Source organism: Uloborus diversus, chromosome 1, assembly GCF_026930045.1.
Source record: "Uloborus diversus isolate 005 chromosome 1, Udiv.v.3.1, whole genome shotgun sequence".
Lineage (NCBI taxonomy): Eukaryota > Metazoa > Arthropoda > Arachnida > Araneae > Uloboridae > Uloborus > Uloborus diversus.
Genome location: NC_072731.1, coordinates 120,309,740 through 120,435,030, shown reverse-complemented (window position 1 = coordinate 120,435,030; position 125,291 = coordinate 120,309,740). Strand labels below are relative to the sequence as shown.

General features: G+C 32.7%; 1 protein-coding gene across 1 annotated transcript; it reads left to right on the top strand.

Moving 5' to 3' along the window:
- Positions 1 to 5,514: 5,514 nt before the first annotated feature.
- LOC129231776 (ectopic P granules protein 5 homolog) lies at positions 5,515 to 102,674 on the top strand. The gene is made up of 30 exons (XM_054866144.1): positions 5,515 to 5,637; positions 6,224 to 6,335; positions 8,649 to 8,876; positions 9,593 to 9,823; positions 14,755 to 14,915; positions 16,024 to 16,160; positions 19,801 to 19,882; positions 39,175 to 39,298; positions 42,170 to 42,293; positions 42,378 to 42,549; positions 49,400 to 49,490; positions 54,454 to 54,528; positions 64,534 to 64,676; positions 68,514 to 68,688; positions 69,884 to 70,081; positions 75,402 to 75,533; positions 79,587 to 79,668; positions 81,014 to 81,165; positions 81,910 to 81,945; positions 82,183 to 82,354; positions 86,056 to 86,229; positions 87,061 to 87,230; positions 90,696 to 90,875; positions 92,858 to 93,021; positions 95,462 to 95,667; positions 97,120 to 97,362; positions 98,238 to 98,463; positions 99,354 to 99,438; positions 101,679 to 101,797; positions 102,229 to 102,674. The coding sequence occupies exons 1-30, from the start codon at positions 5,588 to 5,590 to the stop codon at positions 102,575 to 102,577; spliced, it is 4,593 nt and encodes a 1,530-aa protein (XP_054722119.1). The 5' UTR covers positions 5,515 to 5,587; the 3' UTR covers positions 102,578 to 102,674.
- Positions 102,675 to 125,291: the final 22,617 nt, after the last annotated feature.

The following is a 125,291-nucleotide window of genomic DNA, read 5'->3' as shown; positions in this document are numbered from 1 at the left end:
CTGATACAGAATTATAAAAACTCTCCCAATTTTTCAGAAATAATTACATACATCATCTAAAATGTTTTTACCAACATGTGCCAAATGCCATACTTTTTAACCATGCTATGAATTTTTTTAATGAAATTGCACTTAAGTGTTCATTCACTGGTTTGTCTACCTTATCTGTTCAGAGTTGCACTTTACACCAGTCCAATGGTATTATAATAGCTGCTGGATGCCATGATTTTTTAAATGTTATGGTAATTGTGTAGATTCAGAACCTTAGGTTCGAGCTGTTTTGACTGACTTTGAAATTACATGTAAAAGTATTTCTTTATGAAATACTTCTAGAAAAATTTTTGTGTTTTTATTTTTAGGGATCTCTAATTTTACCTCTACAGATGCATCAAGAGGTTGCCGTTCTTCTCGTAAAGGCTTACTTAAAATTTGACGCTGATGGAAACAGATGGATAGTATCTAGAGGTTTAGATCAGGTAGAGTACTCTTTCTTAAACTCCATATGTCTAAGCATATTATTAAGGTATAGCTGAGGTTAAGGTTTGTTTAGTGACCTAGAACAAATATGTTTTGAATGTAACAGATTTAAAGACAAAAAAAAAAAAAAAAAAACTATTTCTTTGTACCTTCTATGATAAAAAATCATTGTGTGATATTTAAACACTTTTTCTTAAACTCCATTTGTGCTAGCATATTAATAAGGTATAGTTGAGATTAAGGTTTATTTAGTGACCAAGAGCAAAATTGTTTTAATCTAACAGATTTAAAGAAAAAATATGTACAGTACAAAATTTCCAAGAAAGGGGATGAAAAACGTCAAGCAATTGTCCCTCAAACTGGTGTTACTACAAAAATTGCCAAAGAAAAACGACTATTAAAACTTGCTTCTGTGCAAAAATTTCGACATATCAAGGGTTTCGAAAAAAATTTCGAGATAACTATGGAAAAGACAAAGGGTTTTTTTTATAGAAAATGCATAGGAACTTTTTTTTTGAGACATCATGGGTTTCGAGATATCGAGGTTTGACTGTATTTATTTGTACATATTTAATGATGAAAAAATCATTGTGTGATACATTGTTGGCCACTACTTGAACCTTTTTTAAATGTATTTTTATTTATTTATTTATTTCAAGGAAGCACACAGAGAAACTTAAGTGCATATCATATTAATTATGAGTTCATTTCATTTGATTGTATGATGAACCTATGTTGGAAGAATAAGTTGTAAAGCATTAATTTATCAAGCACTGATGTGTTTTAATACTTTAGATGCTTCTTTATATGAAAAAGAAGTCACATTTTACCCCTAAATCCAGTCTTTCTAACGTCAACAGCAAGAGTGTGTGTAATCCAAAAATTTTGGGTTAACAACATATTCTAAAACCAAAAAAATATTTAAAACAAAAACTTTAGAGATTTTTTTTCATGGTTTTTATATGCATATCCAAAAATTTCACACTATCTTCAAAAAAATTTACTTGAGTGCACTATCACCCCCCCTGTTGAGCAGTAACATTTTCTTTAAACAGGCGAAGAATGTTGTCTTTCCATGTGAACTAGAAAAAAAAAAGTTAAAACAAAATTGAGAAGTTCATGTTTTGAAATTTTTATAGTTAATATTACATTTTTAGATGTAATTATTACAATAAAACCCCCCTCTAATGCGGACACTTAACGGGACAATTTTTTTTGTCCACAATAGAGGGGTGTCCGCAGGACAGGGGTTTAATAAAGTTATTTGCATTGGAACAGGGATGCCCACAGGGGGGGGGGGACGATTATAGCGCAAGTTGCGCCATCAAAATTTTTGGGGGGGATTTTTTTTCTAAAGTTTTGAATTTCTTTAGAACATGAAATTTTTTATTTTTGGAAGGAAAAAATATTTAAACTTATTCAACAAGAAATAAATGCATAAGTAATACTTTTTTCACATACTGTTTCCAAAATTTAATTCCCGTGTCTCTTTTCAATAAAAGGAACATCAGAGACGGGATGGAGTTGGTGCCCGTTTCAAAGCTTGATCAGACAGTTTGCTTTCTATTTAATTTATTATAAATCTTCCGGAAGTAGCACAATTCTGCATTATGAATACGTGTGACAGTGATGAGAGGGAGAGCGATCAAAAATGACTAAAATAAAAAGTTTTCTCCTCTTAACTTATTGATTGTGATAATTCTGATCACTATGCACTGGTCTTTCATTGATTCATTTGCCCTTGACAGTCGTTAAGAACTAGTTTTGAAGTTTGCGAATAACATATTTTTAATCCCTCTAATCGACAATTACTATAGTTTTTTCGTAAACTAGTTGATGTTTATGTAGAATTTTTCATTTTACTTTACTGTCATCTTCTCTACCATTTTTAAACTGATTGGTTCACTTTATCATTAGATGATTTTTATTTAAACTTTCAGTGATGTTGGTTTTCGCTGATGGAAGCATAGAAGGTATCTGATATGCATAGAAGGATATTTAATTCGTTAAAATTCTTGAGTTCTGATTTTCCATGTGTGCTGAAAAGCTGAATCCATTTTTAAGGATTTCCGAAGAATAGCTGTCACAGGGTATCTGTGTGCTATCCATCGTTTTTGACTATGTAACTTCAATTTTGGAAAACTTTCAGGAGAGCGCCCTTCACTGTAATGCCCGAATAACACCATCTTTATCATCAAGAGTCATCTAAAACTGAGTTTCCAGAACTGCATTGAAAAATTTATAAGAGAGAGCCCCTCTCTCCTTAACACAATCAAAGGCAATTCTAGAATAGCGTTTTTGGAGTATCAATTTCAAAAAACTGCCTGTTGAATGGCACTGGAACTCACCTTCCACTAACATTATCAAGATCTATCAAAACTGCGTTTTTACATAAAGCTACAAATTCAAAAATTTAAGTGGAGTGCCCCTCTCCCTTCCCCCACTCTCTCATTATTATTTAAGATCGTCTTAAATTTCATTTTCAGGGTTTCAATTTCGAGAACATTCCGGGAGGGCTTCCGAAGACCTTTTCCTTAAAGTCACTACGATAAAAAAAAAAAGGTCGGCTACAATTGTAATTTTAGAGGATCAATTTCAGAAAACTGCCTGTCCCCTAACCATAAATAGCCAAAATAGGGTTTTTAATACTTTTGTCGCGAAAATTTTCGGGGGGCGAGCGCCCGAATCTCTTTTTTTTCCCTTGCATTACCACAGATAGTCAAAAACTGCGTCTAAGAACTACAATTTTAAAAACTTATTGGAGGAGAGCCTCCGAACCTGCCCCTCTCCCTAACACAACGGTAGACTATCTACAATTGTGTTTTTGCAGTTCCAATATTGAAAAATTACCGGAAAGAGGCCATCGAACCTTTTATCCCCTAAACATCACCAGAGATCGTCTAAAACTGGTTTTAAAACTACAATCTCGAAAATTATCCGGGGGAGACACCCCCCGACCCCCTAGCTAAGTGACTATTGTATTTCCATTTCAAGGTTCATATTGCATACATCTAGTAATGACTTCATCCCTAAACAGAAAGTTGAATCCATTCTCCCTGTAATTATTCATACGTTTGGAAAAAAAAAAAAGGTGCAGCAAAACTCAGGGGTCTCCAAAACTTGTTTACTCAAGGTCAATGTTGTAAGTTTTGTTAAGGCGGAACAATGCAATAATATTTAAGTTCAAATGGTATTTGTCAGCGCTACCCCGCCCCCTCCCGTGAATTCGAAGAAAGTACACATTTTAAAAACTTATGTTTAACCCCATTCGAAAGCGAGAAAATTTTTGGGAGGGGGGGGGGGGATTTGCGCCATTGGGCTTGGGGGGGGGGATGAGCACCCCTGCATTGGAATCGGGGAATTAAAAAATGTCCATTTAAGAGGGGTGTCCGTTAGGAGGGGTTTTAATGTATTTTAGAATCAACGATTGTTGGGGGGAGGGGGTTGCATAATATTGAAAAATTCTCAGTTAGCGCACTGTGTGGGCTTCCCCCACGCCCCCAGAGAATATGTGGTACATTGTTTATTATTATTATTATTATTATTTTTTTTTTGGTTATTTGTTTCACTTTTTTCATTTCTTTCATAGATGCTTCAGTTTGCAGCCATTGAAACTCATGTGAAGGAAGATGAAGGCTTTATTCATTGGGTGTGGGAAACATTGTTCTCTTTGAAACTGCATGTTTTAGACAAAACTTTCCCTTCTTGGGTACAGATATATGATGGCTTCATAGATACTGGCAACATTCCAGATCTTCTTGAAGATGTTTTTCTAACAACTCTGCAACATGCATTTGAAGCTAAGCATCCTGCTGCATGCTATGTTGTTCTTGCAATGACACGCATTGGTCATAGGTAAGTACATTAATATTGTTGTTTGGCTTTCAATGTTATAATGATATCAAATCTGCTAAGCTCTGCTTATATTTGCATGTCTTGCATTATAGGTGACATGTTTGATTGTAACACCTATTTCTTAAGTTTTCAGTTTGAAGTGACAGATTGGCCACTAAATTTGTTAACCAATGAAACTGGAATAGATTCTTTTAACTGTAAAAGCAAATAGAATTTTTCTATTCCTTGTTCCAACATTTGAAAAAAATCTCTGAAGTCGAGTCAGATAAGAAAGCTCAGAAAATAAATTGCATAATTTTTCTAGGAAACTTAATTATCATTGTAAATAGAGATTTATGTGCTTTATTGCAGTAGAACTCTGATTATCCAAACTCCTACTATTCGAACAACTTTCAAACTTTCAGAAAAAAAATTAAGATGAATGTACTGGGATTTGCAAACTAATGATGTACTCTCCAGGAGGCTAGACGACCAGTTTATTTTGCAAGCAATGACCTTTCTTTCAAGTATGGTATTTAGTAATATTCAGCACTTGAAAGTATGCTTAACGTGTAAAAGTGTTGCCTTTTCATTTGAGTAATTAAAAGCTCTTTTTCTTTGAAAAATAGTTTTTTTTCTTCCTCCCACTTTCAACATACATACAATAGTCAAATGAAATTGACCCCTGTTTTACGAAAAATCCAGTGATCTGAATTTATGATTATCCAAGTGGGGTTCGGCCCCAATTGATTTGATAATTAGAGTTCTACTGTATTTTCATTAATTTTGTAATTAAACCACTAACACAGCCAGAAATACCTCCTAGAGGGTTTTTTTAAATCAAAAATACCTTCTGGTGTAGGTTTTTTGATGAAAAACACCTGCTGGAAGGTATTTTTTTGGTGAAAATACTTTTTGAAGAGGAGTTTTTGATAAAAAATATCTTCTGAAGGGATTGATTTGATCAAAACAGCCCTTTCATATGCATAAACTACTGTATTAGAATTTGTAATTATGTTAAAACCAATGGCTCTGGTGGGGGTGGGGGTGTTTCACCCCCAAACCCTTAGCTCCACCACTGAATTAAACACTTCATAAAAGCTGTCAAATAGCTGTTGATGGAAAATGTATCTAATTTTTCAAATGCATTTCATTTAGTCAAAACTATTCTCTTTCTCAACATAGTGTTGAAGACTTGATGAAACAAGGCTTACAGTGCTTATCAATTCTGGTGCAGCATCAACAATACCCAGCAGCTATTCGTTCATTGTATTATATGCTTCCATTTTTTGTAAAAAAGTCTGATCATTTGCTGTTGGAAACAGAGTAAGTGGCTTTTTTCCACTTTTTGTTAACAATAAAATTGTCATAAATTTGAATTAAGCACATTGTTAATAAATATTGCGTTGTTCAGTTTGATTGAAAATGCATTACTTATTGTTTCTGATTGATTAAAAGTTTTTTGTAACTTAATTGTATTTTATGAAGTTTTAATTAGTGTATGTATCTTCTCACATGAATTTTTTGAATAATGTTTCTCAAATTGGTGATTTTTTTTTTTTTTTTTTTTTGTAAATGATTTTTTATTTGAACATTTAAGCTCCAAAGAAAGTTTACTGTTTGGACATGATTTTGTCTGTGTTAAGTTGATATTAGTAAAAAGCAAATATTATTCATCAGTGCTTTAAATAAGTGGCAGTACTGTTAATATGATTAATATGGTTGTCCCAAACTTGTTTTGTTAAATATTCATGAATCAGATTGGAGCTATCCCGTAATTGGTTTATATTGTTGACTCTGCTGTGTTTTACTTTGTTTTTATTAACTTTTGATAACGAAACTCTTTAACGAAAATGCAATGAGTTATGGTTAAATTTTTCTTATGTTTTATTAAATTTAGAATTAATTTCAGGTTTTTAAAATCTATGAATTATCTCATAACAGCTGATATGAGTGTGTTGTCAAGTATTACCGGTGGTGCTGTAAAGGGTATTGTACTTCAGAAATTAGCTGCTATGATTAAGGTTTGTTAAATCCATGACAGTAATTAGTGTTTATTTAGTTCTGTCAAAAATATCAAAATTTTATTTCAAACAATTTCTTTACTGCTGTGCATGTTGAATGATGTGTAAAAAATATTTTAAAGTGCTTTGATTTAGTTGTGCAATAAAACTTTAGTAAAATTTGTTGAATGCTTAAAAATATTTGAAAGAAAAAAAGGTATTTGAAACAATATGCACTACTTTAGTTCTGCAATTGATGCAACAGTTATAGGAAAACCAGAAAATGGATTACATAAAAATGTTGTTAAATTAGTAAACGGTATAAAAATTGCAATGATAAATTCATTTTTCTCAAGCAGCTGAATTAAACTAACTGAAGTATGTTTAATTTCTTTTATTATGAAGGCGATTAAACGCTTGATTTGATCCAAGCCCCTCCCTCCTGTTTTTACGCCAAGTAAATTTGGCAATGGTATTAATTCATCAATATCTATCTTTTTCGTTTTTCTATACCTATTTTCAGTTGGGTTTTGTGTCTTTAACCTTTTTATGCCAAAATTGTTGTACTTAAAGATGTTACATAAAATAGATACAGCAAACCGTCCGGCGGAAGCGACTACGCTATAGTAACACACCCAATTAGCGAGCAAAACGAACTTTGGCCGATAAGCAATTGAGATTAAAAAGCACTGTACATCTAGGACAAAAAGGAAATCCCATATCCTGTACGAAAAAGGATTCAACTCCCCAGCAGAAAAACAACACAGTTAAAAAACACGATACACCTAGGACAAAAAGGAAATCCCGCACTCCGTATGAAAAATTTAACTATAGAAAAGCTAACGTTTGAGAAAAGGAAAAAAACCTCTAGAATTTAAAAAAATATACCTCCCCCCCCCCTTCTGATGTCAAATAATCAGTAATCATATTTTTAAATTAAAATGCATGAACACCCTTTAAAAACCTAAATGCAAAATAAACAAATAATCCGCAACTCCATTTTTTTATCGCCGAATTCCCCAAGCGACTTTCAAATCAAAAAGAAAATCAATTAACATTCGTACAATGATTTTTTACAAAAGTGACAACAGCGCAATAAACAAATCAAGAATCCACTGGTTCTACTATTAGAACGTAACTGTATACGGAAGATGACGTCACTTCGGAAACAAAAATGAAGTTTAGCCTTGAAAATTGGCTGTTATGATCGCAATTAGAATCGCTTATATCTCCTGTTCTAATTAATTGAGAGAAATAGAACAAACATCATCTTGTTCGGAAAGGAAAGTTCTTTCCAACAACATATAATGTTAAAGGGTGGGGGGATTTTTTACCCCTAATTAGGCAAAAAATAAAATTTCAACTTAATTAGTTAATTATTAAAAAACTAATTAGAAAGTTAGAGAATTTGGGCTTCGACCCCCGGTTGTCCACTCAAATTTTGTGCCAAGTTTCAGGGCTGTAGGTGCTATGGGGTCTTCTGACCATCGGGTACATACAAAGAAAGAAAGAAACAAAGAAACACCGTCACCTTTATAAATATAGATTAATACCTGTTATAAAACAGCCGATGGAATGCTTGGCACAATCTTTTCTAGTACATCAAACATAATTCATCTCAGAATTAATAACGTAATGTTTTAGATTATAACCTGTTTTAGATTTAGACCTCGACATCAAATACTTGCAAAGCAAACTAATTGATGTCAATTTCTGTGGTAACTATGTTAGGATGATGCAATGTCTTAATATAAATGCCTCTTCTAAATCTGATACTGTTTTTGTCTAGTTCATTCAATACAAATGTGTAAGGGATCATCTATGTGGATTTTGTAATAAAAGTAGTTTTACATATTTAAGCTTGCACTTACTTTGGTCTGAACAAAACTACCACTTTTTTTTTCATATATAAATCTGGATGAGCCTTAATTTTAGAATAGTTTCTAAAAAATAGTTATTTTTCTTATAAACTTGAAACAAATTCCATCTTGTATACTTTTTACAGACTTGAAAAGATAAAGTTTGCAAAACTGCAGGTTATTCCTCCATTAAATATTGGCACACTTATAAAAAAATAAAATGAGAAAAGTCGAATCTTAAAAAATATGCATCTAAATTTGCAGAATCATTTTCCATAATATTTTTGTGTTTAAAATGAAAAATGATTGAATAGTCCCATGTCTACATACAGTAAACAGAGTCATTTTTATTTTATTATTCGACAAGATTTTAGTTATGTATTAAATATTGTATTTAAATGTAGTTGGGGTTGAGTGAGTGACTTGTATTTTTTTTTTTTTTTTCTTTTAATACATCTTCACTGATTCTTTGCAGCACCAAATTTTACAAGCTTGGAATCTAACTGTTGAATGCGCTGTTCCTCTCATAAGCCTGTGGATTAAAATCCTTTTAAAGTTGTCTGCACCTGACAAGAGCTCTTCTTTTACATTCAAAGATTCTGCTAAGCAAGTGTATTTCCTTTTGGATGTGGTTGCAAAGATATCATTCATGGATTACTACGCTAGAAATAGTACTTTGGATCTAATATACTCTTTTGGAAAAGTGAGTATTCCTAAAAAATTTAAAATTTACTATGTTGTTTTCAATATTTCTTATAAATTTTGTAGCATATTTTCATAAAATCTTGTGCTGTACACCAACAGAGATTTTGAAAGGCAGAGGCATTAAAGAGCTTACCCCATGGTGTTACACATTTTAGGGCCGTTGTAACAGATTTGTGTGTTTATAGTTCAAAGGAGATTGTTACAAATCTAACTGAAGTATTTTTGAGGAGGATAGAGTTAAAAATTGAGAAAGCAAGAAAAAATATTGTTGACCCTGTAAAAGTCTGGAATTAAGTCATTAAAAATCAGTTTTAATGACCACCTGTAAGTAGTGTGTTTCCAAGCAATAAATCATTTTAACAATTTTAAAAACTTAAGAAGGTTGTAGGTTACAAATAGATAGTATGCTAAGTGCTGAAACTGTAACATGCCGTATTGGCATTCAACATTTGATGTTTTCCACCCCCATTCATTTAAGATTGATTTCAACTTTTACTAAGTGATGCTAAGAATTTAAAGTCTTGTCAGTTTTAATGACTAAACACAAATTATGAAAGTGATAATTAACAAATAAGTTAATTTCTGAGTTTTGTTGCAATGTCATATTTTTATGTACATTCTAATTCTTATAAAATTGCGTCAATATAATATGCCACATAGTTAGGTGTATATAAAAAATATTTTCAAGTATACCATGGTATGTTTCTTTTCCAGCCATTGGTGTCTTCAAGTAATACTGTTCAGCCATCTTTGTGGGAGAGACTATTCAGCTCTAATACTGAAATGTGTGGTATACTGAACAAACAAACATTACCTGACTACCCATGGCTGGCATGGTATGTAATTTCAGTGGAAATTAAGCAGAAAAGTGCTTCAGAATTATGGAATCTGGTTCAGGAACACATGACAAAAGATAAATCTGCCACCTTAGCAGTTGCCATGAAGGTAGGTATATGTTTGTTTTTCCTCTTTCTCTCTCTGTAATGTGGCTGCAATAGACTGCACTGGGGATCAAATTATGCCTTGAGTATTCAAAGCCAAACAAATACCCAAGGGATTTTTTACATGCTCCATAGTTGTACAATATTGGCACTGACAATTGTCTGCATCTTGAAAATCCACCGATTGGTCACCGCATGTCAGAACTCTGGACCAGTGGCAGCTCGTGGGAGGAGCCAGAGGGGGCCCGGACCCCCACACTTTTTTCCCGACAGTAATTTGTTACTTTTTTAAAAATTTATTTTGCTTTTTTTTGCGTACTTGCTTAAAAAAAATAAATAGAAATAAAATGGATTGTGCCGTATTTTCTTGTGTATAATCCACGGATTATTTGTTAAAAAAGTATAAATTTAATGAGGTGCGGATTATACGTTGCCGCGCATTATCTGTTCTTTTTTTCTCCTCAGCACCAAAGCATATAACCTCAATATTTACAGCAGGATTCGCCGAGACCGTTTAAACCTGCCTGTATGTTGTTAATTTTACATAGCTTGAGTGTTCTTCTTACGCCATTCAGGATATGTAAAATAAACAACATACAGTGAAAAGAAGAAGCTTTCACTTGCACAAGATTAGACCGTTTGCTTCATTCTTGACTCTTTGTCTTCAAGTAATTAGTGTACTATAATGACAATTTAGAGAAGAAATCGTTGTTTTTTAGGGGTTTTTTTTACTTCCTTTTACAAAAAGGGAAGTATTGTATTCACAAAAAAAATTTCACTCAAAAATCGGCCTTAATTTCCATTTTTCTCAACCCTGAATGAATGTTGAGTTTTTTTCCGACCCCATCACATGTGGATATATGCCTAGGCACGTACGGACACCCAAAATATCCATTTTGAGGAACCCCGAGTTAATTACAATGAATTTTCTCGTGACGTCCGTATGCATGTATGTATGAGCGTATGTATCACGCATAACTCAAAAAGGGTATGTCATAGAAAGTTGAAATTTAGTACGTAGACTCTTAGTGGGGCCTAGTTGTGCACTTTCCCTTTTGGTTGCATTCGGATGTTCCTAAGGAGGTCATTTGCCCATTTTTGGGGTTAAATCGTTAATTTCAATGTAAACTCAAGTTGTGTTATGATTAGTAGGACACTTGGCAAAATATCGCCAGTCTTTTGGTCATCAAGTTTTGTCGCCAACTTGGTGATAAAATTTGGCGATTTTTTTTTCTTTTTCTTTTTTTAAAATTTGGTTTCAATTTGGCCACTGTTGGTGATATTTAGAGACTAAACAATTGAATCACATTAAAATTTCCAGTAATGGCGAAATGACATTAAATTGGAGTAAAAGGAAGTCATGTGATACACACATCAGCTCATTTATACTAGTTTTGAATATACCTTGAAAGCAATTACTTCTTCACATTTTAATTTAGTTGCTAAAATTGTATGTTAAATCAAAACATTACTTTTTTGCACCACATTATCCGCGGATTGTTTAAACATTTTTTTCCCCTTCAGGTCAGTTTTAGGACTTCAATTTTGAAAAAAAAATCCAAGGGGGAGCTCCAGAACCTCGTCCCATTAAAATCTTCAAAGTTTGTCTACAGTTTTGTTTTTTAACTGCAATTTCGAAAAATTGGAATTGATTTCTCTTTATTTTTCAAAAAAAAAAAAGATCAGGGAGAGTCCTGGAGCTCCATCCCTTACCAGAACGTCTATCAATGTGGCCTATAAACGCGTTTTAAATCTTTAATCTACAAATTTCCACGGAGTCCCCTGTACCGCTCTTTCCTTTAACATCACCGAAGATTGTCTAAAATTGTGTTTTAAAATTGAATCACTTTTAAATTCAAGTGAGGGAATTGATGAGCAAATCAAACAATCAAATTGATGAGATTTTTTTCCTCTTATGCTCCCCTTTCCTCCCCTTAAAAATTATATTCTAGCTGCGCCACTGTTATATGTTGCATTACGTATATGCATATATCATTACAAGATTTGTATGTGTTTTTTTTTATTCAAAAAAATAAATAAATAAAAATAAATAAATAAATAAAAAAGACACCCCATTGTTACACAGAAACTATTACTTGATTTAAATTAGTGCTTGTATAGTTTCGTGACAAGTTATCAATAATATGAAGAAAATAAAAACAATTCAATATTTTTTTTCTTTGTCTACATAAAAAAATGAAATTAATTTTACTCATTCAAAATAATTTATTATTAAGAGATTAAAAATAATAGTACTATTTAAAATATTAGATTAATATTGCTGTTTAAAATTCACTTATTTTTCTTGAAAAGTCAGGGGCGAAAGTGCCTCCCTTGCAGCCCCTTATTGGTGCTGCAAGGGAGACGTACTGCAGTGCCGGAAACGTACTGGATATAAACGTGAGATTAATCATTTTCGTGATATATTTTGTAGCTCTTCTCTCTCTGATTAATTAAATTTTATTTTTGCAAGTCAGGGGTGAAAGTGCACCACTCTGCCGGCAATCATGGACATAAACATGGTGTTAATATCTTTCATGATTTACTTAGTAGTTAAGGTATTTTGTAGCTTGTTCTGTGCTTAAAATGAATTTAATTTTTTTATTTAGCACAAATTATTATTTTAAGAAAGTTTAAATATTAAAAAAATATTTTTTAAAAAATAAATTCAAAACCAGTGGGGGGGGGGGGACGATTGTGAACTAATGATCTGGCTCCTCACTTTTTCAAGGCACGAGCTGCCACTGCTCTGGACCATGGGGCAAAAAGGCCAACTCCTTACCGCCATGTGACCCAGACCCATAGATATGTGTATATTGTTACAAATTCTGTAAATAGTAATTATTTTTATGATTAAGTTGTTGTAATCTGGCTAAATTTGACGTTTATTCCATTATCTTTCATCTAAAATTGTCTTAGTATTGTAACCTGTAAATAATTTCTTGTAATGAATACACAACCCCCTTACATTCGAATGAAGTATATAATCCCTCCATTTCTGAACGATAAGATTTGTGAATGGAATAAAAAGAAAATATGAGAAAGTTGTAGAATTTTGTCGAACTTTCCAAAGCAGTATAAATGCTGTGTGGCATTTGAATGGGAGAGTTAGTTTTTGCTTGTGAATCATATCAGCTGTGCGCTGGAGAGCATGAATTTAGCTCTGTGTGCAAGGGTGCTCATATAGGGGCGTAAGGGGGGGGGGGGCGAGCCCCTCCCCCTTGGAAATTAGAACTTCCTTGCTCTTAGTACTTTTTTCTCTGCAAAAATATAAAAATATTTCTTCTCCAACCATTAATGAATAAATAATTAAAAATGTCAAATTTTAATGACTCTAATCTGTCCTGAAATCCGCCTCCGTGGGGAAAATATCCTGCTAAACCATGGTTAAAATTTCTGAGGCCCCCCCCCCCTTACAATTTTGCATATGGGCGCCCATGTCTGTGTGTATTAGCCTTCGAGCTGTGTTTTGCGTATTTTGATGTAAATACGTGTGTGATTGTTGAGTTTACGGAGTTAATTGATATTTGCTTAATTGCTGATGATTGATTTAGCAGTTGTAACTACATTACTGTAAATAAATCTTCAGTGTTTTCTCAAGAATTGTGTCGTCATGAAAGAAAGTTTGAATGCGTAACAATATGTTATGAATATAATGTTATAATCCACTGATTACCTGTAGAAAGTTTTTTAGTAGAAACAGTAGTTTAGATGCATACATTTTGGAGCATACATTTAAAGCACTTTTGTTTTATATCTCGTACAAAGGTATGCCTAATTATTCTTTTTTGCTAGTGCTGTTATTTTGAAAAATCAACTCTTCTGTTTCCCACAGAGTGCATCTAACCAGAGTAGTAAATATCTTGCTTGACCCTGTGAATAATCAAATCCAGTGTAGTAATAGTAGTGAATGATTGAGTTAGGATTATGATTATAAAAAATATTAAAAAGTATGAGAGCTTAAAAACTGAATCACTTCCTACAGTAGATATTGAAATAGTTAAAACTGAAAGCATGTTGGCTGAAGAAACTCAATATAAATAAAAACATTCACAAAATTAAGCTGTAAAACTTTAGGAATCTGGTCCACAATCAGAAGTTAAAAACCAGTTGAAATTTTACAAATAACTCCTGGACTTATTAAAGTTTTGATATACTGTAAAATTTGAAAGTAAAAATGGGGGGGGGGGGGGGAATGACATACTCCATAGTTGTATGAACAATTGTGAAGTAAGCTTTTGTTAGTAAGCTCTGATTTTTAGCATAATATTAGATAGGTTAGTATTTACTTTTTATGCCTTTTTTAAAAGCTGTAAATCAAATTAAATGCTCTCTAAAAAGTGCATTTCCCCCTAAATCAACAGCATTTATCAGTATTTTTTACATTAACCAGTAAGCAAAATGCCCTAATAATTCATTGTGCATTATAATGAATGTTTAAATAGCAAGATACAAATTGCTACCTTAATTTTGTGTCAAAGCACAGTGATATTACAAATACAGTAAAATCCTGCTACAGTGAAACATTCAAACGAAATAAATTTTCAGTTCTGATTTTATTTTTATTACATCATTTGAATTCCATTACCAATAAAATTCCCATTATGACGAACAAAATTTGCAAACCCTTGAAGTTCTTCATAATGGGACTTCAGTGTACATGTATTTTTTTGTTTTATGAATGCATAGAATATTTTTTATGAGTTTGTCTCTTAGTATCAGCAGTATACCTAAGTACATGATGTCTGTGATGTAAATGTTAAATGTATCTGTGATGTATCTTCGTAGCAGAATAAAATGTGTTCCATTGCATTTGTTTATTTATCTGATTTCCATTGTGCATTCTATAAATGTTTGGAAGAATTATTAGTGACAAAAACTTGCAGTTAAGACATTCAGTTTTGTGCTTTTAATATCAAACTATTTTGTTTTCAGAAAGCAGCAGCCTGTTTGAAAATAAATGCTCCACCTCTAGAAAGTTTGCCAATTTATCGTTGGGCATTGCAAATTATGAGTAGTTCACCATCACATCCCTCTCTTCCATTAATGTGGCAGCAGTTTTTTTTATATTATTTTGAAAGACGAAAGCTTCAAGAGTAAGTACTTGCTGTTCATTATTTAACTCCGAAGCTGTATATTTTAAATGTAACCTAAGTATAACAATAATAAATGAAGCTGACAAATAACATATATGCAGCAGTTATGAGAGCTTTTCAGCATTACATTTTTAAAAACTTCATATGACGCCCCCCACCCCACCCCACCCCATGAAAAGTTTCTTGCTATGCCACTGCAAGCAGTCTGAAAAGGTAGAATCCCTCTCTGAAAACATAGAAAAACTGTTCTGTTTCCAAACACTTGTCATTGCACCGGTGTGACCTATCTCTGTTTCTAGAGGTACTCTTACATTTATTGTTAAGTATGCCATTCGCCCCCCTCCGCTCCTGCAAAATTTGGCTACTAACTTAGATTTTCAAAAGTTAACAGCTCTGTGTCGGCTAAAAATATTCAATAGTATTTTTGTTGCACTTGAAAATGCATTTTGTTGTTGATATAGGGGCTTTATATGACTGTTGAATAAAATTCTGCACCATAGTAAAAGTAAAAATATTTAACGAATACCTCAGTATTTTGTTAGAAGTTAATTAAAATTAACTAATTACTACAAATAATATGCATCTTTTCTGTTTTACTCTTTATATTGTTTTTATTGCTTCATGAACCTCAGCCTGTAAACTAGAGTGTTAAAAATGTTGGTCCCTTTGGGAATATCTTTTGTGCAAATAGTCAAATACTATCAACTTTGTTCAGTCTACTTTGAGTTCTGAATTCATTTTCTTTTCTTCAAGAAGTATGATTTTCCAATCAGAATTTTTAAATTAGTATTTATTTTAATGTATATTAGGACCCTTATCAAAGCTTTGTTTTAATAATTTTTCAAAGAATATTTTAACTAATGCAGTACAGGAACCTAACTCTTTTTTTGCCTTGTGTGCATGATGCCTTAGTAATTGCAAGTATTTTTTTTCCTCAGGTTGTACCACTCTTAGTAAAGTATACTAAGAGTGGTACAACTCTTAGTATTTCAACTTTATTGTTTGTACTGTATTGTTTTCAACTTTATACTTCGACCGTTTTTCATTTTGCATATTTTGTACTTATATATGTTACTTTATTTTTTAATTCAGACTCAATTTGTTTTAGTCAACATTTAGGCCAGAGTATTGGCAATATTTATTTCAAAAGTGGAGCACAGCTAGCAGTTCTTAATAAAATGAAAGTGCGACTTAAAGAATCTGAGGAATATTACAACAGTTTAGTTGAAAATCAGAGTACAGGTGGTAAGTTTTTCATTTTTCCTCTGTTTGACTCTTAAACTTGTGTATTTTTTCACTTATTCCTAATTTACAGAATAGTATTGGTTATTTGTGATTTATGTGTAATGAAAATACTTGGAACATTGCATATACCAAGTATACCAAGATAAAAGGACTCCACCTCATTTAATACTTCAGGCATGTGTTTTTATTTCTGGTTACGTTTGCTAGTAGTTTTTATCAGCAAATTGCTTCACTTTATCTCGAGAAGTAACTACTAGTGTACTTTGATTGCGACAAAACAATGGTTTTAGTAAATTGAAGTGGTTCTTCGTGTGGTGACCAGAGCAGAATAGTCCCAACATAGTCCATGCATGTCGTAAAAGGCAGCTAAAATAGATACTATATCTAAGGTGTGAGACAACATGCTGATGGATGGATGGCATCTGGGTTGAATGATGTCTAAACGGTCTCCTTGAGGAACCGGGCAAAACCTCTTTGTAATCTGCCTTACACTCGTACAGGGTGGTTATACAGGTGTTGACCTTTTACCACCGCCCAGTTCCCAGCTCCTTTGGAGCTGGATACTGGCTCGAAGGAGAGAACCACCAACCTTGCTGCTGGAGGAGGTGAGGGTGCAGGTCTGCAATCCACCAACTAGTGAGGGAGCATATCTGCAACCCACCGGCACTGCAATAGGAGGGCATGGGGTACTCATTTTTGCACAAAAATGCAACAGGCGCAGGCAGGAGAGGAGAGGCTGTTACGGAAGGTGAAAGCCACTGGTTCAGCCATTCCTGAGAAGGTAGGAAAAACTAAACATCATCGATTGGAGGTTTCAGCTCCATCCCCTGCACAAACTTCTGCATCTTAAAGAGTAAGGACTGGTCAACCACAGTCCTATGCTCAAGTAGTGCGAATGTTTAAGATGGCAGTTGTGAGAGTGAGAAACCTTCCCGCCAGAGAGGTTTTCTCGCGATGACATCGAACATATTCAGCTTGTCTTTCTAAGGAGGACAGACCTGATTCTCCCTGAGGATCACATGCCAGAAATGCAATAGGCTTCTTAACAAAAATAGTATTAGGAAGGCTTTTGCTCTTCTTACTGGATTTTACACCTTAAAGCGGCACCTTGCTATAAAGGGTGTCAGTAATGATTCAATTTGCAGAGGTTAAATCTTTAAGGAGAAAACTATTACTCACACCCTTTGTGATTGTGAAGTGTTTTCTGCCTACAGGTTTGAACACCTTGGTCATCATTTGCTTGAACCATGCAAGATTCATGATATTCCTATTAGGTGTTTGCTGAATTCTGCTTCAGCTACTGGTCTGTTTTGAGACTTTTGTTTGGTTACTAGTACAATAGACCTCTGGTCGCAGTGCTTGGTTTAGTTGAGCCCTCCTTCCATTCATTTCATTTATTCAAATGAAGGTGGTTCAAGAAAAAAGTTTTAATTCTCTATACTTGGCGGACTCCTCTTGTACATGAATAGTCTAGAAGAGACTGTTCTAATGAGGATCTTGCCTTTGTTTGAGACATGATTCTACAAACTACCATCTCCAGACTGACCACCTGAAATGCCTTAGGTATGAACTGGATTCCAAAGTGTTTTTCTTCTGTATTAACAGGGTTCGCGGATATATATATCAGTCAATATATATCATTATATATATCATGATAATATCCAATATTTATTTTGAAAATATGATATTTTGATATTTTCAATATTTAATTTTTCAACTACAGTATTTTTAATATAAAAATTGTATTAATCATAGTAATATTGTTCATTTATTATTAAAAATAACCAAAATAGTTATGTATGATATTTTTATGATGTATTAATACAACATTAATACAGAAAAGTAATATAATATTCAATTTTTGTATTATATTCATTTTTATTATTAGTACTGTAACAATTTCAATTCCTATTAAAAGTGCGCCTAATTAAATTTGAAATGTTGGTCAGAAAAAAAAAAGAAAATGTCTCATGACTACACCGACTAATGCATCTTTTTTATTTCTGAATAATATAACTGAAAAAGTAGCTAACAGAAGAAATATAAGTAAAACAAATAGTGCTATATTAACTCCATTAAAATTGATAAAAATATAAAATGAAATATTGAATATAAGTAATAAAACAAATCTTAATTTTAAGCCTACATATTGTATTAATAATGGAAGAAAATAAAGAATGATTTGAGGATGCATTTACTATTTTAAAGACTTTAGTTTGTGCTGATTGAAAATATCATGATATTTTCAAACCCTGTGTATTAAATGCAACACCAAGCAGGCTTCTCCTAGTCCTATTTTGGCTTGTCTGGATCTAGATAAGGAGGACCTCTTAAACTCTCTCTAGCATAGAGTAGAAAAAAAGATTGAATCAGTGTGCTTTTTTTTGTGACGAAAAAGAAGACCAATTTATTATTTATTTTCCCCCCTATTTTCCTCATTAAAACCACAAGAAAAAAAAATGCCGCAGACGTAGTATTTTGTTTGCCTCAATGATCATGGAATTTAGCTTTACAAAAATCTTTTTTTCTGCCGCCTCAATTTCTTGTTAAAATCAAAGCAATTTTTGAATCCAAAAATGGATTTTTTAAAAAATGATTCTAAAATTTTAAATTTGCTATAAAACAACTGACCATTTTTCTTTATTTTCCACATGGTGTTCAATTATATATTTATTAAAGTTTGAAATTTGTATTTGAATACATGAACATGTTTTTTTCCTGCTCTAGGTGGGTGGTGTGCACAAATAAAAACATCACCCTCTGAAAAAAAAACTCAAAACAATTTTTTTCACTATAACTTTTTGTTGCCGGATGATCAATTAAACCCACTCATTGTGTGTGTGTGTGTGTCTGTGTTTTTTTTTTTGCTATATTTAAAAAATTTTAATGACTCGCACTGGAAATAAATATGTCGTTAGTTTGATTTTTTGAAGACCTCTGGCTCATGAACCTGGTCTTGTCAAGAGCCAGGCCAGGTTAGATTAATGACTATGTATAAGAAAAGTAAACAAAGTTATGTTGCCAAGCCACCATAATTCAATATTTTTTCAATATACTGCAAAGCCTGTTGCATGTGGTATTAAAATATGAAATAGTATTTATGAAATAGTAGTCACTACTGAGAGTAGTTGAGTTCAGAAAATTTTGGAATAGTGAGAAATCTAACCACTTTTGGATATTTATAAATAGCTTTTGAATAAGATATAGAAAATTGCAGCAATATTTTTGATAAAGGCTTTTCTTACATCAAATATTATAAAATTCATTCCGCCTAAAACTTTTGGAAATTCTTTTCTGAAACACTGATTTTTTTTTTTTTTGGTTTTCTTCCTTTTATTTTCAAATAACACTTCTTAACAGTTGTCTGTTAAATTATCAAAACTTTCTTAAATTTTAATTTTTGATACAAATTGTACAGAAAATGTACTGGTGAGAAATTGTATATTTTCCCCATCCCTAAAATTTTTTAAACCTTTATGTGTTTAATTAAGTGAAATTTTTTCAGAGTGAAATTGTAATAAATAGTTCTGAAGTTTTGTGGGCTCTCATTTTCTGAGAATTTTAAAATCAAATTATTTTTCTTTAAGTTAAATAAATTTTGTTATTATATGCTGTCGAGTTCTGATTTGTTATCTTGTAGTTCTCAAACATGTTGTGTGCGCTAGTGAAACAGGAAAAGACGAAATTGTTGAAGAATCTAAGCATCACTTAAATTTGTTAAAGTAAGTATAAGCATTAAAGTTTTTTTAAGTCATTTTAATCATAGTTATAATAATAGAATTTGATTTTTCATTAACTTTTGTGGGCTAAAACGCGAGCATTATAGTAGGATGTTTTTATGAACAATTCTTAGGAAACTAAAAGAAAATATGCCCAACTTGGTATTACAGTATTGCTTTCTAAAAATTCTTTAAATTTGTATCTTTAAAATAATTTACTGTGATTGATATTAATGATTTCTCACAAATAAAAATTTGCTGGACAGAACAGTGTCTGCACAGAGATTAAATGCAACTGTTATATTTTAATGCATTCATAATACAACTCTTATTCTGAAAACCAGAAATTAAAATGTAATCATATTTAAATAGATACTGATTTAGAAAAAGTTTCACTGTGCTATGAATTTTCAGAAAAACTCAGAAATTTGGAAGAAATAACTAAATCCCCCCTTTCTTTTTTTATTTTGAAGAGTTCCCCCTTTTTTTCTCCGCAGAAAAATTGAAGAATTTGAAATTTCTAGTATAAATTAATGTGTTCAGAAATCTATAATATTTATATTCCAGTGCCTTTTATTATTTTTTTAATGTTTAGTACAGTTGCGAGATAGTTTAATTTCCCTGTGCTGCAAAGCATCATTTGTTACTTTTCTCCCTAATTCTGAATATGTGTTCCCTGAATTACATTTAACATAAATTAGTGGAAATAATTGCATTGAAATTTTAGCATATGTTCATTAGGGTGGAGTGAAAGTATAGGCAAAAAATTTTTTTTTCGAGATTCAACTTCTAATAGCACGGAAAAGTTTTGCTTTGGTTCCACAAAGAAAGGGCTAAAATATTTTTGCTCTACCTTTCCATCTTGAGGGTCCGCTTTGACCTTGAAGTTTACAAAATTTACACTCTTTTCCTAAAATTCCACTTTTAATGCAAGTAATTTTTATTTTAGATGCTCAATTTTTGGTGGAGGGAAAAAATTGTGACTGGGTATCATAAAGAATAGGGAAAAACTATTTTAATTTTACTTTTTAGTTCTGTGGGTCGCTTTGACCTTGCATTTCAAAAACTTGCTTTTGTTTTGTAGTGAATTAATTGCAACTTCGTTTTTTTATGTACTTAATTTAATAAGTTAAAAAATTGTTATTTGGTACTATAAACTTAAAATTCATATATTTATATCCTAAGTTTCATTTTAAATATCTGCTTTTACTTTTTTTTCTTGAAATATCTTACTTTTTTAACTACAGTTTTTATAGGTCATTTCTCTTTTCCGTAAATCAACTATAAATGTCATGAAAGAATTCCAATATCACTATATGAGGGAAAACACTTTTATCTTGCCTATTTATTTACTTCAAGGGAGGCCCTTGAAAGCCTTTACTTTTAGTCTCTGCGTATAGGGGTACTTCGCCTCCCACTCATTCTTAGCGTGAGGAATGAATTCGTCCAAAGCCATGTGGCACCTGTTTCGCATGTCAACTGAGAAAAAATAAGCAATCACATTGCTTAACTGAGATTATCTCTTGCCTACATAGTCGAACAATTGTTTTTCTCGAATGAGTGTATGTGAGCAGTTGAGTGTCGATTTGTTAGTCGAGTTGTAAGGAAAATGGCTACTAGTAGCAAAATTAAAACAAGAACTAAATTAAAGTGTCCTGTGTTTGGAATACCCAAAAAGTTGAGTAAGCTAGTATTGCCGATGTATGAAGACATGATTAGTTATTATTTGCATGTTAGGAACCATTTAAAGACAGATGAAATAACGAAAGAAGCCACGGTAGCTGAAATCTCAGAGGCAGTATCTTTACAAATCGAAGAACTGTGGAGGAAATCTTTAATACCTATAGTTACTCACACTCATGATCTTCAACTCATTGGTTCATACAATACCAAGTACAAAGAATTATTAAAATCTCTACGAAAACAGAAAAATGAACGTCATCTTGTCAAAATAAAAGCATTCGCTGAGGATGCAAAACAAAAATTGTTTGATATCTCGTCTTGTAAATGTAAATTTTCCTCTTGTAGTTGTGAAAAGTTCCCCAAAGTTCCTGTGGAAGAACAGGCGTTTCTTCATGACCATAAAAATGATCATGAGCACTGTTGACTTAACTGCAACAAAAAGACTTTGACGGAAGGCAGTGAGAAAATCAAAAGACAATGATCGCCTTTCTAAAGTTGCAAAACAAACTGAAAATAAAATACCTATGATTTTAGAATCAACATCAAATTCATCAGAAATGGACATAAATGACGAAATTTTCCAGACTTCTACTTCAAATTTTAGAGCAAAAGTGAAGGAGAAACCATGTTCCAGGAAGCTACCACCCAACTCTCAACAAATGCGAGTTCCTTTACCAACAGGCTAGGGAAATGGCTAGGGAATGTGACCAATACGGTGTTTCAGATAGAGCTGCGGCATCAATAGCAAGTGCTGTTCTTCAAGATGTGGGTTTGATTACAGAACCAGATTCTTCATGCGTGATTGATCACAGCAAAATCATTCGAGAGAAACAGAAGAAAAGGAGAAAGGTACTGGTACAAGAGAGACGGAAACTTCGAGAAATCTTCTTGCTTTGTATTTCAATAGCAGAAAGGATAAAACGTTACAACTTGCAAACTTAGATGGTAAAAAATACCGTAAAACAGTAGTTGAAGAGCATGTTACTTTGCTTCAAGAACCTGGATCTAAGTACCTTAGCCATGTGACTCCAGCCAGTGGCACAGCGATAAACATCACCAGAAGTATTACTGACTATATAGCAAGCAATAACATTTTAGTTGATAATTGTGTAGCTGTTGGATGTGATGGAACCAACGTAAATACTGGAAGAAAGGGAGGTGTAATACGGCTTCTGGAAGTTCATTTCAAGAAACCGTTGCAATGGTTAGTATGCCAACTTCATTCTAACGAACTTCCCTTACGACATCTTTTGAAACACTTGATGGTAAAACAGAAGGTCCACTCGCATTCTGTGGAATCATTGTAAAGCATTGGATGGATGTGAACAGTTGCCAGTTGTAACGTTTCAACCGATTCATGTTAATCTTCGGAATATAAACAGAAATGAGTTGAGCACTGATCAACAGTACTTATTTGATATTTGTAAAGCTGTAGCTAGCGGTCAGTGCTCTGAAAATTTGTCTAAACAAGAACCTGAAACATTAGTACACTCACGGTGGTTAATGACGGCAAATAGAACTTTACGGCTGTACATGACAACTGACAGTCCGCCGCAGAACTTATACACATTAGCAGAATATGTTATGAAAGTGTATGCACCAATGTGGTTTACCATTAGGATTAACCACTCTTGCAAAGATGGTTCTAAAAACCTCTTTGAAACAATCAAAAAATCACGTTATCTCTCTTCTGAATTAAAAGCTGTAATCGATCCTGTGAGTCAGCGCAATGGTTACTTTGGGAATCCGGAAAAAAATATTGATAGCGATGATCACAGATGATTGGCACTGTGTCAGAGAACTTGGTTTGCGTCGAATTATGAATGCAAGATCTATGACACCGATTGGATTGCGAAAATTTACAATTCCAGAGTTTAATTTTGATGCTGAAGACTACCATGAACTCATCGATTGGCAAAATTGGGAACACACGGAGCCGCCACTTACAAGTGGAATTCTAGATAAGGATTTGAAAAAAATGGTGCTTGATGGCATACCTTCTGAATTGTTTGATTTCCATAGCCTCCCATGTCACACTCAAGCAGGGGAACGATGCGTTAAATTAGTCACAGAAGCATCATCTACGTTTTGTAGTGTAAGCAAGAGAGAAGGATTAATTCAAGTAAGAGTAGAATCCAGAAAACTTATGCCGCAATATAACACTAAGTCTGAATATTGTCAGTCATATAACTGATCTCCAAGCCAACTTTTCCGCCAAACTATGTGTCATTGTTTGTAGTGTGCGGATTATAGTTTGAATTTGAAGGAACAGCAATTTGAGAATTCATTTAGTAACTTCTTTAGTTTTGCTGTGTAATTTCTGTGACTGTAAAAAATTGGATTGATAATTTCATACTTTTATGTTTAAATTTTGTAATCTATCATATGTAAAAATCACATTTTGGTGCAAAGTCACATTTGTCAAGCAGAGAATCTTTTACATCAAAAATGCTTTTACTTGTTAGTTTTTTATAATTTTTAGTTTTATATAAATAATAATTGATGCACATTAAAGCTAATCTTTTTAAAGGAATAACTTTTAATACATTTTTCTCAGTGTGCTAAGTATTGTAATGTTACTTAATTTTAACTCGATATTGGGTGATTTTAAGGTATATGATATTTAGTATTATTTTATTATTTAAATATTTGAGTTTGGTATGTAATTTACATGAACGGTCAACTTTGAAGTGCTTTGTCATCATATTGGAAAAATTTTGGCTTTAATGGAATCACTAGAATTTGTATCAATTTTGATGCAATAATGGTTAATTTCAAGGTCCGAGTTGACCCTCAAAATATTTTTTGTTATAAAAATGCTTTTGCATGACAAAATATCTATACAGGAGAAAACTTTTCAGCACTATTACTTAGCTTTAATCAAATTTTGATTTTTTATGAAACTATTACAACTTTAGTCAGTTTAGATGAAATAATGATCAATTTCAAGACGCGAGCGGACCCTCAAGATATTATTTGTCATAAAACTGTTTTTGCATGACAAAATATCTATACAAAAGGCAACTTTTCCGTGCAATTGCTTAGCTTTTAAAAATTTTTGATTTTTGAGGAAATTTTTATAACTTTTGTCAGTTTTGATGCAATGATGGTCAATTTCAAAGCAAAAGCGGACCCTCAAGATATTTTTTGTTTTAAAAATGCTTTTGCATGACTAAATATCTGTACAAAACACAACTTTTCCGCACTATTACTTAGCTTTTATCCGATTTTAATTTTTTCACTCCACCCTAATGTTCATGCTTCAAAAGTAAAATTTGAACCACATAATGAAATGATAATCTGAGAAATATTTAAGTATTATGTATTATGACCTCCTACCTATTAGATGCATTAGTATAACGAACTGAAAAAACAGAGTTGAGGGAAGAAGTCAAAATAGCACTCAAGTCAGGAATGCAGGTGTCAAAAGTTGACCATCATCAATATTTTTCAAAAAAAAATGCAGTAGTTAGAACTAAGGGTCATATGAAGTATCCCAAAAGGATTTGGCAGGAAAATGTTTCCCCCCCCCCTCCAGTTCCATTGAAATTCTGCCATTTTGATAAGAAATCAGCAAAATACTCCATTTAAAATGGACACTATTTCAAAAGTATTTAAATTATGTGAATAATTATTTTTTCTACGAATATATAAGGACCTGTATACCATCTAGCGGTATACGTCCAAAATGTCGCGGCCAAAATGTCGCGGGACAAAATGTTGCGGCCAAAATGTCGCCGGCCCAAAATGTCGCCGGTCCAAAATGTCGCCGGTCCAAAATGTCGCCAGTCCAAAATGTCGCCGGCCCGAAATGTCGCCAGTACAAAATGTCGCCGGTCCAAAATGTCGCCGGTCCAAAATGTCGCCGGTCCAAAATGTCGCCGGCCCAAAATGTCGCCGGCCCAAAATGTCGCCGGTCCAAAATGTCGCCGGCCTAAAATTCGCTAGTTCAATTTGTACGAAAAATTTAAATGTACGTCGATGCTTTCCAGCATAAAAATTGCGAAAGAATATTAATTGCCTTTCAAAGTAAGTTCCTTCAAAAATTCCAAACGTTTTCTCCTGTCTTAATTCGTAAACATCAGATTAATTCCAGAAAATTAATAGTTTTCAGAAAAACATACGTTTTTCTGTATACTATTACAAACGTAAACATTGTTATAAAATTCAAAATTACTTATCTGTTTCAAAGAGTAGAAACCTTTCTATAAAAATCCTTTATTTAACATGAACACCACTTGCTTCTTGCAAGAAAAAAAGGCAACTGAATACATGGTGAAAAATAAAAACATGTTGCTGAAAAACTAACAGTTGGAAAAACAGTTACATGTGTACATGCAGTTAGAAATGCAGTTACATGTGCATCACATGTGTGCCAACACCTGATTGGTCAACAGCCAGGAGCTAATTTGAATATCAATGGACCAATCACATGTTGGCTACAGTTAAGATACTAAAAAATTAATTTATATTCCATCTAATTTTATGTCAATTTTAATAAGTAATTAAATATATATATATATATATATATATATATATATTTTTTTTTTTTTTTTTTTTAACATGAAAGAATACTCTACATATTCCCCCCATTCTTTCATGACTGAAAAATATATCTGCAAAATTCTCTTAATTTTTCTTTTGACAAATTCTTTGTAAACATATCAGCAATATTTTCCTTTCCAGATATATTTAACAGTTCAAATTTTTCTTCAAGTAATAAATTCTTAACATAATGATAACGAATATCAATATGTTTAGTTCGAATGTTTTCAACATAATTTCTACAATAAAATGTTGCAGCTAGGGAATCAGTAAGTAAAGTTGGAGTAGATACATTAATATTCAATTCATAACACTCCCTTAAAATATCATTTAACCATAACAGTTCTTTTACTGTTTCCGATATTGCTATATATTCCGATTCCATACTAGATAAAGCAATACACTTCTGTTTAACTGTTCTCCAAACAATAGGTATACTTTTGAAAAATATAATGAAACCACTTACTGATTTTCTGTCATCCCTATCTGATGCCCAAGAAGCATCAGAGTAAGCACATAAATTTTCTACACCTTTAGGGTTTAAATTTATGCTTAACTCTCTAGTTGAAAGAACATAATTAAAAACCTGACATAACAATTTCCAATGTACCAATGTAGGGTTTGAATTAAATTGCGATAAAAAATTAATTGCAAATAAGATATCTGGTCTTGATCTACTCGCTAAAAACAATAATGAACCAACTAAATTTCTATAAGGAAACTCTCCTTCTACTGAGGATTCATTAGAGTCTGCCTTCACAACAATACCTTGAGGCATAGGCAAATTACATTTAACAAAATTAATAAAATTAAACTCTTGTTTTAATTTATCAATGTAACTCCTTTGGTGTAAATACCACCTATTATTTACAAATTCAAATTCTAAACCAAGTACTTTCCTTAAAGGACCCAAATCTTTTGTATCAAATTTTGATTTAATTAAATTTAGAACTTGTTCCATATCTTTGTTTGTTTTAGAAAAAATTACTAAATCATCTACATATACTAACATGATAGTACTCTTATTGTAAGTATATATACAATTACATCTCAAAATTTTATTAAACCCCATTTCGGTTAAAGATTTATCTAATTCGATAAACCATTCTCTCCCAGCTTGGTGTAAACCATAAAGAGCTCTTTTTAATCTCATTACTTCAGTTTCCATATTAATTTTAGGATCATCAAAGCCCTGAGGAATTTCCATAAATATCTCTTCTTTGAGATTTGCATACAAATATGCACATTTTATGTCAACGTGTCTATGTACCCAACTTTTACATACAACTAGTATTACCATAAATAAAATAATTAGTACATAACTAACAACTGGCGAAAAAGTCTGAAAATAATCAATGCCAAAAGTCTGTTTATAACCCTGCGCAACCAGTCTGGCACGAAATCTCTGTATTTGACCCATGGCATCTTTTTTCAGCTTATAGACCCAGCGGCACCCAAGTACTTTCTTATTAGATGGTCGTTTCACAATAGAAAACACATCTCTCTGCTTTAGAGTCTCAATCTCCTCATTCATGGCCTTTCTCCATTCCTTGGCTTCTGGAACTGAAACAGCTTCTTCAAAGGATGAAGGTTCCATAATACATAAATTACAATTAGCATCTTCATCTTCTGAAGTTTCATTTTCTTCATGCTTGAAATTAAATACATAAGGTTCAAAAATTATATTTTCTTTCCTGCAATACTTTTCTACATCAGCAAGGCTTCGTAGACGAGGATTTCTACTTCCTGGAGGATAATAATATACATCCCACTCGCCTGCTGTTTTCCCTGACTGACGTTGGGAAAGTTCACGAGTCCAGTTGACAGGGGCGTAGCTAAGGGGGGGGGGTTTCGGGGACAAACCCCCCCCCCCCCCCCGAAAAGTTAGTCTCAAAAAAAAAAAGAAGAAAAGGGAAGAATTCCAAGCGATTATATATATATAAATATATATATATATATTAATATATATATATATATATATTATATATGTATATATATATTATATATGTATATATATATATATATATATATATATATATATATATATATATATATATATATATGTATATATATATTATATATGTATATATATTAGTATATATATATATATATATATATATATTTATATATATATAATCGCTTGGAATTCTTCCCTTTTCTTCTTTTTATATATACTAATATATATATATTTGTATATATATATATATATATATATATATATATATATATATATATATATAAGAAGTAACCCCCCCCGAAAGTCGGGTCTAGCTACGCCACTGCCAGTTGATTTCACTACATCGAGTAGGAGTTTCATCTTCCTTTACCATCCTGGATTCGTCAATACCATCTTCCTCTAACAGTGGTACATTAACAAAATTTTTGTGAGGTAGGTTTTGAGCTTGATTTCTTTTGTATCCATTCACAAATTCATTGAATCTCACATGTTTAGTTTCTTTTACAGTTCTTTCTTTGGAAAACCAGATGCGATATCCTTTTGTGTTCTGAGCATATCCAACTAAGACACCCCTCTTGGCTTTTTCTTCTAATTTATCTCTATTATGCTTCTCAACATAAACATAAGCTAAACATCCAATAACTTTTAAGTGGCGAATGGAACATTTTCTTCCAAACCATATGGAATAAGGTATTTCATTATTAATACCGCTATGAGAAAATCTATTCTTTAAGTAAATAAATGTGACAGCTAACTCTGCCCAAAGCCCTTTTGGTAATTCAGCTTCAAACATCAATGATCTAATTCCTTCCGCCATAGTGCGATTCAGTCTTTCTGCAATTCCGTTCATTTCCGGAGAATAAACGTTTGTTCTCTCCATAGCTATTCCCATATCATTCAAAAATTCTTGAAACTGTGTCGAGCAAAACTCCATTCCATTGTCTGTTCTAATTGCCTTTATTTTCTTGTTATGAAAATTCTCAATTTTAATTTTAAATGATTTGAAACTTTCAAAACAGTCTGATTTCTTCTTTAAAGGAAAAACAAATGCATATCTGGAATAATCATCTATAATCGTCAATAAATAATTAGCTCCACCAAAAGAAGAACCTGAGTTACTACTCCAAAGATCCATATGAAGCAATTCTAATACATCCCTCGAAGCTCTATCTTTAATTACAGGAAAACTAGCTCGAGTCATTTTGGCTCTAATACAAGTATCACATTGTTCAGTGTTACCTTCTAAATTTTCGAGACCATACACTAACTCCTGCTTCTTCATAAGTTTCAAAGAGTTAAAATTTTGATGTCCAAATCGCTTGTGCCATGTCATAATATTATTACTATTTTGTGGATTACTATTTTCAGCCACTACAGCATTCATACCAGTAGAAACATCTCTTGAACAAACACTGGCGTTTAAAATATATAAGTTATTTTTAAGGTAAGCCACTGCAAGTATTTTATTTTCTGGAGTGTAAACTTCGCATTTACTTTTCCTGATTTTTATCCAATATTTGTGTAAGTCAATCTGACATCCAGATATTAAATTTCTTTTGAGGGATGGTCCCCAAAACACTTTCTTCAATGTTAAATTCTTTTTCTCCCCATAACAGGTGAAGGTTAACCTAATTGTACCGTAACCATATACTTCCACTTTTTCACTAACAGAACCCACTGTCATTCTTAAAGGTGTAAAATTTTCTAAAAGAGACTTGTCAGAGATAAAGTGATGGGACGCTCCCGAATCTATAACAAATTTTATATTGCTCCCAGTCTCTACATCACATGTGTTAACTTGAATGCTAGCATAAAAAGAGTCCGATTTGGGGGTAAAATTCTTATTGACCACATCGACATTTTTCCGAGAATAACAATTTGGGGAAATATGACCCATTTTGCCACATTTAAAACATTTTGGAATCTTCTTCTTGTCAAATGATTGTGGTTTGTTTCGATATTTAGGCCTAACACTTTCATCTGAGGTTCTTAAACCTTTAGCTACCATGACATTAGAATTATTCTGAGTATGACATTCGCATTTTAATCTGTCGTATTCAGACAACAATGTTTTGCGCACTGTATCTGATTTAAAATCTGCATCGCTGAGTTGATATAGTTGCTGAACAACCATCCCATATTCTGAAGGAAGCTGCATCAACATCTGATAAGCATATTCTGCTTCATCAACTTTTTTCCCAGCTGATTCTAATCTATCTTTTGCTTGCTTTAGTCTTCCGAGGTAGACTGCCATCGACTCAGGTGGTTGGTACTTAATCTGTAAAAATTCTGTCCTGAGGGTAGCTATCTTTGCCCTTGAAGTCGGCTCATACGCATTTTTCAATGTTTCCCAAATGTCCTTAGGGTCTTTGATCCCAATAACTAATGTTTGCTGTTCCAATTCAATGCCCAATGCAATTGTAGATATTGCCCTTTGCTTTCGTTTATTAAACTCTAAAAGAGATTTATCATCAGCTTTGTCATCCAAACCTTTTTCGGTACCATCTATAAAACCAAATAAACCTTGATGACACAATAACATTTCCATGTTGAATTTCCATTGCCTCCAATTATCAGCATTTAGTTTGGGGAATGATAATGTAGATGAATAAAGTTCATTAGCTGCCATACTTCGATAATATATTCTTAAGTTTCAACAAGGTAAGTATAAGTAAATGCATAAAAACAGACAAGTCTAAATTCTGCAATATCAAAGTAAGCTTCCAAAAAAAAACTTAAGTTCAATTTCCAAAGTTCAATGTCAAAGTCAATTTCTAAAATAACTAAGTTTACTTTTAAACACATTCAAGTTCAAATTCAAAGTTGAAGTTTAAATTCAAAAATATCTAAGTTCAAGTCCAAAATTTCAAAAGTTTAAGTTCAGTTGAAGATGGGACTGGGCCCATAACCTGTTATAAAATTCAAAATTACTTATCTGTTTCAAAGAGTAGAAACCTTTCTATAAAAATCCTTTATTTAACATGAACACCACTTGCTTCTTGCAAGAAAAAAAGGCAACTGAATACATGGTGAAAAATAAAAACATGTTACTGAAAAACTAACAGTTGGAAAAACAGTTACATGTGTACATGCAGTTAGAAATGCAGTTACATGTGCATCACATGTGTGCCAACACCTGATTGGTCAACAGCCAGGAGCTAATTTGAATATCAATGGACCAATCACATGTTGGCTACAGTTAAGATACTAAAAAATTAATTTATATTCAATCTAATTTTATGTTAATTTTAATAAGTAATTAAATATATGTATATATATATATATTTTTTTTTTTTAACATGAAAGAATACTCTACAAACATGTGAAAGGCTGCTGCAACGGAATTCTCTTTCTCGTTTAATCTGATTAATAATAATACTCAAGATGTAACATAAAGGATCAAGATGTAACGCAAGGATTCAGACAAAAAATTGGTATGGAAGTAAAACTAAACTGTTCTAAACGCGAATGAAAGAATAGTGAGGCGCAATTTGAATATGGCAAGAGAATAGGCGGTTTGTATTTTTTGGCGTAATGAAGTAAAAACAAATAACTCCTTCACTCTAGCATATTATTACGGTAGCGACAGGTCAGTCATTTAGGGGATCAGGCGGAATGGCCCTCGACTTCGAAATTTTTTTTTATATACAAGTGGGAGTGGTTTTTATAGCAATCCTATGAAATTTGCATTGGTTATACATACGCCCGTTATCCTCCCTCTCCCCTTTCACTGGAAAAATTCGAAATCACGGGCCAGGGTGGAAATAAAGTTGAAAAGTATCTTAATGAAATTTAATTTTCTCATAGATTTATCAACACATCTAAGAACTGTAAAAAAAAAACTACGTATTCAGTGAGATATACGTTGGTTAAAGTAAGATCAAAACTGCCGTGGGAACTCCCATAACATATGAGTAAAATTCTGAAATTACGTCGAAATGTTCACCGTCAAATCTTTTGAAATCAATGAAACCCGTAACTGCTAAAACAGGTGTCTTTCACTCAGATTTTTGAAAAACGACTCTACGCTATGACAAATATTTTCAATTCTCAACATTCATGAAATTTATATATTCGATAGAACATCAAGGGACAATTTCAGAACAGCTATTTTATTGAAGGTTTTCAAGAGGATACTTTCATGCATGCGAAGTAGCGCTTGTCAGCTAATCACATTTTCCAATTTTAAATAAAAAAGAAAAAATTTCATAATGTAGGGTGAAATAACTGATATGAATGAGATTATTCAGATCAATTTTGACCTAGACTTATTTTTAAAATGAGTTTCAAAAAGTAATAGTTCCAGCTCAATATAGCTTGGTAATTCAGAAAGAAAAGAATATTGATATTAATAATATACTACATTTTTGTATGAATCCTCGCATTACTTCTTGAGACATAGCAGTCACATAAAACGATAAAAATTATTCTGTGATCCATCCTTTTGGGATGACTGAAGCAAAAAATAAATGAGCAACTCGCCCTTTAAGATATACCTGTAGACCAAATTTTGTCTTAACCCTTGTACAGTAGACCCTCGTTTTACGCGGGGGTTATGTTCCACGGAAATGCTGCGTAAATCGAAAACGCGTAAATTGAGACCTAATAGTGTCAAAATAGGAATTAGGTTCCGTAGATTAAAAAAAATACTTCATTCTAGTGATGACTAATTGTATAATAAGTTTAATGTGTACTTATATCAATTTTTATGCACAATATGCATAAAGAAAACAAACTAATTTCGTGTTCTGTTTATGAAGAAGAGCTGACTATGATAGTTTTTTGGTAGTCATTATTAATTTTTCCTCCAATTCTTTGCTTAGCATTAACGCATCCATGATCACTTGCGTCATTTCCATGATAGAATCTTCTTTCACTAACAAATCAGAAAGATCATTCCTATTGTCTACGGATGGTTCGAAAATTTTCAATGTGAGCGTTTTTGGTTGTGTGTCACCGGAGTCGGTATCCGCGTTGGTTTTGACCTCCTTTGTCACTCCTAAAAGCTCTTCTTCCAGTGAGTTCTGAACTGTGTGAGTTTAATCACTAAACTTCTGATGGAAAAAACTCTGGAACCAATCGCATAAAATGCCTCCAAGGACCCAAGTTCGATTATTAGCACGCCAAAATGCAGTTAGTTACGTGTAATCTGCAATCTTTAGGAGCTTGGGTTTTGAAAGAGAGGAAAATGTTACCTGTTTGCATTGCCGCATCTGCGTAAAACCGAAACTCATCTGCGTAAATAAAATAAAGGTGTCAAATCTTCAACCGCGTATAATCGAAACCGCGAAAAATAAGCCCGCTGAAAACGAGGGTCTACTGTATTACTTTTTGAGATATATCAATCACAGATAATAAAAAAGAAAGGAAAAAACATTCGATTGCTCCACCCTCTGGTGTTATTGAGCCCAAAATCTGTCCCTCTGCTGCTTCCTAACATTTTATTTGATTCCATTCATCATTTTTTGAGCAATGACAGTCACGCATACCGATGAAAACGTTCAGTTACTCCACTATCTTGAACGAATTGACGCAATAAACCACGGAGCCCTAAATAATATATGGGTACTTGCGGGTATCGCTCGAATTCTTACTACAGGTTTTGACGTAGAATGTCCCCAAAAAATCGGTCACATACAAACGCACACTATTCTTGAAGAAAAGTTTAAAATAATTTAGCGAACGTCAGAACTGAACGCCGTCAGAACGTTTTACAGTTGGTAGATAGCGAGTCACAAGAAATAAGATAACGTAACACTTGTATTCTATTTGTTTGCTGAAAAACAGCCGAGAGTTGCGAATCAAAACGGAATAATCTTTTTAGAATTTATCATGAAATTCAGTTAGTCCAGTCCCATTTTTAACGGAGACATTCATTAACCCGTTCGCACCCAGCGTCACGCGGACGCTACGCAACGATTCCTCTCCTATCAGCCCAGCGTCACTTATCCGCTTCGCGCTCTGATCGACGCTGTAGTCCCAGCGTCACGTATATGCTTTCTCGAAATGGAACGATTGAATTGAATATTTTAATGATACTAGATGGCGCTAAATGGCTATAACTTTGATCATATTCGAGTCACATGGTATTTGACCTTCATGTACACGCTTTAGTTTCATATTTGGGCCTCTCAATGGGATAGATTTTTTTTTATGTAAGCAACAGTGAATTACTGCTCTGCGCATACGATTTATGAGGTCTCAATTGCTCTTGTTTATATCTTTGCTTCTCTTTTTTTTTACGAGTAATTGAAAGAGATATACATCTAGCTGAATAAATTATGGGGGAGGGAAGGAAGGTTAAAATATTTTTGCGTGTGTGTTCCAGACTTTTGGGATTCCCCGTTTAATGAGAGTACAGGAATGATTTCAAGAGGCCTGAAGTTTATGATTATTTTTGAATCCTTTCTGATATTGTTCTTCTGTATTTATTCTTTTTCATTTGGGGATGGAAAACTGCAATAAAAATGATTAGCGAAGTGAGTGAAAGGGAATGTTTTCGAGTGAATTATGAAGCAGTTTTGAGACTTGTCGCGTGGGAAATATAACTAGTTTAAATTCGTTGACCTAAGTTTTTTTAATCAAAATTACATAAGGAACATATTTTTTTGCTACATTTCTTTTTCTTTGATTCCACACTCACGATGTCAAACTCTAACTTTGTTTTTGTGCACATATCATTTAATTTTGTGCACATGGTTAAAGTTTTAGTATTCTACTTATTTCTTTCCTTCTAATAATGTAATAGTTTTTATATTAATAATTAGTAATCAGTAATACATTGTTTAAACAAAATTAAAATTTCAAGCCATTATTTTGAGATGCTGATTTTATATGAATATTTTTGTTCCGTTAGGCTTAACTGCTGTAAATGCTCGGGCCGATGGCGGCGTTCCATTTCAGAGCGTTCGGTCCCGTAGCTGCGCTTCGTTTTCCGAGCGCTGGTCCTCAAGGGGTTAAAGGCAGTAACCATTTATTCTGCAAATTTGGTGTTAAACATCATTTTTGTACATTTAAATTTTTCTTACCAACTGAATAAACGAATTTTGGATCTACAACATTTTGGACAGGCGACATTTTGGCCCAACGACATTTTGGACAGGTGACGTTTTAGCCCGGCGACATTTTGGACCGGCGACATTTTGGATCGGCAATATTTTGGCCCGGCGACATTTTGGACCGGCGACATTTTGGGTCGGCGACATTTTGGACCGACGACATTTTGGACCGACGACATTTTGGACCGGCGACATTTTGGACCGGCGACATTTTGGACCGGCGACATTTTGGCCCGGCGACATTTTGGACTGGCGACATTTCGGCCCGGCGACATTTTGGCCCGGCGACATTTTGGACAGGCGACATTTTGGACCGGCGACATTTTGGCCCGGCGACATTTTGGAACGGCGACATTTTGGCCGTGACATTTTGTCCCGCGACATTTCGGTGGCGACATTTTGACCCCAAACCCATCTAGCACAGTTTTTGAAAATTTAGTTTGGTTCATTGATCAAGAAAAAAAAATTAGATGAAAAAAACTGCATTCTTACCAAATGTATGTTTTTTCTCTATGAAAATAATTTGTTTTTTTCTTTACTAAACATAGATGACAGTTGGAAACCTTAGATGCAATATTGGTTATGCTTTTATGGTAGTTTTATAGTATATTTTATTGTAATCTTTAAATGCATAAAGCCCAGGAAATCAAATTTGATATTTTGTATTACTTTCAAAAAATGAACATTTTCAAACTCTTTAAGCTTAAAATGGATTTAAAGTAATAGAAAACTTGTATTTTCTGCAAAACAAACTTAATTTTTTTTATTTCAGAACAACAAAAAAACACCCTTCTACTTTTTTCTACATAGCAAGAGAGTGATTTAAATATGCTACAAAAAAAGTTTGACTCTGATTGTAGTAGGTACTCGGGACAGTGGCGCCGACTCCATGGGGCTTGAGGGGGCCCGAGCCCCCTCAAAAATATTTTTGAGGGGGCAGAGCCCCCCCCCCCCCCCAATAAATCAAGAAAATTATAAGTTACATTATGCTTTCTAAACTCATAAATTTATCTTTTATTTTCCTTGTTTGAAGATAGTTTACCTTGTAAAATATATTCAGTAATGAGTTAAAACAAATAATTATTACGGTTGTGTAAGCAGGTTAACTGAAAATGAGTGGTGCGGATGATGATAGTGTTACAGTGCTGCGAGTACTGTAAAAATTTGTCCCAGTGCGCGAACTTACAGGTCAAGTCTGTTGCCGGTGGGCAGCGCTGCGGCGCACTCACCTAAGTGTTGCTGATCTGGAAAAATATGAGAGTTTGATTTGTATATAAAATGGGAGGCGTGATAGTTTTGAATACTTTTGGGAATCGTGTTTAAAAGAAAACCTTCACAAAATGATGATTTTTCCCTTCCTCGGAATCGACGTGTACCAAAGAAGTATGAAAACAATGAAGGCAGCTTACCGCACACTTTCAAAATCCCAAATGAAAATATTTGACTCGCGCTACTTATGCGAAATAGCTATAACACGATTTTTTCTCCAGTATTCAGACCTAACGCGAATTCCTCACCGCAACACGAAAATTCTCGGAAGTGAATCGTGGTGTGTTCGTATCAGCTTTGTTATTGGCTACTAAAAAAAAATTTTTCATGAATGGATCTTTATCCTTTTAGCATCGCTGAGAGTAGAAGTTCCCTTTTCATTTTAAATGCGAAAGTTAATGAAATATAATGACACCTAAGAGCGCTGTTTCATCTAAAGTTTGTGAAGATAAAAAGAGAAAGTTTCATGACAATTAAAGAAAAGCTAGAGCTTCTTGAAAAGCTGATGGTCAACTAAAAAATGCGTTGAAGGTAGCACGAGAATTAGGTATGAGTGATTCTTCCGTACATACAATTACAAGTCAAGAAAAGGAAATCCGTAAAAATTCACCGACTAGTGTCTTGCAAAAATTTATTAAAATGGAAACTGCTCATGTATTGTGTACGAATATCATTAATTGATCGACTGTACAGTACAACTAAAGATGCATTTGCTTTTCTTACTATATACTGTGTCTACTGTATACCGGTTTATTTTTTCTTTCTTTCCCATTAATCATTGATTTTGTACATAGTAGCAGTATTTTATGTTGAATAAAACATTTTTTTTAAATACAAGTAAACATTCAGTTCTTTATGTAAGAGACAGTAATGTACAGTTAGTTAAGAGATGGTTTTTAACAGTTTGAGGGGGTGTTTACAAGTGTCTAAAGTAATTGGGTACGTTTATAAAAAAATTTACACATACCCTTTTCCACAACGCGAAAATTCGACCTACGCGAGAGGTCTTGGAATGCATCCCTCGCGTAAGACGGGAGTTGACTGTACTACAAGGCAATATACATTGAGGTTTGTAAAATGGTGCAATTTTGCATTATTGGGCGATTTACATCAACTGGACGCACACAGGTCATTGCAGTTGAGCAAGAGTGCTTGCTTTTATTAAACATAGGTGAAAGAGAAGAGAACATTTTGAAAAATCAACTGAGTTTTTCAAAAATGACCTAGACATTGAGAGACTGCGTTTACACTTGAATATGTTAGCCGATATCACTAATGTAAAAACAACTGGTCTTAAAACGCATGCGTAAATTAAATTTCCTTTTTACAAAAATACTGTGTGTGTTTGTATTTATTTCTTCCGTTTTTCGAAACCAAAAAATATGTGTCGGGCTTGTCGAGTTTTCGAGGTTCTAATGTTGATTATATGATTTTAAAAAAACTTTAAAACTCACTATTTTTCATCTCAAATTTAGAAAATTTCCTGCGGCATGCCCCCTTTCCCCCGATATTTTTTAAGTCGGCGTCTCTGGCAGTGCCCTTCAATGCAAGTCAAGCGCCTTACCTTTTCCATGCCTAGCTACGGCACTGCATAACTCCCCATAAAATAGAACAAAAAAATGTCTCTTACTAAGACAAGTGACATGATCTAGTTGAACCAGAAAAATTTGTATACCAATTTTTGGATTGTTTTACTTTGAAAACGCCATGCCACATACTGTTTGTTTTTAAATTATACACACCAGAAAATATGTAAATTGGCATTTTCAAGGCACAACAATCGACCTTTATTTGGGGGGGGGGGAACCTCCATGGGATTACATAACCCCCTAAACCCCCGGTGATGACTGGGCCAGCCCCCCCAATGATTTTTGCAAGTCGGCGCCCCTGACTCGGGAGATATGACGTATTTAATCTCCCAATTGAAAAAGCATAAAAACTGACTTTAGATAAAGAGTGGCAACACTCAACTATTCACAGAATACTTTCTGTCATTCACACTGAAAGATAAAAGTATTAGCATGAAATTGATACCAAATTCAGCTTAATTGGTTGAAAAATAAAGGAATTAGAGAGATTTTCTAATAAAATTTAGAAAAAAATTATTTTCTAAAAACAATGACTCCAAAAACTGATCAAAAATCGAATTTTTGAAAAAATTCTCCAAACCGTAATTTTCATTCAAAAAATCTAAAAATATTAATTTGGGCTTTTCTCACAGATATCTATTTGTAAAAAAATAACGAACAAAATCGGAGACATGACGGCACATAGCATTAGGCGATTTGACGTGAAATGACCCAATTGTAATTCAAAACAAAAGTTGTAGTATTAAAAATCTTAACATCATCATTATGAATCGACATTGGCTAATTATCTTTTGCCAATTAATCAGTAATTGGTTTTGCGTAATGATGATAAATAAAATCTCATCATCCAATTTGCTTGTTGGTGCATTCCTAGTAACACTAGTACTATTGGTTCTTCATTTTCCCCAATCATACTGTTTGTATATTTTGTTATCATTAGCAAACAATTGTCATTGTAAAGATCAGAACTCACTTTTTCATTGGTCATCGTAGTTTTTATTTATTTTTTATTTATTTATTTATTTATTTATTTTTGTAAAGCTTTACTAGCTATCCTTCAAAGAGATTTTTATATATTATTCATTTTTTTTTTAGTTTATTCCTAGTTTGCATGTGTTTTTTTCTTTCTATAGTAATTTTGTCTCACTTTTTTTACATTTATTAAAATTCTAATATTATTTATCCTTTGTTTAGATTATTTAGAGCTTTTAAGGTATGGATTGATGATGAAGCCTTGCATTCTTCAACACTTTGTTTCTCGGCATTACAGCCTGTCTATTATTCAGAAAGGTTGAGACTGATTCTCGAAAATGATCAGGTAATTTTTTGAAAATGTTGCAGAGTTAACAAAAATTAAAGAAAAAAAAGTTTATACTGAAAATTGTTTTTAATGGAGAGAGAGAGAGAATTTTTAGTTAGGACCCTTTGAGGCAGCTAAATGCCCTTTTTCAGTGTTCAAGAAATAAAAAATGGGTCTACACGAAGAAATAATTGCTGTTATTTAGACATTTAAAAAAATATATATATATATTTGTTTGAAAGTACATACAACACAAAAGAAGTTTTTGTTAAATTTGAGTTAAATGCAGAGCCAAAGCTGATGACAAATATTTATTTAAAATTCAAAACAAATGTCACATTTTCAATGCAACATTTAATTTTTTTAAAAAACTTTAATAAACATCAATCTGTTGTTTCATCATATGAGTTTTAACGTTTGAGACTTAAACATTTTGCTACTTTTTACCTCTGTTTTGAACTTTGTAAGATTAGCAGCAGAACTGTCATGTGACAGATAAGCATGTTAACTTTTATCGTAAATGTTTCAGGCTTTAAGCTAAGTTCAAAAAATCTTTAGCGTAATAATTAAAATTCGGGGAAACGTTTTAGCAAAATACTGAAATGTTGCGCATTAACTTATCTTCCTAAATGCCTCAGAGTGCTTCATCTCCAGTTGAAAATGAAATTCAAATTTCATCAATGACTTTTTTAAACTTACAACTACAGCAGTTTAAAAAAAATTGAACGTTAAATAAAAAATCTTGGATTATGCTTAACATTAAGAAAACACATGCTAGGTTTTTAGAACGTTGCAATTCCCTCCTCCTAAAAATGCAGTTTTTTTTTGAGGGGGGGGACATAATGTTGGATAAGACAAACTATTGGTGAACTAAATAGTAATTTAAACATCTTAGCTAAGATTTAAAAACCATTAAGTTGCTTACTTTCTCTCTTGAATCTTACATTGTTTCTTTTTTTAAATGAATTTATTTGCTTGAGTAAAAAAGCGAAAATGCTTTGCTTTATTTTCGCAGTAGAAATAGTGTTTATATCAGAATATCAATTATTTTACTTTAAAAACCTGCTTAATGAACTAATCTTATTTTTTCAATTTCTGCTTAAAATATTTCATGTACTTGCATGTAGACATTTGTATTTGTGGCATTTTGGTATGAACGTTTTCCTTAAATGAGAAGTACAGTATAACCTCGATTTAACAATTGTTAAGGGACTGGAAAAAGTTTCGTTAAATCAAGGATTTCATTAAATCAAGGATATTGTTAAATCGAGGAGCATAGACACTTAATACAGTCAAATCGGAACCAGTGTACTGTATCATTAGCTTGAGAAAATTGTTTAATCGAAATTATACTGTATGTATATGTTTTTTATAGTTAAGTTCTTTGTTTTTAGTTTAAAACTTCAAGTTTACTGTAAAAAACTAGAGTAGATAGTGGATGAAGTGAAAAAATAATATTTTGTATCAAGTTTTTTTTTTTTCGAGGTAGAAAAATCCAGATAGCCAAGTTCTAAGGTGAACCAAAATAAACTTCAAAGTTTAAAGAAACATTTGATTTGACGTTGATGAAACACATCAAATTTAACCAATATATCATGTGGCCACAGTTTTACATAACACAACAAAACTAAGTTAGAAATTACCTTTTCTTAGTTTTGAAAAATCAAAGCACAGAGAGATATGTGGGTCATTCAATAACTAAAGAGACAAATTGGAGTGGGGAAAAGACTGCTGGTGGTACAAGAATGATACATTTGGGATCTTAAGTTGGCATCACTAGGATGAATTCTAATCAGCTAATTGATCAACATTTTTCTGTTTATAACCTCAAAATTAAGTTAAACAAAGTCGAGTCTCCCTGAAAAGTAGTCTACATTGGTTGAACAACGTTGGGGTTTGTTCTATTCAATGTTCTTTTTTGTTCTGATATTTGGCTAAAGTAATAAGTATTAATCGTTTTCTTGGTCTTATCGATATGTGTTTTCTATTTTGTAGTACTCTAAGCCGAAACAAACCTAAATTATTTCAATTTTTGTTCCGGTACATCACTTTAAGTTCTTAAAGACATAGGGCCACATAACCTCAAAAATGACAAAACTATTCGATTTTTTTATTGTTTATTTTAAAACTTCAGATTGTTTCAAACTTTATGAAGAGAGTTTCAACGCTCTAGTTTAATTAATTAAAAAGTTATTGGCCTTAGGTCACTCACACTAGGTGCGCTTTTTCTCGATTTCGAATGGGGTGGGGTATCTTGTCTTTAAAATTAAATTGTTTACCTTGAATTTTCAAAAAATGCCCAAGTGGATATTTTTCTAAAACAATTTCAACTTTGAAGTGGAAGAAAAGTTTGAAATGAAGCAGCTGCAATAAGGGCTATCTTATATTGTTCAGCATTACTAACTGCATTCCTCTCCATTGTATCTGTATAAATATTATTGAGAAAACTTTATACAGCGGAGCCCACCTGCTAAATTAAGGCAGGAGCCGCCACTGAGCTCTATCAAAAAGTTTTGAAATTTGGAATAAAACTGAAATTATTTTAAGAATGCTCGCACAATAATAGTTCATACAGCAAATAATAGCAATACAAATGTAAATTGAAATCTAAAACTAAATTGATGAAGTTAGTCTCATCAGCAACAGTGAAACTCCATCATATAGTCATCTCTCCAACCATAGGATGCAGTTCAATTTACATTTTTATTGCTGTTATTAATTTGCTATTTGCACTATTGTTGTTCCTGTATTACACTAGTTACTTGGCTTATTAGTTTAGCTGCTAAGTGCTAAATCTATAGGCTTTTGGTTTGCTCTTGTTGTAAGTTTTAATATGTTAATATGTTTAGTATTTTATATATATATATATATGCTTTTTTCATTGAACAGAGAACTTGGTTTGAACTTGTATCTATTGATTCAATAAAAGATGAATTGAATTCAAAATTGCATACATGGCAAAGTAAACCTATGAACTTGGAGGATAATAACAACAGCTCAAACACGGAATCGTGTGAGTTACTTTACTTATGATTTAAATTTATCTAGTTCTGCTTTCATGAGTTAAAACTCCAGTGTTTTTTTTTTTTTTTATCAGTTATTGACTGTATTTCACGACATTTGAAAGAATATGACCATGTGAAACTATTGGAGTCTGATTCATCATTTGATGTGCCTTCGCAAGAAATTACTGAAACGTTTTTGACATCATGGAAAGTTTTAGTTCAGTTGATTGAGAATGATCAACTTATAATCTTTGACAAAGCAAAGTTCGTATTCACCTGTTATTTTAATCTTTATAAAATAATTAAAATATAATGATTTCTTTTTATTTCAATCCACCCAGAATTGATGTGGTTAAACCTCCTTTAATTGCCATTTTATCAAAAAAAAAAAAAAAATTAAATAACAAAATACAGACGGTTAAAGTGAAAAAATAAGTATGCAGTCTATTTTATTGATCTGAGTACACAAATAATTCAGTTTACTTTTATGTTTGCTAATAACATATAGTACAAGAGGGTTGAACTTGCAGTGCAAAAAAGACTTGATATCTTTTTTGCCTGACAAAGATATCACATATGATTACTCGTTGATTCTACTTCAAAATGGTTAAAGAGAATCAACTTCAAATTCTACTTGATACCATTTTTCCATATGATGCTTATCATTTAAATATTTTTAAATATGAAAAAGAGAAGATGGGTCAAACCTCCCCCATTTTCCCTACTTGTAGCATTTTTTTTTTTTTACTCTCTCGTGAAACTCTTTGTACTTAGTATTTCTAAAAGAATTACCTGTTTGAAAATTTGTTTATTATGAAAACTATTGAATGTTATATGTGTATGATTAATTTTTTTATTGCATGGCTAATTATAAAATTTCTTTACATAGAAAATTAAAGGCACTCAATATGATCGATTTTTAATTCACAGTAATTCATCCCAAACTTTTGCAAGCATATCTATGTCCACTAGTCCGATGATTGTTGTTGTGTATACATACAGCTCAGTGAATGTAGCTGGAAAAGAATGTACATAATCAGTCTTTTATAAACCCCCTACTAAATAAATTGCAATCTGAAAGGTCTGATAAACCTGGGGGTCATTGATACACTCAGGAACATTGAAAATAGCACCCCAAGAGGGAAACATTGGATTGAAATAAAATTTAATATACAGAATAATATAGGTGAGAGGTACACTTGATCCCAAAATCTAGACAATTAAACAAATACAGGCAAGAAATGAGATAAATACAGTGCTAGTTCAACAGCGCGTTGGACCCCCTTTTGCTGCAATACAAGCTGCAACACGGTCCGGCATTGAACTAATTAAAGGTCTGATGTTGTCCTGATGCAGATGGATCCACAAATTTTGAACAGCCACTTCTAAATCTTGCACAGAGTAGCACAGTGGCATCTGCCATTTCAGCTGATCCCATACATGCTCTCTAGGGGACAAATCGGGTAGTCTCAATAGGGCCTAAGAAGTCTTGAGCAACTGTAGCTATATGCGGCCAAGCATTATCTTGCTGAAGAATTGCCCCTAGGGGACCATTTAGAAACGATCCTACATGTGGTTGCAGAATTTCATTAACATAATGCAGACCCATTAACCCGTTCGCACCCAGCGTCATGCGGACGCTATGCAACCATTCCTCTCCTATCAGCCCAGCGTCACTTCTTCGCTACGCGCTCTGATCGACGCTGACGTCCCAGCGTCACGTATATGCTTTCTCGAAATGGAACGATTGAATTGAATATTCAAACGATAATAGATGGTGCTAAATGGCTATAACTTTGATCATATTCGAGTCACATGGTATTTGACCTTCATGTACACGCATTAGTTTCTTATTTGGGCCTCTCAATGGGATAGATTTTTTTTTATGTAAAGAACAGTGAATCACTGCTCTGCGCATATGATTTATGAGGTCTCAATTGCTCTTGTTTATAGCGTTGCTACTCTTTTTTTTACGAGTAATTGAAAGAGATATACATCTAGCTGAATAAATTATGGGGGAGGGAAGGAAGGTTAAAATATTTTTGTGTATGTGTTCCAGACTTTTGGGATTCCCCGTTCAATGAGAGCACAGGAATGATTTCAAGAGACACTGAAGTTTATGATTATTTTTTAATCCTTTCTTATATTGTTCTTCTTTATTTATTCTTTTTCATTTGGAGAATGGAAAAGTGCAATTAAAAATTGTTAGCAAAGTGAGTGAAAGGGAATGTTTTCGAGTGAATTATGAAGCAGTTTTGAGACTTGTCGCGTGGGAAATATAACTAGTTTAAATTCGTTGACCTAGGTTGTTTTAATCAAAATTACATAAGGAACATATTTTTTTGCTACATTTCTTTTTCTTTGATTCCACACTCACGATGTCAAACTCTAACTTTGTTTTTGTGCACATATCATTTAATTTTGTGCACATGGTTAAAGTTTTAGTATTCTACTTATTTCACTTCCTTCTAATAATGTAATAGTCTTTATATTAATAATTAGTGATCAGTAGTACATTGTTTAAGCAAAATTAAAATTTCAAGCCATTATTTTGAGATGCTGATTTTATATGAATATTTTTGTTCAGTTAGGCTTAACTGCTGTAAATGCTCGGGCCGATGGCGGCGTTCCATTTCAGAACGTTCGGTCCTGCTGCGCTTCGTTTTCCGAGCGCTGGTCCTCAAGGGGTTAAGGTTCCACGTACCAGAACTAGAGTGGACTGGCTATCATTGGTTATGGCCCCCCAGACCATTAAACCTGTGGTGTGAGCAGTATGTCGTGCAATAGAATGGGTGGAATGGTACCTTTCTGCAGGGTGCCTCCACACTCGTGCGCGGTTGCCATCTTACCCCAAAACAAACCAGGATTCATCACTGAGCACTACCTTTTGCCAGTCAATGACATCCTACATCCCACCATTGTAGATTGAGTTGCCTGTGTTTTGGTGTTAAATGGAGTACACGAAAAGGACACTTGGACTGCAGATTCACTTCCGCTAGACGTCTAGAAATGGTTCGAGAAACAACTGCTACCCCTAAGTCTGCTTGAATGGTGGACCAAGTCACTGTGAGAATTACGACCACTTGCCGGACGATCCTTCGATCCTCTCTCCTCGTCGTCTTCCTGGTCACTCCAGACCCGGTTTTTCGTGTACCATTTCGTGTCCACTGCCTCCAACAGTTTCTAACGGAACACTCCAAATGATCCACCTGGGTAGCAACATGGCTCGTCGACCAACCTGCAATTTTCATGCTGATGATCAAACCTCTCTCAAAATCGCTTAACTGTGAGAAACGTTTTCTAACTTGCTTACCTGGCATCTTTCACTCATTAAGGGTCGCCAACAATCGAGATATAATCGTAACATTTTTATATCTTAAATTATGCACTGGTTTATATAGCACCTTTTTCCCGATCGCACCGATACTGTGGGTAAACGGTCATGTGCATTGACACCAAACTTGAATCATTTGCATATTAGATATCACTCTTCTTATATGCAAAGTTTTGTGATTGTACTTTTCTTCTTAATAGGGCCGCTATTTTCAATGTTCCTGAATGTATTTAACTGGATTGCCAGTTCCGTTATGACCAATTCATTGTTGAAGAATTTGGTTCAAAAAAAATTACCTATACATATCCATGCTCCAGCCGTATAATTGTTTCCATGGAATTAGAATATTTAAAGCTGAGTAGTCATTTTTTTTTAATTTAATGATTCTTTTTGGACTATCTTGTGTTTTATATCATGTTCAGTGGCACACAGGGGTGCGCTACCCCCTCATTGCGGAGGCACCCCAAAAGCAAGATCCGCTTCCCCTCAAATGAAAAAAATACGTATACATTGTATATATATATATATATATATATATATATATATATATATATATATATATATATATATATATATATATATATATATATATATATATATATATATATATATATATATATATATGTTTATATATATATATATATATATATATATATATATATATATATATATAGCAGGGTTGTCCACTTGAGGGGGTCATGGCGCAGACTGCGCCATTGAAATTTTTAGGGGGAGGGGTGTTTTGAGGGGTACTCATTTGGAGGGGGACTCTTGCTTTGAGGGGTCTTTGCGATATTTAGGGGGTGCGCCCTGGCTTTTAGGGGGATACCCCTGTATATATATATATATATAGAGAGAGAGAGAGAGAAAAACTTCTAAAAGAATTCATGAATCGGTCGATCATTACTAGAGTATGAGCATAAGAAATAATCATGGTTCGGGGATGTCTCCAGAAAAATTTTGAGTGGTTTTAAAAACGAGTTTAAGATGACTTTTGGGGATGTTCTGGATTAAGGAAAGGCTCAGGCACCCTCCCTGGGAATGTCTCAAAACTGACGTCTTAAAGAGGCAATTTTAGACCATATGCTGGTGTTATGGTTACCTGTCGACGATCAATTTATCTCTTATCCCAATGTTTTGAAACTGAAGTTCTAAATGCAGTTGTAGACTCTTCAACAAACACTTTCCCCTTACAACAAAGTTACAGGTATCCCCAATGGAACAGAGGAAGAGGGGGGGAGCGTTTTTTTTTTAAATTGGAGTTTTAGAAATGAAATTTTTAGGCATTGTTCAATGATGGAAGAGGAAGAGGTTCGGAAGTTTTTCCGCTTGAAAATTTCAAAACTGTAGTTTTAAAAACACAATTTTTGTCATTCTTTAGTAATGTTACAAGGAGGAGATTTGGGTGCCCTTCCCAGAAATTTTTCAAACTTGAAGTCTTAAAAACAGAATTATGAACCATATTAGTTAATGCAGGGTGGCGACAGATCAGGGAACTTTATCACTCAGGGAAAAATCAGGGAATTTTGAAAAAATGACAAAAATTCAGGGAAAATCGATTAAATGAAGAAAAAATTTCTTTTTCTTTGCAAAATGATTTACTTTAATTCCCTACGAATTTTCGGCCAATTATTTGGTTAAAAAAAGTAAAATTAATGAAGTGCGATCATACAATGCCGCATATTTGTGCATTTTTTTCTTTAATGTCAAAGTATTCAATCTTAGGGTGAGCTTCCTAAGATTGCTTCTGTGTCTGTAAAGTTGTTTATCTTAGCAAGCTTAAATTTTCCTTCCACACATTCCATGCTATGTAAAATAAACAACCCTACTGGTAAAGAGGAAGCCATCATTGATGCCTTTGCTCCCTCTCCATTGCTCATTGTCTTGAAGTAATTAGCATACTGTTGTAACGATTTCAAGAAAAAAATCTTTGTTTTTTAAATTAATGCTGATAAAATCTTGAAAGTTATCATTTGGCTTTTTAATTTTATTGCTAAAATTGAATGTTGACTGAAAATCAAATTTGTTTTTTGCCATGCTATTATTTGCTGTCACTTCAGATCAGAGGTGGTGATTAGAACTAAAAAGTGGAAGGGGGGAGCAAAAAAAAAAAAAACGACAACTAAAAGCCATAGGGCTACTTTTAGCGGCAGTAAAAAATGAAAAAAAAAGAGGGGGAAGGGAGTGCAAAATCTTGCTAGGGCTGGTTTTGAGAGCAGATGAGTGGTAATTGATGTAAATCTATCTTAACTTATGTTTTTATTAAGATTTTGATGAATTTTGTACACAATAACTTTCCCCGAAGAAACACTTAGACATGAATTAGACTTGCATTTTTTACTCAAGTATTTTGAGATGTCAAACACTTAATGCTTTCATTGAACAAGTATGGCTTGTTTAAGTTAGTCAATTGATTTACTAATATCTAGACAATGAATACATAAACTGAAACTTACTGCTTGAGTTAAATAATGTTTAATAAACAGATATACAAAGTAAAACAAATAATTATTTTCTGAAAATTTTGACGTTTCTGCTTTTTTTAAAAATAATTTCTGGTTTTGGATACTAAATTGGAAAAAAAAAAGACCCATTCAAGGGGGAGGGGTCGGTTGCCTTGCCCCCCCCCCCCTCCCCTTCCGAATCCCTGCCACTGCTGCAGATTATATGAAGGGTTTTTCTTTTCAGACTTTAAAACTCTTACTTTAAAACCATATACATAAAAAAATTGAAATTAATAATTGTTTTTGCATTTCAATGTTGTTTGTTACTAAAGTAATCTAAGATTTTTTTTCGACAACTAATGAAATAATTTGAAATTGAGTTGTGTACATAAGTAAATATTTTTATTATTTTTAATAGTTAAAATGCTGTATTCATTTATTTAAACCTAAGTTCTGGATTAGAAAATAGTTCAAACTTGTTGTTGAAAGATTTAAATTTGTTTTACATAAATATGTCTATTCTGCTGTGTGCAGGTAAAGAGCAGTAACTGCAAATTTTTCATTTTTCTGCATTTTTGTCATTTATTGTGCATTATCTTTATTGTGCATGCTCGCTTATTTGGTTTCCGCTGAAAAAAAGGCGCGAAAAAACGTCTAATCCCAACATTTTCCTGTTGTTAGTACTGAATCTACCACAAATTTCTTCAAATATCTTAAAAACTAATTTCTGTAGATACTGCTGTTTACCTTCACACGGAAATATTATTTACATAAGTAAAACTACATTGTTTCTACACTTTAACTATCACTTGTTACTCTTGCAGTAAGAATTTTACTGCTTGAAAATTCATTTCAAGATTATTTCCATTTAAATTTTTTAGTTTTATCGTGATTAGATATGTCTTTAAGGGTGGTTTTAATAATTTCTTAGAATTCTTATGTTAACTGGTTCCTGGAAGTAAAGTATTTGTTTTGGATGTCCTATAATATTTCTCTGTCGATAATTTAATATACTATTTTTACCAAAAAAAGGAGCATCTTTTCAAAATATAGTTTTAATTAACAGCCTAAAACCATTTTAAACACTGCATTTTATTAATATGCAATGCTTTTCAGGTAGGGCAAAGAAAGGAAACCATTATCATTGTTAACGTAAATCAGGGAAATTTGGTGAACTTAATCAGGGGAAAGTCAGGGAACTTTTTTTTCCAGTTCCTTTCGCCACCCTGTAACATCTCTACATTCTGGGATACCCTCTGGTTGGGCCTCTGAACATGTTAATTGAAAATGTTTTGTTTTGTAATTCCTTGGTAATTCAGAGCTTTTATTCCAACAGGCATTTCATCAACTTAGTTGGAAGATTGAAGCAGTTGAACTTTAATTACAAGAATTGGGTTCCTCAGAAATATAAAAATGAAGATTGTGAGGTATGTGATTGTAATTATAATTGTTCTTTTCTTGTTTTTGATGTTATAGTAGTTTTGTTTTTAAAATACCATAAATGATCTTTATAACCAATGCGTTAGTTAGGAATCCTGTTCTAAATATTTCATTTTTTACTGGAATAATACTCATGATATTTGATTAATTCAGGGATGTGCCAGCTGCGCCAAACTGTGCCAATCGCCAATCCTGCAATAAACTGCTCCAAAAGACTGCCAAATGGACTTTTCTGCGCCAAAATCGGACAAACTTGCGCCAAAACTGCAATTTTGCATTTAATGTTCCTTTAGTATATTTAGCAATTTTGGCAGAATATCATCAAGTTCATGCATTTGGAGCTTGTTTTTACGATTTTTTGGCTTAGTCTTGATTTTTGGCGCATTTCAGAATCCGATTGCATCCTCTTTTCAAAACTCGATAGTTTTAAGGTTCTGTTTCTTTGACTAGAAAAATTTTGCACTGATCATTATTTTCGGACTTTGTTATCTTTTGTTTTCAGTATATGAGGACTTGTGAATTCGTCTTCTTGTCACGCCCACTTGAAAATGTCAATCCAGTTGCATCCAAATTGATTTAAGGTGGTATTCTAGTCTAGAAATTCAAAAAAAATGAATTTTTTTTTTACTTCATATTCTCAGAGTTTAGACCTTTAAGAATAAGTTTCTAAGAGGATTTATGGAAATTCAAATTATTTCTGGAGTTACAGTTAATTTTGTTGAAATAAACTCTTTTGCTGAAATGAGACTGCAAACTTTAAAAGTGTTTTTCTTGAAACTAGTTTTTTGGATACGGTTGACAAGATATCTCAAGTTCTGATTCACCAATTTACTTGAAATTTGGTAGACTTTCTTAGTACTATCAAAATTGTCTCCGTGTAGGGGTTTTGATTTTTATTATTTTAAAAAAATACCAAAGTTCAAAAAAGGAGCCAAAAAATGAACTTTTTTTTTCCAAATAGACGCCATTTTGAGGAAAACAAAATATTTTCAAATCGGCTACTAAGCTCACCAGTTATGGGACCCAGAATCGAACATCTGAGTTCTTGTTGGGGTGGACCAACAATAAAAGATTAAAGAAAAATAGCCCTTTAAGCTTGGCTGACTCAGACAACTTGATCCCAAAAAATGTAATTCAGCATAGTTTGAAACAGAGCATTAATCCTTCAATTGGTTTAAACAGAGTCTACTTCCACACAGATCTTCCTTCCCAGGTGAAGAAGAAATCAGATGTACCGGCTTATTTGAAACAATTGGCTTTGGAAGTGATAAACAATATCCCTGAGGACTCTATTATAATGTATACGGATGGTAGTAAGGATGAACGTAACTGTTCTGGTAGTGGTGTTTATATTTTATTCCAAGGGTGTGCAACAAAATTAAACAGAAGAAATCCAGACTGTTGCTCAGTTTTTAGAAGCAAGCTTATTGCTATCGATGAGGGGCTCGGTTCAATTTTGTCATCTCCTGGCTCTTCAGCCGTTTGGATTCTGTCAGATAGCCGAAGTTCCATCCAGTACCTCTCTAATTGGCATAAAGTGGGTGATGGTACTGGTGTTTCTATTATTAACAAACTGGAGCATATTTCTTCTTTTCGAGAGGTGCATTTTCAGTGGATTCAATCTCACGTTGATGTACTCGGTAACGAGATGGCCAATATCTTGGCTAAAATAGGGACTGGTGAGCCATTATATACACCTGATTCCTTGACTTACCTGGAGCTATTTTCTAAGGCTAAAAGAATGCAAAGTCCTCCTGGACTGTCCCTCCTACCCATAATTGGTACCAGGCGAAGTGCCCGGGAGGTGCATTATCTCTCAAGGCGAGATCAGACGACCATCACTAGGCTCATTAGTGGACACCTAAAATCATTGACTTATTGCAGTGGAAAAAAGACTTTTCCGACCTGTGTGAAGTATGCCGACCATCAGGCCACCCCCGAACATATACTGAATTGTCTGAAACTTTCAAGATTGGATCTTTTGGCAGATCCAATGTTGGTGTTGGATTTTTTGAGAGTGACGAATTTCATAGACCTGGTTTAGCGCTGCTAAACACCGGAGATTTGCAACAACAACAAAGATTTGCAACAACATCGGCTGCTTCCAGACAATTCTTACATCCTAGTTTAATGAGGATTAACCTTGGCTTTGTTTCAGATCACCTGGAGGATTGGAATCACGTCAACCAGGAGACCCCCTTTTTTTAGAATCCCCACTTTGCCAGCCTCCTCCAACTACAATTTTGAATTTTTTTCAACTGTTATTCATTTTTGTACTTTTAAAATATTAATAAAAAAATCTGATAAAAATGGATGATAAAATTAGCTGCTGTTTTTTTTTCTATTACGTCTGTAAATTCACCGTAAAGTTAAGCCTCTAGACTAGAGTACTCCCTTAAGCAAATGCCATCTGTAAAAAATAATATTGTTCACCAGTTTTTAATCTTGGGTTTCTTAAGATTTAAGGACAGAAAATTGATCTCTAGTTTTGTGTGGTTGGAGACACTTAAGATAGCAAAAATCTGGGAATTCAAATGCTCTACTAATGAATCTGCAGACATTTCAAGTTTCTCAGATTCAGGTATTTTTTTCCATATTCATAGTCTGTCTTAGATTTTTTATTTATTTATTTTTTCTTTTTTCAAATTTTCATATTTTTTTCACATGTATTTAAAAATTCCTTTTCTGTGACATCATTTCTCAAAATCATATTTTTTTCATTGTAATTTTGTTATTAATTTTGTGATTAAATATCAAACAGTTAAAAAATAAAAGATTTTAATGTTGCCTTTGCTTGATCTTCAGATTTGTTCATAAAGTAGTTCAGCATAAAAACATATATGCCAAAGAAATAAATAATAATAAGGTCAAATATAAGTGAATAACTTAAACATACAAAAAAAAATGTAATAGTTCTTTAAAACTCACTTGTAACTTGTTGAGGTAAAGTTTTTAAATTCAAATATTCTTTTGTGCTTTTTTTAAAAGCCTTTGTGAATATGTTACATTAAAACAAACAAATTTTAAAGCACTCTAACTTAAATGTGCACTAAAACAGTGATGTATTAAGCAAAGTAAATTTGTGAACTAAATTTAAATCAAAAGAAGTGTAAGAAAAAAGAGAGCAGGACAGGACTTGTCTTTTGTGAAAAGTATCAGACAGAAATAAAAAAGTAATTAAGAGAACTTAAATTTGTAGTTGTAGTTATGGTGTTTTTGCATCCTTAATCTCTTTTTTTATTATTTTATCATGTCACACATGTTTCTGTGTATGAAATATAAATAGTTGCTCTGAATTGATGCAAAATTTAAATTTTTGCTGCTGCAAGCTGCTCCAAATTTGCATTTTTACTGCTCCAGGGTGCTCCAAATTTGCAATTTTACTGCTCCAAATTCACCATTTTACTGCTCCAAGCTCACCATTTTCCTGCTGGCTCCCAAGATTGCTCCAAAAGCGAGTTTCGGTCGACACATCCCTGACATGTATAATGTGTGTGTGTAGTAGTTCCTTAGTTCAAAACATACTTTTTGCCTCTCCAATTACACTATTTTCGTGCTCCAAGTTTCTGCAAAACAAACTTTCTGGTGAGCCAAACTGCTCCTAGTCCACTATTTTCTTGAGCCAAGCTGCTCCAAAGTCACTATTTTCCTGCCCCTGAGATTGCTCCAAAAGTGGGTTTCAGCTGGCACGTCCCTGTTAATTTATTTGTTAGGATATAAGCACTGAATCTGGAGTGCCTCTTGTTTTTGTCTTCTACAATTTACATGATTAAGAAACAAGAAGAATAAAATTAAAAATTCTAGGATTAAGATCATAACACTTTAAAAGTGTAAAACAAAAATTTTTGCTATAAATTTAGTATTGAAAAAATAAAGAAAATGTTTATTTACCTGGTATACCTCCAGGGTGGACGAGACACCTTGTCAACCTAGTTTAAAACTAGAGGCTCGGCTGAGAACCAGAATAGCATAAATTTGGCAAGTTTTAGAGGTGAAGAGGCCCTGACGACCAAACTAACAAGCAGATCACCTTGGGCCCTCGGCGGCCCTAGATATCTCCTATTATGGAGAACCACAAAAGTAACATTTGAAAACAAGTGTTTGTATTTCATAAATTAGCTAGACTTACTTCATTTTTTTTTTTTTTATTTCTGGCGAGTTTATATGAGCCTGTTTGAGCCTTTTTTAATGCCAAACCAACTGTTAACCCCCCTGATCATTTGAAAATGAACTGGCTCAATGAAGGCGCACAGCATCATTTTCTTCTTTACTTTCACTTCTCCACTCTTTTTCTAAAAAAGAATAAATTTGCTTCGCCCCATATTGTACGTTTTGCTCAATATTGTGCTCTTCCCCATATTGTGTGCACCTCTCCAATTTAATTTTCATTCTTTAGCCCATGTGTTATTTCTACTTGAAACCAATATGTATTAAAAATACACATACTTAACTTCAATACAGAAGAAAGTGTAACCTATAAAAGTGTAATTTTTGATGTATAAGAGCAATGCCATCTGATTACTATTGCGCTGTAAAACAATTTCAGAACTGTGAAACAAGAAAACACCTATGACATTCACAACTGTTTTTGGTCACAACAATAAAGCACCAACTCTTACACAACTAGTTCAGACATTCTACATATATGTCAAATGCATGTATAAAACAAATATATAGTTAACCTATATTAGGAAGTACCGTCATGTTGCATGACTTAACCCTATTATTGCAATCATGCCATATGATAATGAATTTTAAACATGGTTCTGAGAAAAATATTCTTCACTGACTGTAATTTGAACCAGAAACAAATATTGATGTTTCACCAATTAATTTATTTTTCCCAGCAACTAACTCAATTCGCACTCCAGTGCAAACTTTTCCATCTATATATATGCCAGATTTTGAAACGCAAATAAAGCTTAGTGATTTTTTTTTTTTCTGAATTAGATAACAGTCAGGAAAGTGTGCCATAAAGGAGAAAAATCTAATGGTTGTGCTGGAGCTGCAACATTTAAACTACAGGTAAGAAGAACTTTTCTGGATATAAATTCTTAGTTTTGTGCAAATTCTTCTTTCTCCAAGACACTCCATTGCTCTCATGATTTTTTTGTTGAATACATAAATTAATTTAAATGGAAGAAAAAAAGACATTTCTTGTATTCTTCAGAGAAGAAAAAAATAGCTGATCACTCAATGGCTGTAAACTTTTCTTCGTGAAAGATGGTGCCGTAGATTTCCCAATACTCAGTAAAAAGGTTCAGCATTTGAAAAATGCTTCATCAGTGTAGATAAAAATCCATGTATGTAATTTGCAAACCCATTTGCAGCTGTGTTTTTTTTTGGGGGGGGGGGGGGGTTACTATGACCATTGTGTCTTAGCATTTTGTCTTTAATTGAAAATTGAATAGATATACCAAAAATTTAGCAGGAGTTAAAGTTTTCTCATAGCTTTTTGGAGAATAATGCTTTTGTATTATAATTATACTTGTGAATATTCTATTTTTTTAAAATATCATAAATTTTAGGCAAACTGAAAGTTTTGGCAGAAATTATCATTGTTTTAAAATATTTAAATCACCAAACCCTGCTCTGCATTTCATGATTATATGAATGTTATTAAGCGGCTGGACTGTATCAGGGTTCCCTCGGGCCCTTATAAGTCCCTCTAAATGCCATATTTTGTAGTCTAAATCCATAAAAATTAATCAAAGGCCTTTTTTTTACTGACAATATTTTTTTTTAGTTGAAATGAAACAGATAGTTTTGGTAAAATAATTTTTTTCAAAAATTTCATAAAAGGATCATGTATCCCCACTAGGGTGGACCGAAAAAAGGATATTTTTGAGGAGTAACTTCTAATAGCAAAAAAGTTGTGTATTGTCAACCTATTTATACTAAACATGACTTATAAACTAAACATGGGAAAAATAATTATAAAAATTAATGTTTATGTCTTCAGATCGCTCATTGGCGGCAAAATTTGTAAAAGAGGTAAAAATGGTCAATTTTTAAATATTTTTATAAAAATCCAAATGTTCAAAATTTTTGTTCTGATACCGTTTAAATACTTCCTTTTAATAATTTCTTGGTATATCTTTGAAAATATTTGCATTTCTTTGCAGTTTTTGGTTCACGCAATATGCCGCAAAATTAAGTGAAATCACCAAAAAATCGACGTTTTTAGCTTATTTTGTATGCTGCAGTATTTCTTCTTTTTGATCCCAGTTGTATATTTTTACAGTAAATTTTCACTATGCAGCTCTATGCTGGAACTGCAATTATATTATGTTGCATTAACAACCCGGAACCCACCCCAAGTAGGTAGTTGCACTTTGTGTTCCACCCTGCAATTCCAAAGAAGTCTGGACTTATTGACGAGACATGCATTTGTCAAGTAACTTTCATAATAACTATATGGTTTTAAACGTTTTTACATTTTGAGCAAGGTTTGAAGTTGGACGTGACTCAATTTTGCATTGAGGACCGTGAGCATAAAGGTTTTCACATTAATCCATATCTTGTCTCATCCCAAAGCACCCTACTTACCGACTCACTAACCAGTTTAATAACCCATTCCACAGCAATAGCGTAAAAGAGCAACATTTACTGATTTATAGGTAAAGTATCAACTGTTTTTGTAAAATTAAGTATTATTAACTTAGAAAGAATTCAAAGTTTTGGAAACTGACTTAAAAAGCGAACAAAATTATGATGGATATTGTTAATGTAATACAGAAAGGAAAATGTGACATTGATCTCACTCCCGCAAAACTAAGACGTTTTAGTCATTAGCTTTCGTTAACGTGAGCCAACAGAGTGCTTTTGCTCTATAATATTTAATCTAAACTACTAGTGGAATGAAGGCACTTGTAAATTATATCTTTAAAAATTATGCTTCTATGTTTTGATATAATTAAAATCTTTAAAAAAAAGAACAAACTCCATGAAACATGAACCTGTACCCTTATTTAAAGTTACAAAATCTACAAGTCGTGTGATAATCTTCCAAACATTGTGGATCCAGTGATTCAATAAAATGCTTACTTTGTTATTTTTGAGAAATTGTTAATAATCGTGGCAATGCACTAAAGGCAAAATTAAAGGAGCTGGATTACAGTAGGGTATCTATACAACACAAAAGAATACCGATCAAGAAGTACTTCTGTAGCTATAAGATAATTTCATCCATCAATATTAAGATTTGAAGTTTCGAACTACAGCTGTTAGTTGACAGGTCAACATGTTCACTTCCTCCGCTTCGGTGATGATGTGAAAAACAAGGATATTTTATTCTTTCTGGAAACTAGTGTACATTTGCTTAAGCATGTATCCCTGAAATTAACATATCACACACCGGCAGTGGAATGGATTGTAGAACTGTTCAGTGAATTTATTTATTTATTTTTTGTGTGTATTTCATTGGCACAGAGCAGAACTTTTCTTTTAAAATAATAATAATCTTTAAAAATAATTGAATTGGTAAATAAAAAATATTTAAAAAAAAAAAAAAAGAGGATTAAAATAAAAAAAAGTACAAAGGCATTCAGAAATATTGGTGGGAGGGGGGATTTGCACCGTGGAACTTGGAGGGGGGGGGGCAACCCTGCTTTATGAGCAACAAATAGGGAAACTATGTCCAGCTAAAAGATGCATGATTTTTTTACAGGCCAAAGCCTAAAAGCACAGTGGAAGTACTGGACTGGAGGGGTGGAAAGCAATAATGAAAGGGTTTCGGTTTCATAAGTTTTTAGTTCAGACTATTAGCATTTTATTATTATTATTTTTTTTTTTTTTTTTGTGTGTGTGATACAGATGTCACAATTGCTTATTTGACCGTTCTTTCCACTTGATGTAAGGCAGTGGCTCCTCGCGATTGAAAAGAAGATATACAGTAGAAGACCACTATAACGCACACCTTGGAACCAGAGCTTTCGCGTTATATAGATCATTTCACAAATTTTGAAACTAATATTCAGAATATATCTATATATTAGTACAGGGCTCATAGTCCTCCTATATCTCCTATATTTTCACAATTTATCAGATATTCTCCTATATTTCCTATATTTTCTCACTAACTCCTATATTTTTTTCATTGGATGTTAAATGCTACCCAAAAATCCAAAAACCTTTGATCCATTTTTTTCTTTTTTTCCTCCCTTGCACTGTGCACTCTTACATTTTTAATATTGGCATACATACTAAACTTCTGTCTATTTTTATGAAATGTACAAAATATAGATGGTTTTACTTGCAACTTTTAACTTGTTTTCAATTAGAGTTTACTTTGTAATTTTAATAGTGTAACATGTTAACTTTAAGTGTACTGCTGTAAAGATTTTGAAAGCTTTTAATTTTGTCACATTTAATCTTACATGTAGTATAAATGACCGGTTGTAGCTCAAAGGATTGTTTTTGAAAATGCATTTTCAGAATTTGTTAACAATTTAACTTTGAATACCCAAAATGATTCAAAAATTGGTCTTCATCTCAGTTTTTTTTTTGGGGGGGGGGGGCTTATTTTTTTATCTACTCGACTACGGGTACAAATTGGAGAGGATAATGGATGGTTGTATGCTCCACTTGGGCTCTTCTAACACCCGCGTTGGTTTGACAGATTAGATCAAATTCACCCTTTATACAATATGTGTGTACATATATATATATACACACATTAACTGTAAGTTATGGAGTTAGCACCTGGTAATTAAATCAGCCATTTATAAATTAATTCCTCAAAAACGAAACGAAATCCAATTTTAACATTAAAAAATTGCAAAATATTTGAATCAAACATGTCCTTTAATTATGTCCCTTGATGTCCCTTAAATGAATTAAGCGCATGAGACTGACACCATTTTTCTCTCTCTCTCTCTCCAAAAAACGTCATGCATTAGAGCAGTCTTTTTTTTTTCTTTTCCTTTGTTTAGTAAAATTAGATTTTTTTTCTGTAAATAGTGAAACGGAGGGGAGGCAAAGTGTTGCACACTTTTTGTAACGATTTTCTCATGATATGTCCAACAGAACCAGTGAGACGAGAGAGACATGGAGCTGACTTTTCATTGGTAATATTAGCATTGAAGCAATGAGGTACCAATACCAAGGACTATGGGTAGATTTATGACATTGAAAAAAGATTGTCCAAATTAATTATTATCTAGTTTTAGCAGTCAATGAGAAATGCATTTTTCGAAGCAGGTAAGTTAAAATCTGAATTTTGTAATTGCTTTTCCATACTGTTTTGTGATAATATTTTAAATTAATCAAAGAATGGATATTTAGAGTACGCGGTATACCTCTAATAATATATCGTTTGACCAGAATTTAATAAAAGTCTCTGAAATTGTATGTGGATCCCTCGTTAAAGAAAAAGAAAAACACGCACACACAATTTTGCTTAATTGAATCAAAATTGTCTTAAACAAATGTGATTCATATAAGCAACTGTGAGTACAAAAATTCATTTGCTCGCACATCTGTGACTCTTCACATTGCTATGACTTCATGCACTATAGAATTGTATTGATACTGGCGCTTTTTTTTTCTTTTTTTTTTTGTACAGTGCTCCAAACATATTAGATGCTATACTTTTTCGAAGTTCCTATATGTTTTTACACCAAACTCCTTTATTTTCCCTTTAAAACTCCTATATATTTTGCTCTCAAACTCCTATATATTTTGCTATCAACCTCCTATATTTTTCCTTTTAAGCTCCTATATATTTTTTCCCACCTGCTATGAGCCCTGTTAGTACTTCAGAATGAGTTTTATCTGCAATGAGTATTAAAGCACCAATATTACAATTAGTTATTGGGCAGTTCTCAAAAGGTGGAAGCAAACACAGACTTCAACTTTGAAGCTTCAACACCAAATAACTTTCATTTTAATTAACTCTAAAATTTTTGAGGTAAATTATAATGCTGTATAGAGACAAGAATTGACATAAATTATGGAAAAAAAGCTCTTTAAATGCCCTTAAAAAATATTTTCTTTGCTAAATGGCACAATTTTGGACATACCAAAACGTTAACTTAGCAAATGTACCATTAAAAATAAATTTTTTTTAATTATTTCCATACGTTTCAAAAAAAAATTAAAGACATGAATCTTACACTAAATAATTTTTTGTTAATCTTAATATATAAAAATCAATGTCCTGAGATAACATATATATATATATATATATATATATATATATATATATATATATATATATATATATATATATATATATATATATCAACGCACAGCCGAAACCGCTGAAGCTTCAGACTTGAAATTTGGCAGGCATGTCCGCATGATTACGAAAGTAGCCACTAAGAAAGGATTTTTCGAAATCTCAATTAGTTCGGGAGAAATTAATTAAAACCTCTTAATTTCTGCGAAATTAAAACCTGTCATTGAATTCAAATCCCTTATTTTCGAAGGCTTTCCTCCATTCAAATCATTATTCAGTACTTCATCTCAACTTTTGGTCGATAGCAAACTATAAATTTGATATTGTTTTTGTTTCTCACGTGGTTCTTCGAGGCTTTTCTCAAGTCAAATCATAATGTTTCTGTCTATTGCTTACATTTTTTCAAAACTAGAAACGAAGTTTTTAAAAACATCATCACAGGCGGACTATCCTTTTGAATTTAGAAGAGTGCAGTTTCCTGTTAAAGTTTGCTTTGCAATAACCATTAATAAGTCACAAGGACAGACATTAAAAGTAGCAGGGATTAATTTAAGAGAAGACTTTTTTTCACACGGCCAATGTTATGTAGCTTGCTCCAAAGTCAGTTCATCAAGCAGCTTAATAATTTTAGCACCAGAAAAAAAAACTCAAAATGTTGTATACAAAGAAGTTCTTGCTTAAACATAGGTATATCAATAAAATGTGGATGGAATGTGTTTGCAAAGATAATCAATACTTTAAAAGGATCATTAATAACAGTTAAAGATCGGTTAAGGACAAAGGCATATATGTAAGGAGTCCAGGGGCCCCGGGATCCTCCCTAAATTAGAAAAAGTTATAGGTAATAAGTAATTATTACAGGGGATTTTCGAAACTAGCTGCACCAAGCACTGTTAACCCCTGCTAATTCCATTACCCGAGCAATGCCGGGTACGGGAATGCTAGTATTTTATACAAATAGCAAAAGTAAAGACAGATTATTTACTTTGTAAACGATTTTAGAAAAAAGTAAGTTTGAAATTTGATGCATGTCCAAAAGTTACGATCATTACAATGCTATTATTTAAGAACTAAGTATATGATGTTTTCGTTTTAAAGGTATTTATCGATCCTCAGAATCAGTTTTTAATTGTTTAAAAGTGTTTTCATAAGCTTTTATGCAGTATCTTAGAAGAAAAATAATTTTTCTTAAACATACATGTGAGATGCCCAAATGGCATTACGATCTTGATGCCGATAATTCTGTCCGTTTATTTATAATTTTTTTATAATCCACTGTCTTCTAACATCAATAAAAAAGATTATTATGATGTTATCTTCTTTAATCCATTAGTATTTCGCATAATTATTACGTTACACACTGAACAATACATAAATTACAGTAGAAACATGGCTGGTTATGATCGAACGAAAGCCATTTTGCGCGAAAATCGCCAAGCAAACCTCCGTTGACGACAACACAGTATACCATAAGCTAAGATTATCAGAGGGGGATTCCAGTTTGAAAAATGTAGTTAATCGTCAGCTGCACCAGTTTTGGCGACTTTATCACCTGTGCTAGCAATTTGTTTTTTTTTCCCGCTGCTTTTATTATTTTAGAATTTTTTTTTCTATTCTTTCTTTTGAAACATAATTTAACGATCTCCAAATAGAAATACAAATTTCTTTTTTCAATATTTTTTTTTTAGACATCGTTTTAATTCTTATGACATTAGAAAAAATATTCATTATTAAAACTGATGTCACTTTTTACATTCTTTCTTAAAGCATATTTTGTTTTTATTTTTCCTTTAAAAATATATACAGTGGCTCCCAAAAGTGTTTGTACACTTTGAAATTTTTTAGTAAAACCAAAATAACTCAAAACTGAATTCGTATATAAAGTCTAATATTTTTTCACATCATTCCTATGTCATTTTAAATATAACCTATTGGTATTTTTCAAAATATTGAAGGATCTTCTTTTTGAAATGGGTCAGAAAACAAAGAGACAGAGAAATAACATGCCACAAAAGTCATCGTACACTCAAATATTTTCAAATAAATTCATGATTAAAATTATCATATGGCGTTTTATTAGTATTTTTGCATTGTGTTAACCCTTATAAGTCATTTGGCTTTAATGTTTTGTTTATTTATTCCATAATATATTGCTTATTACTATAAAATGGCTGGTATTCGTAAAAAACCACAAACGCCGTTAAAATTTGAACTTTTTTCCCACAGTAGTGGTAAATTGATTTGAAATGTCTCTAAATCAGTTAATTTATTTGTTTGTATAGTAAAGTGCTTGATAAAATGCTTTAAAGAAAGAAATCAGACTGAAAACAAGGTAAGAAAAGGTCAACCGGAAAAGTTGACAAAACGTGATTGTAGATTTAAAGTTAAAAAATTTATGAAAAATACACATTTGAGTTCTGTAATAGTTTCTGCAGGGTTTAATGAAACATTTTACATTTAATTTTCACCTAAAATTGTTTGCCGAGTTCTTTGATTAACTGGATTAAATAGGACCTCTTCCTGCAGAAATTTTCTTGGTCGTGCGAAAAACAGAAAGCTTACGCTTTTCGTCCCAAAATCAATGATAAATAAGCTAAAAACAGTTTAAAATCATGTTTTACTTACAGATAAAAAGTAATTCAACATTTTTGGTTAAATTGTTGTATAACTGTAAGTAGAAGAAAAAATTAGGAACTTAATCTTAAAAACTTAGTTGGATCAGTTAATCAGGACGGTGAAGGTGTTTTAGTGTGAGGGTGCATATCAGCATCAGGACTTGGTAGTTTGTAATTTTTTGATGGAATAATGAATCATGCTGTTCCTTTAAATATTTTAAAAACCAAGTTTGAACTCTTATCCAAAAATTTGGTTATTGGAAACAACTTTGTATTTTATCAAGATAACGATAAGAAGCACACGGTTTTCAACATTTGCGTCTAGTGCCTCGAAAATTGTCCTAAAGTTTAGAAAATACCCCCTCAATCTCCAGATTGTAACTTGATGTACCTTGAGATATCTGGAGGCTAGATTACGAAAATAGGGCTTTAAAATGAAAATAGAGCTAGAAATAGTTATACACGAAGTGTGGTAGAACACTTACTCAGAAATTACGCTAAAAAAGAAAGAAAAAGAATGAAATCTATTCCCAGATGTTTAAAAGGTGTTATGAATACTGTATGATATTCTACTAATTAATAACTTAATCAAAAGTTAGATTATTCATTAATATATAGACACTTTATAAAGTGTACAAAGACTTTTGTGAGATAAAATTTCTGGCACTTTTCGGTTTTTGATTTAAAAAAAATTAAGTTTTAATATTTTTTTAAAACTTTTCATGCAGTTTTGTTAAAAATTGATCATAGATCTTATAATTAAATACCTATTCCGAAATATTAATTCTAACCAATGATTAGGGGGCTATTTCGTTGAAAGTCGTAGGTGTACGAAGACTTTTGGGAGCCACTGTATGTCGTATTTATTTGTCTCTATTTTTATTCCTTATTTGTCCCAATAAATCAAACTACAAGTTTGTATAATTATTTCCATGAAGCTTTTTTCTACCTTTCATCAACTTCTTCAAAATCATTCCAAAACTTTATTATATGTAAAGAGCTGTATGTATAGCCATTCAAGTACTTCATTAATATCCTCTTTATCATTAAACATTGCAAAATTCAAAAAGTAGTAAATAAAATTTTCATTGGAAAAGTTAAAAATCAGATTAACAATTGTCAAAAATGGTGAAACTTACATTATGATGATGTCCAAAATCCGTTACCTACAGGACAACAATGTCCAAAATCTGTTACCTACAGACTGCTAATTTAATTTGCTAATTAACAATTTTTACAAATACCTGCTGCCTTTTCATGTTCATATGTTGTGTTATAGGTATGCATACTATAGAATAAAAGCAAAATTGATATCAAATTCGAAAATTTTTGAAATTGCTCAAAGTTAACTTTTTTGTTCCCACCTTTTGAGAACTGCCCTATTCACAAATAAATATGTTTCACAATCAAAATCCTGCACTTCTCCTTGCTTCATGCTTTGCATAACAGCTACATTTTCAAGAGCCATCTGGTATTTTCTGTTTACTATGAGTACTAATTTTCAATTTAAACACTTTGAAATAAGATGGAAAGATGAAAAACTTTGAAAATTTAATTTGCATAACAATTTTTATTTTTGCAAAGCAAAACACAGGGATTTTTTAAACTTCAAAACCTATTATTTACTTCTGAAAAGTAGTGCGGTTTATAGAGAATTGCGTTATACAGGTCGGCGTTATAACGGTCTTCTACTGTACTACATTTTTACATTATTTCATAATTCTTTATTACAGGGATTTGTTTCACTTTTGTTAGTACATATTTTTTATAATTTCAGCTTGAGTAAATTAATTTTGGTAACCATTGTTTGTAAAGTTTGAAAATGAGTCAAGTTTTTTCAAAATTTGAGATGTACATATTAATGTTGCAAAAAGAGGGTGGACATCGATAACCTGGCATTTTTCTCAAAACCACTTGGAAATGTCAGGGAATTTCATTCTGGAACTTCGGTGGCAACCCTGTTCTTATGAAAATCTGACTTTTATAAGTTTTATCAGGTTACAGTACCATTGCTATAAGTGCATCAACTAAATGCTGTTACATAATTTTTATGCAAAAGGGGAAAAAGTTAATTTTAGCTTGTATGAAAACTCTGCCTTTGTGATTATGATAAAAACATGAAGCATTGAAACATCATTGTATGGGAAAATCTTTTTCTGAAGAGCTTTAAATGTGCTTAGTGCTTCATTTTGTACTTATCAAAATGTTCCTGAGGCATTTCTCTCTCTCTCATAGATTCAAAAATACATTCGGGATGAAAGAATACACGATAAAATAGAAACAAACAGAGCAGAACATAATGTTGTTTTAGATCAAATTTTGAAGCTTCCTGTTCATGAGTTATGTCTTGCCTCACTCCGTATTGAAAACTGCATAAGGTGAGTAACTAAAATTTCTTATTTATTTATTTTTTTGAGTGTATGTTCTATATTTACTTTTTGCAATCCTTGAAAGACTAGATTACCTAGCTATACAAAGTGTGTTGCACACAGGCATTTGAGACTTCAGCTTGAGTTGACATTATTCTTTTTCAATGTATTATTTAAAATCAGTGACCGCGATTCGAGGAAGGGGGGGGGGGCGGCGAATGCCACCGCACTTTTTTTATCATTAAAGATTGCCTGAACATTTTTAAAATTTTAATTTGGAAAAAATTCTGGCGAGATCACCCAATGATGGCTTAAAACTGCATTTTTTAGACTTTGGTTTTGAAAAGTTTCCGGTAGAGAACACGTGAAAAAAAAAGCTCCTTCCTTCTTCAAAGAGGGCCTAAATTTGTTATTTTTAGATTTCAACTTCATATTTTTATTTTTTGAAGCAAACAAACTTCTCTTAACATCAGTAAAAATGCTTTAAAACCTCCAATTAAGAAACAAATTCAAGAGTAGTCCTCTGCATTTTTTTTGAAGTCGCCAAAGGAAGTCTAAAATTGATGTTTTAGGGCTTAGTTAGTTCCAAAAGATTCCTGAATTATTCAAAGATATCCTGAAATAGCGATTTTAAAACAATTAAACTCTGCAAAATTTTCAGGAGAAAACCCCAGAACGCCTTGTCCTCCAGTTTGCTAAAGATGTCCTAAATTTGCTTTTTTAAGACACCAGTTTCAGGATTATTTTCGGGAAGTTACCTTTTCATCACCAAATACGTCTCTTTTGATACTTCAGCTTCAAAAAGGTTTTAGGGAAAAGTTTCCGAAGCCTCTCCCCCTTAAAACACCCGAAGATAGCCTTAAGTTAAGTCTCCTGCATTCACAAATTTCTTGCCCCCGCACTTATGATCCCTAATCACAGCCTCTGTTCAAAATTATTATGATTTGGCCATTATAATGCATTTCTTTTATATAGTTCATATAAGTGCTGGATCTTTCAAAATTATGAAAAAATGTCATGCCCTTGGATTGATTGCTGACAAAATTTAATAAACATTAGGTCTTATCTGGGGTGTTAATCATTTTTTCTCTCAATCCTTGTGCGGCCTTGTGAGGTAAAGCAGTTAAGCTTATGAAGAGAAAGGTGCAATTGCATGTCCCTTGAGGCAGTTGGTGCCAAAAACAAATCAGCACCTGTTGCATGTTATACCAATTTTGGTTTGTATCCTTGCACTACTTCTTGAAACATAAGTCTTGAACAAAGGAAAAGTTAGATTGTAACCCCCCCCCCCCTTACCCTGGAGTGATTAACAGCAAAACTGATTCAGTGCCTTATTCCATTGTAACCAATCTACAGACCAATTTTTGTTTGAAACGTTGCATTACTATTTCAGTCATAAGTCTGGTTGAACACAAACAATGATTGATTTGCCGCACAAAAGTGTTCAACCACACACTGACAGACATTCTCCAAAAATGCAAAACGGGCTCCGCTTCCGTTAGGCAGCGCGCACATTGAGCAGACATGTGTCTGAAACTAAAATGTCTTCACAATAGCACAAGGAGAAACCAGTTATTTCTCCCTCCTGTGCACACATAAGAACGTCTGCAACAAGTTCGTTGTGTCTTGCCTGTGTTTCATGTCAGCCCTCTGAATAGCACCTGCACCATTTTGGAACATGTATCTCACCCTTGTCTTCAAATATGGCGGCTGCTAAGGAATATAAAGTCAATAATAGCCAGTTAAAAACATGATGAAGTTTTGCATAATTACACACTTAATGATTATTTTTATAAATATGCGGCCAAGAAAGAGTGGCACGAGATGGAGAAAAAATTGAACTCAGTCTTGTCTCAGAACTTGTCAGTTCTCGCCTGGCCAGATGAAACATTCAAGAATAGGGCTGCGGAGTCGGAGGGAAAATGACTAATTCCGGCTCCGACTCCCAACTCTAGAAATTTTAGAATCTTAGACTCTGACTCCTTTACCCCAAAATTAATCTGACTCTGACTCCGAATCCGCAAGCACTGGCAGAGTTACCTACTTGGAGGGAAAATGATTGACTCCGGCACTGTTAAACAAAAATCAGTCCAACTCCGACGCCTTTTTCAAAAAGTCTGAAATTTTGTTACAGCTATCTTGGGTCAGGTTCTCTTGCATCGCAAAGTATTTTTTACAAAATTCAAATTTGTTTTTATTCCAATTTTAAGCAAGAAATCTAAATTTCAGGTTACTGTGTCAATGAAACGCAGCACCGTTTTAATGCCCAGAGAAAAACGGAAAGTTGATCTCTATCCGTGATTCTTAGAACAATTACAACACATGTAATATTTGATATGAGTAGTTTTTAATGCAGAAATAAGAGGTGGAAATGTATTAAATAGAAAAAAATTTCCGTTAAAAGTTGTCGATTTTCCCCCATTAATTTGATTGGATTTTAAATTTCAGTAAATAGTAAAAAATGATGTAATTACTAAGCACTCTTTCAAGATTTATTCTAGTAAATTTGAAAAGATGTACTAGTTCTGTGATAGGATGTACTCCTTGAAAGGATTGAAACTATTAATGTTAAACCTCTGCGATATATTTTTAAGCTACAGTTTCTTTTTTCAGTTATTTACCTTTGTGCAAGCAATCGCAGACTCAATTAATTATAAATGTTCTTTGTTCGACTTGAATTTTAGCGACATTACCATAAATCAGTTACTTAGTAATCATAATGCTCATTAACTTTTATTAACTTTGATGCCATCAGTGGTACTTCATATATGCTGTATACTTCCAAACATTTTGTAGACATATAGCTATACCTTCAAGCTTCAAATATTTTCATATTATGACATATTACGTCTATGACCACATACACGTAGTGTGCGTTGTGGATTACTGGGAGTATACCCTCAGAAAAACTGATGGGAACATCACTGGATGCCATGGCCAATGTGAAATAGTTGTCATGTGTCTGACCTGAGAGAAGCCCCTCCCCCCCTAAATTTTGACTTTTTCCAGCTTGATATGCCCCTGTAATGTGTTTCTCATGTTTGACTGCAAACATATTATGCTCAATTCTTTTGCCCAAAGGAGACGTTTTTACGCATATATTTGCATTTTGTTCTTGGAATAAACTTAGGCTTTTAATTTTAATATGTTCAAATCCAGGATGTATTACAATATGAAGTATCAACTTTCTAAAAAAGACTTATTTTATTTTAAAACTAATGGTACCCACACGGCTTTGCCCTTAATAGAAAATTAAAAGCTCATTTGGTTCGCCTGTATATTTACGAATAACGGATGATGAATTTCTCGCCAATTTGCTATGTTCATTTGCTCACCCATGTTATGATAACTTCCTCATCCACGTTATGGTAATTGACTCGTCCACATTATGATAATTTCCTTGGTAAAATGTTCTTAAAATTGGAATAAAAAAGAACAAAATGGAATCTTCAAAAAATCGTTTCGAGGTGCTCGCCCCTCTGCTGCAAACTAATTTTGTGTCAAATTTCATGAAAATTGGCCGAACAGTCTAGGTGCTATGTGCGTAACAGACATCCGGAGAGAAAGAGACTTTCAGCTTTATTAAGCTGAAAGTCTCTTTGATAATGATTTGTGTGTATTGCAGGCAGGATTGTACTGTCACACCTGCAACACCTACAAATCATTATCTTTTCAAGTACAAAATTTTTTCCAAAAGTTGATACTTCAAATTATACTACATAATGGCTCCTTGTATTCAAATGTATCACACTTAAAAGCCTTAGTTCAAAGTTCCAGGAATATGTGCCTAAAAATGTTATTCCTGTGCAAATGGATTGAGCAATGAATTGCTTGCAATACTTTTAGAGCTTTATCAAGAAACATGAATACTGCTCCTACAGAGGATGCCGTGAAATACCGTAATATGGGCATATCTTTGTTTTACCATCAAATGCAAACTATTGACAAAATAATTTCATCAGTTGCTGACTATTTGCCGTCCAGACAGTTCTTTTCATCAATTATTGAGTCTTTAGGAAAAGTAAGTAAACATTTATTCCCTTATTTTACCATATGTTTATACTTATAAAGAATTTTATGCATGCAAATATGCTTTTGTCTTCAGACATTTTTATATGCATTTCTGTTTTCGTTTTGATAAAAGGTATTTTCTTCTGCTAATAAATATCTACTAATGAAATTGATTGATGTAGTGCTTTTTTATGTAATAATTTTAACTTACTGCTCTTAGATTACTGATTTAGGCATACAGGTTTTATCGAAACAGGACTAGGTGTGAAAGTAAAGTCTGTTTGAATAAAATATACTAATGGATGTAAGAGTAGTTGAAATTAATTTTAGGACATTCTATTTTTATCCCTACTGAAACAGGTTATTAGGGGCAACTATCTTTCCAGCGTTGCTATGTATAAATGCAGAGGTGTTAAGAACTGTTAATCACCCTAGATCATTTTTAAAATTAATATAAAGCAGTTTAAAGTAGTTTCTGTTTATATTGGACGTCACATATACTATACAATTTTGGCTGCTTAGGCATAGCCAAATTTTTCTTATGTCACCTTTCTTTTTGATCAGTCGAAGTAAAGCCACTACAGTCCAACCAATCACAAGCCAGCAGCGAGTAACTTTTGCTTAGATGGAAGATTTAGAGATTAAGAAACAAGGAAGAGACATTTCAAAGCAAAATACGTGAGCTTATGGATGAAAAGACATCATCCATAAGCACACTAATTTTTAATTGAAAAGGGGGGGGGGGGGTACCTTGTAACCCTGTAACATGTGCACGCAGTAATCTGCAATTTTTGTGCAATTAAGCATTGTTATATTTTATTTTAATGAGGAAATAGTTTTTTTTTAAATTATAAATTTATATTTATTCATTTTTATTATTGTTTCATACAAGTTGTAAACATGATTTTGAATAAAAGTGCTATGGAAGCTTACATTAACTATATTAGGAACTGTTTTTGAAATATTTGAGTCTTGTGATTATAGAAATACATTTCTTGATGTATTCTGTGAGGATATCAATCAGAGTAATATGACTTTGAGTATCTTATGATAACATTAAGTATCTGGAAATTGCAGCTGAAGTGTTGAATTATACTTCTAAATTTTGTGTATTTTCTTGCCTTTGACACAATTTAGAATACATTGCTTTTTTAATTTGGTTATTTATCTGGAAGTTTTCAGCTTGCTTTTGTTTTATGTTGCAGGAATTCATTGAAGGCCAAGAAGACCAACTGTTAAACTTAGTAGACTCTATTCTGAAGTATCCAGCAGCTGGAGTGCTTGCCTCACCTCTATTCAATCCAAAGTTGGCTTTTAGCTCAGTTTTTCTTGATGTTTACAAAAAAATTGCTTTGTCAATCTCTAACTGTTCCAGAAATACTCTGCTTGTGTTGTTGAGTAAAGTAATTATCTTTATCTATTTGCACAATATAATTTATGCCCTTCCAGTTATAATCATCCTAAGTTTTTTTTTTTTTTTTTAATCCTAAAATAGTATTATGAAGTTTTTAAAACCAAATTATGAGTTTCAATGCAAGGGAAATGGATAACCAATTACATATTTATTTATTTTCAATTCTCACTGTGAAAAGTATGTATTACTACACAAAAAAACCTAGATTTTTACTGTGTTGTAATTATTACTTTACAAACAAACCCTAATTTTTAAATTTTTGTTCTCATTTTCAATGCCTTAAATTCAAATGTTTTTAGTTACAAAAGATATTTTTCTCTAAAAAATTAGGAAAAAATGATTTTATTGAGTGATGCAGCAAATATTGACATCTGACTCCCTCAAACCTGTATTCAAAATTCAGGGGTTAGAAATTTCTGCCTCTTTTTCAAAATTTGAACCTATATAGAAACAAACTTGCAAGAAATGGTACAATACAGCAAATAGGATGTTAGTAACAATAACAAATGAAAAGCAATAATAGCAAAAAATCACTCTCATCCCTGTAATGTATGAAATTTTAAAATATAATTCACTGATAATAGAGCATCCCACTCAATTTCGCCTCTTTCTGCATGTTGGAAGCAATGTGTATCATGGGTGCAAGACCTTCCGTCTCAGGACGGATTTCCATCTTGACAAAATTTCCGAGATGGAGGTCGGGACGGAAAGAAATTCAATGACTTTCTTTTAATTTTTAATGAAAAAAGAAAAATTGAGTGTTTGAAAAATATGCTTTAATATTACTGGACCGTTCCATAACCACGAATTTACATCGACATTCTCTCGGTTTTCCGCCATTTACTTGTTTTGTTTGCAACGTGCTTTTGGGGGAGTGGCTTTTCGGCTCGGGTCGTTTGACTTTTTTTAGGTATAGCTTTGATATTTTCAACTCACTGCATTGCAGACCGAGGAGTTGCTCGCTATTCTCCCTGATTTTTCGAAGCAATCGGCTCTAATTGAAAATTTAGCCTTTTCTCATGATATTTTCGATCATCCTTTCGTTTTTTTCATTTGTGGTTTTTTTTTTTTTTTTTGCAAACTTGACACGCTTAAATGAAAATTATGTAAGCTCTTAAAATGTCTTAAGAGTTGAATCTGCATCACCCATTGAGAGTGATTGCGACAAGATGAAATATTTTCGCCACAGCAAAGGGCGTCCACATACCAGGTAAAACAGAAACTATCAAGGATTTTGAAGATTTTAATGAAAATGGGAATTTTGGAAATAATCGGGGGGGGGGGGGGGGATTTCAAGCTGGTTGGAAACACCGATGTGCAAACCGTTCCTGCATTTTTGACAAAGACTAGAGGAATCACTAAATTCTAATGTCATTGAATCGAACACTCGCTAGAATGGAAATATGGGTGGGGGGGGGGGGAGAGAAAGGAAAGGAGAAAAATAACGGCAACACGAGTTTGCGACAAAACGCTGCTCTTGTCTGCAATCTGTCCGCAAATTAACCCACGATACTGAGGTCTTAAAACGTTGATATCTTGGACAATCCTGGGGGGGGGGGGGGGTTACTCACGGGTTACAGTATAAAATATCGAAAAACTGAATTGAAAATATTTTTGAAGCTAGGAGTGGTTTGATATTTCTCCACTGCAAACTCTTAAAAATTTAAAAGTCAAAAAGTTTTAGGCTGTCTCTGATGATGTAAAAGTGGGTTTTAAAAAAGAATCGAAGATAGGAGTTTTAAAAACACTAATTTAGGCAATCTTTGGTGAATTTATGAGAGATGGTTTTGGTGTTTTAACATGAAAATGTTTTGTAGCTGATGTATTAAAAACTATTTGAGGCTATACTTAAATGACTTAAGTTAAAGGGCATTTGCCACCCTCTCCCGAAAAGTTTGTAATTGAAGTCTTAAATCTTTTAGGCTGTCTTTGGCAATTTCAAGAGGGAAGCCTCTCTTTAGGCGAAATTCCGAAACTAGAGTCTTAAAAGCGCAATTTGGACCGTCTTGGGGTTCGGGGTTCTCCTTTCCCAAAAAATATTCAGAGCTGAAGTATTCAGAACTCGGCTTTAGGTAATCTTTGGAAGACTTAAGAAGAGGGAATTCGAAGGCTTTCTCTCAATACGTTTTAGAATTTAAATTCTAAAATCTTCGGTGATGAAAAGGGGGAAACCGCAAATTTAAGTAAAATTTAGTGAACTTAGAGCAAAGAGTTCGGGGGGGGGGGGGGTCTCTCCCCCCGGAAGTATTGAAATGCTATTTTGGCTATTTTTGAGTGAGTTAAGAGTTAGAGAATTCAGGGGTGTTTCTCGAAACATTTTCGAAATTGAAGTCTTAAAACTTTGAAATTGTCTTTGGCAATGTGTGGAAGGGAGTTTCTCTCTCAATAGAAAAATAAATCTTAAACAAAAATTTGCACTGCGTTTAGTAAACACAATGAGAGGTGGGGGTTATTCCGCACCCCCAGCCCGAAATATTTTAGTTTCTGAAATTTTAAGAGCTCTGGTTTGGGCTATCTTTGGATGACTTAAGGGGGAAGGGTGTAGGAAGATTTTTTCAAAAATTTTCCAAAATTAAAGTATTAAAATTTTTAGGCGGTCATAAATCATGTTTATAGGTAAGAGGGGTACTATTCCTACAAAACAATTTAGAAACTGAAGCCTTAAAAATTGAAATTTAGGACATTTGTGGTGAACTCAGAGGAAGGGGTTTGGGAGTTCTCTTCCGAAAATTCTTTGATGCTGAAATATTTAAAGCGCCACTTTAGGCTATATTTGAGTGCCTTAAGAGGGATGTGATTCGGGAACCCTGCCTGGAGTTAGGATTCAGTTCCCCTATTTCTTTTTTTAATTAATGAATGTTGGAAAGGGTACCTTGTTTAAAAAATACATCTACTTCACTGAAACGATTTTTTATTGCTAATTTCACCACCTGTTATCCTATAAAAGAATTCTTTTTCAAATGAAGACTGTGGGGGAATGATGACAGTTCATTATCATTAGTCGGTCTTACCCTTCCCCCACCTTTCCTTCTTTTCTAGTTTGTTGGCGCTACCTTGGGTAGACTTTCGAATCAGAACTGATTTATGATGCAAAAGTGAAAATCTTATGTCCTAAGCAATTTTATTGTTACAACAAAAATGTTTAGGATCGGCAAAAAACTAATGGTGGGGTGCTGCAAACGCTTTTATCCCTTACATTATCCAACATCGTCTAAAATTGTGTTTTTGAAACTTCAATTTCGAAATATTGCCGAAGGAGGGTTGCTGAACTCCATCCCTTCAATAGTGCATTCAAAAAGAGTATAAACGTTATGAAATTTAAATTATAATTTTGTTTTTAAATCTTCGATTTCGGGAAAGCCCATAGCGTCCCCTCCCCCTCCCCCCTCTTTCTTTAATATTTTTTGAAGGTTGCCCAATATTGTGATTTTGGGACTATCAGTTTGAAATAATTGATGTAAGAGTCCCTGAACCCCTCCTTTCCCTGAACTTTACCAAAATGGCCTACCACAGCGTTTTTTGGACTTCAATTTGAAAAAATTTCTGGGGGAGAGCAGCCCCAGACCCCCCCCCCCCCTTTATTACTGGATTTTAGATTTTTTAGAATTATGATGTCAAAACACTTAAATATTACAATTTTAAGGCTTAAAATTTAAATCAGATTCCAAAACTGGCATTGTTAAGATCTGCAACATTTATACATACAAATTTTTCCTTAAGCCCGCATGCAGGCGGGGGGGGGGGGGGGGGGAGCTGAAAATATTTTCCGTCTTGAACACATCACCAAACTTGCACCCATGATGTGTATATATAATATGTATCAAGTACTTTTCTGCCCCCCCCCCCCTCCCTGCAGGAAAACTTTAAAATGGTGTACCTAAAGTTATTTTATTGTTTTTGACGAGTCCTTAAAATGTTTTGAGAGTCCTTAAAAAGTATTTAATTTTTACTTTTAAAAATGAGTATGAACCCTGTTTATGGTTTTAACTATTGAAGACCATCTTATGCATGGATGTACTCATACCTCCATGATCTTATGTCACTCCGAGTCATAGTTAAAGAAACCCAGAAAAGGAATTTGATTTGTTGTATTTGATTGAATTTGTACGATATTTGTTTTACAAAATTAGCATGTATTTTTAAAAAGTTTCTGTGAAAGAATGCTATGTGTTGAGTAGCTGGAATGTTTCTACTTGAAGAAAGCAATATACACTCAATAAATAAACATACACTTAAAATATGAGCGTAACAATCAATTTGAAGTCCCAAGGAATTTTCTTTTAAAAATCATGCACACCACTTGCTTGCACGGGCCTCTCATACTGTACATACTATTGTTCGAGATCCAAGCCTGGATTTGTGTTCCCATAGGTCCTGCAGTTAGGGGGTGGGGCATGTCCTTAAGGGGTCCAACGGCCCAAGAAATTGAAAAAAAGGAAAAAAAAAATAGCACTGATACTTATTAATGTTACAAATATACACTGCTGGCTTTTGGGGATGGGCCCTACAGATTTCGTTGCAGGGGGCCCGAAATGTATAGATCTGAGCCTGATTGTTATACTGGACATACAAAGGGAAGAATTTAGCCTATATATAGAAAAATTACTTCTTATTTAAAGCTCACCATGGTTCTATGTCAGTTTTTTCTGTGCTCCATGAGATTTTTTTTTTTATAATGAACGTCTATTTGCGATTTACAAAAATTGAATTTACCTATGTTTTCTCATTCTACTTAAAAAATTTGGGATGCGACCGCCCCCTCTTTCCCTCCTCCCATTTGCCATCCCTGGTGGCGTGTATATAGCATCAGTTAAGAACTCCTTTTGAAAATGTGGCTTTTTCTATGAATCAAACAGCAATTATTAAAAATAAAATCATTACAGCATTACCTCATTTATCCAGCCCTTATTTATTTGAATTTCCAGATTAACTAGATCGAGTTTGTAGCTATCTCCAAAAGGAGGTGGATGATGGAGGAAAATGGAGGTTCTATTTAGATTCAGTTGTTCATTCCATGTAAGAATCAGAAAGAAGAGTGGCACATGTCTCTTCCTTGAGGTTATATCAATTCTGTTACGTAATCAAAAAAAGAAAAGAAAAACATTTTGTTTTAGCAACTCTTGATCTTTGAGGAGAAGGAACATAAAAAATTTAGTTACCAAAATTTGTGTTTGAATGATTTTAATATCCATTGAATTTCTCAGATTATTATGATCTTTTTGTTGTGTTATGCTTCTTAATATTTCCTCCTCACTACTAAATTTTTTCTGGTATTGTATAAAATATTTTGTCTTTTAATTGCTTTGCAGGTTGACTTGCAATTTTGGCTGAAAGAGAAGCAAGTTGATTTTAATTATAGGAAAGAACTCTTTCAAGTTGTGTGTAATGCCTTGCTTTCCTGTGGTTTAAATCCAAGCAGTGATCTAATGCCAATTTATGAGGTGTGTGGTGATACGGCAAAAATATTTCATTAAAATCCTTAAATTTAAAATATTTTGAACAATAAATTTAGTATTTTGATATGGTGAATGTATATAAGTACAAAATTAATTATGTTACTGAAAATGTATTGTGACTTGCAACACATGTAAAGAAAAAAAATCTCTTAGTGTGGCTCTAATAAATTGCTTTCAGCTTTTCTTTCCTCACTTCAGATTTAGGATTTTACTGCCCTAACTCTTTTAGATTTCAGATTAGATTTTTTGCAAAATTTGTATTAAAAAGCACTCAACAAAGTTTATGATGGCAAAAATTGTTCCTTCAAAAGATGGAATCTTTGAAAATTTCCTAATTAAAAAAACTTTTTATGTATATTTATTATAAAAAGTTCATATAGCAGATCTTTTGCAAAAGTTGCTTTTGCAAAAATTTATCATCCATAAATTTGGTCACATCAGTTAGCGGTTGGTTTTCCTAACATAAATGGAGTCTCTTTGTTACCTCTTCACTAAATTTCGTTTGAAAAAGCATCTCCTTCACAAACTCTGCAATATAATAACAGCCCCATCACAATGTTCTGTTTCATCAAATGTCCCTTCACAAGCTGTATCGTAAAAGTTGCTTCTCCATCCAAGTATCGCCTTCACAAAGTTATGAACAGTAGAATATCAATTAACTGAAGTGGTCAGGACTGGACCATTTTCGGTTGGTCAAAAACTTTGGATATAACGGGATATTAAAAAGACAACAAACCACTGCAGAAACTTGAATTTTGAATTCCAATATGCATACATGTGCAAAACAACTACAAAATGTGGTGTTTTAATTATTTATTACTTTAAATGTAAACAATAAATTTGCTCAATAAATGTTACATAAATCTGGCAATGCCAATATAAATTTCACAAGACATATCACATACTTTATGTACTTTATCCTCCATGAACTAGAAGAAATACTTGGCTTTTCATAATTTAGCGCATTAAGTAATAATGTAGTAAGCTTTGTTGTGTTATTACAAGTAATTTTAAGCGTGTAACATACATACATGCATATTAAAAAATAATAACTTAGCTACTAGATTTATTTACTGTTCTAAAAAGTTACTGGTAGGGAAACTGGGGGAAAAGAGCAGAAATGATAAAAATGAATGGATAACTTGGGTGTCTGCAGCTTTGCAGGATGACTTGTTGCCTCTATTTACTCAAAAGTAATAGTAGTCATTCACTTGCTTAATTTTTTTTAAAAATGACTTTGTTAAACAAGGTTTTGGTTAAAGGAGTTTTGGATCACAGAGGTTCTGCAGCAGCGCCGTATCCAGAGGGGGGGGGGGGCTCAACGGGCTCAGGCCCCATCCAAAACCCGAAATGTTTTGTAAAGTAAAACAGCCGAAGGTTTTTTTTACTTACTAATGTTAGAAAAAGAAAATAAAAGTTTTTTTTTTAATTTTGTAACTATGAAACAAGTTAAAATTTGAAGAAATACAGAAAAAGCAATTCTAGTTCTCATTAACTGCAAAGCATACTTGTAAATTAGACACTTATTAGGACTTCCTGCTCTCTTTCCCAATTCAATTCAGGGCCGTCCAGGACTAAGGCAGGCCCCTTGTCAGATTAAAAGACTTGCCCTCCTCCCCTCCCCCCAAAAAAAGTCATATATAACTTACACTTTTGCCAATTTCGAGCCAGGGATCCCCAAGGGCCGGGCCCCTAGTTTCCAATTAGACAAGTAGCTGTTTACCAATACTATAGCTGCCAACTTGTAGAATTTAGCCGTACATCGTAAGATTTTCGGACTTTTGTACGATTGTACGGTCTTATGACAGGTATGTTTAATTTTTAATTTTTTAAGTTTTAGTTTTACGATAAATTGCAAATGGTTGAATTTCCATTTACTTCCAGCAATTTTGTGAGGTTTAAAGGTGTGATGAAAATGATGTTGAAAAGCGCAAAAATTCTCTTATTTTTAAATTTATTTATTTATTTATTTATTTATTTTGCTTATAAAAGCACAGATCAAGTAAAGGTAAGGATTTGAAAATATTATAATACTTTAAATTTTAATACTTTGCTTTATAATGGTCAAAAAAGCATAAAAATATAGCCACCGCTTACATTGTAAGATTTTTTAAGTTGGCCTGTTGGCAGCTATGTAAGACGTCCCAAAATTCAGCTTCTTGATACATCCTGCGTAAAAAATACAAAAATCATGATTCTCCCTTTTTGTAGCATATTTCTCAAGATAAATTTTTGTGACGCATATGTTTCATGTCTTGATTATTTAATACTGAATGCAGTAATTTTGGAAGTTCTTTTGTAATTGCTTGTTTTTATCTTACTTTTACTGCACTGTTAATATCTTACGCATGAGAGAAAAAAAACATAGCACTTACTCTACTCTATTTCATTTTCTGCACTACTTTTGATTGAAGAAAAGATTGTTTGTTTTGAGAAATATTTTGTTTTATTTATTTTTAACTTAAAACAAATGTCTTACAAAGTTATAATCATTTTGTAAGACTGTAATATCAACTTCTGGAAAGTGCAATAAAGTTAAAATAATTTCAACAGTTCTAGAGTCTTTAAAAATTATTTAAGTTTTTGAAATTCCTTGAAAAGTACTTCAATTTTGTCTCTTATCAAGAAAATAAAATATGAATTGGCCGAACGGCCAGAATATTACTCTTTCGTTACTTATTTTATGAATCTCTATGCCATTTCTTTTAAACCGTTTTGCACAATTTTTGCCATAGGGCATTTGATGAAATGGGGCAGGGGGTGGGGATGTTGGAGAAATGAACAAAAACAAACTACTCTAAAAGCCAATATGAGCAAGTGACATGGGCGCCCATATGCAAAATTGTAAGAGGCAGGGGGGGGGGGGGTAAGATATTTTAACCATAGTTTAGCATGATATTTTTCCCATGAAAATCAATTTCAGGACAGATTACAGTCATTAAAATTTGACATTTTTAAGAACTTATTCATTAATGGCTGGAGAAGAAATTTTTACATTTTTGCAAGGAAAAAGTACTAAAAGCAAGGAAGTTCTAATTTCTAAAGGGGGCTTGAGCCCCCCCTTGCCCCCCTATATGGGGGCCCTTGGCAAGTGACGATGTGCTTCCATTTTTTCCTCCCTTGCTTTTCCTCTCTGTCAATTAATGTCAACAATTTATCGAACAAGCAATTTTTATTTTGATTGATTTTGACTTGTAAAAGAATGCAAAACTTTTAAAAGGTTTTGTTTGCCTATTTTTCTTCATATTTTTTTAGTATCAATTACCCCCATATAAGGCCTCAAAATACAGATTTTTAAATCTATTTTTCACAAATTTTCCCGGGGCAAAACCCCCGTACTCCCTGAGCTAATGGATATTCTACATCCCACTTAAGGGGCCATTCTCCTTTTACCCTTCCCACTACAAGGTGAATTTAAAAAAAAATAACTAAAGCAGCGCGAGCGTTAAAAAAGAAGACAAAAACATGAGAGCTGATTCAGTCACATGTATATATGTGTGTGTGTGTGTGTGCTTGGGCAATGTGCGAAACCAGGCCCCTCCTGGAAAAAATTTCTGGATACGGCCTTGTTCTACTGTATTTTAAAATCAGTGCTCTCGAAAGTTTGTTAGTAAAAATAGCACGCCCAGAACTTATTTGCTCATTTAACTTGTCAAAAGTAAAACACTTTGTAAAAAATCCGATTTCCATGCTTTTTAAATAAATCTCCGCAAAAAGGCCTTCTGGCCACAGTGGTATCTGGTAAAATTTTGATAACTATATTTTATGATTAATTGTTTTACTTGTTTTTCAAAAGTTCATTTTAAAGTATTTTTTGCATAAATGCCTTTTTTTCTATAAAATAATGACCTAACAATCAAAATCTGGATTTATCCCAGTAAAAATTACCTCAATAAATTGAGTGGGGAGGTGAGGAGTTATACAGTTTAATTCATATTGACTTAATATAGAGGAGGGGAGGAGTTACATAGTTTAATTCCTATTGACTTAATATTTCTGTTTTGATTTATCTCAAATATGTGTTTCATTATTCTTTAGGTTTTTAAAAAGCATTTCAACATTGTGCTATCATTTATGTTTCCTGAATTGTACTCTAGTGCAGTGTCATTTCTCTTTGCTGGTAAGTTTATTTTTTATTCATTAAAACTTTTTGATTGTAAGTGGAGTTAGTACATATTTTAAATGTTTTACATTCTACATCATGCAAGTAATCCCAAATAAAGATTGAATTTGTTATAATTCATATGTGCATGATATTCATGGTAAATTTTGCCTTAAAAATCACTTTAATGAAAAAGTTTTTTTTTTAATGCAATCATTGCTTGAAAGTATTAACTTTGCTTGCAAGTATAAAAATGTAAAATTGCACTAAGTTACTAAATTATCCACCTAAATTTTGATAAATCAAGTGGAAACAGCTAAATATAACTGATCTACCAGTGGACTACACCAAAGATTTTTACCTGTCTGCAAAAAATTTTCCTTATTCAAGCATGCCCACCTCCCCTAAGAGCAAGGGTGCACCCCCCTAAATATTGCAAAGACCCCTACAAGCAACCCCCCAAAATCAGAAAAAGACCCTTTAAACCCCTACAAGCAACCCCCCAAAATCAGAAAAAGACCCTTTAAACACTCCCTTAAAAATTTCAATGGCGCAGTCTGCGCCATGACTCCCCCCCCCCCTCCCGCCAAGGTGGACACCCCTGCCTTATATAAATATTAACAAAAATTATAAGAATATATTTATACAATTCTTTAATATTGATTTTTAATTACATTTCATAATTTTCTTTTGTTTTTCTGTCAAAGGTTTGTTTACACTGACAGCATAATGTTAAATTATTATTGTAAGTAAGTGGTAATAAATATCTTACAAGTAACTAATGTTACTGCTCTTTAATACCCAATAGAGGTTTTTTCCTGTCAAAAAAAAAGTAAAACCTTATCTCTCTACTAAATTTTTATGTGTTTGGAACCAAAAGAGGTTGAGAAATGCTGCCATAATATATAAAAATATGAATTAATTTAAATACATATGGTGTTCTTCTATGGAACTAACTAGAATGCCTTTTAGATGGGCATGTTTTTTGATTTTTGGCTTCATAAAACAGAAATGTAACTACTTAGGATCCAAGCAAAAATCATTCTGTTTTTCTCTCTTTCTTACTTTCTTTCTTTTTTCTTTTCTTTCTTTCTTTTTTTTTTTTTTTTTTTTTGTATATGTGTTTGACCAATCATAGATGCATATTGCAATACTGTTTTTATTTAAATAATTATTATGATTATTATGTATCTTTTTTTTGCTTGGTTATATAAGCAAAGATTTTTTCTTTTGTAAATTTTAAGAAGAAAATAATAGAATTAAAGATCAAATTTATGTATTAAATGGTTATCTACAATGCCTATGTAGAGTTTGTTTTGCAGTTAGGTCATTCATAAGTTTTAAACAATTGTATTTATTCTAGGCATGGAAAAAGGCACTTTGAATGTGGACTTATGGTACGAATCCATGTATTGTTTTGGCTGTACTTTGTTGTCCCAGTCATCTACCGTAGAAGATATTGAAATTGCTGTTAAGAAATTTGCTGAGAACCAGCGACTACCTCCAGATCAGCAAGTATGAAATATTTGATTTTCAGTTCCTAAACAATAAAATATTAGATGTCATTGATTTAATTTAACTTGAAATTACTATGTTATTCAAATTCAAATTACTTTTTGTACATTTCATTTTCATTACAAATCTAAAACCGTTATTTTTGGAAAATAATCGTTGCTTACTTTGTATGAAATTTATGTATGCTTGAAGTAAAATTCTCATTAAAATGATAAAGTTTTTCCCTTAACCGTTTGTCAAAAAAGTTAAAAAAGATATTTTGTTGTACACTGTATAGTGATTTCTAAAAGTTCAAAAAAGCAAAAAAAAAAAAAAAATTAAACATCAGAATTTTTTTTTTATTTGTTTGTGTTATAAAAATAGTTTATTCTATTAGAAGGTGTTTTTAATGTGTAAATTTAAAAACAATTTTTCTGAAATTACTGATTTTAAATGACACCAGTCAACTTTTTCAGCAAAGGTTTTGCTGTAGGGACTAAATAATGATTTTCCCTTCCTTCATTATTATATTTGAATAAGAAAATAAAATATGAAGTTTCAGTTTATGTCTTTTAGCCATGTGATAAATATGAAAAGTGATAAATGAAAAATGACATTTTTCATGACACTCTAATGAAAGCTTTTCATAATAATAAACATCTCTGTAAAGTGGGCGAAACCCATAGTCCAAAAGCTCTCTCTCTGCCATTAGAGGTTTTCCTGTATTGCATTTTTACTGTAGTTTTTTTTTTTTTTTTCTTTCAGATATTTGTATCTTGTCAGCCATTGAACATTTATCAGGTAGGAATTGACGATTTTGTTTAACATTTCTGTAAAACCACTTTCAGTCCTTTTATTGTTCAATCAATTTGTTTTTTCATGTCATTATTTTTTTTCAAAATAAAATGGTCAATAGCTAAATTTTGCCTTGAAAAACATAATAATGTTTTGAGCTACTTGAATGAATATTTATAGTATCTTTATTTTCATTGGATTAGTTTTAGAAGCTGTTGCATTTGTTATAATTTTCCATTTCAGGTGATGGAAACATTGGATCTTTTGCACCATAAATTCACAAAGAAAACACAGGCTTCATTGTATCAAGAATATCATGCATATGTAAAACCACTTGGATTGTTTATGGCCTTACTAAATCATGCATATTTAAGTTTATTTATGGTGGATGTTTTCAAACAAGAACAAAATCTAAGTATGTTCTTTGTTTTAATGAAGTAGAAAATTAGAAGTACTAGTTTATGTATTAAAATTTTTTCCTAGTTGTTAGTATTTTTTGTTTCAATTGAATAACAGTCCCCTGAAACGTTTGGTTTGGTTTGTAAAAATAATGCCTATTGGTTTCAAAACAACTTTTCTTTTTGTGAGTCTCCCCTCCCCCAAGCCCCAAGGTGATTGTGCCCCAAATATTTTTTCTCTCTGCAATACTAAGTAGCTCCTGCCAGGGTTCCTGGCATGGAAATCCTGGAAGGTCATGGAAAAAAAAATAAGCAAATTTCAGACCTGGAAAAGTCATGGAAAATTGAAATTTTCATTCAAAGTCATGGAAATTTATTAATAGTCATGGAAAAATATCCTGGACTAAGAGAAAGTAACAGTAGCTAAAAGAGCATTAGAAATCTAGAGTGATTTAACAGTATTGCACATATAAAAGCTATTAAAAATAGAAAATTGAACAATCCCAAAAACAAATCTGAATTTTGAAATCTCATTACATCCACTTCTGTAGCAGCCGCTTGTTCTTTTTCCAATGTGATCTTATTGCTTGGATAACACTCATTTCGTATTTACCATTATATTTTAAACACTTTTTATATTTTATGTTCTATAGTAGAGAATTTGCCACGCCCACTCAAAAAACGCAATTCAATTGCATCCAAATTCGTTTCCATCACTCATAAAAAACTTAATTACTAAATTTATCAGTTTATCTCAATTTGTTGAAAGTTTTAGAAAATGAAGATCTTTAATCAGGAGATATAGTCCAAAATAGGGGAATTCTAATATTCTAAAACAGTAGTACCCAACATACGGCCTGAAAACCTAATCCATGCGACCCACTGCTACAAATACAAATACAAAAGTGATGACTAGCAACAGGCTCTGGTCCTAGTCAATTTACAATCCACAGTGAAGATCAATGGCCCTCTTAAAACTATCTACTCCCTTGCTCATTACCACCTCTTCCGGTAAGCCGTTCCAAGGTTCCACTACTCTGCTAAAATAATAATTTTTCCTAATATCCATGTTAGCCTGAGATGGCTACGTTCATTGTCAGGAATCCAACACTATTTATTTATATGCATTTGAAAATGTGCAAATAAGTTAACAAGTACATTTAAATCAGCAAATTAATTCGCTACTGAATGTTTTTTTTTTTTTTTTTTTAAATAAATATCTGGTTTAGAAACATAAGTTTACTGAAGTATGTGGGTTTACTTTAAAGAACCAAAATACTGTAAAAATTATGTGGATGATTAAATGCACTGTTGACACTAAAATGCAACTTCTGAAGCAAATTCATTGAAACTTAGTTAATGACTCATTTAACGTTTCTCCCATTTATTATCATTCTGCCCTTTTACAAAGAAATTTTTAGACATTTAATTATCATTGTATTGCTTTCACTGTATTATACTTTACTTAAATTTATATGATAAAGACATAATAATAGTGTAGTTTTTTAGGTGTACACTGATATTTTTTCAATCATGAGGAAGTGCTTCAATGAGGTAGTGGCGTTCACATAGAAGTTTTGCTAATGCTCATTGCCAAAAATTGACAAGTTTGATATTAAATAGTCTACTTTTCTCTCCATGTAACAAGGTCATGAAAATTTTTATGAAGTCATGAAAAAGTCTTGGAAAAGTCATGGAATTTTTTCATCCAAATAGAGTATGAACCCTGTCCTGCTGATTATTTATAGAATCTTTTGAGGTGCTGTTTTTAGAATTAAGTAGAGGTGAGGGCAATGGCCCATTGATTTTTTAGGGGAGTTTTCTCTTTCTTGGAGCCCCTTGTTCTTTAGAGGTCTTTGTGGTATTTGGGGGCGAGGGGAGTGGGAGCAATCGCTCTCAGAGGACACCCCTGCATTAACAACTTCTTTTGACGTATAAAACATAGTAGATATTGTTCTTTATATTGGATCATCAATGACTTAGGAAGATGAGAACACATGCTATGATATTCTTTGATTTGATTACTTTATTTTTGATTTATAGAAGGAAGAGGAAACTATATAATGTCCTTTTTGCCCAGGTTTTACTATTCATACATGTTGTTACTTGTAACTGTCATTTCAAAAACATCAAAAAGAAAAAAACATTGTTTTGTAGATTTTTGTTTAAAATACACATTAATGTAATACTGGAGCATTAAGTTCTTCAATTTATCAATTAGAATTTTTCACTGATATCTGCTTTGTATATATATCTTAATATTGATGAATTACTTAGTGTAGGTTTACCATATAGTTGATTCAATCAATGGATATTACGAGTTTATTCTGCTGATCATAAATGAATACAAACTAATCAGATAAAGTAATAGTAATGTGAAGATTCTTGAAAATAATTAAGTTGGAAGCATATGCTTATTCTATTATAAGGGCAAAGATGTTGATACCAAAAAAGAAAAAGAAAAGTTTAAACTTTTTAGAAAATATTTTGTATTAGCTTTTTAAAATTTTTAATAATGAATTATAACTTGTATTTATTACTTTAATTTTAAAAATATGTACTCTTGTATTAATAAATTTAAAAAAAAAGTAATTTTTTTAAAAAAAATCTGTAATTTCTGAGTAAAATAAAATAAGTAACTACCTTATTAACTGTAACCCTTAATTAACTGTAAGATTAATAAAAAATGTATTATCTTTTGTTTATATTGTCAAAAGCATCAAAATGGCATTTTATTATTTGATATCCCTGATATTCTTAAATTTAAAAGAAACACCCACTGTCCAGAAACAATTCTTTAGATCTTAACAATTAAATAAAAAGTTTCCCTTCTGTTTCTAATTTTTATTTTTCTTCAGTTAAAATGTTCAAAACTTACTTCTAAGTTAGAAAGCCTACACTTTTTACATGCAAAATGCTTTTCAAATAAAACTATCTTAAAGCTTGAGCTCTGATACAAAATTCATTAACAATGTCAAAAAGTTAGAAATTGAAAAGAAAATCTAAAAAATGAAAAAATGGTTTTAAAAAAATCTTGAATATTTACCGAAAGGCTTAAAAAATGGCCAAAAATGTTTATTGTCTTATGGAACTTTTTTTTTCAATGAGTTAAAATAGATTTGCATAAAAATTACTGCAATTTAATTTGATTAACACAAGAAATGGGGGGGGGGATGTAGTGATTGTTTACACTGTTCATTGCTGATAAAATATTTAAAATACAGTGAAACTGCTCCTTCATGACCAATTTACCTTTAAAAATCGTGCACTAGAGGAAGTGATACCTTGAAAGTAGATGAAACTTGAAGATTGTCTGTGATTAAAATCCTTAAGTGTGAAGATAAGTCTCCAAGACAGATTGATAATATTAAAACTCTTTAGATTTTCTTCTTGTAAAAAAAAGATATTAAGATGTAAACTGGCAATAAAAATGAGCCAAACAGTGATAGTGTATCATTTTCACTTGTAGAAGTATGCTTCAAGAATAATTGAGAACAATAGAATTTACCGGTAATTCTGGTCAAAGTATGAATTATAGAAATCATTTAAAAGTTACCTGTCTCCAGCAGCTGTTTTAATGTATTTTGTAAGGGTTTTGTTGTTCAAATTTTGTTTTTGTTTGTATTGTCTGTTTTCTCTTAGTATTAAAAAGATATACATTTTTTAATGTGCTGAGAAAAAAAACCTTTTTCCTCATTGAAATTTTGTCTTATTTTAGGTGTTTCTCACATTTGGAAAACACTCGATCAATCTTTTGCCAGCTGGTTGCATCCTGTTGTTGAGGGAGCTCATTTAAGTTTCCCATGGTCAGATAACCAAATAAATGAAGCTGAATTCATGTTCAAGATGTTTACTATGTGTTTAAAATATTCTCATGAACAATTGCTCATTAGTAAGTGTTTTTCATTTATTTTATTATAAATGCAAATGTGTACCTGATTATCTTATGGTAATTTTAAAAAAATGTTTTTACTCTTAAGTTTTCAGTTGTAGTATATCAATTAAATTTTATATTTATCAAATTTTAAAATCATTTTTACTGGGCAAAGTTCAGGTAAGTGCTATTTTTGTTATATATAGTTTCAATATTTCACATTGCATTCTTAACTGCAGGGGGAAATCTCACAAAACAAATTTTTTATGTAACAAAAGAGTTCATATATGTTTCTTTTGTTTAGTTACTACTAGTTTCACTGAACTAAGTATTTACCCTTAATTTTGTAGCATCAGGTAAGAAGTGTCATCTTTAAGAAAGGAGTGTTGCATTTTGTATATTAAATAAATTGAATAGCATATTATGTACTAGTAAATAATTTCACAATCTAGTAATTTGTGACTACATTTGCAATGTGAAGGAATATTTTTAATGTTAAATTGACCTTTGAGAAGTAAAAAGAAAATATGTACCATAATTAACAAACCTCAAACCTTTTAGCCTACAGTGGTAGCAAATTGCAGAAACTGTCAAATATCTTAAAAACTCATTTTAGCAGCTACTGTCTTTTACCGTCCTTCAGCAGGACTTGGCCTTGATCATTTAATGAATTTCTGCTCTGGTGTTCTTGAAATAAAAATTTCATTTGTAATTTCCTGTATGTACTTTTTTTCTGTTAAAAAGCTTTTGCTGTAATCCATTAGTATTTCAACCTTCAATCATTTTGCTTGCAGTATAAATTCTCAAACGAACTGTTGTTTCCATTTTTATCTCAATTTTATTTTATAGATCATAATTGCGAAAAGTATATACTGTCATACTTGTGGGGCCATTATGTACAGTCTTATGTGTCACATGGCTATCGCCATTATTCTATATCATTATGTCACACGGAATTGCTAAAGCTTCCCTGGCACCAATTTCATCCTGATGCAGAAGACATCGAAGGAATGTGTAAAGTAAATATGTAAATCATTTCAAATCACTTGTTTTTTATGTGTTCTTTCTAAACATTCATATTTTGGAGAGGAGAGGGGTAGAAATAAGTTCTCAATTTGCATGAATTATACTCAGCTTATTGAGCTAGCTATGTTGCAGATCAAGGCTGACCAGGGGCGGCATTTCAGCATTTCATTTGGGGTGTCGAGTTTCTTAAATATTAATTATACCTCAGTATGGAACAAAACACATATTGGCTAGCATCAAGTATAGTGTTCAAAAACAATTTAAATTTTTATGACAAAATTTGTAATTTATTTGATAATCAATGTTATCATGCAAAGTATCTTGATACTAGTTTTCATCTTTTAATAAAATTTTAATGCTTGATTTTTAAAAAAACAGAATAACTGGAAATCTTGTTCCTAATCCAGCAATGCTCAGTGTCGTGTTCTTTTTTCAGTAAGTCTCCCCAAACCCCCAATTAAGCTTCAAAAATAATCCTCTAACCTCCTGAGACACAAAAATGAATTTTCTCTAATAGATGAACTGATTGGAATAGTTGAAAAATAATTGAAGAAACAAAGTTATGCATGAAAACACACTTTTCACATCTTGCGCTTCAAAATCACCCAGGTAACTTTAAAAATTGTGATGGTCTTTATTTTTCACCATTGAGTAGTCTAATCTCTAAACAATTCTTCTTGCTCATGCTATGAAATTTTACTCATAATTGAAACATTTTATTTTGTATCCAATCCAGATAATATAGAGCCAACAGTGCAGGAATATAGAGATAACAATACAGGAAAATATTTATCATTAAATGTTGTATTAATTTCATTAGAATCTGAATCTGTTCTTTTTTACAATATGTTAAATCAATGTTTGACTTTACATCATCATGTGCATTTTGGTCACCTCTTCTAAATTCATTTGAATATTCTTTGTGCCTTTTTAAAATTGTCTTGAAGTAAGAATTTTTTTGAAAAGATCCACGCTTTCTTGGTTGAAATATACATCTACTCGACATTTATTAATAGTTTCAAATTGTAACTTGAACTAAAGCTTGAACAGTCCGAAAATTGAGGTTAGCTGGTTGAAGAAAGCATTGTTCAAAATCTCTCCTCAATACAAACAAAGCGAATAAAAATTCAAACGAAGGCATGTTAAAGGACACTGCTTTTTAACTATTGAAAGAGTCGTTTTCCAAAATCACCGCTTTGAAATTATCGAGAAGGGTTTTTATGGTTTAAAAGACCATCTTGTGTTGTCTCTTGAAGACCCTCTTGTGTCACTTCGAGATTGCATAGTTAAAGTGCCCTCAGAAAAGATATTTGTTGATGTGAAATATTTTTTTCAAATATAGTATGTATTTTTAAAAAGTATCTATGAAAGCGTACTATGCATTGAGTAGTTGAAATGTGTTTCTTGCAGAAGAAAGTGATGAACACTAATTAATTAAACACACCTAAAATATGACCGTAACAATAAATTAAAACACCAAGGCAATTTCTTGTGAAGATCATGCATCTACACCACTGCACGGGCCTCTCATAACCATCGTTACAGAGCACACAAGAAGGAAATGTTTAGCCTATATGATGAAATTAAATCTTCAATTAAAATTAACTGTGATTCTTCATCAGTTTTTTCTGTTCTGAAAAGACCAGTAAAGGCTTGATGAATTTTTAATTAATCATTCAAAAAACGGAAAACACTTGCTCATGTCTGGAAATGTGTCAAGTTTCATCAACCATTACAGAGAAACAGCTAGATTATTTTTTCATGAACATTGATTTGCGATTTACGTAAATTGAATTTGCTCATTTTAAATTATTCCTTTCAAAACATTTGGGAGTGCGACCGCCCCCTCTTGATCTCCCTATTTGCCGCCCCTGAGGCTGACCAATCAGTTTCATTTGATGCAATATTTCAAATGCATTATTTTTAAAACCCCCCCCCCCCCTTCCCCAGCACTATCAGGCCATCATAATGGCCTGATAGTGTGAATAAATAGTTCTGGTGTTCTTCCTTTCTGTCTCAATTGAATGGGATCCAACTTTTTTGAGAGTATATTCTTGATACCTCTTTATTTCCCCCTTTTTTAGCCTACTTTCCCAGTAAAAGTCAGAAAAAGAAAAAAGCATGAAAGAAGGCTTAATGCAGCTTCAAAATATCGCGAAAAACAAAAAAAAAGTCAAAAATAAATAAAATAATTAAATGAATATCGAAAAATTGGAAAGTAGGGTATTGAGATGGGGGAAAATGTCTGTCGGTCTCCCCCCCCCCCCCAATAACTTTTGCATGAATAGTCCGATTCGAACAAACTTTTTTTTTGTTCGAAAGATCTTGACAAGGACACCTCATTCCCATATTTCACTTTTTGATTTGAACTATTTTTTGTTCAATTTTGAACAGTTCAAAAAAATTTAACATTAGCGCCTACGGGGAAACTGAAAGTCAGTGTAGATTCCGTACTTTAGGGCGGATTTATTTCAAACAAATTTTGTTGGAAATAGTGCTTGACGCCAGACTCCGACTCCAAGAATTTAGGGGCACCTGATTCCGAATTCGACTTTTGTGCCCGAAAATTAAGTGGACTTCGACTTAAAGTCTGACTTCGTAGCTTTGGCAAAAATTTATACACGGAGGACAAATGACTGACTCCGATTCTTGGATATATGTCTACGACTCCTTTATCCCAAAATGAGATTGACTCCGACTCCGCAGCTATGGTTTATCTGGAAATAATTAGTGTTGATATGATTTGTTTTTATTTTCACGCTAAAGTTTTAATTTAAGTATTCAGTTTTCGAAGTCATTGATGTTTCTACATAAAGATATGTGCAGACATTTTTTTTTTTTTTTGACAATGAAAGTATTTCTTTAAGTTGACATTTTACTGTTTTTATTTATTTTGGTAAGCGCATTAATTAATTTAAAAAATTATTTTTGGCAACAGGGGAAAAAGAAACGATTTTTTTTTTTTTGATATGATGTATTTATTTTAAAAAGATTTTTTTTAATGGAAAAAAGTGTATTAACTGCTTTGTTTAAAAAGTGCTGCTATTTTATTTATTTATATATATTTTTTATTTATTTTTTATTTTATTTATTTATTTATTTTTTACGCATCTAATTTTTTAGATGAGTGAGGAATATTTTATTATTCCTAGAAATTAGCTTAAAATATTAAAAAAATATGTTTGAAACAATTTGCGATTTTAGCTATTTTTGATAACATTGATCAGGTACTAGAAAGTAGTATGGGTATACGGGAAAGTAGGCTTGTATAGTTCTAGACGCAACTTCTTGTTTAATGTAGTACTTCCAGTATCAGCTTCAATAATTTGGGTGCATGCAATTTATTGGTATTTACCCTCAACTTATCATAATGTTGTGACTTTTATCATTTTGGCTCGTATTATCTATACATTCTTTTCTTTCATAACTATATCTGAGCATTTTTATAAACTTTTCAGGTACTTCAGAGTGATTTAAAGGAAAGTAAAGAATTCTTAGCAAAAATCAGCTTAGAAATTCCATGGCTCGATGTCATGAGTTATGTTTCATCAACGAAACCTCCTGAATACGTTGGAAAAACATTAGGAACCCTTGCTAAGTTATTAATCATATCAGGATGGGATACATCCACAAAGAAGGTAAAAGTAAAATTTTGCTCACATTTTACAAAGTTTAGTTCTGTAACTAACGAGTTTCACCTTGTATTAGTGATTCTATTTCTTCTATTGACTAATGGGTTCCACATTTTACTAGTGATACTAAATCTTTTCATTCCATGTTTTGCAATGTTATTTGTGTTAAAAAGTTAGGGTAGACTTTATAATTTGATTTATTTCTTTTCTGGAACATCATGGCACTAAATATAAAGGGTTTCTGAAAAAATGCTTCACAATTCTGAAAAGTAAGTGAAAATGTATTTTTATTTCAAGAGTTCAAGCAAATTTGCAAGAGAATGTATTAAATTGTTATAGGTGCCACCACCAATGTAAAAAAAAGTAAATGTTTCTGCTTTTAAAAAAAATAAATATTTGCTTCAATTTTTCTAGTAGAATTTCCTACAAAAAGAAAAGTTTCAACTCTGCAGCAAAAATTTACTCTTATCCCTATTTCTTCCTGTAAGGAGTTATATCACCTCACAATTAACTTTTTATATTATGTGGGATGCATAGTGTTATGCATAGTGTGCAGAATCTGCTAGATTTGGAACTTTGAAATCATATTCAATAGTAAATTTTATTCCTTTTAGATTTTAATATCGCCAACTCTCTTCTTTTAGTAAATGAAGGCTAGAAATGAAATATGGCCTAAATAACTTTGCCTTAAGGACTTTTTTTTTGTTCCTGGCCTTCTTAGGAATTTTCTCCCTGGCTTATCTTTTCTTGGCCGTGGTCTACCAGTTATTCCGTCTGAATAGCAAAAATCATTTTCTAGGCAATCGACCCATCTTAAGCTAGGTCGGCCCCTAGTTCTAGATGCAGTGGGTTTGGCCAAAAATAAATTATGGATTGAACCTTCATTGTTCAATCGAATAACATGTCCAGCCCAATTACCGTATTACCCATCATGCTGGAAAAAGGAGAGGTACACCAGCATGCCGGGAAATTCGAATTTTCCGACATGTCGGATAATTTGAGGTTTATCTTGCAACAAAACAAAAATAAATGTCTTGATTCAGTTCAAATCAGAAAGCAAACCACTGTAAGGAAAAAATAAATAAATCCCAAAAGTAACCTTCTTGTTATTAAAAAAAAAAAAAAAAAAAATTGCATTGCATATAATATGCACTTGTTATTTATGGTAGGTAATTATTAATGGATTTAATTATTAAACTGTTTATTAATAATAATAACATATGTATAGAACTTATATTCATTTTAAGCTGAACATATATTTTTGATAGCATTATCCTTTTTTTCCTAACCTCGATTTTTCCGGCATGCCGGAAAGGACCAGGCAAGTGTTATTGAAAATCTGGTGACCGCCGAATTTTGCGGCATGCCGGTTAATGCAGGGTAATATGGTAAATCTTTGGATTTTTACAAATTTGATCGCAGTAGTTTCCTTAAAGGCATGATAAAGTTCTAAATTAGAGCATCTGTGACAAATTCTATCATTTTGTGTTCTTCCAAATTTGGCTCTTGGTATCTGTTGCTGAAAGACACCGAGAACATTTTCATTGTTTTGTGTTGCTGTCAAAAAAGAAGCACCAACTTTTTAATGAGTGGATTTACTATTGACATGCAAAACTTAGTTTTTCATTTTGCTACGAAATAGCAACCAAAACTATTTTGCATTATGATACGGGATTTTTTTTAAATATCATACTAGCAATATCCCTTTTTTCCCCCTTACTTTGAACTTAACTACATAAATTTGTTTAAACAACTTTCATGTGTATTAAACAAAACTTCTGCAATTTCATTATTGCAGAAATCGCTCATTATTCTATGATACAAAAATTGCTATGCTAGTTAATTCTGTTTCAGAATATGTCTGACTTATATAAACCAAAATAGTTGTGATCATTATGTAAAAAAAGAAAAATCAACTTGTTTTCAATTTTGTTCTGCTATGATAAAGTGATTTAATGTCACATTTTATGCATGATTTCTGCTTTCAGAAAAAATTTCAACAAAACGACTTTAAAGAACTTGAAACTTTGCCATGGTATTTTCTTCACTTAGATGACGTTGAAGGACTATTGAGCTTGTTTTTCTCAGGACCAGATATTGCAAAAATTTTACTAGGAGTTTCGCAAAATGCACATCAAATTCTTCTATTTCAGTAAGTTATGGTTCTTCATATATCACGTTTGTTATTGTTATACTTTACATCAGTGACCCAGGGCTCTTTTTCTGACTTTTATAGATTGGAACAGCTTTAGATAAATAATTAGACAGTAATTTTAACAAAAGAAACTTCTTGTAAAATCTTTGAAGCAATCTAGGAAAAAAAGTGAAATAATGTGATCTTTTTTATAACCAGCTATGAAAAAAACTTATTTAATTTTACTGATTATAAATTTTGTTAAGAGCTCATGATCATAGCCACTTTAAGCCTATTTTTTCCCTCGTTTTTTGAAAAGCTATTTTTTTTGACAATTGCCTTTTTTTTTTTGCTCTGATAGAGATTGTCTCATTTCTGAGATAATTTTCAATGCTTTTAGTAATATGTAGTTTCATATTTGATTTAAATAAAAGCATGCAATTGTAGGATAGTTAAAATGCATTATTCTTGATATTTTGTGGCTGCTCTGTTATGTTAGATATAAACTTAATTGTATTAAAAGTTATATGAACTTAATGCTTGATATTTTTTTAAGAATTAGAATAGAAAAAGGCACGAATTGCATTGAAAAATTGATGATTTTTTATCCTGTAATACTTTATGAAGATACTATAACAAGGAAAACATTCTGCTGGAGTGTCCTTTCCGCAGTTAAATTCTTTTATTATTTCTCTGAAGTACAGAGTGTTTTTGAAGTCTTGTATTGATAAGGACAATTTATTAAAACAAAACTATTTAAGATACATATAATATTTTTTTTTTAATTTTTAATCCTTATCTCATCAAGTCTCCCCCCCCCCTTCATTGACACAATATTAGCTAAAGGCATATAGGTGGGCCGAACATCAAATATTGAGAATGATGTCTGTGAAAGAAAAGACTTTAAAGGGTGCAGTAAGGAAGGTTGTGAGGGGCAACTCCCCAGAAATCTTGGGTTAGTTTACGTACATATTCCGCATTCTAGTACAACAATTTGTATCCATATAAGAACTGTTGTGACCAACCCTCAGCTCCAGAAGGTAAATTCCAGCTGTGCTTGTGCCTGGCTCAAAATTGAAAGTCATCTCAGAACTGCGAAAGGTGCACGTAGATATGTACTAACTTTGAGAAAGAAACTTTTTGAGATAAAGATATAAATTTTAAATATTATGTTTAAAACTGAAGTTTTTTTTTTTTTTAAGTGAATTTTCTTCATCAGTGCAAGATTTAATAAAGGCCCTGTACCAGAGTTCACGCTAGGAGAAAAAGTAATGTGGGTTCTCTTACTCTGACCAAAGTTTTAAGTGGGATTTTTAAAATTGAGAAGCAAGTTGCTATTACTATTACTATTGCTTGAACATTTTATATAAATATTTATTTGAACAAAGTATTTGCTTATCATGTAACACAAGACTTATTTTACAAGCATAACATCAAAAGAGAACGTTAAGTTTGTTTGCTAGAATGAATGTGCATCTTATTATTTTAGAGAAATTGACTAATTTTTAAAAGAACACTTTACATTTAAATTTCTTTTCTTGCAAGATTCTTTTTGTAAAGCAGTTATTTACTAAACCGTGTGCTAGTGAAGTACTTTTAATTATTATGAAAAACATATCAATGCCTTCAAAAGAAAAAATGATGTTTGAAAATGGTAATTTTGCTGCCAGAAGGTGGTGCAACCAAGAGCAGGAAATAAACTCTAAAATTCCAAAGATGTTCATTTGGTAAATCCAAAGAGTAAAACAATTCTCAATATTTTGTTCTTGTTCCTTTGTGGCTAAATTCCTAGATTCTTGCTCATTAATAATGATTCCATGCATTATGGCTATCTTTTAAAGAGAAATGTAAAAAATCCGAGATGAGAAACTTTGCGATATTTTTTAAGTATGTCCGCTAATGGAGAACAGTGGGAACAGCATGCAAAAGGATTTTAATTGAGTGGGATTTTAGAAAAAGCTGTGAGAACTCTGCCCTATGCATTAAGGATAATCAGAATTTAAAATCTCTTATGAAAGATATTTAATGAAATGAGATATTTACAAAGCTAAACATAGGAGACTTAATTATTTTTTTTTCCTTTAGCAATGAGAACATGTAATATTAACTTTATAAAAAATAATAATAAAGCTCTTCAAAAAAAAAAAAAAATTCTCCCTGAAAGTTTGATTCAACTGATTCTTTCCAAGAATATGCTTTGCAAAGAAAAATCCTCTGCATCTGAATTTACTTAATATATAGCTTTTTTCATATTTTATGAAGTATTTTAATGGTATTATGATAATAAAAATCAATACTACTCTATCTTTTAGCAATTATTGAATGAAAAAACCCCACCCATTGAGATATTAGTTTGCATAATTTTCTTTATGTGATTTTTTTTCTCCAAAACGGATGAAGTATGTGATAAATTAATCAACTATTGCTTCACCTGTTATATAATTATTTTTTATTTCAGATTTTTGAAATTTTTATGTTGCATGAGTGCAAATTCAAGCTCAGAAGGTTGCTGCACACCAAAACGTTTGTTGTACCTACATAAATACACATCTTCACTATCTGTGTGTATTTCAGCTAAGAAGGAATTATTTTTAAAAAACTCAGACAATTTTAAAACCATGTTGCCATCTCTACTGAAAGATATTGAAGTAGTTGTGTCAAAAGGTAAACACAAAAAGTTATTTTTGATATACTTCCTATCAAACCATTCTTGTGTTTAATAACAGCTATGTATGTTTGTGCATGAATCAAATACAGAATATCCATGTGAGTAATAGACAAGTAAGAAGTTGTCCATTAAGGCTTAACTGTTATTTTTTAATCCTCTAAGAAAACTATGTCGATGGAGCACCTAAGGAGTGCTGCTTGTTTTTATGCTGTTTTCCCTTTTTTGTGAAACATTTGCATTCTCCATGTTAGAATTTCTTTGTTAGTTCAATTTGGATTGCAGCTTTGATAATTTAAAGATATTTTTAGAAAACTATAAACAAAAAACATACATTTTGACAATTAATATTAAATAAATTCATGAGCAATGATAGAAATAATGTCTTCAGTTTTAAGTTTAAAAACAATCGCTTTACCACCTCAGCCCCTCCTTTTTTTGTCAATTTGTTAGAATGTGAAAGCAAAATGTGTAAATATTTATCAAACCATTAAATAGTTATACCTTCAATTAAATGATTAGTTTTAATTCTTCAATTGTGTGTGTGTGTGTGTTTTTATGTGTGTTTGCTTTTTCTTTCACTTATGCCCTGGACTTTGTAAAACCTATCTACTGCACTGATAATTTAAACATTCTTGATTTCAACTTGAAAGAATGGGAGGGGGAGCAAAGTCTTGTTTTTATCCTAAAAATAATTTTTTTTAAATCTATAAAGAAATTGCCATACTCTACGTCTCTCATTTTTTCCTCTACAAATAAAATATTTTTACACATTTGCTTTATAGTATAGCTGTGAGCAAAACAAAATTTATTTGCTTTTGTTGTTTCAATTTGCAAGAGTGCAATTTACTGAAACTCTTAAATAATTCTTGCACAGCATTCCTGTTCAGTAAGAAATTCAATAAAAATAAATTCAAGTGGTTGTGAACAAAGTTCTAAACCTTCAACTTTTACAATATTCACAATATCGTGGTTACTCTACTTTCCTCAAAAGATTACAATTTACAATTCTTTTAACTAAAAGCAATGAAACTGTAATGTTTAATGTGACCTAGTAATACTGCATTATGCAAATTCTTTTGACCTTAAATACATTTGTACATTTTAGTGATGCCGAACAATTAATGCCTTTATAAAAGTATTGAGAAATCTTTCAAAAAATGATGACTAACCCATAAAAACATTATGCTTTCTTCCACCATAATTGTTAGTGGATAACCTTGAGTGTTTCATTATGTTGTCCTTATTAAATACCATGAACATTTAGTTAAAAAAAATCTAATTATGAAAATTTTGCTGTAGAAATTCAATTGTTATTTCTATGAAAGTTCTTTTTATTTTATTCTGTTTTGCCTAACAGAACAATTTTTTATAATATATTTAAAAATGTTTGTATAACTTTCATTTTTCCCACTTTCGTGTTAAGTAATCCATTTTTGCCTTTTTTTAAGGTGTAAAATCAGATGAGATAGTCACCAATGCTCTGCCTCTTGTTAGAGAAGTGATTGGCTTTCTTAACAGTATTGCTGAACCTACACTTGAGAAAGTAGCAACAGATTCGGTTGTTTTGTGGTTGACTTCAAATCACCGCAGCCCACTGCTACTTCCTTGTCTTAAATCATCTTGCTGTTGTCTAAATACTATGGCAAACATGGTGATCATCTGTGAATGCTGTATTGAATCACGTTTTGCAGGTATTTATTTTGCTATGGTTTATGCTTTATGAGTTTTTTTCATTGACTCTCTTTTTTTTCTTTGTTTTTGAAGCAAATCCTGTATTAATCGAGGTGTTTCAATTACCTACCTTCTTGTTTTTACTGCATTTTGTTATTTTCCCAGTTGTGGCAATGTAGTTGATATCTTATGTGTAAGTGTATACATATTTATAAACGCCTATTTTAAATGTAGAAGCATTTGAAATACTAACCACTTAACTATGGTAGACATGATGCATATGTAGTTTGTATTACTTGCATGGTGATGGCTTTTTCAATATTTGGCACATTGTTGAAGCTTGACATCCTGTGTGGTGTAAAACTCAGGATTTTTTCTTTTTTTTTTCTTTTTTTTTCTTTTTTTTTTATATCATTTAACAGAATTTTCTGAGAATTCTTTGAAGAAAATGTTGATGAACAGTGGACAAAACAGGATGAAAATCACCAAAACTTTGTGAAATAAAAATATTAATAATTCAGTTTTTAAAAAAAAAGTCTATAATCAGAAGATAAAAATATTGAAAATGTGTTAGACAGTTCAAAAATGAAGCATCATTAAGAGATTGAAGCATGTTGGGAAAGAGTTTTCATTTGTTTGTAGTTAATTTCAAGAAAATCTATATTCTTGAAATTTGGCCAGACATTGTCCACTTTGTGCTATTTATCCGGATTCAACTCTACTTCTAACTGATTCTAAACAAGAAATGTAGCTGTGATCTAAAATTTAACTACACTGAAAGGTATTTATTTAAATAAAATCCAAAAGGTGATTCAGGGAAGAAAAGAGAAAATTAAACTGTTCCAATCATTCAAAGCAAAAACTTTTTCTGAACTATTATTCATTTTCCTCTTAGATTCCCAAGATGCGGTTGAAGCTTCTTCTATTTTCCAGCTGATATCTTCTTATTTCCAAGTGCCTTATGGCCACTGTGATGAATTTGTGCAAGTGTGTGTTCAGAAAAGAGCATTTTTGGCAATGTACTGCTATGTATTGCAAAAAAGGTCCAATATGACTTCAACAGAATCTAAGAAACAACTAGTCTGGTCTCTCGTTGATTGGATAAGAAGAGCAAGAGTCAGGTACTGCTACTTTTTTACGATTTAAGGTTCATTGAAAAGTTTGTTATATCTACACTACTTTTGGCAAGAAAAACTTATACTTTGAATTTCGTATTTGGATTTTTGAGGGGGGAAAAGCATTTGCTGGAGCTTTAATGTTATTTTGTAAAATCTTACCTTATGTCTCTTTGTCTCTTGCTGTCAAATGTCTATATCAGTCTAGACTCACACTTTTTGTGGCATTAAACAGACTATTTCCTATCACTTCCATATGCGACCGCTGTTTTCATGTAAATTGGTCATTTTTTTAACAATTTCTAAGGGAGATTTTCCAGGCAGCTTTCATCAGATTATTGTGGTCAGTACCCACCCTGCTCCTGGGAAAAAATTTTTTCATTAGAACACCTGTCACTCTCTCCAAGCTTCTAAGAAGTTTGCTTTTTTTTTAAAGTTTAGCAGAAAGATTAAGCAGATTAAGAAGTATTTGTCTAGTTATATTAACATACATAAAATTCATTATTTGTATGACACTTCTGCATATGTCATTAAATAATTGATTTTTTCTGATAAACCTTCATGTAATGACTGCCTCTCTTATGATCTATTTTCACCACGAAAAGAGGTGACTTTGAAATAGTTTTACTATAGATGATGTTAACTTATTTTTAAAGCAAAAATGCACAAATAACTATTAGAATTATCTTTTGCTATGTGCCTTTTTCGCCAAAAGCTCATTTCGTTTGTATTGAAAAAAAAAAGTTCCTTATAACCTTGAAACACATATTTGAAATTGTTATCGTTATTTTTTGCATTTCATACTGTTATTTGTGTTTTTTAAGTACAATTTCATGCTTAAAAATATTTTGGGAAGGAAGTAGGACCTAAAAATTCTTTTTTTTTTCCTTTTCCAGTGAAAATTGTGAAGCCAAATCTCTCCTTTTATGGGACAAAATTCTTGAGTTGTGCATTATACTAACTTCTGAGGATGAAGTTCAGGTGCGTAGAAGGTTTACCCCTATTATACTTAAAACCAAGAAAGAAATAAAAAATTTTTGTTCATGAATATAATTTTTAATAAAACTGCTGAGTGATACCATAAGTGCTAGTAGGTTGTGCCTGTAAGTTCAAATCCAGGGTGTGGAGAATTTCTCCATCACTTATTCAAATGAGTGAGAAATCTGTTAGATAAAAATGCTATGCTATGTTTCTCACTTCTTACTATTCAATCTGCATCATATGAATCTAGTATCAGTACTTTCCTACATTGTATTTTTCACGGATTGTATTTTTCAACGATTCCTAATCGGAAAGTTATCAAATGTTATCTTGCTCTCTCTTCGTCTGCACATGTGAAGGTCATTGAAGGGGGTGGCACGAGTGTGACGCTGAAGAAGGAGTGGCTTATCTCATCATTGCTGACTCAAGCCAATTGCATTAGACACGTGTAGTGGGCATTGGCATCTGGTCTTACGTGGCTTTAGTGAATGATGTGGTAATTAGGTGGAAGATGAAAGAATCTGGTCTTCGTCTCTTGGCCACTTGCACTCCGCGATCTAATACACAATGTTTGTGTAGTTGGAAGACTTCACTCTTTTTCCCTCACAATGGGATTGTGTTAGAAGATAGTTTTACAGAGTTAGTCAATTAAATAATGGGAAAATGACTCTTACCAGTGATATTCATTTTGTCCCGGCAACTCATATTAATAGTACAATAGTTTATAAAGCTTTGTACTTCGGATTAAATTGGTCATCGTAGAAATATTTATTTAAAATTATTATGGTTTTATTTTAAGTGTTGATCTTTACTAATATTATAAAGAGAGAGGGCGGATTTTTTTGTGTTTTTATGTTTGAGGTAATCTCCGGAACCACTGCACCTATTTGAAAAATTCTTTCATTATATGAAAGGTGCTCTCTTACTGAGTAACATAGGCTATAATTCAAAAAAATCCGATAAATAGTTCTTTTTATATTCAAATTTAGACCCAAATTTCACGTAAATTGCCTATTATTGGCTATTAAAGGGGTGAAAAATTACTTGCGCACATTAATATTATATATCGTTAAAAAGGGTAGAATTTTCTGCGTTCTAAACAATTTATTTCAATGCTCTAACTTAATTACGGCGGAAGTAATTTGCGTTTTTAGCTCGAACTTTTTTAGGCTTAGCTGAAATTTAGGCACTACTTTCTTCATTAAATCTATCAATAAAAAGTGAAGGAATCGTCCCACAGTTTTCTTTTTGGCAGCATTGGAAAAAGCGAGATTTTTTACTCCAGATCTCTCTCGACCTTTGGTCGAAAAAATTAGCTTCTATCTTCAAAGGAAAAAAAGTTACAAGTGTTTTTAAATCAATTTCAAAATATGAGATTTTGATTCAGGTTGTCAACCATTTTATTTTCGGGTTTCCATGGTTACGCTTTTAAAATCCATCTTTCGCATTTTAATTTCTTAAAAGTATTTTAATATCTGTCGTCATTGTTTGGAAAGGTCATTTTGCATGGTGTTTTTTTTTCTTTTATTTAAATTATTCTTTAAGTTATTAAATTATTCTTTTAATTAATTGTTGAATATATGTCACTTGACACAATTTTTGTTCTCAAGGTAGACCGGGTAAAGCCGGGCAACGCAGCTCTTAATATATAAAGATTTGAAAGCTACTGTTTATGTGATTTTATATCTTTTTGTTTGTTTGGTGAAACATTTGTTATTACCAAAGAAAAAACATCCGCTTCACTCGCAAAAGGGCTGGGTTCCGGTAGCGTGGTCGCTTGGCACGTTAGGCGCTGAGCAGTTCAGTCTAGGATTATTGTTTTAAGGCAACCATTGCATTAAGGCATGCATTGTTGTTAATACCTAAAAGAATTTGCAGTTTAATAAGATGAACCACATTTGGCTCTTCTGTGCAATTTCACGTTGCTTACAGCAATTCATTGCTTTTATGGTAACTGTCTTCTGTACTTCAAAAAAATAAAAAACACTCATTTCAAAGCAAAATACAATAGTTGGGGCAGACCTAACCTGGCCCTGACCATCATAATGCTGTGATTAGGATCTGCGTAGCCTTCACATTGCTACTAGGTTTGATTTGCCCGAAGTATAGAAGTCTTGAGGTGTAAACATGTGAGTTTTTATCCACATTTTTATATTCCTATGTTATGTGTGATATATTTTTATATTGTTGTATGAACTTCATGTGAAGTAAATCTAAATGTTGTTTTCTCACCTAAACAGAGTGTTCAAAAAGTTCTCCTTTCATTCTGCAATGAGCTAAATGCTTTCAGTGAAGATAGAGTAAACACTGGAGTTCTTGGTGCTATTGGATTTGGGCGTCACTCAGAGCTTTCTGTTAAGTATGTATGACTCTTTAAAAACTTCTTTTCTGGAACTTGAACTCATATTATTTCAAATAATGTGTTCTAAACAGGGCTGTATAGGAGGTTACATCGTATGCCTTCTAGTTTGTTATTAAAAAAAACGCATACGCTTTGATTTTTAATTAGTTTGATATTTCATTTTAATGATTTTTTTTAATAATATTATTAATAAAATACCACACTGCAATATCAGAGTTAAAAAGTTTGATGATGGAAACTTCTATCACAATTATTCCATTTGGCATCAAGTATTTTTTAATTCATGTGGCTAAGAATGATAGTAAATTGTGTTCTTGTGAATGAATCTTGTGAAATAATTCAGCGATTGCAATTAAAATTCTCATGACAGTAATTATTATTAATTTTTAATTTCGCTACTTTATTGTAAAATGCCCTTTATTTTTCAGTTTCAGATTTATGTGCTGTGCCATGGTTGCATACCTGCTTCTGCAAATTCCTGACAATGCTCCCATTCGGTTGGAGGCAATGGCGTCCGGATATTTAACTCCTGAGGACAGTGGTAGCCAAAAAAGATCTCCAAAACTCCCTCAGCCATCTCAAGCGGCTTTGAAAGCTTTGGAAAAACTAAATGCTTTGTTAGATAAGAAACCATATTCTGCTTTGCGTTGCCAGGTGAATGATGCAATCAGCTGTATCCGTGACCCAAAAAATTCATTTGTAGAAAGTCGCCAGTTTTTGAAGCGCTTTGCTCTTCTTGCATTTCCTAAAGACAATTTTTTACATGCTTTAAGTTAGTGAAGCGCATTTTAATTTTATGTTTGCAAATGACTGGTTTTATTTATGTAAACAATCATTGTTTGTAAAAGCTGTGATATTAAAAAAATCTGGACATTTCTCTCATTTTTTCTCTTTTTAATCTCTCATTTTATTTAAGGTAAATATATGCCACACAATTTCATCTGCATTGAACATATTAAGCTCAAACTAGATGTAATAATTATGGTTTCTGAGCTCTGGAAAAATTCTCTCTGGTCAAAGACTTACCTTTTAAAAAATAGAACAGAAGAGTTGATCTACACCTACACAAAAGAGTTTTTTTTTTTTGGATTCAATACCACAAGATTGTCAAATTTTAACAATGATTTCTTCCCTTTCAAAAAAAAGTTTCCAGAATGTCAGAGTTGTTTGGTTTAAACCAAGTGGTTTAAAAAAAAAAAAAAAACATATGGTTTTTTTTTTCAAAATATTTTTTTTTTTTTTGAAAAATTTCATTGTTTTCCCCCAAATGTTTTCATAAATTTTACATGTTATTGCAAAGAGTAAAATCTAATTAATGCAAAGTAACTAGCAAAGCTTTATAGACAAATTACAGATTTAATAAATTAAGAAATTTATTTTTTAAGGTACAATCGAGTCCCGACTTACGCGAGGGATGCGTTCCAAGACCCCTTGCATAAGTCGAAATTTCGCGTTGTGGAAAAGGATATGTATAAAAACTTTTATAAACATATCCAATTATTTTAGACACTTGTAAACACCACCTCAAATTGTTAAAAAGCATTTCTTAACCATACAGTACTGTTTCTTACATAAAAAACTGAATTTTTATTTCTATTTTAAATTTAAAAAGAACGTTTTATTCAGCATAAAAAGTTGCTACGATGCACAAAATCAATAATCAATGGACGAAAAAAGACATACAATAAACCAGTATGGCGAGTACAGTATGTAGTAAGAAAAACAAATGCACTATAGTTTTACTGTACAGTGGATCCAGTAATGATGTTTGTAACTTAAAAAAGTGAATATGATGAGTTATGCTGCATGATCAAACTGTTATTCTTATATATTTTTAAATACATAATACAGTTGCTTCACTAGTTCTTTTATTACCTTTCCATCTATGGCAACGCACACTCCTCTTCCTGATTCACAATACAAGAACAGCTTCCATTTTCATAATTTTTACATTTTGCTTATATACTACTCGATGAACTTCTACAGACTTCCTTTTCTTGACCTTTAGTTGCCCATATGGAAGATTCACTCATACTTAATTGTCGTGCTACCTTCGACGCATTTGTTCAAGCACATAATCTAAAGATTTTCTTTAACTGTCAGAAACACTACTTTCGCTTTTTCTCTCTATATATTCACAAGTTAAAACAGCGCTCTTAGGTGTTGTTATATTTCAACAACTTTTACATTTAGAATAAAGAAAAAGGAAAATGAGGGGATTTCGCGTTATGTCTAAAATTCTTTACTGGTGAAAAAACTTGCGTTATAGCCATTTCGCGTAAGTTGGATCGGGTTGTAGCGGGAGTCGACTGTAATGCAAGTTTGCTAAATAGTTTTTCTTTTGTTTTTTTCTTTTTTTAAGTCTATGCAGCATTTCTATTAGGTACGTAAATATACAAGGCAGATTGACTAACCTTTCTAAAGTTACATGGAAAAAAATCCAAGCAGCTCTTTTTAAATTTTTCAATTATTATTTTTTAGTCTTTTGCATTTCAAAATAGTCCAAAAAGCATAACTGCAACCAAGACTTCATTTGCTTCCTAATTTGCTTGATGACTTAAGATTATTGAAGTAGATTATGTACCATTGAAGCGACGCATAGTGTATATGGGTCATTCTCCTGAAAATGTAACTTTTGAACGCAAATATTTTTCAATTCCGAAACCTTTTGTTTTCTTTTTTATTTTCATTCTCACATGAAAGTGTTACCTACTAGAAGGATCCATAAGCAATGGCCCAGCTAAGTTCCAATTATTTTACTCATAAATAAAAAAATGCCTTGTCCAGAGAAATAAAAAAAAGAAAAAAACTTTTAATATGCACAGTGACCAGTTTCTTTAAACCTATGAAAAGCGGCTTGCTTGTAATTTAGAGCGTCTTTAGTTTCCCTAGAGAACCTAATCGGCCAAATTTTTGTGTTGACAACCTTTCTCCTAAAGGAAACATGATCCCCCCCCCCCCCAACCGTTTTCGCTAAATTTTCCTTAAACTCTGCCCACTGAAGTTTCACATCGCTATTGTCCACTCCCGAAGAAAAACTGCTTTCAAACTCTGCCTAAGTGCCAGAAAATCAGTATTTCTGAAATTGGGCACAAACCAAAAATTCTCTGCTTTGTGCATATCAAATTTAATCCCAAACTGTTGTAATACTGTTGTGGTCACTATCTCCAATGTGTTCCTTTACACATAACCCTTGAACAGAACCTTCCATGTCACAGAAAAATAGATCCAAAATCACGTCCTGTCAAGTACCATAAGTTGCAATTTAATCTAAGAAACAATCACCAATTACTTTCAAAAATTCCTCTTCTCTGCTATTACTTTGTTAAAAATTATTCCGATCAATTCCTGCAAAATTAAAATCTCCCATTATGATGACAGATCCCTTGCTTGAAATGTCACTAATAATACTAAACATCTGTTCATCTTGATCCTGGCTTAAGTTGGGTGGCCTATAAATGTTCCCTAAACGTAATTTCTTGCCTGTATTTCTCATCAACTCCAGCGAAATCATATCAATCTCATTAGGCTTATCATTAATTACCAATTCATTGCAAGTTAAAGTGTCTCTAACATAAAATAAAACCCCACCACACCTTTTACCTACTCTATCTTATCTAAACAAATTACACCCAGCAATCTTCTTTACTAATAATAAAGCTGAAAGTCTCTCTGTCCGGAGGATGTCTGTGACGCGCATAGCGCCTAGACCGTTCGGCCGATTTTCGTGAAATTTGGCACAGAATTAGTTTGTAGCATGGGGGTGTGCACCTCGAAGCGATTTTTCAAAAATTCGATGTGGTTCTTTTTCTATTCCAATTTTAAGAACAAAATGATGGACAAGTAAATTACGAAATTATCATAACGTGGAACCGTAACACGGGCACAAAACCAATTGGCGAGAAATTCACCATACATTATTTGTAAATATACAAGCAAACCAGAAGACCTTTTAATTTTTCTACTACGGGCAAGGCCGTGAGGGTACTACTAGTAGATAATAAATCAGCATCATTTTCGGTAGCCCATGCCTCGGTAACTCCAATAATATCCAACCTCTCGTCTATTATTATGCTTTTCAATTCTTCCATCTCTTTCCTAATACTATGAGCATTGGTATAAAACCTTAAGTAAGTCCATCTTACTTTTATTTACTGCTGTGCGATTATTTGAATCCCAACTGTTAAAATCTTTTCTCTTATTAGCCACCCTATTTCTGTTTCTACTAAAATCCCAATAGTTAGTACTTTTTCAAATTCTGCTTCTTAAACCAACGTACCATTCTTCACCTCCCCTTTTCTTTCTTACTCTTGATACCATTTTCTTGAAGTCAAAAAAAAAAAGTTTTTGTTTCACTAGGAGGTTTTTAAAAAACTCTCTTAAAATCCAGTGTTAATTCTTTCTTATGACCAAAATAGGAAAACTTTTTTCTTCCACCTGGAGTTGACTTCTACAGTCTAAACGAGCTGATGTGTGCATCACACGACTTCCTTTTACCCCAATTTAATGTCATTTCTCCATTATTGGCAATTCTTAATGTCATTCAATAGTTTACTCTCTAAATATCCCCACTGTGGCCAAATTGGAACTAGTTAAAAAAAAAAAAAAGAATCGCGAAATTTGTCGCCAAGTTGGCGACAAAACTTGCCGACCAAAAGACTGGCCATATATCGCCAAATGTCCACCAAATTATAACACCACTTGAGTTTACATCGAAATTAACAATGATTTCTCCCCAAAAAGGGGCAAAAGACCTCTTTAGAAACACCCGAATGCAACCAAAAGAAGAGGTGCACAAGTAGACCCCACTAGAAGTCTACGTACCAAATTTCAACTTTCTAGGACCTACTGTTCTTGAGTTATGTGACATACATACTCACTTACGTACATACAGACGTCACGAGAAAACTTGCTGTAATTAACTCGGGAATCGTCAAAATGGATATTCCACGTGTGGTCGAGTCGAAAAGAAAACTCAACATTCATTCGGGGGTGAGCAAATTGGAAATTAAGGTCGATTTTTGAGTGAAAATTTTTTCGCGAAAACAATACTTTCTTTTTTGTAAAAGGAAGTAAAAATAATAAATAACGAGCTGATGTGTGCATCACATGACTTCCTTTTACACCAATTTAATGCTATTTCCCTATTATTGCAATTTTAATGGGATTCTCTCTCTAACTCTTTAAATATCACTAGCAATGGCCACATTGAAAGCAGATTTAAAAAAAAAAAAAAAATCGCCAAATTTTTCGCCAAGTTGGCGACAAAACTTGGCAACCAAAAGACTGGCGATATATCGCCAAGTGACCGCCAAATTATAACACCACTTGAGTTTGCATCGAAATTAACAATGATTTCCCCCCAAAAAGGTGCAAAAGACCCCTTTAGAAACACCTGAATGCAACCAAAATAGGAGGTGCACAACTAGACCCCACTACGATCTATGTACCAAATTTCAACTTTCTAGGACATACCATTTTTGAGTTATGTGAGATACATACGCACATACGTACGCACATACATACAGACCACCATCGTCAGTAATCCGCAAAAATGGTCAAAAGATTTTTTCTACGAGTCTATGTAGGACATACCATTTTTGAGTTATGCGAGATACATACGCACATACGCACATACGCACATACATACAGACGTCACGAGAAAAGTCGTTGTAATTACCTCGGTGATGGTCAAAATGGATATTTCGCGTGTCTATACATTCTTAGGCACTTTTCCGCATGTGGTCGAATCGAAAAAAAAACTCAACATTCATTTGGGGGTGAGCAAAATGGAAATTAAGGGCGATTTTTGAGTGAAAATTTTTTCGCGAATACAATACTTCCTTTTTTGTAAAAGGAAGTAAAAACATCGGCTCGATGACTTTCCACTGCCACCCCCTCAGAAAAAAAAACAAGGAATTGTACTGATATGCTATCAAGAAAGACTTTTGAAAGTTTTTGAAAGAAAGCAGAAAATATTGTATAAATGTTATTAAGCACTTTTATTATACTTGGCCTGATTGTCATGGAGAAATCTGATGCCTGCTTTCTCTTATATCTCAGAAACTAGACCACTTAGAGACTTCCGGATTTCAATAAATGATTTGCTTAATCTTAAGGTGCAACTTAACGCTGAAAAATTAAAATTTTAAAATAAAATTATTATTTCTGCTAGCAGGGGCGGATCCAGACAGAATTCTTGGAGGGAGCCATTTAGAAAAAAAATGATGCTTTGGAAATTTTTGAATATTACAAATATCAATATAGCCCACCTTTAACCAGATCATTTTTAAAGGAATTTTTACTTGGAGACACAAGTTTAACATAAAGCCTGTAACCGTCCCAATAGTCTTCCTCTTTTCGTAACAAACGTGTGCATATATCGATGCCTCAAAGTGGTATTACTGTGTTCAGTGCTGTTTGTTCTAAGGCGACTGTAAGGCGTTAAGAGGAAGCTGATATAAATCAACCGCAAGTATAACGTTAACTCCAAAGTAAAAGGAGCCCGGGGGGTTCTCCCCCGGAAAATTTTGGAATTTGTAGTCTTAAAAACACATTTTGGACGATATTTGGTAATGTTTGGGGAGAAGAGATTTGGTGTCACTCCCCTGTCTATTTTTCGAAATTGTAGCTCTAAGAATGCAGTTTTAGATGATCTTTGATGATGTTAGAGGGAGGAGAGATTTGAGGACCCATCTAAGGAATTTTTTACGATTTGTAATCTCAGAAATTTATTTTAACTGTCTTTCGTAATATTAAGGACTCGGATGCGACTCCATTCCCCTGCCCATTTTTCGGAATTGAAACTTTAAAAACACACACATTATCTCCAATAATGTTAAGAAGAGGGAGGTTCGGGGGTTCCCCGGCAGATTGTTTTTGCTATTGAAGAGCCAAAAACGCAGTTTAATACGATCTTTTCGTGATGATACATGGAGGAGAGATTCGAGGGCCCACTCCAAGAAATTTTTCTAATTTACAATTACAGTCTTTAAGATGCATTCTAATTATCTTTGGTAATTGTAGGGGGAGAAGAAAGTTGGAGCACTTCCATAGAAATTAAAGCTTTAAAAAGGCTGTTTTAGACGATTTTTGGTGATGTTATGGGGAGAAGAGATTAAAAGGCCCATCCCAGGAAATTTTTCTAATTTATAGACTTTAAAACGCATTTTATCTTTGGAAAGGTTAGGGTTTGAAGAGTTTCGGAGGTCCACTTAGAACGAAAAAAAATGATTCGATTTTTTTCAATTTAAGCTGGTTTTAAAAAACTACTTGAAACTTTCTCAGTGTGGGGGTTTATGACTCTTCGGCATTGTTTTTATATTCATGTTAGACTTCGAGGAATAATAAGGATTTTTTAATATTTAGCTCTAAAACAGGTTTTTAACTGTTTTTGCAACTTTTTCATGCCCCCCCCCCCTTTCATTGTTTTCCGTAGAGAAATGCAAGAGAAATCTTTCAAGGGGCAAGAGAAATCTTTTGCCTTTTTGCTCAAAAAAAGGGGATTTTAACTATTCTTGAAATTTTCTTGGAGGGGGTATGGCCCTCGTGGCCCCCTCCCTGGATCAGCTCATGTCTGTTAGTATGAAAAACAGCAAATTTCGTGTAATTTCCCCATTAAATGTTTAAATATAAAACCCATTGTTTCAAATTTTGTTGCCTTGCAACAGTAATGTTAATAGCAATCATAATGAAAATTTTTAATCAAGACTTCTCTAAAGCAAGCATGAAATGTATTCCATATCATTGCTCTCATCTATGCCAATAATCTATAATGGAACTAAGTAAAGAGACATATTAGGATCTTTATCACTAGTAACTTGTACGTTTTGAAACATAGTTAGTTTGGGAAATCTTTAATATTTAAATGGTTTTAATTAAATTAGCAAACATAAATCCTAGAGAGGAACAAGGATTAATTTTTAGTGCCAACTGCTTAAAGTTTTAGACATGTATACAGGTTTTTTTCCTTTTAATATGGAACATTTATATGAAAAAATAAAGCGAAGTTTCGTGATAGTAGCATTATTCTATTTCTGAAATACATTTACACTTAAAAGTATAAAATAACAGAATTTTTGAAAAAAAAAAAAAAAAAGCACTTTTCATAATGCACTCAAAAGGACAAAATAACTTTTCTGGGTCAGAAAAAACAACTTAAGTATTCCTGCAGTTGTCAAATAACAGAATATTTAAAAAAATACTAAGCACTTTTCATAATGTACTCAAAAGGACAAAACAACTTTTCTGAGTCAGAAAGGACAATATAAGAATTCCTGTAGTGTTTAAAAATGCCAAGAATTAACCACAAACGTACACCACAAACGAAGAAAAGTGTATCTCAAGTCATGAAGAGAATTTCTTATCATTATCTAGCTTTCAATCAAAACTCTGAGTGTTGAAACATGCATATTTTTCACATTGGGAAAGTTTGGTTTGAAATGAGTAGAACCGCACTTTTTTTCGTTTGTGGTATCATTTTCTTGGCATTTTCGAAAACTACAGGAATTCTTAAATTGTCCTTTCTGACCCAGAAAAAGTTGTTTTGTCCTTTTGAGTACATTATGAAAAATGCTTAGTATTTTTTTAAAAATTCTGTTGTTTTAATCTGGTAGTGACTCGAACGTCTTACAATTCGAAGATTTTTGTTTTGCTTGCAGTAACAGATTAAAACTATAATTTCTTTATTTGAAAAATATGTTAAATATTTCCAGATCAAGAGGGCTAATTTTCCGCCCCTTGAAAAGGGCGAACCGCCTCCTCCGCCCCACCCTAGCTGGGGAAAGAATCAATAAACATTAATTTTTATGACAGTCATCATTATTAAAATATGTTAAAAGAGTATTTTCATTTAAGTTTAGACTGAGGCTTTTAATGAAAATGATTTTTTTTCTTTGATAAAAAAAATTATATTTCTAAATGCATTAAACCATGAGAAATAATGTCTACAATGGAAAACATAATGATTTTCTTAAAAGCTACTTGTCCTGTTTCTATAATTGTTGTCACTGATACATTAGGCAGGGGTGCTCCCCCCCCTTTCCAAGAGCAAGCCCCCCCCCCATAAATATTGCTAAGACCTCCCAAAAGCAAGAGCCTCCCAAAGCGAAACATACCCCTCAAAATTTCTCTCCCCCCCCCCCTAAAAATTTCAATGGCGCAGTCTACGCTATGACCCTCTTCCCTAGGTGGGTACCCTTGCATTAGGACAATAAATCACATGATTTGTAAATTATTTTTAAATTTTTAAGCAAAATATGTGTTGAAGTTGTATAATGTGCATCAGACTTATAATTTATTTGTAGATACTGCAAAATACTTTCCATGTTAAAGAATGCGTTATTTTAATTTACTTATATTTTTTTATCTATAGTAGATAGATATGATTAAGAGAAAATTAATTTGCAAGAATCTATTCTTGGTTATTTGTAATTAATAATGTCTGAAATATCACAGTAAATTATTTCTTTGATTGTTTATACTAAGACCCATTTACATATTGTATTTTTTTTTTTTTTTTTTCAATAGTTAAAGATTTTCAAACAGCATTCTTCTATACAAATCTCTAGGTATGAGGAAATGAAATTACAAGATTTTGCTCTTAATTATTTAATGAATTAGGAAGAAATTATAATAAACATTCCTTAACAGTTAATTCATAAAATCTTTATGATCTTCCTAAAATAATTTTTTTTTTACAAATAGTTTTGAAACCAAATAAACCCAGTTTAAACCAATAAAACCTTGTTTAAACGAAAAAAAAACCTCCCCCCCCCCAAAAAAAAAGAAACCGGTTTTTATACCAACCCTGCAGAATATTAGTAACTCAGTTTTGCAGTTTGTATAGTAAAAGGAACTCTTTCACAATACCAAGAGATATTAACTTTAGAAAACATGCATTTAAACAGCAAGTTTTGCTTTTTTTTTTAATGCGTGCTAGTACCCCTTTGAATTTTCCAGTCAAATTTTAGCGTAATCTTCTTCTGGCATTATTTAAATTTTTAAATTGAATTTCTTTACATTTTCTCCAATTAGATTTGCAAGGTAAATCCACGCTTACGTTTCTAATTTCTAAACAACAAACTATTCCTTGGTTTAGTTTAAACTCATAGCAGAGGAATTAGTGGATGTTATTTTAAATACTTTCGATGCTTCCTATAACTCGTTGGCAGTGCCAGAGGACTGGAAGCTTGCTAACATAAGGTCACTCTTCAAGAAAGGGTCTAAAGGTAATGCAGGAAATTATTGACCTGTAAATCTGACTTCAGTGGTTTGTAAGATTTTTGAAACTTTGATCAAAATTAAGATTATGAATTTCTTAGAGACAAATAGTCTGTTGACTAGTTTGCAGTATGGTTTCAGGAAAGGTAAATCGTGTGCTACTAATTTATTGCATTTCCATGACAAGGTTACCTCGGCTTTAGATAATAAAAAACGTGTGGATGTTGTTTATATTGATTTTCAAAACACTTTCGATAAGGTACCGCATGTTGCTCTTCTCAGCAAACTAGCTGATATAGGTATAGGAGGAAAAACTTTACTTTCTGTTAGGAATTGGCTGACTGGAAGGAAACAAAGAGTAGTTGTGAGAGGAAATCATTATAAATGAAGTGATGTTTTAAGCAAGGTTCCTCAGGGATCAGTTTTAGTACCTCTTCCTGTTTATCATTTTTATGAATGACATCGATGAAAATATTTCTGGAAACATAAATTGTTTTGCTGATGATGTAAAAGTTATGGGTATTGTAGAGAATGAAGAACAAGTAAAACAGTTTCTTTCAAGGGGATTTAGATCATATTAAAAGTGGGGTATGGTGCAACACTTAGGTCATAGAAATGAGTGTACGAGTTATTATTTATAAGGTTCGGTCATTAGTCAGGCAGAAAACGTTATTGATCTGGGTATCTTAATAAATCAGGATTTCAAGCTTAGTCAAGAGTGCTGTACAAGCTGCAAGCAACAAAGCCAACAGAATGCTTGAGTTTTTCAATTTCTGTCTTTTCAATTTCTGATGTATTTCAAACAAATCTAAAAAGTTTCTTCTGCCTTTATATAGGAGTTCAGTTAGACCTCATTTGGAGTATCCTGTTCAGTTTTGGTCTCTTATCTCAGGAAAGATATTTCTGTATTGGAAAGGGTTCAAAGAAGGGTTACTAGACTAGTAAGGGGACTTTCAGATTTAGACTATGATAACAGACTTAATAGGCTTAATATGCATAGCCTGGATCAAACAGAGTCAGAGGGGACATGATTCAGTCGTTTAAATTTCTCAAAATGAAAGATGTCAACTGGTTAAGTTTTTGCACAGAAAGCAGGGCGAGGGGTCATATTGTTTTAAGCTATTCAAATCTCAGTCTAACCTGGAAATAAGGAAAAAATACTTCTTTAGTAGGGTTGTGGGTACTTGGAACAGTTTACCGGAAAAGGCGGTAACGAGCAAGTGGGTGGACAGGACAGCTTTAAGAGGGCCATCGATCTTCATTGGGGACTAATAAACTGTCTATGACCAGCTTTTAGCTGGGCCCAGAGCCTGTTGCTGATTGTCACATTTGTATATCCTAGCATCAAATGGCAAGATTCAATTCTCGCTTAGGGAAAATAAAAAACTGACTTTCTCTCTCACTGCCGTAGGAAGATAAAACGCAGTATTTGCAGAAATAAGTTTTTGAGAAATTTGTAGAAACGCATTTTGGTTTCCATACTAACAATAGGGAAATGTTGAAATTTGACGTTTTTTCTTTATACTTTCAGCGGAAATGAAACAAGCAAGCAAGCTTGCTTGTACAATAAAGTTTAAGTACAAAAACTGACAAAAAATGAAAATTTGCAAATTCTGCTCTTTATCTTACCACGAGAGCACTGACTTCATTACTTTTTCTGCATCAGAGCTCCCCGCAATTTAATTTTTGTTGTTTTACAAATAAAAGTTTAATTTCAAGGAACATTCATCTTTTGATAAAAAGGGTTTCTCATCACAGGGGGGTTAGCTGACCCTTTGACCCCCCCCCACCCTGAATCCGTCCTTGGAAGTATATATCTAGGACTAACGGTTGTGAAAGTAAAGGTCTTGCAGGTTAAAACGGAACACCCTGAATACATTGTGTGTAATACAGATATTATAAGTTGTAGTGATATGTGATAAATTATCTTTACTAATAATAAAGCTGAAAGTCTCTCTGTCTGTCAGGATCTCTGTGACGTGCATAGCGCCTAGACCGTTCTACCGATTTTCATGAAATTTGGCACAAAGTTAGTTTGTAGCATGGGGGTGTGCACCTCGAAGCGATTTTTCGAAAATTCGATCTGGTTATTTTTCTATTCCAATTTTAAAAACAAAACTATCATAAGATGGACGAGTAAATTACGAAATTATCATAACGTGGAACCGTAAGATGGGCACAAGCCAATTGGCGAGATACGAAATTATCATAACGTGGAACCGTAACATGGGTACAAGCCAATTGGCGAGAAAATTCACCATACATTATTTGTAAATATACAGGGAAGCCAAAAGACCTTTTAATTTTTCTATTGCGGGCAAAGCCGTGCGGGTACCACTAGTTAGTTAGTAATGAAAGAGAAAAAAAATAATATCATAAGAAATTTTTTTTCATGGTTTTGTTTTTCTTATTTTAAAGGGTTCACCTGCAGAGTTCCAGTCATACAAGGTATCTCAAAAGAACGTTTACAAACTTAAGATGCTAGTATGTCGTATCAAGTTGAATAAGATTTACGTAGAAACTTGTTTTCGAAAACGTAAATTACGTTCGCTATCCAGCGATGATAACTGGATTCATACAGGCGGACCAGTCGCATGTCAAACACGATCCTCCGACCTGACTCCTCTGGATTTCTACCTGTGGGGAAACAGAAAGTAAATAGTGTACCAAACCCTCGTGTTATCGGACATGGATCTTATCGACAGGATCGCGGAAGTGGCGGCACGAGTCCATGACACACCTGACCAATTCGAATGTGTCCGTGAATCCATGTGTCGACGTCGTAAAGCATATACTGTGGCGAATGTAAAAAATTTTGAACATTTGCTGCGACTTAATCAAGTTCGGCCAGAAAAATCTTATTAGCACGACGTACTTTTTTATATCGACGTACTTTTTTTTCTCTGCCTCCACATCTGGGATCATCGCCCTCTAGTATCTTATAAAAAGGATGTTGTCAAATTTTGTCTGATTATAGCAAGACAAATATCAAAAGAACTCTTTAATGCAACAATAATGTAAATATGGGGCAGAGGTGGAGAACTGTAGCCCCCATGGATTTCTTATGCTGTCTCTATAAAAACCAGTTCTTGCATTCGTTAATATTTAATCATATACTGTCGCCTCAGAGCAACAGTAAGACATCTAATCCCAGGAATAACAATAAGATATCCTACTGTTGCTCTGAGGCAACGAAATATTGTGAGAATTTTAAAATAAATTGTAAAACTTTTACGCATTATATAATTCGAAATGTGTGCAAAATACGATGTACATCCCGGTGGAACTATCGTCAGTGGTTGGCTTCGACTCCAACAAACTATAGGGGGCACTGCAGCCACTGTCTAATGGCGGATGAAAAGGGTAAAACAAACGTATGCCGTAGCGTAGAAAATGCTCATAAGCCTAGTAAATTTTGTTCGTATGCAAGATTTTTTTGCTTTATTCTTTTTAAATTAATTTTCGAAGTCTTGTGGTTATTCTGGCTCATGTAGAAAGAAATGAGAATGCAAGAAGCATTACTAAACGTCAAAAATTAATGCAAATTACGTAGTTCGTAGTTCTAAGCAGCCATTTCCAGGATGCTGAATTCGATATTTATCAATTATTGATACAACTATATAATAATTGTGACCTGACAAGAATAACAGTTAATGCTAGATAATTTAATTATATGACATTAACGAATTGTTATCAAAAGAAGATGATACTTTTTTGCCTTGCTTGGCTAGCGCTAATGCATTTGTAGCTGAGTTATTTTTCTCAAATTGCCGAATCGGTTAATTTAAAATTTTTCTGTTTCGTATCTTGCTGATTTCTGAATTATGATTTAATTCTGTCATGCTATGCAAATCATCAACAAAATTCTCACGGATATATGGTGGTAGTTTTCTTTTCAATTGATCTACCATTATTTCTCTTTACTTATCGAATTCTGTAATCTTTCTATCATTTTATTCCACTCATGATAAAAAGTAAAAATGGTTTAACTAAAAACGCGAAATCTCGCCAAGGCTACTTTGCTCGCACTATACTAAAACTATAACCCTAAACAAATTTGGTGAAACCTTTCAGCTGAGAATAAAAGGAATAAAGTAAATTCTTTCTCGGTTATTCATTTTGTTCTACGATACTATATTCAAGAAAATATTTTGCATACTGTCCATTCCAACTAAATGCTGCTGTAAAATATGGTAAGTTAAATTAAATAAAGATTAAAAAAGGAAAAAAAAAAAAAAACCTATGTTCTTACAAATTCACAGAAAACAATAACATTTTTTACCTGTTATAACGTTATCCAAGTTTGTTAATCCAGAGTTTTCTTGTGTTTACGCTTTCCCATTTAACAATCAACTCACTTTTCATAAGGAAATAAGGAAAACTAACATTATTTTGAGAAGCTCGAGAATACTATTAAGGTACGACACAATTTCTGTAGCTGAAAGCAATCTAAGACACACATCGAATGCGTTAATAAATACTCATAACAAACTGCCTATATTTACCAACAGACACACGTGGAATGCATTGTTTTACCCTTTTCTTTAATTTTGTAAATCACCGCAAGGTAGCGTATTCGAGTGCTGGAGTTGCAAATATGTGCAAGTTGAAAGCATTTGTGCTTGACACTCAGACTCTGCAAGCTTTAACATTGAAACTAAGTTCTGAACTTATACGGATTTCATTTTGTTTTGACTTTTAACTGTACGTATGGAAGACTCACTCATACTTATTGCGTTGCTACCGTCAACGTTTGGTAGTTGTCCAAGCATATCGAGAATCTTAATCTTCTTTTTATTGTCAGAAACTTGATCTCCCCCCCCCCCTCCCATCTTCAAAACTTTAGATGAAACAGCTCACTAAGGTGCCATTATATTTCCTCAACTTTAATGTTTAGAATTTAAAAAAAGAAAGCTACTGAGTGGGGTTTTTTTATGCACTAACGACGTGATGTCTAGACTAGTTTGATGTGGGAACTTTTGATGGTCAGTGTGATGCTAATGGGATGTAATAACATTCACAAAACCTATATTTAGTTGTCAATAACGAAGCCGCTTTTTCCATCTAAAGAAATTCGTGTTGTGGACGAGGAATTCGCTCGCTTCAGCTCTAAAATTCGTTACTCGTGGAAAATTCGCGTTATAGCCATTTCGCGTAAGTTGAATCGCGTTGTAGCGGGAGTCGACTATAAATATATATATATATATATATATATATATATATATATATATATATATATATATATATATATTTACCTTTATTTCCTGCTTCTGGTTGAACTATTTTTAAAAGCGTAAACAAGAAAGATTAACAAGTATTATATAAATCTTTACAAAGCTAAGAACTCCTCTCAGTAAAAATAGATCTATTCCTTAAGAATTTATTAATAGCCATCAAAAATTAAACAAGAACATCTGCAAAGTGATGTCACTTGTCAAGGCACAAAATTGCCAAGGAATTGAATACTTGCCAAATAATTGATTTTTACAAACACAATTCGTGAAATTGCTTTCATAGTTATACTTTAATTGTCGGGTAAGTTTGCCCTAAGCGTAGTAATATTTAGCAAAGTCGGTACTTCATTATCGCACAAGTAGCCCGGAACATGCCCTCGATGACAATAACGTTTTTCGAAAAATCCCTTTTATCCCCAGTTTTCCCCCTTTCCCGATTGAAGCACTTCATTACCATCCCACTTTTGAGAGCTGTCAGAAGTTGACATTCGTTAAAAAGATAAAAGAGTCGAAAGTCGCACCATTAATGAAGATGAATCGAGCTCGAGGTGACACTCGAAAAGATTCCATCCATGATTAGAAAGTATATTTTCTATTCCGCCTCTTATCGGTGAAAACCGAATTTTAGCTCTTTTAATGGTGTTATGGGTTATAGTTACCGTGTTTGTTGGCAATTTTAGGATAGAGATTTCTCAATTTGTGTTTAATACTCTAGTGTTCATGGACGTAATTTCATGCTCCATAGAATATTCAAACAATTTTAAATCATAAAAAATTCCTTTTTGATTTAAAAAATTCTTTTAAAATTTCAATTTTTATCAAAAATGCTGCAAAGCAGGAGTTCTTAACATGGTAGGCGCAGAAGAATTTCAAGGGGGTTGTGAATGTGTTCTAAAAATAAAATAAAAAAGTAAAACTAACTATAACTTAATCAATTTTGAGAATTATAGAAATGTTATGACAATTTGTTTTAAAAATTTCAAAAGCAGAACCAGTCTTCCTAAAAAGGTTTTCTCAAAGAAATACCAGTACCTGGTTCCGCCATGCTAAGGTAACTCCATAGCACTTATAGGTATATAGCCTTTCAATTCGGTACAGTCTTCCTTTAAACCCTAGACTTTTTTTTAATTATTATTCAAATTACTCTTTTGTAATTCCTTTTTACTTCCTTTTACAAAAAAGGAAGTATTGTATTCGCGAAAAAAATTTCACTCAAAAATCGACCTTAATTTCCATTTTGCTCACCCCCGAATGAATGTTGAGTTTTTTTTTTCCGACTCGACCACACGTGGAAAAATGCCTAAGAACGTATAGACTCGTGAAATATCCATTTTGACGATTCCCGAGTTAGTTACAACGAGTTTTCTCGCGACGAATGTATGTACCTATGTATGTGCGAATGTATATCGCATAGCTCAAGAACGGGATGTCCTAGAAAATTGAAATTTGGTACGTAGACTCCTAGTGGGGTCTAGTTGTGCACCTCCCCTTTTGGTTGCATTCGGGTGTTTTTAAGGGGGTCTTTTGCCCCTTTTTGGAAGAAATCATTGTTAATTTTGATGTAAACGCGAGTGGTTTTACAATTTGACGGACACTTGGCAATATATCGCCAGTCTTTTGGTCGCCAAGTTTTTTCGCCAACTTGGCAACAAATTTGGCGATTTTTTTTAAAAATCTGGTTTCAATTTGGCCACGGTTGGTGATATTTAGAGAGTAAACTATTGAATCACATTAAAATTACCAATAATGGGAAAATGACATTAAATTGGAGTAAAAAGAATTCATGCGAGGCACACATCAGCTCGTTTTCTTCTAGCGGAAGCGGGGAAATTTGTTTGTGTAAATCGTAACACGTATTTCAATCCAATTTTTCTTAGTGGAATATTGAACGCAAATTAAATAAAATTGTGAAGCAATCTTCAAGGGCAAGAGTCCCCAAGTTTCATATACATACATATAAATGTATAAAAATTGATTTCCGGTGTTGCACATATTTTTTCATGCATCTTGATTTAAAATAATTAAAATAATTTAATCTTAAATAATTAAAATAAATCCCAATATGGCGCATGTTTGAAATACTTCTCTCTTAAACGTGTCGCTGTCTGACAACTTCCTCGCTCTTATTTGCATCCCTTTACGGAAGATTCTCAACTAAAAAATGGAAAACTTGGCAGTAAAGAAATTTTAAAACATAATTCCAGAAATTTTATTACAAACAGTAATAAACTTTACCAAAATAGTTATTGATATGCTGAATACATTTTTATTCAGAATTCTTAACCACAACAATAAGTAAAATCAAAATACTACCACGAAAACGTTCTCCGATAAAATGTCCTATTTACCACAAGGCAGCACAGGACGACCCCTCCCCTCAGCGTAATAGAGCTTTGCTTCATTTTTTTAGTTCTATATTTTTTTCTACAATTCCCATATGTTTCTGCTGAGATCTTGCTGTTGATGTTTGTAGTAAACCTTTTATCGATATACTCTATGCTCCTTTAAATCCTTCCGGCACAAGAATGAACCTCGATTTTGTTTAAAAAAACAACAAGGGATTTTGTTTTTTTTTTCTATAGGTAAGTTTTCTGGAAATATTCTTGTAATTGAAGGATCTCTGTTTCATAGAAAGTCAAATTGTAAAACATGGTAATGTGCACTCATTTCTTGATGCATAAACCAACTGTTTTTCAGCATTATTTCGAAGAAATTTTTTGGATTAATTGAAAAGGTTATGAAAACGAGTTATTTTTCATTTATATCAATGATAACAAGGAAATTATTCGACTCCAAAATCTCAACTCTTTAATATACGTTCAGCTGAAAAATTCCAATAAAATACGTAGTTAATCCTTTTAAAACATTATTTACAGGGAGGATTTGCAGTCTACCACTTAGGGGTCATTCATTAATTATGTAAGCTTTATGCATGAAAGATGAATTCACATGAAGGATCAATGGACTATCATATTTTTACTTCCTTTTACAAAAAAGGAAGTATTGTATTCGCAAAAAAAATTTCACTCAAAAATCGGCTTTAATTTCCATTTGCTCGTCCCCGAATGAATATTGATTTTTTTTTCAACCCGACCACACGTGGATACATGCCCAAGAACGTATAGACACCTAAAGAATCCATTTTGACGATCCCCGAATTAATTACAACGAGTTTTCTCGTGACGTCCGTATGTACGTATGCATGTGCGTATGTGTGTATGTATCTCGCATAACTCAAGAACGGTATGTCCTAGAAAGTTGAAATTCGGCACATAGACTCCAAGTGGGATCTAGTTGTGCACTTTCTCTTTTGGTTGCATTCGGATGTTCCAAAGGGGGTCTTTTGCACCTTTTTGGGGTAAAATCATTGTTAATTTCAATGTAAATTCAAGCGGTGATATAATTTGGCAAACACTTGGCAATATATCGCCAAGATTTGTCGCCAACTTGGCGACGAATTTGGCGGGTTTTTTTTTCAATCTAGATTTAATTTGGCCATGTTTAGAGAGTTAACCATTGAATCACACTAAATATTGGGAAAATTTATCTGTATAAAACGTTTTCTTTGCTTCGGTTCGCAACAGACTTCGAATGAAAGTATTCAAAGTGTTTTTTTGCTCACTCCGCGGCACTATTATCTTTAAATTGGAGTAAAAGGAAGTCATGTGATGCACATATCAGCTCGTTTTTTTCAAAACTGAAATCTTTAATCCAAAGGGGGAGAAAGGTGCCTTTGGTTACCGGGGGAGAGCTCTTCTAGAAGTTTTTTGAAGTTAACCTCATTGATACGCAATTTTAGGCCATCTTTAATGACGTCAGGGGAAAGAAAGATTTTCGGAAACTCTCCTCCGAAATTCTTTCAAAATCAAAGTTTTAAAAACTCACTTCTAGACTTCTTTTGGTGAAGTAAAATGAAGGGATAAGGTTAGGAACCCCTACCTTCTCCCTTCTTGTCTACCGTACCTATCTTCTTTTTAAAAAATGTAGTGAAATGTTGGAGAAAATCCTCTCCCAGTTTTTATTTTCCAAAAACCATTCGACTTTATTGGTTTTTATAGTGAAATTTTCAATATAAAGCCTCATATTGTTATTTCTTTAAAATAGAAACATCTGTGACTGGCGTATTTTTTATGTTTTTTTAAACACTGTATTTTCACTTTTTCTACTTAAACCACGTTTTAGTGGCCCATTTGTTTTTCTTCGTTCAACTGTGATTTAATTTTATCATTAATGTGTTGATTAAAACAGTTAGAAATATAAATTTGTCAACGGTCCCTATGAAACAACCATGTGAGTGAATATAACAAACAGCGACGAAAAATAATTGAAGGATAACCCTGAATCAATTTCACCTGGAATATAGTACTTTAAACGTTGTAGTTGTTTATTGCCTGTTTAAAGAAAAATTGCACACTACGTCAATTGAAAGAATTAACTGAGAGTTAAGACGCCGGAAACGAAGCATTAGAGATTGATTAATTAGCGATTCTTTTTTCATTAATGCTTAGTTTCTCTAATCTTCTTAAACGGAAGAATTCTAGCCAGAAGCAGAGATTAAGTATCTTAAAACTAAATAAAGTGCAAAACTTATTTTTTTGAAAACATTGCGCAGCGGATGAGAGTTTAAATTATAGCTTCTAGGTCCGAGGAGAAATTATCCTTGAAGTTTAATCCAGTATAAAAAGTGCTCTTTTTAACTTGCTGTATATAATATCTTGACTTTAAATCTAGTTCAATGCTTCAAAAATGTATGCATGAATGTTTTCGAAAACGCTTTACTTTAGAAAAATACTAAATAACTAAAAAGTCAATTTCATAGTTTAAATTAATTAGCAGAAGTGTAAAGAATTGGTGTTTATTTTGAAACATTTGTACAGCTAATAAAAATTCCTTTGTTGTGGGAAACGTGCTGGTCAATCTATGCTATAAAAACCTTTGGCGTCAATGGTCTTGCACGACGTGTGTGCGATGACGTGTTGCATTATCATCCACAAAACGCAACCTTTTTCCAACTGCACCTCGGAAAAATGGAGAGTCATAGACCAGTCATACATCCTTGTGTGGCACGAAGCTGTCCGAGCGAGCATCTACCAGAAGTCCTGTCGAGACTATAACACTGCAAGTAGCGTATCGATCTATTTCTAGAATATTTTTCCCAACATTGAGCTTGGCAACCTTCAGGCATTTCTGTTTACATCTACTAAGAAAGGGTAAATTGAATCTACTCTTATTTGAGAACAGTACAGTCAGGGATGCCCCCCCCCCTCAAGGGCAAGGGTGCACCTCCTCAATCTCGCGGAGGCCCTCCAAAAGCAAAGCCTTTCAAAAATGAGAAAAATACCCCTCAAAACCCCCTAAAATCTAAAAATTTCATGACCCCCCCCCCCCCCGAGGTGGGCAACCCTAGTACAGTACACCATTTGCCATCAGACCAATAGCGATGCAGATAGCCCCTTGACAGACAGACGCTTAGATAATCCTTCGAGAATGCGACACATACACCAGTATTCAAGCCGTACATACTAATTTTTCAAACTTTTTGTAACAGTTTTTGAGATATTTGAGCTCTTGGGGCAGCACAAAGTCGACGTGGCAGTTGGACAACTGTGCTGTCTCGGCTTTGTTTCGCTGAAATAAGAATATATCTACTCTCTTGAGATCTCTTTACGCATAGGACGACTTCCGAAATGTTGCCCATTCGGTCTAGAAATGATATTGTGCACTGCGTTAAAATCACTGCCAACATCCGTAATTTTGTACCCTTCTTCTAACTTTCTTCTTACTTTTTCACAATAAATAAATAAATAATAAATGAAAAAATAAATAAATAAAATTAATTAAAAAAATAGTCTAAATGATAACCAAGATGACGTGTTCAGAATTTTAACGCTTTAACCTTATTCCTTATCCTTCGAATTTAACATGTAATGAGAACTCATTTTACTTGGAGAATGACTTATTTCTTACAAATATATTTACTGTCAGTTTAAGTATAAGATGATTTTGATCAGAGAAAGAAGGTATAAGATCTTTTGTTTTGGGATGTTTTGCACTGTAGTTTTTGTAGCTTAAAATAAAGCGCATTATTTTTCTTTTCATTTTCTTCTGTTTCAACAAGATTCAGAGGAGTTCAGGATGTAATATTATTTTGGACATGTTGGTGTTTCCCTTTGTTTATTTGCTGTTTTTCACGTGTAACATTATCTACCGTCAATGAAGAAGCTAAATGGAATGGCGCCTTCTATTAAAAACGAATGACATAATGACAGTAAAGAGTTCAAATTTAGGTTGAATTGAGCAAAAAGAATTTTTTTTTTTAACTGGCTGCAATAGGCAGGCTCTTATTATGTGCTAGTCCAAGGTGTACAATGTACGTATCAGGGAAATTTGAACATTATTCAAACTAGAAAATCGCCCGTCAAGGTATAAATTGCTTCTACATTCAATTGCCTTTTTGATAATATTTTGATAAATGAAATTTTAACCCTAATTGCAGTGGATTAACAATGAACTTCAGTAGATAGCTTTCATTGTTGACCAAATTTTCGTTTCTTCATTCTCCTAAAATTAGTCTTACCAGTAAAACAGTGAAGTTACCAGATCCAGTTCAGCATTGCCTCAATAAAGCATTTCCCTGAATATCAAACATTACCAAAAATTATTTTCAAATTCTTTTGCTATGGCTTCGCTATTATATATTAGCCCGGTCAAAATAGACCAAAAAAAAGCGAAAGTTCGGAAAAATTCCCATAAAGCTGAAAATTGGTACAGACCTTAAGAACATCATTATACATGAAATGTCAAAAGTCCTCATCGATCCGAGTGGAGCTAAAAATTTTATGCAAGGTCAAAGGTCAAAAAATCAATTTTTCATATATATCTCTTAAACGATAATTGTTAGCGGAAAAATGGAGGTTACAAAGTTTGAAAGGTATGCAATTGTGTATAAACAAGTGGGGATTCCGAGAATGGGTCATGGGGTCATACCTTCCACCCTAAAGCTACTAAATATAGGTTAAAATGGCATTGGAGACATATTAAAAAAAAAAAAAATCCCTTAGACCCCTTATTTGTACCCCTATTTGGAACTTTGACTATGAAATTAACACAAATATAGTTAAGGATAACACTAAAGTGAAGTGTCAGAAGTCCCCATCGATCCCGGAGGAGCTAAAAATTTTATTCAAGGTCAAAGGTCAAAAACCGATTTTTCGCAACTATCTCTTAAACGGTAAGTGTTATTGTAAAAATAGGGGATACAAAGATTGAAAATTAATAGATAATTAATAAATAATTAATAGATAATTATGCACAAACGGGAGGGGATTCAGTGGATGGGTCAAGGGGTCATACCCCCTCTCCCTAAAGCGATAAAATAAAGTCTAAAACTGCAGTTCAAGGACTCAAAATTTCTAAATATTCACCCTAAAATCCCAATTTTTGTCCAAATATTGCACTTTGACTATGAAATTACCATAGAAATAATTAGAGACATCATTATAAACGAAATTTCAAATGTTCGCAACGAATCCCAGTGGAGCTTAACGTTTTATTCAAGGTCGAAGCTCAGAAAAATCAATTTTTCACAAATATCTCTTAAACGGTAAGTGTCTTAAAATAGAGGATACAAAGTTTGAAAACTATGCATTTATGAACATACAAACGGAGATTTAGAGGCTGTGCCTTGGTGGTCTTACCCCCCAGTCCTCCCCCCCCCCCCCGTAAGCGACAAAATTAAAGTTGCATTTTGATGACATATTTCGTTGACCTTAAACCCCCTATTTGTGCCCTAAAATTACTTTGATCCCTTTCTGATAACGAGTACTTCCAAAACGAGAAACTGGATCTGTCCTAGGTGTTAAAAAAGCCCAATATTTGTGCCCCCCCCCCAATAAATGATAACATTCATAAGGTATCGCAGTTTTTTGAAACTTAGAAATAGTACTGAAGCTCCTTTTCTTTCTTTCGAGTGACCTCGAGAAACTACACTTGACCGCTATGCCTATCCCTTCTTACGATTCACCCCCCCCCCTTCA

Excerpts from the sequence above, each read along its gene's own strand:
- LOC129231776 (XM_054866144.1), top strand. The coding sequence starts at position 5,588 with ATGCTTCCATTTTTTGTAAAAAAGTCTGATCATTTGCTGTTGGAAACA. Across the intron at positions 5,638-6,223 it reads CATTTGCTGTTGGAAACAGA|GTTTTTAAAATCTATGAATT; the intron begins GTAAGTGGCTTT and ends AATTAATTTCAG. Across the intron at positions 54,529-64,533 it reads CTGCAACATTTAAACTACAG|ATTCAAAAATACATTCGGGA; the intron begins GTAAGAAGAACT and ends TCTCTCTCATAG.